This window comes from Bombina bombina, chromosome 4, assembly GCF_027579735.1.
Source record: "Bombina bombina isolate aBomBom1 chromosome 4, aBomBom1.pri, whole genome shotgun sequence".
NCBI classification, from domain to species: Eukaryota; Metazoa; Chordata; class Amphibia; order Anura; family Bombinatoridae; genus Bombina; species Bombina bombina.
Genome location: NC_069502.1, coordinates 834391977 through 834536155, shown reverse-complemented (window position 1 = coordinate 834536155; position 144179 = coordinate 834391977). Strand labels below are relative to the sequence as shown.

The 144179-nt window shown below is 40.2% G+C and overlaps 1 protein-coding gene across 1 annotated transcript; it reads right to left on the bottom strand.

Annotated features, from left to right (window-relative positions):
* Window positions 1-82281: 82281 nt before the first annotated feature.
* On the bottom strand, window positions 82282-143904 carry LOC128657187 (oocyte zinc finger protein XlCOF6.1-like). The gene is made up of 6 exons (XM_053711439.1): window positions 143758-143904; window positions 118630-118737; window positions 118218-118322; window positions 117580-117693; window positions 83978-84085; window positions 82282-83028 (listed from the first exon to the last, which is right to left on the bottom strand). Exons 1-6 carry the CDS (start codon window positions 143816-143818, stop codon window positions 82310-82312), a joined length of 1215 nt encoding a protein of 404 aa, XP_053567414.1. The 5' UTR covers window positions 143819-143904; the 3' UTR covers window positions 82282-82309.
* Window positions 143905-144179: the final 275 nt, after the last annotated feature.

Genomic DNA, 144179 nt, shown 5'->3' with positions numbered 1-144179 from the left:
AAATAAGAACACAAATGAATACAAGTCCACAGTAAAACAGATTTACCAGAGGTTTAGCGCAGCCGACATATCTTTAGCATGCTCTATAATTCTAATGGAGATTGTGACCATGATAAATATTGCGTAAATTAAAAGTTTAAAGTTATAAAATAGAACTAGAAGAATAAGTGCAACCTAAGACATGAAGTAAAGTTTAAGGGTTATTTTTCTTTTAAAACATATTAAAATAAATTATTACACTCATATATAAACATTTTAAATAATACATTTTAATATTGAAAAAAGGTTTTAAAAGGGATAAGATATATTTGACAATGATTGGGAAGGGCTCAAATGTGTGTGTGTGTATATATATATATATATATATATATATATATATATATATATATATATATGTGTAAAAGAACAGGAGGGCACTCACAGGTTTTATATAACAGTGAACAATATACTTTTATTTTCCAACTCAATTATACATCATTTTGCAGAAGTTAACGTTTCGACCCATTCCTGGGCCTTCTTCAGGACAATAAACAATTCTCATAATGCAGCGCGCAAAGTTTACAGAGAAACTCCCAGACGAGCAGCAATAATCTAATTCAGCGCACAGGCTGATTATCTCGGTTGGTTAGAGCTTGTTAAACTGTGTTACTGTGTATTTTATAAATTTGATATTACTGTTGATTATATTTTGAATACTGTGTTTTTTATTGTGATTAAGCTTTTAATATTAAATCTGTAGGCTTGTAGACATGGATCCATGTTTTTTAATGTTTTAATGTATTAGTAACTTTGTTATTAAAAGTGTATATCTTATCTCATTTATTAAAAGTGTATATCTTATCTCATTTACCTTAGCCTTTTTTGGCGCTCCCCTCATATACTCATTTTACTATTGGGAATATCACTCCTGCCAAGCAGGAGGCTGCAAAGAGCACCACAGCAAAGCTGTTAAATATCACCTCCCTTCCCTCCAATCCCAGTCATTCGACCGAAGCAAAGGAGAGAAAGGAAGCAACAAGGTGCAGAGGTGTCTGAAGTTTATAACAAAAACCATGTCCTTAAGAAAATAGGGCGGGCCGTGGACTCATTTATCAGGTAAGCATACATTTTGTTTTCTTTCTAATGACACGGTGAGTCCACGGATCATCTAATTACTATTGGGAATCAATACCCAAGCTACAGGACACAGCTGATAAGGGAGGGATAAGACAGGGAACCTAAATGGAAGGCACTACTGCCTGAAGAACCTTTCTCCCAAAAGAAGCCTCAGCCAAGGCAAAAGTATCAAATTTATAGAATTTAGAAAAAGTGTGAAGAGAGGACCAAGTTGCAGCCTTGCAAATCTGTTCCACAGAAGCTTCATTTTTGAATGCCCAGGAAGAGGAAACAGCCCTCGTACAATGAGCCGTAACTTTCTCAGGAGGCTGCTGTCCAGAAGTTTCATAGGTCAAAAAAATAATACTCTTCAATCACAAAGAAAGAAAAGTAGCCGTAGCTTTCTGCCCCTTACATTTTCCAGAGAAAACCACAAACAGAGCAGAAGACTGACAAAAACCCTTAGTCGCCTGTAAATAGAATTTCAATGCACGCTCCACGTCCAGATTGTGCAGCAGACATTCCTTCTGAGAAGAAGGGTTAGGACACAAGGAAGGAACAACAATCTCATGATTAATGTTCCGATCTGAAACCACATTAGGGAGAAACCCTAATTTAGTATTTACAACTACCTTATTTGAATGAAAAATAAGGTAAGGAGACTCATACTGTAATGCCGAGAGCTCTGAAACTCTACAAGCAGATGAAATAGCAACAAGAAACAAAACCTTCCAATATAACTTAATATCTAAGGAATGCATAGGCACCAAACGGAGCCTGTTGAAGAACTTTAAGAACTAGATTAAGACTCCAAGGAGGAGTAACCGGCTTAAAGACAGGGCTGATTCTGACCAAGGCCTGACAGAACGATAGCATGTCTGGTACATCCGCAAGACATTTATGTAACAAATCACACAAGGCAGATATTTGACCCTTTAGGGAGCTTGCCGATAAACCCTTCTCCAAACCCTCTTGGAAAAAAGACAAAATTCTAGGAATCCGAACTCTACTCCAAGAGTAGCCTTTGTATTCACACCAGAGAAACTAGATTTGGATGAAGGAAGGGCCCTTGAAGTAGAATGTCCTTTCTCAATAGAAGTCTCTAAGGTGGAAGAGATGACATCTCTACCAGGTCTGCATTCCAGATCCTGCGAGGCCACACTGATGTTATGAGGATCACCAACACCCCCTCTTGCTTGATTCGAGCAATGACTCGAGGGAGGAGAGCAAACGGGGGAAATAGGTATGCGAGACTGAAATGAAAACCTCAGAAACTTGTGATGGTCCCTGTGGATGAGAACAAATAGGTACGTGTCCTTTAAATCTACCATTGTCATAAATTGACCCTCTTGAACCAAGGGAAGAATGGAACGAATAGTTTCCATCTTGAAGGACGGTACTCTGAGGAATTTGTTTAGACCTTTGAGATCAAAAATTGGTCTGAAGGTTCCCTCTTTTTTGGGAACCACAAACAGATTGGCGTAGAACCCCAGACCCTGTTCCTGCATTGGAACAGGAACTATCACTCCCAGCTTGGAAAGGTCCCGAACATAGTGTAAGAACACCTCTCTTTTTATCTGTTCTACAGATAATCTTGAAACCAGAAACCTGCCCCTGGGAGGAAAGGACTTGAACTCTAGATTGTATCCCTGGAACACAATGTCCACCGCCCAGGGATCCTGAACATCCCGAACCCAAGCCTGAGCGAAGAAGGAAAGTCTGCCACCTACAAGATCCAGTCCCGGATTGGCCCTTCATGCTGCTTTTGAGTCAATAGTGGGCTTCTTGGATTGTTTTCCCTTGTTCCAAGACTGGTTTGGCCTACAGGAAGGCTTGGACTGTTCCTGCTTGGTAGGAGAGGAAGGCTTACCTTTGAAGTTTCAAAAGCAATGAAAATTACCTTGACGGCCCTTCTGCTTATTCCTCTTATCCTGAGGGAGGAAATGGCCCTTTCCTCCCGTAATGTCAGAAATTATTTCTGTCAAACCTTGTAAGGGATCGCCAAAAGCTTAGACTTAAGATGACACATACGCAGACCAAGAATTTAAGCATTAATCTCTGCAGGCCAGTACGGCAAATCCGAAAATCTTTGCTCCAGAAGCCTGTAACCTGTAGCCTATAACCTGTAGGGAAGCATCCGTAATAAAGGAATTGGCCAACCTAAGGGCCTTGATCCTTTCCGGGATCTCTTTGAGGGGAGTGTCTGTCTGAATAGAATCGGACAACACATCAAACCAGTATGCTGCCGCACTAGTGACGGTAGCAATACACACCACAGGTTGCCATTGTAAACCCTGGTGTACATACATTTTCTTTAGTAACCCCTCTAATTTCTTGTCCATAGGATCCTTTAAGGAACAACTATAGTCTATGGGAATAGTGGTCCTTTTAGCTAGTGTGGAAATTGCCCCTTCCACCTTGGGTACCATTTGCCAAGACTCCTTGATAGAGTCTGCTATAGGAAACATCTTCTTAAATATAGGGGATGGAGAAAAAGGGATACTCGGTCTCTCCCATTCCCTAGCAATAATCTCTGTAGCTCGATCTGCTACAGGAAAAACCTCCACCATGGAAGGTATATCAAAATACTTGTTTAGTTTACTAGACTTCTTAGGATTGACTTCGACAGTAGTGTCGGAGTCGTCCAGGTGTAAGATTTTAATGAGTATATAAATGGTTTCCTTATTATTACAGAGAAAGTTAGTGTGTCCTTATGTCTATTTTAACATCAGGCATGATGTAATGCTGACCTAGTCAGTAAGCAAGCATATACCATATATGGATATGGGAGTGACAAGTATTGCAAAGGGCTTCAAAAAACTCACAATACCTAGTTTGGAACATGGCCAAAAGTGTATTATCAGCAGTTTTAAAGGGTATAAGAATCAGGGAGAAATAATGGTAGACAGAGTGCCTATCTGAAGGGAAACATCAAGGGACATTCCATAACCAGGACTCTCACAAGAAACAAACGGGTTAATATTCATTTTATGTATTATTTCTCTGTTAAATTGTTTTTCTGTGTTTAACCTTGTAAACAATAACATGTAATCTTGTTATTTATCTGTTCTTTAATAAATGTGTGATTGTTTATGTTGAAGGGAGTATTGTTATCTGTGCCTGGAGGGTTTAAAAGATATACAGGACGGTATATGAAATTCGTTTGCACAGGGCCGATTATTGATACAGGGAGTGCAGAATTATTAGGCAAGTTGTATTTTTGAGGATTCATTTTATTATTGAACAACAACCATGTTCTCAATGAACCCAAAAAACTCATTAATATCAAAGCTGAATAGTTTTGGAAGTAGTTTTTAGTTTGTTTTTAGTTACAGCTATTTTAGGGGGATATCTGTGTGTGCAGGTGACTATTACTGTGCATAATTATTAGGCAACTTAACAAAAAACAAATATATACCCATTTCAATTATTTATTTTTACCAGTGAAACCAATATAACATCTCAACATTCACAAATATACATTTCTGACATTCAAAAACAAAACAAAAACAAATCAGTGACCAATATAGCCACCTTTCTTTGCAAGGACACTCAAAAGCCTGCCATCCATGGATTCTGTCAGTGTTTTGATCTGTTCACCATCAACATTGCGTGCAGCAGCTACCACAGTCTCCCAGACACTGTTCAGAGAGGTGTACTGTTTTCCCTCCTTGTAAATCTCACATTTGATGATGGACCACAGGTTCTCAATGGGGTTCAGATCAGGTGAACAAGGAGATCATGTCATTAGATTTTCTTCTTTTATACCCTTTCTTGCCAGCCACGCTGTGGAGTACTTGGACGCGTGTGATGGAGCATTGTCCTGCATGAAAATCATGTTTTTCTTGAAGGATGCAGACTTCTTCCTGTACCACTGCTTGAAGAAGGTGTCTTCCAGAAACTGGCAGTAGGACTGGGAGTTGAGCTTGACTCCATCCTCAACCCGAAAAGGCCCCACAAGCTCATCTTTGATGATACCATCCCAAACCAGTACTCCACCTCCACCTTGCTGGCGTCTGAGTCGGACTGGAGCTCTCTGCCCTTTACCAATCCAGCCACGGGCCCATCCATCTGGCCCATCAAGACTCACTCTCATTTCATCAGTCCATAAAACCTTAGAAAAATCAGTCTTGAGATATTTCTTGGCCCAGTCTTGACGTGTGTCTTGTTCAGTGGTGGTCGTCTTTCAGCCTTTCTTACCTTGGCCATGTCTCTGAGTATTGCACACCTTGTGCTTTTGGGCACTCCAGTGATGTTGCAGCTCTGAAATATGGCCAAACTGGTGGCAAGTGGCATCTTGGCAGCTGCACGCTTGACTTTTCTCAGTTCATGGGCAGTTATTTTGCGCCTTGGTTTTTCCACACGCTTCTTGCGACCCTGTTGACTATTTTGAATGAAACGATTGATTGTTCGATGATCACGCTTCAGAAGCTTTGCAATTTTAAGAGTGCTGCATCCCTCTGCAAGATATCTCACTATTTTTTACTTTTCTGAGCCTGTCAAGTCCTTCTTTTGACCCATTTTGCCAAAGGAAAGGAAGTTGTCTAATAATTATGCACACCTGATATAGGGTGTTGATGTCATTAGACCACACCCCTTCTCATTACAGAGATGCACATCACCTAATATGCTTAATTGGTAGTAGGCTTTCGAGCCTATAAAGCTTGGAGTAAGACAACATGCATAAAGAGGATGATGTGGTCAAAATACTCATTTGCCTAATAATTCTGCACTCCCTGTATATACATATATTAATTTTTTGTCGTGAATGGTTTTTAACATAAGATCCTTTTTGTTTAAGAGTAATTTCTTACATTTTGGTGGTAGCAGGTAGGAGAGATGTTAGAATTTGTGTTAACAACAGATAGCTTTATTCATGGATTTTGTTAAAGAGAGATAGATTACTTATGCTAAAGAATTAGCTAGCATCTTTAGATGAGTAGTTGTTTGTAACATCCACAAGGTTAAAAGGTTATGGAGCTGTTTTTAGAAAAGATCGCTTCAGTAAAAAACAAACTGACATTTTAAATTTCCAAAGTTTAGTGTACAAGATTATGTTAATAAATCTATTAACAAAAAGATATTTTCTAAATCTGAGGGAAAATAAGCATTAATGTTTAGTGCATATAACAGAAATATATTATTAAGGTAATTGGAGAATTAGAAAACATAGGCAATTAGCTGTGGAATTTTGTTTCAGTCTAACACTGTGTAACAGATGTTTTTTTCAAGTCAATGAAACCAGAGATGTTTTGTTGAAACAAAATGTGGTGAATATGTCTTTACAAATAGTAACTGACTGCTGGTTGTGCAATCAGAGGTTTTAAAGTCAGAACAAATGTGTGTCTCTGAGTATAATTTTGTGTCAAGATATTAATGAATTGCAAATAACACTGGGAGAGGTTAATGCATGAATCGCCACATGTAGAATACCAGTGTATTGAAAATATATTTGAAATGAATGTGGAAATTGTAAAGATTGCATTTTGGTTTTAGAAGAAGCATTTGATAAAGAAGGAGTGTCGATTTAATACTAAATTTAACAAGCTTTTGTCTAGCATGGAAATTGCTATGTTGAGTAAATTAGTTGACATAATTGTAGTACACATGGATGGTAGTTTAAAAACAAGCATGCCTTCAGATGTCATTCTTAGCCCAAGAATTAAACAATTAGTGCATGAGTTACTAAAAACATTGGGTATTGATAAAATGGATGTTCATTCATCATATGGAAATTGCATGCAGGAAAAGAATAAATCAGTGCAAGGATTTGCTGATAGACTATTTGAAATGTATAAACTAACTTTGCATGAAAATACTGAAGTGGATCATAAGAATAAAAAATATAAGCATGAGATAATAAATTGCAGTAATCCAGAAATTAGAAAATTGATTGATTTGACTGTGGTTTCAAGTAACACTTTTAACAAAATAATTGAATGTCTAAAAAGAGCAGAGTTGTGTAATGAAACTAACAATGGAATAAAACAGAGAATGTCTGCAGTTGGAAAGCCATTCCCAGATAACAGAGAATGTACTAAAATAATTTCTAACAAGAAAATATTGGTAAAATTGATTAAGTATTATCTTTGTAAAAAATGGAGACATATTAATGCTAAATTTGTACAAAGATACAACATTGTTGTAGCAACATCTGCTGAACAATTTGAAACTAGATACAAATTGGAAAATCTAAAAAAGGAACTGGAAAGAGTTAAATTGATTCAAATTACAAATAAAATTACCAGTTCTGAAAATGGGTAAAAAGGGATAATTGCCTCCAAATCATGTCTGGAGTGAGGTTCAGACGTAATGTATATAGTTGCCCAGTTTTAAATGGAGTTGTGAATGGGGGCTCATGATGGAATGTATTTTTAATAAATACTGGTGTGCCTATATTCATTATTTATACCTCACAAAACCTCAATCTAATCCATTGTGCATAGGGGGAAAAACAAATTGTGTTGCAAGTTTTTCAAGGTTCATATAAAGATGTTATAAAGCTAAAATGATATGATTTTAATTGATAATGGTATTTTGAATTAGAAGAATATTTAGTGAATTTGTCTGATGAAATGTCAATTTTGGGTTATAAATTGCTCACAAAATATAATGTTTTACTTTATTATGCTAATGGTAAAATATAGTTTAATACAGATGATAAATATTTGGTTATCTCTGTTTCACATTATGTTTATAGTATAAAGAAACCTGACAAGTTAAGTTTACTTGTACATAAACATGCTAAGGTTACAAATATTTTGCAGCAGTTTGCACATGCATTTGCTAAACATAAATATGATTGGGGAAATTGCAAGGGGAAGAGTTTATCACAGGAAATGTACAGTTAGCTATAAAAGCAATATCCATATTATTATTATATTGCTAGGGAAAGTGAGCCATACGTACAACAAACAATATATTATTTATGTAAACAAGGTGTATTGAGAAAATGTAAATCTGTTACTAATTTTACTATTTAGTTTGTACAGAAACCTGATGGAAATTGGCGTTTAACAATTGATTAAGGTAAATTACATCCAGTGAAATCTGCCTAGGCATCAAAATGTCAGAGAGGTTCCTACTTTTTCCTTTATCCCTCCAAATACAAAGTTTTATTTAAGCCTTGATATAGCAAACAGTTATTGGTTTGTATCTCTGCACCCAAAGTCACAGTACGTTTGTCTTCAAGTGGAAAGAAGATCACGTTATGTTTATGTCTTCCTATGGTCCTGAACAATTCAGCAACAATTTTACATGAAAGGATGGCTGCTATTCTATCAAGATTGTCAAGACTATCAGCACTTCTGCAATATGTTGATGATTTGTTATGTACTGCAGAAACAGAAAAAGAACATTTTAAATTGTTTACAGAATTGTTGAAATTATTGGCAAATGCTGGACTAAAAGTGAATATAAAGAAATGCCAATTTTTACAGACAACAGTGAAATTTACAGGAGTGACATTATCATCTGAAAGAAAGACTCCAGATCAACAAAAGTGGATGTCATAAAAAGACTGAACATACCTGTGTCAAAAAGACTGTTTTAAGATCGTTTTGGGATTGCTCCAATACCAAAGAGACTTTATTCCAAAGTTTAAAGATTTGGCTGGACCCTTGTATGACTTGCTAAAGAAAGAAAACGTTTGAGAACTTAAAAAAGGATGCAATCAATACTATGGTGTTGCTTCCACAGACCCCAGAAAAATGTTTTAATTGAAAGTTGCTACTTTAAAAAAAGACTTTATCTGCAGTGCAATGTAAAGAGACATTTGGAAAACTGAGACCAGTGACCTATGCATCACGACCTTTAGAAATATCTGAAGAAAAGTATTCCTGTGTGAGGAACAGTTGTTGTCAGTATTCTGGACATAAGAACATTTTACATAACATGATTTCAAACAGTATTATTGCAAAGTTCACATTTTCCTTTGAACTTAATTGTGAAACTAGGAAACAGTATAATTTCATCTGCAAGATTTTAAAAGTGGGTGCTGATGCTAATGAAAAGAAATATAGACATAATATTAAAGGAAACAACTTTGTTGCCAGCATGTTTGCTATATGAAGGTGAACCACATAAATAGTCACTTTTTGTGTTCTCTTTTTCCTCTCAATTCAAGTTTATATATTTTGGTGCAAAGTACAGATGTTTACTGTGATGGGATCTAAAGTTTAACACAGCAAAGTGTAAAATAATGCATTTAGGGAAGAAAAATCCAAATGTTAATTACTGACTCAATGACACTTTACTGACTGTTACAGACGAGGAACAGGACTTTGGAATTATCAGATGATTTAAAACTTAGTAAACAATGTAGTAATGCAGCGAGTAAGGCTAGCAGAATGCTTGGATGTATTGGTAGAGGTATTTGCAGCAGAAATAGTAAGGTTCTTATGCCATTTTATAGATCATTAGTTAGGCCTCATCTTGAGTATTGTGTGCAGTTCTGGAGGCCATATCTTCAGAAGGATATTAACAAACTTGAATCTGTGCAAAGGAGGGCTACCAAAATGGTACATGGTCTAAAAAATAAAACTTACCAGGATAGGCTCAATGACCTAAATATGTATAGCTTAGAGGAGAGAAGGGAAAGAGGTGATATGATAGCAACTTTCAAGTACATTAAAGGGTTTAGTAAAACTGAGGCTGTGGGTATTTTACATAAAATGGAAAATTCAAGAACAAGGGGTCATGAGCTCAAGCTAAAGGGTAGTAGATTCAGGAGTAATTTGAGGAAGCACTTCTTTACAGAAAGAGTGATTGATTTATGGAATAAACTTCCTCAAGAGGTAGTAGCAACAAACACTGTGGGGGACTTTAAAAATGCATGGGACAAGCATAGGGCTATCCTACGAACTAGATAAGTTTATACTGTTAGGTAAGGTCGGGCAGACTTGCTGGGCCTATGGCTCTTATCTGCCGTCAATATCTATGTTTCTATGTTTTTAGCATAAGGATGGTAAAGCATATACAGGTTTTTCAATAATTTTATCTGATAAAATAGATATGCATTTATGTGAGATACATTATTCTCAATATGCTAAATTGGATAATGTTTGTTGTACATTGGAACACTAAGCAGATATGGCTATTGACATTTATAATAATAGGACATATGTGGTTAATACACTGACAATGTTTCCTTTGTATGTATATAATGGTTTTAAGTCATATGATGAAAGACCATTGGTACATATAAATCTGTTGAAGTATATTTCATATTTGCTAAATAAATGTAAATTGCCATATGCAATAATTAAAGTAAAAAACTCACACTAAAAGTAATGAACATAATGAACAAAATAACTTAGTTGATGCTTGTGCTAAAAAGGCTGCAAAACAAATAAAATTATGGGAGTTCCATGAGGAACCTGAGATTTCTGCAATTACATTAAAAAAATTAAATTAAAAAGATAAAATAAAAATAAAGGAAATTTGGTGTCATTGCAAAATTCTTATATTTCTTATGTAATATTAAAATAAAGGCATTTAACAGGGAAACCTTTATCAATGCCAGTATCATGGGCAAATTACAAATTTATAAAATATGAAGAAAATGGAACTTTAATGTGCTTAAATAAGTAAAATATGTTGTTTGTATTTACAGTTGTTGTATTCCTTAAAGGGACAGTGAACACCAGAATTTTGTTGTTTTAAAAGATAGATAATCTCTTAATTACCAATTTTCCAGTTTTGCATAACCAACATAGTTTTAATTATACAAGTTTACCTCTGTAATTAATTTGTATCTAAGCCTCAGAAGACTGCTCCCTTATTTCAGTTTTTTTTTTTATAGACTTGTAGTTTAGCCAATCAGAGCTGTCTCCATTGTAAATTCATGTGCATGAGTTCAATATTATCTATTTGGAACACGTGAACTAATGCCCTCTAGGGGTGAAAAAAATATAAAAATGCATTTAGATTAGAGGTGGTCTTCAAGGTCTAAGAAATTTGCATATAAACCTCCTAGGTTTAGCTTTCAACTAAGAATACCAAAAGAACAAAGCAAAATTGGTGATACAAGTGAATTGGAAAGTTGTTTAAAATTACATGCCCTATTTTAAACATGAAAATTTATTTTCCCTTTAAGAATGTGTAGATTAATTTTCAAAAATATAATTTGCTTCTTATAGGCGGACATTATTCTGCAGATAGAACATGTGACAAAAATACAGAAAAATTTGTAAAGGTGGCCACCAATGAAAGATAATATTTTTTGTTATTTTCCAATATGTTCTAGAAATTTGCCTTGTCTGCAGTTTAATTCTTCAGTCAATATGAATCAATAATTATTATGGTTTTTACTTTTCCCCATGACAAACCTTGGTTACAAATATAAATAGATATTATTTTGTTTTGTTGGTTTTTACCTAGAATACTAGAAGAATACATGTATAGTTTAGTGGTAATAGATGTATTCACAAAATGGATTGAGGTTTTTCCAAAAACAAATCAAGTAGTTTTTATAGTTGCATAGGTTATTTATTTGAGCTTTTCTCTAGATGGGAAATGCCATTTGTAGTAGAAAGTAATAATGAGCCTGCATTTAGTAGGAAAATATTTAAAGGAAATTAATTAATCATTGGGAATTAAGCATAAATTATATTTTGCTTATAGACTGTAATCATCAGGAGCAGTAGAAAAGGGTAATAAATACTATAAACAATTATAAACTAAAATTTGTAGTATTAAACTTTCAACATGGAAAAAAATGTTACCTTTATGTTCAATGACCATAAGATCTATCCTACATTCTACTACAGGTGTCACACCATATCAAGTAATAACTTGTAGATTGAATAACACACTTGGAAGGATTTTACTTTCAATTTCTACACCAAATCTACAAGGGGCAATAATAGAAATTTGGATAAAAACATAAATTATGCTTACCTGATCATTTTCCATTTGTGAAGAAAATGAGTATCACAGCATATTGATAATGTAAATATGTTGGTAGCTCAAAATATTGTAAGGAGTAAAGCTCAAATAAAACATTTTTTTAACAAAATGTTAGATCTTTTGAATGTAATAGTTTTAGTAATAATAATGAGATTTTATGTCTAAAAAAGTTGCTCATTTGTACCTAAAATGAATTGTTCTTTTTGTGTTTTGGATAAAGATAATCTTATTGTTTTATTTCTTTGAAATAATGAATAAGAAAACAAAAAAAACTTTTTTAAATGATATTAGATTAAACAATGTTAAAAATATATGAATTAACAGATACTGCATTTGATTTTTCTTAGAAAGAATCTGAATACCAAAAAGATGACAACCTATCTTCAAGTTGGGAAAATCCATGTCCTAATGTTGTTATGACCAATTATGGAGGGTTTTGCTGGACGAAATTCTTTTGCATTTTCAGAGGACTACATGGGTACTTTGGATTGTCTAAGACAACTTCAAGATGGAAATCGTGATTGTGGTATCAAAATCAATGTAACTGAACTAATAAACATTATGATCCTGAATGTATTAACATAGCATTGGGCAAAGGATCCAGTCTAATGATACAAAGTTATACAGAATGGGTTAAATGTGGCAAAGAAACATCTATTTTTAAGTTTGTTTTTGCAAAATATAAAAGTCAAGGACAATGACATTATTTTGGGAACAAAAGAACGTTACAACATCCGATTGTACGATTTTACTTTAAAAATGTTAATTGTTGTAAAATGTATAATTATTTTGTTTATGTTAATTTTGTATAAAGAGAATAGTTTATAGAGTAATGTGTAAACCTTACTGTTACACTATAAGGCCTAGCAAAGGGGTGGACTGTAAGATTTTAATGAGTATATAAATGGTGTCCATATTGTTACAGAGAAGGTTAGTGTGTGCTTATGACTATTTTAACATCAGGCATGATATAATGCTGACCTAGTCAATAAGCAAGCATATAACATACATGGATATGGGAGTGGCAAGTATTGCAAAGGGCTTCAAATAACTCACAATACCTAGTTTGGAACATGGCCAAAAGTGTATTATCAGCAGTTTTAAAGGGTATAAGAATTAGGGAGAAATAATGGTAGACAGAGTTCATCTTTGGAAGGGAAACACCAACGATACAAGCTGTAACCAGGACACCTACAAGAAACAAACGGGGTAATATTCATTTTATGTATTATTTCTCTGTTAAATTGTTTTATGTGTTTAACCTTGTAAATAATAACATGTAATCTTGTTATTTATCTGTTCTTTAATAAATGTGTGATGGTTTAAATAGTTGAAGGTAGTATAGTTGTCTGTTTCTGGAGGGTTTAATAGATATACAGTACGGTATATGAAATTCGTTTGCACAGGGCCCATTATTGATATATGTATATATTAATTTTGCGACGTGAACAGCTTTTAACATAAGATCCTTTGGTTATTTAAGAGTAATTTCTTACAGAAAGACTTGGCGGTCACAAGTGGTCGACTAAGAGATTCTTAAATGATGGTCAGTTGTGTGGTCGCTAGTAGCGACTAGGAGTTTCTCTGTGAATAGGTTGGTGCCAAACGGCACGGCAGTTGGTAAAGTTTGTTGTCAGTTGGTGCCAGCATGCACATAAAGGTTCAAGTAGGAAGTCCTTTAAAGCGTAAAGATGTTATCAAATAACATCAATGATAGGATAAAATAGCAGAAAGCACAGTGTCAGGTCAACGCGTTTCGACCTTAGGCTTTATCAAGACATGTTAGTCTGTGCTGCTCTCAAAATATTTAAATGCCTGCAGTTAATCTGATTGGCTGTCTCAGACAATCAATTAAAGGTGGAATATGTGAATAGGGTGTTGAGATACTTAAGGTGGAATTCTTTCATTTAGAAGGTGGTGGACTATTTATTAATAGTGGTGGTAATTGTAAAAGAAAATGTTGTAATATAACCAGAACTGTTTGTAGTATACAGTAATCCTATAGCAGAGAAAGAGGGGTTAAAGAATGTAATGAGATTGAAAATTATGAGTATTGTAAACAACATGTCACCAAGGGTATAAATGAATGTATATTCTATAGATACTATATAAAGATTCTAAGAGGATGTCCATATATGTGGGTAGGGACAAGTAATTCTATCAATAAGTATTACAAAATAGTGTATCGGTATAATAGGGGAAGAGAATGTTAATAATGGTGATTAACTATAAGAAAGGGGAGATGTCTAACTCTGAGTTCACCCCTCTTGGGTGTAAGGTGTCCATATCATAGATCAATTTGGCTTCTAGTTTTAGGAGTTGTTTTTCCAGATTGTCCCCCCTCCAATTTAGTTTAACTTTAGCTAGGCCCCAGAATCTAAAATGCTTCAGATTATTCTGATGGCTTTCTCTAAAATGCGAGTACAGATGTGTGTTGAGATTCCCTCTATCTATACATGAAAGGTGTTCCCTGATCCTCTCACGGAGGGTCCTAGTGGTTTCTCCTATGTAATATTTCTTACAAGAACACTCAATGATGTAGATAACCCCTTTGTCTTGGCATCTTATAGTTTCTCCAATTTTAAACTTAAAATCATTCACTTCTACTTCTTTTAATTTAGAGCTATATTTACATGAGCGAAATCCAAAACATGGGAAAAAAACAGAAAGTTTATTTCCTTCTAAGCTCACCTCATATCTATTTCTTTTTATGGATTTTAGTTCGCTCTATGCTAGGGTACTTCTGAGGTTTTTTCCTCTTCTGTAAATTATTTTTGGATATACAGATACTTTGTCTCCTATTAAAGGGTCCGATTGTACTAAGTGCCAATGTTTTGTTAGAATTTTTTTGATTAAACTATTATTACAATTGTAATCTGTAATAAATTATACTTCTATGGTGTCTTTTTTGTCTTCATGATTTGTTACATGTTTGTCAGTCTTGTATTTTAAGAGGTTTTTTCTGTCTATTTTGTCTACCTCTTCCTGTGCTGAATTAATAATTCTTTCATTGTAACCTCTTTCTCTAGAATTGATATTTGTCTTTCATAATCTGTGTGTCTGGAACAATTTCTTTTGATTCTTAGATATTGCCCTTTAGGTATATTATTTTTCCACCTTTCCAAGTGGCAGCTTTTATAATGTACGAAATTGTTAGCGTCTACCTTCTTAAAGTGTGTTGACGTAATAATTTGATCGTTTATCACTTCAATTTCTAGATCGAGAAAGATTGCTTTATTCTTACAGTATGTGTACGTGAAATTGATGTTCCTGTCATTCTTATTCATGTCATCACACATTTCCCTTAAAAAACATACACTCAGAAAGTGATACAAAAAGAGCGCTCTGTAGGATAAAGGGTATTAATATTACAATCTATAATCACACAAACAATGCATATGTATGAATGGGTATAAACACACAATGGAGATGAGGCAATTCAAATGAACAACATGCATACAATGCAAATGATATACAATACAGATGAATAAACACACAATACAGATGAATATCCAAACACTGCAAAAGGATATGTTTGATTCAGGAATTCTTTACATCAGACCGCAGTATATGAAACAGGTGATGCAGCTTCCCAAAAATCACAGCACTGGAGGCTGGGTGTCACTAATACAAATACAAAAGAAAAGAAGGGCGGCGCAAAACACCTCTAAATGATATGATTGCATTAGGGAATTTTAAGAACAACAAACTTATACCTAATGGTCTATTAGTGTCAAAAAATTGTATCTTTGAATTAGAAGTGGAGCTCCATACAGAGTGGGAGGAAGCACTAGATGAGTGCTCCACTAAACTAATTAATATTGCTATAAAATATAGGGATAAAAAGGTGAAAGTTACAACAGAACAAATTAAAGAGATTGAAGAAGAATTGGAAAAATGTGGTGAAAATGAAAGGTTCAGAGAATTGGATGAGAGGAATAGACAGTCTATCATCCAATTTGAAAAAGAGATTATTAAAATTAAAAAGAAAAAAAACTTAGAAATGCTTTTGAGTTAACTAACTTGAATAATGCAAAGAATGAGAATACTCAAGAAGTTGAGGAAGTACTCATTGTTGAGGACAGATCAAATAGATTCTATGCCAATGGTCAACCTAGACATAATGTCATGGGTAAAAATGGAAATAAAAACAAAAATAAGAGTAAAGGTGGTAATAACCATAATAATAAAAATAATAATATGAACACTAACCATTGGGGTAGAAATGACTATCAAAATCTAAATAGCCCAAGGGGTTTTTACAATAGAGTACAAAGTAACAATGGTAATTTCAATACAAACTATGGGAGAAGAGGGATCTTTAGGGAGGATACCATCCCACATGGGTCAAATAGACCAAGGGAACAAGAAATCCAACAAAAAAGGATATATCAACATCCAAATAAAAAACCAATTGAACAGGGATTTTTTGAACCCTTGGGAGCTAAACCAAAAAATGAAAACTATGGTAACAGATTTAGAGAGAATAATGGAAATAAACAAAAAAAAGATAGGGCAATATTTTAAAACCAACACTGAAAACCAGTCTTTTTTAGGGAGAGGAGAATCCCCTATGGGGAGACTAGTAAAAAGAGGAGCAAGAGAACTAGAAGAGGATGCAGAGGAGGAGTGGCACTCCGATCCAAAAAGGAGAAAAGAGAGAGAATGGCACTAAGAAAGGAACATGAACAGAAACTATTTAATATCTCTTCTAAAGAATTAACTCAGGTTGAGGAAGGTGTCCTTAAAAAGGGACTCTCCTTTGCTCCTACAGATACTCCAAGAGACTTCGAGCTATTCATTGACCTACAAAAATTTACTAGAAAGTTAACTTTGAGGAGATTTTTTGAAAATCAAAAGGGAATTAATAGTGAGTTGGAGCTCCATGGGGAGGAGAATAATGTTCTTGATGAATCTGGTACCCTTGATACCCGGATAAGACTAGGGGAAGAGGAGGATACTGATGTGAGTGATTCCCCAGATATATTGGGAATACTTCAAGAATTAGAATCTGAAGCTGGTGATTTAAGAGTAAACCACACAGGTTTAAAACCTAAATCTACTTTTTTTCCCAGACAAGCTCAAGGAAATTTCATTCCAGTGTTTAATAACCTGGTTTATCGAGATATGGAAAAAAATTGTAAAAAGAAATTAAATAAAAATGAGAATAACTTGAGCTTGAGAGAAAAAGAGACTCTAGAAAGCCTGAGGAGAGATGACACTCTAGTGATACGAAATGCAGACAAGGGAGGAGGGATTGTCCTTCAGGATAGGGCGGATTATTTAAAAGAAGCCTATCGTCTGCTAAAAGACAAAGAAACATGTCAAATTGAGTCATAATCCTACGAAAGCCTTTTTGGAGGCGTATAATTTACTGATTAATAAGGCTAAGGATTCTCAAGTTTTGGATAAATCAGAGTTTGAATTTTTGCAGGTGGTGGAACCTCGCATAGCGATTTTCTACCACCTGCCGAAGATTCATAAACAACTAAATGATCCCCCTGGAAGGCCAATAGTGTCCGGGATAGGGTCCTCACTACCAAGTTGTCTCAATATGTGGACACTATCTTGAGACCTATGGTCCCCTGCCTTCAATCCTACACAAGGGATAGTACTGATGTGATCACACAGTTGTCCCAAATAGAGTGGAAGGAGGGATATAGGTGGATCATTCTGGATGTTGCTTCATTATATACCTCCATTCCACATGGGTTGGGTTTACAGGCAATTGAGTATTATTTTAGAAAAACTAATTATATCAATCAGTCACAAAGAGAATTCATCAAAGACAGTATAAGATTCATTCTGGAAAAGAATTATTTTCTTTTCGAGAATGAATTCTTTTTACAACTAACTGGTACCGCCATGGGTACTAAATTCGCACCCAATTTTGCGAATTTATATATGGGGTGGTGGGAGGAGAGGTACATTTTTCAAGAAAATCCCCTCACCCCCCATATAGTAAAATGGTGTCGTTTTATAGACGATATACTTATCATCTGGCAGGGACCTGAAAGTAGTATTGGAGATTTAGTGACTTATGTGAACTATAATTTGATGAATTTAAGGTTTACAGAATCTCACAGTAAAGAAAGTATCACGTTTTTAGACTTAAATCTATCACATAGGGATGGCAGAATTATCACCAGTCTGTTCAGAAAAGAAACAGACACAAATGCATATTTACATGCGAAGAGTGCCCATCATCACAAGTGGATCCGAAATATTCCACATGGACAATTAAAAAGGGTTAAGAGGAACTGCACGGATGAGGACACTTTTATAAAAGAATCCGAAATTTTAAAAAATAGATTTTTAAGTAAAGGGTATGAGGCCACTCTAGTACAAAATGCTTACATAAGAGCAAAAAACCTTAACAGGGCAGATCTGCTAAAGAAAAAACAATGCAAGAAAGCCACTAAAGATCAACCTCTATTTGTGACTAAATACAATAGAGCATCCAGACAGATAGAAAGAAGCATAGCGAAACATTGGCCAATTCTCTTGCAAGATCCTGTTTTGAAAGAAGTATTGACAGAGAGACCTAATGTAGTGTTTAGGAAAAATAAGAATTTTAAAAGTATTTTAGCTCCTAGTAGGTTAAGAGAAACAGGCAAACAAATTAATTGGTTACAACGTAGATCTAAAGGGTTTTTTTAAATGTGGCAGAAGGGGATGTGTGAGCTGTGCACATTATGACTCCTGTAATACCCATTTTCAATCTTTGAGAGGTAAAAAGAAAAAAACATAATTTATGCTTACCTGATAAATTCCTTTCTTCTGTAGTGTGATCAGTCCACGGGTCATCATTACTTCTGGGATATTACTCCTCCCCAACAGGAAGTGCAAGAGGATTCACCCAGCAGAGCTGCATATAGCTCCTCCCCTCTACGTCACTCCCAGTCATTCGACCAAGGACCAACGAGAAAGGAAAAGCCAAGGGTGAAGTGGTGACTGGAGTATAAATTAAAAAATATTTACCTGCCTTAAAAACAGGGCGGGCCGTGGACTGATCACACTACAGAAGAAAGGAATTTATCAGGTAAGCATAAATTATGTTTTCTTCTGTTAAGTGTGATCAGTCCACGGGTCATCATTACTTCTGGGATACCAATACCAAAGCAAAAGTACACGGATGACGGGAGGGATAGGCAGGCTCTTTATACAGAAGGAACCACTGCCTGAAGAACCTTTCTCCCAAAAATAGCCTCCGATGAAGCAAAAGTGTCAAATTTGTAAAATTTGGAAAAAGTATGAAGCGAAGACCAAGTTGCAGCCTTGCAAATCTGTTCAACAGAGGCCTAATTCTTGAAGGCCCAAGTGGAAGCCACAGCTCTAGTAGAATGAGCTGTAATTCTTTCAGGAGGCTGCTGTCCAGCAGTCTCATAAGCTAAACGAATTATGCTACGAAGCCAAAAAGAAAGAGAGGTAGCGGAAGCTTTTTGACCTCTCCTCTGCCCAGAGTAAATGACAAACAGAGAAGACGTTTGTCGAAATTCCTTAGTTGCCTGTAAGTAAAATTTTAGAGCACGGACTACATCCAGGTTGTGCAGTAGACGTTCCTTCTTTGAAGAAGGATTTGGGCATAAAGAAGGAACAACAATCTCTTGATTGATATTCCTGTTAGTAACTACCTTAGGTAAAAACCCAGGTTTAGTACGCAGGACTACCTTATCCAAATGAAAAATCAAATAAGGAGAATCACAATGTAAGGCTGATAATTCAGAGACTCTTCGAGCCGAGGAAATAGCCATTAAAAATAGAACTTTCCAAGATAACAACTTTATATCAATGGAATGAAGGGGTTCAAACGGAACGCCCTGTAAAACATTAAGAACAAGGTTTAAACTCCATGGTGGAGCAACAGTTTTAAACACAGGCTTAATCCTGGCCAAAGCCTGACAAAAAGCCTGGACGTCAGGAACTTCTGACAGACGTTTGTGTAACAGAATGGACAGAGCTGAGATCTGTCCCTTTAAAGAACTAGCAGATAAACCCTTTTCTAAACCTTCTTGTAGAAAAGACAATATCCTAGGAATCCTAACCTTACTCCAAGAGTAACCTTTGGATTCACACCAATATAGGTATTTACGCCATATCTTATGGTAAATCTTTCTGGTAACAGGCTTCCTAGCCTGTATTAAGGTATCAATAACTGACTCAGAAAACCCACGTCTTGATAAAATCAAGCGTTCAATTTCCAAGCAGTCAGCTTCAGAGAAGTTAGATTTTGATGTTTGAAGGGACCCTGTATCAGAAGGTCCTGTTTCAGAGGTAGAGACCAAGGTGGACAGGATGACATGTCCACCAGGTCTGCATACCAAGTCCTGCGTGGCCACGCAGGTGCTATTAGAATCACTGATGCTCTCTCTTGTTTGACTCTGGCAATCAATCGAGGAAGCAACGGGAAGGGTGGAAACACGTAAGCCATCCTGAAGTCCCAAGGTGCTGTCAGAGCATCTATCAGGACTGCTCCTGGATCCCTGGATCTGGACCCGTAACGAGGAAGCTTGGCGTTCTGTCGAGACGCCATGAGATCTATCTCTGGTTTGCCCCAACGTCAAAGTATTTGGGCAAAGACCTCCGGATGAAGTTCCCACTCCCCCGGATGAAAAGTCTGACGACTTAAGAAATCCGCCTCCCAGTTCTCCACTCCCAGGATGTGGATTGCTGACAGGTGGCAAGAGTGAGACTCTGCCCAGCGAATTATCTTTGATACTTCCATCATAGCTAGGGAGCTTCTTGTCCCTCCCTGATGGTTGATGTAAGCTACGGTCGTGATGTTGTCCGACTGAAACCTGATGAATCCCCGAGTTGTCAACTGGGGCCAAGCCAGGAGGGCATTGAGAACTGCTCTCAATTCCAGAATGTTTATTGGCAGGAGACTCTCCTCTTGACTCCATTGTCCCTGAGCCTTCAGAGAATTCCAGACGGCACCCCAACCTAGAAGGCTGGCGTCTGTTGTTACAATTGTCCAGTCTGGTCTGCTGAATGGCATCCCCCTGGACAGATGTGGCCGAGAAAGCCACCATAGAAGAGAATTTCTGGTCTCTTGATCCAGATTCAGAGAAGGGGATAAGTCTGAGTAATCCCCATTCCACTGACTTAGCATGCACAGTTGCAGTGGTCTGAGGTGTAAGCGTGCAAAGGGTACTATGTCCATTGCCGCTACCATTAAGCCGATTACCTCCATGCATTGAGCCACTGACGGGTGTTGAATGGAATGAAGGGTGCGGCAAGCACTTTGAAGTCTTGTTAGCCTGTCCTCTGTCAGGTAAATCTTCATTTCTACAGAATCTATAAGAGTCCCCAGGAAGGGAACTCTTGTGAGTGGAACGAGTGAACTTTTCTTTTCGTTCACCTTCCATCCATGTGACCTTAGAAATGCCAGAACTAACTCTGTATGAGACTTGGCAGTTTGAAAGCTTGAAGCTTGTATCAGAATGTCGTCTAGGTATGGAGCTACCGAGATTCCCCGCGGTCTTAGTACCGCCAGAAGAGCACCCAGAACCTTTGTGAAGATTCTTGGAGCTGTAGCCAATCCGAATGGAAGAGCCACAAACTGGTAATGCCTGTCTAGGAAGGCAAACCTTAGGTACCGATAATGATCCTTGTGAATCGGTATGTGAAGGTAAGCATCTTTTAAATCTACAGTGGTCATGTACTGACCCTCTTGGATCATAGGTAAAATTGTCCGAATAGTCTCCATCTTGAACGATGGAACTCTTAGGAATTTGTTTAGGATCTTTAAGTCCAGGATTGGTCTGAAAGTTCCCTCTTTTTTGGGAACCACAAACAGATTTGAGTAAAACCCCTGTCCCTGTTCCGATCGTGGAACTGGATGGATTACTCCCATTAACAAGAGCTCTTGTACGCAGCGTAGAAACGCCTCTTTCTTTGTCTGGATTGTTGACAATCTTGACAGATGAAATCTCTCTCTTGGAGGAGAGTATTTGAAGTCCAGAAGGTATCCCTGAGATATTATCTCTAGCGCCCAGGGATCCTGAACATCTCTTGCCCAAGCCTGGGCGAAGAGAGAAAGTCTGCCCCCCACTAGATCCGATCCCGGATCGGGGGCCCTCAATTCATGCTGTTTTAGGGGCAGCAGCAGGTTTCCTAGTCTGCTTGCCCTTGTTCCAGGACTGGTTAGGTTTCCAGCCTTGTCTGTAGCGAGCAACAGCTCCTTCCTGTTTTGGTGCAGAGGAAGTTGATGCTGCTCCTGCTTTGAAATTACGAAAGGAACGAAAATTAGACTGTCTAGTCTTGGCTTTGTCCTGAGGCAGGGCATGGCCTTTACCTCCTGTAATGTCAGCGATAATCTCTTTCAACCCGGGCCCGAATAAGGTCTGCCCTTTGAAAGGTATATCAAGCAATTTAGACTTAGAAGTAACATCAGCTGACCAGGATTTTAGCCACAGCGCCCTGCGTGCCTGAATGGCGAATCCTGAATTCTTCGCCGTAAGTTTAGTAAGATGTACTACGGCCTCCGAAATGAATGAATTAGCTAGTTTAAGGACTCTAAGCCTGTCCGTAATGTCGTCCAGAGTAACTGAACCAATGTTCTCTTCCAGAGACTCAATCCAGAATGCCGCTGCAGCCGTGATCGGCGCAATGCATGCAAGGGGTTGCAATATAAAACCTTGTTGAACAAACATTTTCTTAAGGTAACCCTCTAACTTTTTATCCATTGGATCTGAAAAAGCACAGCTATCCTCCACCGGGATAGTGGTACGCTTAGCTAAGGTAGAAACTGCTCCCTCCACCTTAGGGACCGTTTGCCATAAGTCCCTTGTGGTGGCGTCTATTGGAAACATTTTTCTAAATATCGGAGGGGGTGAGAACGGCACACCGGGTCTATCCCACTCCTTAGTAACAATTTCAGTAAGTCTCTTAGGTATAGGAAAAACCTCAGTACTCGTCGGTACCGCAAAATATTTATCCAACCTACACATTTTCTCTGGTATTGCAACTGTGTTACAATCATTCAGAGCCGCTAACACCTCCCCTAGTAATACACGGAGGTTTTCCAGTTTAAATTTAAAATTTGAAATATCTGAATCCAGACTGTTTGGATCAGAACCGTCACCCACAGAATGAAGTTCTCCGTCCTCATGTTCTGCCACCTGTGACGCAGTGTCTGACATGGCCCTAATATTATCAGCGCACTCTGTTCTCACCCCAGAGTGATCACGCTTACCTCTTAGTTCTGGTAATTTAGCCAAAACCTCAGTCATAACAGTAGCCATATCCTGTAATGTGATTTGTAATGGCCGCCCAGATGTACTCGGCGCTACAATATCACGCACCTCCCTCTGAGCGGGAGATGTAGGTACTGACACGTGAGGCGAGTTAGTCGGCATAACTCTCCCCTCGTTGTTTGGTGAAATTTGTTCAATTTGTACAGATTGATTTTTATTTAAAGTAGCATCAATACAGTTAGTACATAAATTTCTATTGGGCTCCACTTTGGCATTGCAACAAATGACACAGGTATCATCCTCTGAATCAGACATGTTTAACACACTAGCAAATAAACTTGCAACTTGGAAATACAATTCAATTAGAATAATATTAAAACATACTGTGCCTTTAAGAAGCACAGAAGATCTATGACAGTTGAAAATTAATAAATTGAAACAGTTATAGCCTCAATCCTTGTAAACAACACAACTTTAGCAAAGGTTTAATCCCATTAGCAAAGATAGCAAATTCTGAAAGCAGGAAACAAATTACAGAAACATAATTTATGCTTACCTGATAAATTCCTTTCTTCTGTTGTGTGATCAGTCCACGGGTCATCATTACTTCTGGGATATAACTCCTCCCCAACAGGAAATGCAAGAGGATTCACCCAGCAGAGCTGCATATAGCTCCTCCCCTCTACGTCAGTCCCAGTCATTCGACCAAGAATCAACGAGAAAGGAGTAACCAAGGGTGAAGTGGTGACTGGAGTATAATTTAAAAGATATTTACCTGCCTTAAAACAGGGCGGGCCGTGGACTGATCACACAACAGAAGAAAGGAATTTATCAGGTAAGCATAAATTATGTTTTCTTCTGTTATGTGTGATCAGTCCACGGGTCATCATTACTTCTGGGATACCAATACCAAAGCAAAAGTACACGGATGACGGGAGGGATAGGCAGGCTCATTATATAGAAGGAACCACTGCCTGAAGAACCTTTCTCCCAAAAATAGCCTCCGAAGAAGCAAAAGTGTCAAATTTGTAAAATTTGGAAAAAGTATGAAGCGAAGACCAAGTTGCAGCCTTGCAAATCTGTTCAACAGAGGCCTCATTCTTAAAGGCCCAAGTGGAAGCCACAGCTCTAGTGGAGTGAGCTGTAATTCTTTCAGGAGGCTGCTGACCAGCAGTCTCATAGGCTAAACGTATTATGCTACGAAGCCAAAAAGAGAGAGAGGTAGCAGAAGCTCTTTGACCTCTCCTCTGTCCAGAATAAACGACAAACAGGGAAGAAGTTTGGCGAAAATCTTTAGTTGCCTGCAAGTAGAACTTGAGGGCACGAACTACATCCAGATTGTGTAGAAGACGTTCCTTCTTTGAAGAAGGATTTGGACACAAGGATGGAACAACAATCTCTTGATTGATATTCCTGTTAGTGACCACCTTAGGTAAGAACCCAGGTTTAGTACGCAGAACTACCTTGTCTGAGTGAAAAATCAGATAAGGAGAATCACAATGTAAGGCTGATAACTCAGAGACTCTTCGAGCCGAGGAAATAGCCATTAAAAACAGAACTTTCCAAGATAACAATTTTATATCAATGGAATGAAGGGGTTCAAATGGAACACCCTGTAAAACGTTAAGAACTAAGTTTAAACTCCATGGCGGAGCAACAGCTTTAAACACAGGCTTGATCCTAGCTAAAGCCTGACAAAAAGCCTGGACGTCTGGATTTTCTGACAGACGCCTGTGTAACAAGATGGACAGAGCTGAAATCTGTCCCTTTAATGAACTAGCTGATAAACCCTTTTCTAATCCTTTTTGTAGAAAAGACAATATCCTAGAGATCCTAACCTTACTCCAGGAGTAATGTTTGGATTCGCACCAGTATAGGTATTTACGCCATATTTTATGGTAAATCTTTCTGGTAACAGGCTTCCTAGCCTGTATCAGGGTATCAATAACCGACTCAGAAAAACCACGTTTTGATAAAATCAAACGTTCAATTTCCAAGCAGTCAGCTTCAGAGAAGTTAGATTTTGATGTTTGAATGGACCCTGTATCAGAAGGTCCTGTCTTAGAGGTAGAGACCAAGGCGGACAGGATGACATGTCCACTAGATCTGCATACCAAGTCCTGCGTGGCCATGCAGGCGCTATTAGAATCACTGATGCTCTCTCCTGCTTGATTTTGGCAATCAATCGAGGAAGCAGCGGAAAGGGTGGAAACACATAAGCCATCCCGAAGTTCCAAGGTGCTGTCAAAGCATCTATCAGAACCGCTCCCGGATCCCTGGATCTGGACCCGTAGCGAGGAAGTTTGGCGTTCTGGCGAGACGCCATGAGATCTATCTCTGGTTTGCCCCAACGTCGAAGTATTTGGGCAAAGACCTCCGGATGAAGTTCCCACTCCCCCGGATGAAAAGTCTGGCGACTCAAGAAATCCGCCTCCCAGTTCTCCACTCCCGGGATGTGGATTGCTGACAGGTGGCAAGAGTGAGACTCTGCCCAGCGAATTATCTTTGATACTTCCACCATTGCTAGGGAGCTTCTTGTCCCTCCCTGATGGTTGATGTAAGCTACAGTCGTGATGTTGTCCGACTGAAACCTGATGAACCCCCGAGTTGTTAATTGGGGCCAAGCTAGAAGGGCATTGAGAACTGCCCTCAATTCCAGAATGTTTATTGGAAGGAGACTCTCCTCCTGATTCCATAGTCCCTGAGCCTTCAGAGAATTCCAGACAGCGCCCCAACCTAGTAGGCTGGCGTCTGTTGTTACAATTGTCCAGTCTGGCCTGCTGAATGGCATCCCCCTGGACAGGTGTGGCCGATGAAGCCACCATAGAAGAGAATTTCTGGTCTCTTGATTCAGATTCAGAGTAGGGGACAAATCTGAGTAATCCCCATTCCACTGACTTAGCATGCATAATTGCAGAGGTCTGAGGTGTAGGCGTGCAAAAGGTACTATGTCCATTGCCGCTACCATTAAGCCGATCACCTCCATGCATTGAGCTACTGACGGGTGTTGAATGGAATGAAGGACACGGCATGCATTTTGAAGCTTTGTTAACCTGTCCTCTGTCAGGTAAATCTTCATTTCTACAGAATCTATAAGAGTCCCCAAGAATGGAACTCTTGTGAGAGGAAAAAGAGAACTCTTCTTTTCGTTCACTTTCCATCCATGCGACCTTAGAAATGCCAGAACTAACTCTGTATGAGACTTGGCAGTTTGAAAGCTTGAAGCTTGTATTAGAATGTCGTCTAGGTATGGAGCTACCGAAATCCCTCGCGGTCTTAGTACCGCCAGTAGGGCACCCAGAACCTTTGTGAAGATTCTTGGAGCCGTAGCCAATCCGAATGGAAGAGCTACAAACTGGTAGTGCCTGTCTAAGAAGGCAAACCTTAGATACCGGTGATGATCTTTGTGGATCGGTATGTGAAGGTAAGCATCCTTTAAATCCACTGTGGTCATGTACTGACCCTCTTGGATCATGGGTAAGATTGTCCGAATAGTTTCCATTTTGAACGATGGAACTCTTAGGAATTTGTTTAGAATCTTTAAATCTAAGATTGGCCTGAAAGTTCCCTCTTTTTTGGGAACCACAAACAGGTTTGAGTAGAACCCTTGTCCTTGTTCCGACCGCGGAACCGGATGGATCACTCCCATTATTAACAGATCTTGTACGCAGCGTAGAAACGCTTCTTTCTTTATCTGGTTTGTTGACAACCTTGACAGATGAAATCTCCCTCTTGGGGGAGATAATTTGAAGTCTAGAAGGTATCCCTGAGATATGATCTCTAGTGCCCAGGGATCCTGAACATCTCTTGCCCAGGCCTGGGCGAAGAGAGAGAGTCTGCCCCCCACTAGATCCGGTCCCGGATCGGGGGCTCTCGGTTCATGCTGTCTTTGGGGCAGCAGCAGGTTTCCTGGCCTGCTTGCTCTTGTTCCAGGACTGGTTAGGCTTCCAGCCTTGCCTGTAACGAGCAACAGCTCCTTCCTGTTTTGGTGCAGTGGAGGTTGATGCTGCTCCTGTTTTAAAGTTCCGAAAGGGACGAAAATTAGACTGTCTAGCCTTAGCTTTGGCTTTGTCTTGAGGTAGGGCGTGGCCCTTACCTCCTGTAATGTCAGCGATAATCTCTTTCAAACCGGGCCCAAATAAAGACTGCCCCTTGAAAGGTATATTAAGTAATTTGGACTTAGAAGTAACATCAGCTGACCAGGATTTTAGCCACAGCGCCCTACGTGCCTGTATGGCGAATCCTGAGTTCTTAGCCGTAAGTTTGGTTAAATGTACTACGGCCTCCGAAATGAAGGAATTAGCTAGTTTAAGGACTCTAAGCCTGTCCGTAATGTCGTCTAGCGTAGATGAACTAAGGTTCTCTTCAAGCGACTCAATCCAAAATGCTGCCGCAGCCGTAATCGGAGCGATACATGCAAGGGGTTGTAATATAAAACCTTGTTGAACAAACATTTTCTTAAGGTAACCCTCTAATTTTTTATCCATTGGATCTGAGAAAGCACAGCTATCCTCCACCGGGATAGTGGTACGCTTAGCTAAAGTAGAAACTGCTCCCTCCACCTTGGGGACCGTTTGCCATAAGTCCCGAGTGGTGGCGTCTATTGGAAACATCTTTCTAAATATTGGAGGGGGTGAGAACGGCACACCGGGTCTATCCCACTCCTTAGTAACAATTTCAGTTAGTCTCTTAGGTATAGGAAAAACGTCAGTACTCGCCGGTACCGCAAAGTATTTATCCAACCTACACAGTTTCTCTGGTATTGCAACGGTGTTACAATCGTTGAGAGCTGCTAAGACCTCCCCTAGTAATACACGGAGGTTCTCCAATTTAAATTTAAAATTTGAAATATCTGAGTCCAATCTGTTTGGATCAGAACCGTCACCCACAGAATGAAGCTCTCCGTCCTCATGCTCTGCGAGCTGTGACGCAGTATCAGACATGGCCCTAGCATTGTCAGCGCACTCTGTTCTCACCCCAGAGTGATCACGCTTGCCTCTTAGTTCTGGTAATTTAGACAAAACTTCAGTCATAACAGTAGCCATATCTTGTAATGTTATCTGTAATGGCCGCCCAGATGTACTAGGCGCCAAAATATCACGCACCTCCCGGGCGGGAGATGCAGGTACTGCCGCGTGAGGCGAGTTAGTCGGCATAACTCTCCCCTCGCTGTTTGGTGAAATTTGTTCACATTGTACAGATTGACTTTTATTTAAAGTAGCATCAATACAGTTAGTACATAAATTTCTATTGGGCTCCACCTTGGCATTGGAACAAATGACACAGATATCTTCCTCTGAGTCAGACATGTTTAACACACTAGCAAAAAAACTTACAACTTGGTTATAATCTTTTTTAGCAAAAAACGTACTGTGCCTCAAAGAGGTACTAACGATTAAATGACAGTTGAAATAGTGAACTGAAAAACAGTTATAGCATCAAACTTTAAAACAACAAAACTTTTAGCAAAGGTTTGTTCCCATTAGTAAAATAACAATAATTAAATTTGACATAAAAAATACAAAGCAACGTTTTTATTCACAGTCACTATAAGAATTCTCACAGCTCTGCTGAGAGAATTTACCTCCCTTCAAAGAAGTTTGAAGACCCCTGAGATCTATCAGAGATGAACCGGATCATGCAGGAAATGTAAAAGTAACTGACTGGAATTTTTTGATGCGTAGCAAAGAGCGCCAAAAACGGCCCCTCCCTCTCCCACACAGCAGTGAAGAGAAACGAAACTGTCACAATTAAAGCAAAAAAACTGCCAAGTGGAAAATAATGCCCAAATATTTATTCACACAGTACCTCAGCAATGTAAACGATTCTACATTCCAGCAAAAACGTTTAACATGATAAATAGTTATTAAAAAGGATTAGTGACCTTTAACAGAGTAGTTCCGGTGAAATACCATCCCCAGAATACTGAAGTGTATACATACATGTCATTTTAACGGTATGGCAGGATTTTCTCATCAATTCCATTCAGAAAATAAAAACTGCTACATACCTCAATGCAGATTCATCTGCCCGCTGTCCCCTGATCTGAAGCCTTTACCTCCCTCAGATGGCCGAGAACAGCAATATGATCTTAACTACTCCGGTTAAAATCATAGTAAAAAACTCTGACAGATTCTTCCTCAAACTCTGCCAGAGAAGTAATAACACGCTCCGGTGCTATTTTAAAATAACAAACTTTTGATTGAAGTCATAAAAACTAAGTATAATCACCATAGTCCTCTCACACATCCTATCTAGTCGTTGGGTGCAAGAGAATGACTGGGACTGACGTAGAGGGGAGGAGCTATATGCAGCTCTGCTGGGTGAATCCTCTTGCATTTCCTGTTGGGGAGGAGTTATATCCCAGAAGTAATGATGACCCGTGGACTGATCACACATAACAGAAGAAATAAACGTTTTTTATCTCAGTCAAACTATAATTCTCACAGCTCTGCTGAGAGAAATTACCTCCCTCAAAATAAGTTTTGAAGACCCCTGAGCTCTGTAGAGATGAACCGGATCATGCAGGGAATACAATGAGTTGCTGACTGAAATATTTGATGCGTAGTAAAAGCGCCAAAAAACGGCCCCTCCCCCTCACACACAGCAGTGAGGGAGAACAGAAACTGTCAGAAAACAGATTAAGCAACTGCCAAGTGGAAAAATAGTGCCCAAACATTTATTCACTCAGTACCTCAGCAAATGAAAACGATTTTACATTCCAGCAAAAACGTTAAACATAATCTCTAGTTATTAAACAGCTTTATGTATTTCTTACAGTGTAATTCTAGTGAAGTACCATTCCCCAGAATACTGAAGTGTAAAGTATACATACATGACATTATATCGGTATGGCAGGATTTTCTCATCAATTCCATTGTCAGAAAATAAAAACTGCTACATACCTCTATGCAGATACGTCGGCCCGCTGTCCCCTGATCTGAAGTTTACCTCTCCTCAGATGGCCGAGAAACAGCAATATGATCTTAATTACTCCGGCTAAAATCATAACAAAAACTCTGGTAGATTCTTCTTCAAACTCTGCCAGAGAGATAATAACACACTCCGGTGCTATTTTAAAATAACAAACTTTTGATTGAAGATATAAAACTAAGTATAATCACCATAGTCCTCTCACACATCCTATCTAGTCGTTGGGTGCAAGAGAATGACTGGGAGTGACGTAGAGGGGAGGAGCTATATGCAGCTCTGCTGGGTGAATCCTCTTGCACTTCCTGTTGGGGAGGAGTAATATCCCAGAAGTAATGATGACCCGTGGACTGATCACACTTAACAGAAGAAATATGAGATTGAAGAAACCATTAACTGCAAGAGTACACATGTTGTTTACCAACTTAGTTGCTCGTGTGAGAAAATTTACATAGGCAGAACAAAACGTAGCCTAAAAACCCGTTTTAGGGAACACCTAACAAATATTGATAAAGGTGTTCTCAATCATGGGGTCTCAGCCCACTTCACTCTTGTCCATAATGGTGATCCCAGTAGCCTAAAAGTTAAGGCTATTGAAAGGGTACCACTGGACAAGAGGGGGGGAAATATTTTAATTACACTGAGATGGAGGGAAACGTTTTGGATTCATACCCTGGGGTCAATGGAACCTCAGGGTATGAATAGAGAAATTGATCTTGCAGCTTTTTTAGTGGATGATTAACATAACAGGTTATTTATCTATATATTTATTGAATTAATTTTACCTTTTAGCAAAGGTTTCAATGCACATATAGTAGATGTACACTAATATTGAGTATGTGATAGAAGTATAGTGAGAAAACTCTTTGTGAGGATTATGGATTTTTAAGTCATATTTATTTAATGGAATTGGTTTTAATATTTTTAATATCGATACAGATGTGGAGGTTTTTTTTATATATAATACTTTCCATCTGTATTGAATTGAGAAAGTTTTATCTCAACTTTATATTAATGTTTTTTTTGTTTTGTTTTTTTTTTAAGTTTTGAAATATTTATTGGAGAACCAAAAGAAAGAAGTACATAAGACGAGGAGACGCAGCTCCAATACATTAATTTGACATTCACCGACATAGCACAAAGTTGAATATATCTAAAGAGAAAATAAACATTTTAGGTTGTAATAGATTGTTGAGTATGAATCCAACTTGTCGAGCCTTGAACCATGTCCGACAAGTCTAAAGGTATGGGGGAAAGTGGGTCATAAAGATTGAGAATCTAGAAAACCTTGATGAGGGTCGTGAAAAGGTTAAGTGGGGGGGGGGGGGGTAGGGGGATAGGCTAAAGACAGAGAAGGAGAGGAAGGGTTATCCTGGTAAGGCCTCCAGAAAAACAGAAAAGAGAACAGACGAAAAGGGGATACAGTCGGGGGTCTATGTGTCCTGAGCGGTCGCGTTGGGCTTCCAGTCTGTGTTGTAAGACGCCTTCCAATTAATGGTTTTTTATTGTGTTCTATGATGAAATGTGTATATTAGATATATTGTCATGTCATCCCATATTAAACTGATCAGAATAGCCTCTTATCTATCTATTGTATCGCACTTTCAAATCATATAATGAAATTAAAGGATGATGTTTTCTGATAAAATGAATATAATATTAAAACGCTCCCTTTTACATTATTATTTTTAATTATTAGTAGTAAATACACATTGAACCCATTATTAGAATTATGGGGGTTTAATACTATTCATTCCTTAAATATCAAATAGTCCAATGTGTATATATTATATTATAAAATAAATCAATTTGTTTTTTTGGTATTATTTAATGGTGGGATGAGATGCATATATCATTTAAATTGGTCATTGATTTTGAATGTAATAACAGAACGGTAAATGTTTGTTTTACTAGCATAAGCGAAGTGTCAATCTATGAAGAGAAAAGACAGAAGCGCCACATGGCCCAATATTGTTTGATCCAGAATAAATAGATCTTAAGGTGATGAGTAAACTCACGTTTAGTAGAGCACCTCAGTTAGTGCTAGATATACGGTCTGGGATCTATTTGGTCACCCAGAAGACCAACTTCCTGCACAGGAGCTGATGTCTGTATAGGCAGAAGGAAAACACAGGTGCCAATATGGCCTAGTATTGCTGGTGCAAAGGTGTCAATACAAGCAAAGAGATGAATAATACTCACAAAGTGTAAAGCACCTCTCGTGGTGCTATAGAGGCATGAAGGGGTCAATTCAGTCACCCAACAGACTTGTAGCCAGACATCCAAATGGATCCAGAGGTGCAAAAGGATCCCACAATTGATCCAGAAAAGGAATTATTCCTCAGGAAAAGGATAAAAGATATATATCCCAAAGAAAGATGCAGCAAGTGTTCAAAATATTAAAAAGTGACTTTAATAAAATTGTAAAAATAACAGGCAACGCGTTTCTCAGCCAATGGCTGTTTCATCAGGCTTCATAAAATGTTTACTGAACACTTGCTAGATATACCCTAAACCTAAATTAATTGATATTAAACAGGTGGTAGTGGGATGGGTCCACTTAATCAGTAATATGATCCCAACCAATCAGTTGCTACCATATAGAACACACATTAAAATATAAACATAAACAGTGTACAATATAATATACAATGCATAATACAGATTTCATACATTCCTAGTTAACATTATTCATGCTACATTTTGTTTAGTCAAATATACTTAAAAAACTTTAAAAAAAAAATAAAAAATTATTATACCTTATTTTTTAGAAAATAATAATAATGAAGCACACATTAAAACATACAGCATAATGTCAACCATACACAGTATGGGAGGCAATGCTTAATAGCAATTTTTGTATATATATATTTTTCTAGTTGGTATTACATTTGATTTTAAGCTGTCATTTCACTAAACTTATAAAGGTCATACCTTGTTATGAGTGACATGTTGTATAAAGGCAAATTAATTTCAAATGACATGTGTGATTAGGAACAGACAGAGCACAGCAATTCCAATACTAGTGAACGTTAAGTTCTTTTGAAGAAATAAGTAGATGTCTCAATCAGCTATTGTCTCATAGTTTCAGGTTCTGTGTAATTTAAATTCGCTGCTAAGTCGGCGTCCACAGGCGCTCAATGCGCATGACAAGCTACAGTCAGATGTGGCCCAATCGCTGCATACGCTCAAGAGTAGGCGTTGGCGATGTCTACATTCCTCCTCTGCGCTGAGTGCGCATGCCCGGCCTCAATGTTTCTGTCAAGTCAGGATCGCACAGTAGCGATCCCGATCCAGATACGTGGCGCTGGCTGATAGGATTATGATGATAAGGGGCGTGAGGTGTATCGCAACCATGGTACATCCTTCTAATCAGTAATATGTGGAGCCAATATTGCACCAATAAAGGGGCCAGATAAAGAAATTAACTAAAGCGAGTACCAGAATTATCTAGTAGAGAGAGAAGAACTTGTGTTGCACCAATAAGGGGGCCAAAAAAAGAGCGTAGTCTAGGCAAAACACTAAAATTATCTGGTGGGGAGATAAGCATTACTGCCAATTCATACTAATAGTGTCATATGAATTACAACAGTGGGGCATATATCACCCAAGTCTGCAGTTAAACACTACAACTACATAGGTTTCTAACACTGATTGGATATATAAATCGGGATGGATCAAGTGATATACTAAAGTAAAATGTTGAATTCCAATAATAATAGTAGATAAATGTATACAATGTGCATAACATTCATATATAACTGCTACTGAATCTAATCGCAGTTAAATGTCTGAGTACATCCAGATGGAAAGCATAAGATGTACCACTTCAAAAAAAGAGATAGTATTAATAGATACCAATAAGTGGTCAAAATCATATGTTTAAAATAAATTAATGTGATAGATATGATAGCAATTATTATAATATCAGATCCAGTCAAAATTAGCACACTGGTCTATAATGGGTTAATATGATGTTACCTAAGGTGTCTAAATATGATGGATTGTTGTAATAGTTCGATCTATAAACAGCTCATATATAAATATATGATAGAGGGAGGAAAATCCTACCAATCTATAAAGGACATCTCTAATGTGACATGATGTTCACAACAAAGACAAGTAATAATAACTAGTTGGTTGTATTATTCCATCAAATAAGTGATCTGAGAAAAGAAACTAATACCAATCTCTAAAGGACATATCTAGTAAGACATGGTGTTCACAACTGAATATGGACACATGATGATAAATAGCTGGTTATATTACTCCAACGTGGGCCTATAGCAACAAATGTCTCATGGACTCATGGGTTATAGATTTGGTGCATCTACAAGTGTGTGCATATATGCAACCATATTGTGTGTGCATATAAATATATACATACACCCACCCACACACACATATATACGCAAGATGGTTAGACATGTATATATATGGTCAAAAGACCAATTTGTCAGTTTCAAAAGTGTAGCCAGTTCTTATCTCTAAAGAAAATGACTTATATTCATAAATCAAATGCTGCCAAATCCACACATTCATTGAGGCCTTCTGGGGCCAACGTGTGTAATTTGTGGATCCAGTAAGTCTCTCTGCGTCGTAGAGTGAGCATAGCATTGTGGCTATTTCGGGATATTTGTTCTATAGGAAGTATAGAGAGTGTTTTAGCACTACCTTTGTGTGCATAAGCACAATGTCTGGAGAGGCTGTGTTTCAAAAATTTCCTTTTGATGTTATAAGTGTGTTCACCCCATCGTTTTTTGATGGTGCGTCCGGTGCGTCCTACATATTGGGCCCCACACACACAACTGACAAGATAGACAACATAGGTGGACTCACATGACATCCTCTTTGTGATTTTAAATTGTTCTCCTGTCTGGTTGGAAGAAAATGTGTTTGTTCCACTTTTCACGACTTTGCACATGTTACACCTCGATTTAAGACATTTGAATATTCCATGTCTTGGTAAAAAATTACCCAAAAAGGTCCTGTTAGTTCCTGTGTTATAGTTGTGATTGCCCACCTTATCCCTCACCACTTTACTGGGAGCCAGTTTGTTCTTAAGCGTGGGCGCCCTTCTAAATACTACAGTCGGTTTTCTGGAAGTGTATTCCTTAAGATATGGATCATTACAAATGATAGGCCAGTGTTTATGGATTATTTGCTTGATTTGTCTAAATTGGTTACTATAACCAGTTACGAATAGTGGTATTTCTAGCATGTCCTTAGATTGTTGTGTGGTAACAGATTTTTTGTTATTTTTCTTTTTGTCTTGTACTAAGTATTTGTTTCTATCGTCTTCTAAGGCTCTGAGATAGCCCTTAAGTATCAGATCCAAGGGATAACCCTTCTCTAGGAACCTATCCTTTAATACTTTGGATTGTACTATATAGCTTTCAATTGTACTGCAGTTCCGCCTGATGCGTCGGAACTGTCCGTATGGTACATTCTTTTTCCAACTATGGTAATGGTTACTGTTGTAATCCAAAAAGCTGTTACAATCTACCTTTTTAAAAAAGGTTTCAGATATAATGGTTCCAACTTCTGAGAAAGATAATAAGAGATTTAGATACTCTATCTTGGAGGACTGGATGTTACTAGTAAAAGTTAGACCAAATTCGTTGTCATTCAGAGATGATGAATATACTAAAGCCTCTTCATATGAGCCCTTAAATATGAAAATCAAATCGTCAATATACCGGTCATAGAACACCAGACCCGCACCCATAGGAGACCCATATACATGAGTCTCCTCAAATTTGCCCATATAAAGATTGGCAAAACTGGGTGCGAATCTGGTGCCCATGGCCGTGCCTTTGACTTGGAGATGGTATTTGCCTTGATAGATAAAATAATTGTGGTGTAATATAAAACGTATAATTTCTAAAATAAACAGCTGTTGCTTTGAAGGCATGTAAATGTCAGTTTTCAAATATGCTTCAACAGCTAACAGTCCTTTGTCGTGAGGAATGTTAGAGTATAAGGAACTCACATCACTTGTAATCCACCAGATGTTGGATTCAGTTGTAATAACATCCAAACTCATCAGTTTGTTAAGTAGGTCGGTAGAGTCTCTAATGAAAGAGGGGAGTGTTACCACGTATTTTTGTAGAAATGAATCTACATACGCAGATAGGTGATCGGTGAGGCTGTCGATGCCAGCCACTATAGGGCGTCCGGGAGGATTAGACACATCTTTGTGTATTTTCGGAAGGTGGTAGTAGAATGCTACACTCGGGTTTTTAGGATACAAATAGTCCTTCTCTTTTTTGGTCAAGATTCCTTCTTGAAAACCTTCCAATAGAAGGGAGAATAGCTGTTTCTGAAACACAGAGGTGGGGTCTCCCGGTAAGACCCTATAATAGGTTACATCAGTAAGAATCCTATCAGCCTCTTGGAGATAATCTCCAATATTCTGGATCACGGTGCCCCCCCCTTTATCCGCTTGGCGGATCACCAGGTGTTTGTTGGTGCTAAGAGAGTCGAGGGCCTTACGTTCCCCAGGACTGAGATTGTTTTTATATCTCAATTTTTTGGGGAGTCTTTTTAAGTATATTTGACTAAACAAAATGTAGCATGAATAATGTTAACTAGGAATGTATGAAATCTGTATTATGCATTGTATATTATATTGTACACTGTTTATGTTTATATTTTAATGTGTGTTCTATATGGTAGCAACTGATTGGTTGGGATCATATTACTGATTAAGTGGACCCATCCCACTACCACCTGTTTAATATCAATTAATTTAGGTTTAGGGTATATCTAGCAAGTGTTCAGTAAACATTTTATGAAGCCTGATGAAACAGCCATTGGCTGAGAAACGCGTTGCCTGTTATTTTTACAATTTTATTAAAGCCACTTTTTAATATTTTGAACACTTGCTGCATCTTTCTTTGGGATATATATCTTTTATCCTTTTCCTGAGGAATAATTCCTTTTCTGGATCAATTGTGGGATCCTTTTGCACCTCTGGATCCATTTGGATGTCTGGCTACAAGTCTGTTGGGTGACTGAATTGACCCCTTCATGCCTCTATAGCACCACGAGAGGTGCTTTACACTTTGTGAGTATTATTCATCTCTTTGCTTGTATTGACACCTTTGCACCAGCAATACTAGGCCATATTGGCACCTGTGTTTTCCTTCTGCCTATACAGACATCAGCTCCTGTGCAGGAAGTTGGTCTTCTGGGTGACCAAATAGATCCCAGACCGTATATCTAGCACTAACTGAGGTGCTCTACTAAACGTGAGTTTACTCATCACCTTAAGATCTATTTATTCTGGATCAAACAATATTGGGCCATGTGGCGCTTCTGTCTTTTCTCTTCATAGATTGCCGCTCCTGGATCCTGGCCTGGATCATCACAGATAGCTGCCTCCCATCCCAATAGAGACTTTCACTTTATTATCACTGTGTTTGTTTTGATTGTTTATTATTTTTACTCTGTATCACATTGCTATTGATTAACACTGTATAACATTGCACATTGTATGATTTATCACTTTAAAACCACATTGACACTGGTTTCTACAGCATATCACCTTGATTTATCACTTTAGTATTTTTTAATATTAATCTATAACATTTAGATACATAAGTATAGAATTATTTGGTCACATCTTCTCTCTTACACTCAGGGCGCCCCCTCTTTTTCTTTTTTGATAAGCGAAGTGTGTATGAATATTTGCAGCATGTTATCACCTTAACTATGTTATGCAGATAACCAATAAGAATCAATTCCGGTTTGGAGGAGTAGTTTAAGAGACGGCGGAGATAGAGTGTGGGCAGCCTCTGACGAAGTAGGAAGACGTCCTACGAAACGCGTTAGCCCCCGCCCACCGTCTTGACGTCACGCCGCATACACCAGCTGCAGGGTAGCCGGCTTTTTCAACCTGGTAGTCTGGTGCAGTATGGGCTTTTGGCGTTTGTATTTGTGACATATCTATTCATTACAAACTTTTACAATTTGTGAACTTTGTTCAAATCTTTGTGGCAATTGCACAACAGCGTGCTGAGGACTGTTTGTGTGCTGGAACTGTATCACGGAGGATTGAGCATCTGAGTGCATTTTTATTTCTGTGACTGAACATACCTCATATGTTTGAGGTTTGAGAGTGTGAGTTTTTAATCGTCATATGTTTTAATAAAATTGTTGTGATCTTACAGTCTGCATTTAGAGGTGTTTTTCGCCGCCCTTCTTTTCTTTTGTATTTGTACACATTTCCCTTAGCTCAGATTCTTCTCCCTTCCATACAAATATAATATCGTCTATGTATCTCTTATACAGTACAAGATTTGCAACCAGCTTATGCAGAGGGAAGAAAGTTTCCTCCCAATATCCCATAAAGAGATTCGCATAGCTGGGTGCAAATCTTGTACCCATAGCCGTCCCAGTCTTTCGTAGAAAAAACTTTCCATTGAATGAAAAATAATTTTGATTTAGAATAAACTCAATACCTTCTAATATGAAGTCTTTTTGTTCTTTCAGCAAAGTAGCATCTTTTTCTAAATAACTACTGACTGATTGGATGCCAAGTTTGTGGTTTATGATAGTATATAATGAAGTGATGTCACAAGTTACTAGAGTGTAGTTCTCTTCCCATTTCATGTCATTGAGAATTTGTAAAATCTCTGTTGTATCTCTTAGGTAGGAGGGTAGTTTTTTAACATAAACTTGAAGGAATTCGTCTAAGTACTGAGACAAATTCGAAGTCAATGAGTCTATCCCCGAAATAATAGGTCTTCCGGGGGGGTTTGTTAAACTTTTATGTACCTTAGGTAGGTAATAAAATATGGGTATTTTAACTTGTTTTGGGGTTAGAAATTTGTATTCTTTATTATTTAAAATACCTTTAGTTTTTGTTATGTCAAGTATTTTAGTTAGTTTAGAGGAATTTTTTTTTGTTGGATCTAGACTTAGTGTTTCGTAGGTATTTGTGTCTCCCAATATACTGTACCCTGTTCATAACCACAACTCCTCCCCCTTTGTCGGCGGGTTTAATGATTATGTTCTCATCAGATTAAAGGTTTTTTAGAACTCTTTTTTCTTTTATTGTCAAATTATTATTATATTTCGTTTTGATATCGGCTTTTTTGATATCTCTTTGAACCAATTTTTCGAACATTTCAAGATTCTTTCCTTTCTCAGTTGTTGGATAGAAGGTTGATTTTGGTTTAAGTTTGGAGTGTTTGAAGGAAGTGTTATCGTTAGGGGAGGGATCAGTATGTATGGGTAATTGCCAATTCCTTTCGATGGGGTTTTTTAAGAAATACCTTTTAAGAGTAAGCTTTCGGACATATTGGCTTATATTAATGTGTGTATTGAATTTATTAAGTTTTGTGGTTGATGCAAAGTTAAGACCTAGATTGAGTACTTTCTTCTCTTCCTCATTAAGTATTTTGTCACTTATGTTAAAAATCCCAGATTCTGATGTTATTTCACTCTTTTTGTGTCCCTTTCCCTTTCTACCTCCTCTGGTGCCTCTCTTGTTCTTTTTCTTAGGGGTGGGTCTGTGTTGTGTTCTGTGTTTTTGGAGGTAGAAAGGGAGTGAAATAACATCAGAATCTGGGAGTTTTAACCTAAGTGACAAAATACTTAATGAGGAAGAGAAGAAAGTACTCAATCTAGGTCTTAACTTTGCACCAACCACAAAACTTAATAAATTCAATACACACATTAATATAAGCCAATATGTCCGAAAGCTTACTCTTAAAAGGTATTTCTTAAAAAACCTCATCGAAAGGAATTGGCAAGGACCCATACATACTGATCCCTCCCCTAACGATAACACTTCCTTCAAACACTCCAAACTTAAACCAAAATCAACCTTCTATCCAACAACTGAGAAAGAAAAGAATCTTGAAATGTTCGAAAAAACATAATTTATGTAAGAACTTACCTGATAAATTCATTTCTTTCATATTAGCAAGAGTCCATGAGCTAGTGACGTATGGGATATACATTCCTACCAGGAGGGGCAAAGTTTCCCAAACCTCAAAATGCCTATAAATACACCCCTCACCACACCCACAAATCAGTTTAAAGCATAGCCAAGAAGTGGGGTGATAAGACAAAAGTGCGAAAGCATAAAAAATAAGGAATTTAAATAATTGTGCTTTATACAAAAAAATCATAACCACCACAAATAGGGTGGGCCTCATGGACTCTTGCTAATATGAAAGAAATGAATTTATCAGGTAAGTTCTTACATAAATTATGTTTTCTTTCATGTAATTAGCAAGAGTCCATGAGCTAGTGACGTATGGGATAATGAATACCCAAGATGTGGATCTTCCACGCAAGAGTCACTAGAGAGGGAGGGATAAAATAAAGACAGCCAATTCCGCTGAAAATAATCCACACCCAAAATAAAGTTTAAATCTTATAATGAAAAAAACTGAAATTATAAGCAGAAGAATCAAACTGAAACAGCTGCCTGAAGAACTTTTCTACCAAAAACTGCTTCAGAAGAAGAAAACACATCAAAATGGTAGAATTAAGAAAAAGTATGCAAAGAAGACCAAGTTGCTGCTTTGCAAATCTGATAAACCGAAGCTTCATTCCTAAACGCCCAGGAAGTAGAAACTGACCTAGTAGAATGAGCTGTAATCCTTTGAGGCGGAGTTTTACCCGACTCGACATAAGCATGATGAATTAAAGATTTCAACCAAGACGCCAAAGAAATGGCAGAGGCCTTCAGACCTTTCCTAGAACCGGAAAAGATAACAAATAGACTAGAAGTCTTTCGGAAATTCTTAGTAGCTTCAACATAATATTTCAAAGCTCTAACTGCATCCAAAGAATGCAATGATCTCTCCTTAGAATTCTTAGGATTAGGACACAATGAAGGAACCACAATTTCTCTACTAATGTTGTTGGAATTCACAACCTTAGGTAAAAATTTAAAAGAAGTTCGCAACACCGCCTTATCCTGATGAAAAATAAGAAAAGGAGACTCACAAGAAATAGCAGATAATTCAGAAACTCTTCTAGCAGAAGAGATGGCCAAAAGAAACAAAACTTTCCAAGAAAGTAATTTAATGTCCAGTGAATGCATAGGTTCAAACAGAGGAGCTTGAAGAGCCCCCAGAACCAAATTCAAACTCCAAGGAGGAGAAATTGACTTAATAACAGGTTTTATATGAACCAAAGCTTGTACAAAACAATGAATATCAGGAAGATTAGCAATCTTTCTGTGAAAAATAACAGAAAGAGCAGAGATTTGTCCTTTCAAGGAACTTGCAGACAAACCTTTATCCAAACCATCCTGAAGAAACTGTAAAATTCTCGGAATTCTAAAAGAATGACAGGAAAAATGATGAGAAAGACACCAAGAAATGTAAATCTTCCAGACTCGATAATGTATCTTCCTAGATACAGATTTACGAGCCTGTAACATAGTATTAATCACAGAGTCAGAGAAACCTCTTTGACTGAGAATCAAGAGTTCGATCTCCATACCTTCAAATTTAAGGATTTGAGATCCTGATGGAAAAAAGGAACTTGCGACAGAAGGTCTGGTCTTAACGGAAGAGTCCACGGTTGGCAAGTGGCCATCCGGACAAGATCCGCATACCAAAACCTGTGAGGCCATGCTGGAGCCACCAGCAGAACAAACGAGCATTCCTTCAGAATCTTGGAAATTACTCTTGGAAGAAGAACTAGAGGCGGAAAGATATAGGCAGGATGATACTTCCAAGGAAGTGACAATGCATCCACTGCTTCCGCCTGAGGATCCCTGGATCTGGACAGATACCTGGGAAGCTTCTTGTTTGAATGAGAAGCCATCAGATCTATTTCTGGAAGTCCCCACATTTGAACAATGTGAAGAAATACCTCTGGGTGAAGAGACCATTCGCCCGGATGTAACGTTTGGCGACTGAGATAATCCGCTTCCCAATTGTCTATACCTGGGATATGAACCGCAGAAATTAGACAGGAGCTGGATTCCGCCCAAACCAGTATTAGAGATATTTCTTTCATAGCCAAAGGACTGTGAGTCCCTCCTTGATGATTGATATATGCCACAGTTGTGACATTGTCCGTCTGAAAACAAATGAACGACTCTCTCTTTAGAAGAGGCCATGACTGAAGAGCTCTGAAAATTGCACGGAGTTCCAAAATATTGATTGGTAATCTCACCTCCTGAGATTCCCAAACCCCTTGTGCTGTCCCCCAAACAGTTCCCCAACCTGTCAGACTTGCATCTGTTGAAATCACAGTCCAGGTTGGAAGAACAAAAGAAGCCCCCTGAACTAAACGATGGTGATCTGTCCACCACGTCAGAGAGTGTCGTACAATCGGTTTTAAAGATATCAATTGAGATATCTTTGTATAATCCCTGCACCACTGGTTCAGCATACAAAGCTGAAGAGGTCGCATGTGAAAACGAGCAAAGGGGATCGCGTCCGATGCAGCAGTCATAAGACCTAGAATTTCCATGCATAAGGCTACCGAAGGGAATGATTGAGACTGAAGGTTTTGACAAGCTGAAACCAATTTTAGACGTCTCTTGTCTGTCAGAGACAGAGTCATGGACACTGAATCTATCTGGAAACCTAAAAAGGTTACCCTTGTCTGAGGAATCAATGAACTTTTCGGTAAATTGATCCTCCAACCATGATCTTGAAGAAACAATACAAGTCGATTCGTATGAGATTCTGCTAAATGAGAAGACTGAGCAAGTACCAAGATATCGTCCAAATAAGGAAATACCACAATACCCTGTTCTCTGATTACAGACAGAAGGGCACCGAGAACCTTTGTAAAAATCCTTGGAGCTGTTGCTAGGCCAAACGGCAGAGCCACAAACTGGTAATGCTTGCCTAGGAAAGAGAATATCAGAAACTGATAGTGATCTGGATGAATCGGAATATGCAGATATGCATCCTGTAAATCTATTGTGGACATATAATGCCCTTGCTGAACAAAAGGCAGAATAGTCCTTATAGTTACCATCTTGAATGTTGGTATCCTTACATAATGATTCAATATTTTTAAATCCAGAACTGGTCTGAAGGAATTCTCCTTCTTTGGTACAATGAAGAGATTTGAGTAAAACCCCAGCCCCTGTTCCAGAACTGGAACTGGCATAATTACTCCAGCCAACTCTAGATCTGAAACACATTTCAGAAATGCCTGAGCCTTCACTGGATTTACTGGGACACGGGAAAGAAAAAATCTTCTTGCAGGAGGCCTTATCTTGAAGCCTATTCTGTACCCTTCTGAAACAATGTTCTGAATCCAAAGATTGTGAATTGAATTGATCCAAATTTCTTTGAAAAATCGTAATCTGCCCCCTACCAGCTGGGCTGGAATGAGGGCCGCACCTTCATGTGGACTTGGGAGCTGGCTTTGGCTTTCTAAAAGGCTTGGATTTATTCCAGACTGGAGATGGTTTCCAAACTGATACCGCTCCTGTAGGGGAAGGATCAGGCTTTTGTTCCTTATTGTGACGAAAGGAACGAAAACGATTATTAGACCTAAATTTACCTTTAGATTTTTTATCCTGTGGTAAAAAAGTTCCTTTCCCTCCAGTAACAGTTGAAATAATAGAATCCAACTGTGAACCAAATAATTTATTACCCTGGAAAGAAAGGGAAAGCAAAGTTGACTTAGAAGACATATCAGCATTCCAAGTTTTAAGCCATAAAGCTCTTCTAGCTAAAATAGCTAGAGACATATACCTGACATCAACCCTAATGATATCAAAGATGGCATCACAAATAAAATTATTAGCATGTTGAAGAAGATTAACAATGCTATGAGAATTATGATCTGTTACTTGTTGCGCTAAAGCTTCTAACCAAAAAGTTGAAGCTGCAGCAACATCCGCTAAAGATATAGCAGGTCTAAGAAGATTACCTGAACATAAGTAAGCTTTTCTTAGAAAGGATTCAATTTTCCTATCTAAAGGATCCTTAAAGGAAGTACTATCTGCCGTAGGAATAGTAGTACGCTTAGCAAGAGTAGAGATAGCCCCATCAACCTTAGGGATTTTGTCCCAAAACTCTAATCTGTCAAATGGCACAGGATATAATTGCTTAAAACGTTTAGAAGGAGTAAATGAATTACCCAAATTATTCCATTCCCTGGAGATTACTTCAGAAATAGCATCAGGGACAGGAAAAACTTCTGGAATAACTACAGGAGATTTAAAAACCTTATTTAAACGTTTAGATTTAGTATCAAGAGGACCAGAATCCTCTATTTCTAATGCAATTAAGACTTCTTTAAGTAAAGAACGAATAAATTCCATTTTGAACAAATATGAAGATTTATCAGCATCAACCTCTGAAACAGAATCCTCTGAACCAGAGGAGTCATTATCAGAATCAGAATGATGATGTTCATTTAAAAATTCATCTGAAAAATGAGAAGTTTTAAAAGACCTTTTACGCTTACTAGAAGGAGGAATAACAGACATAACCTTCTTAATGGATTTAGAAACAAAATCTCTTATATTAACAGGAACACTCTGAGTATTAGATGTTGATGGAACAACAACAGGTAATGTAACATTACTAAAGGAAATATTATCTGCATTAACAAGTTTGTCATGACATTCATTACAAACAACAGCTGGAGGAACAGATACCACAAGTTTACAGCAAATACACTTAACTTTGGTAGATCCAGCATCAGGCAGCGATTTTCCAGAAGTATCTTCTGATTCAGGGTCAATCTGGGACATCTTGCAATATGTAATAGAAAAAACAACATATAAAGCAAAATTGATCAAATTCCTTAAATGACAGTTTCAGGAATGGGAAAAAATGCCAGTGAACAAGCTTCTAGCAACCAGAAGCAATAAACAACGAGACTTAAATAATGTGGAGACAATAAGACGCCCATATTTTTTAGCGCCAAAAAAGACGCCCACATTATTTGGCGCCTAAATGCTTTTGGCGCAAAAAATGATGCCACATCCGGTAACGCCAACACTTTTGGCGCAAAAAAACATAAAAAATGACGGAACTTCCGGTGACAAGTATGACGCCGGAAATAAGAAAGAAATTTTTTTGCGCCAAAAAAGTCCGCGCCAAGAATGACGCAATAAAATGAAGCATTTTCAGCCCCCGCGAGCCTAACGGCCCACAGGGAAAAGTCAAATTTTAAGGTAAGAAAAAAATTGATTATTCAAATGCATTATCCCAAATAATGAAACTGACTGTCTGAAATAAGGAATATTGAACATCCTGAATCAAGGCAAATAAATGTTTAAACACAAATATTTAGAACTTTATATAAAATTGCCCAACCATAGCTTAGAGTGTCACAAAAATAAGACTTACTTACCCCAGGACACTCATCTACATGTAGTAGAAAGCCAAACCAGTACTGAAACGAGAATCAGTAGAGGTAATGGTATATATAAGAGTATATCGTCGATCTGAAAAGGGAGGTAAGAGATGAATCTCTACGACCGATAACAGAGAACCTATGAAATAGACCCCGTAGAAGGAGATCATTGAATTCAAATAGGCAATACTCTCTTCACATCCCTCTGACATTCACTGCACGCTGAGAGGAAAACCGGGCTCCAACCTGCTGCGGAGCGCATATCAACGTAGAATCTAGCACAAACTTACTTCACCACCTCCACGGGAGGCAAAGTTTGTAAAACTGATTTGTGGGTGTGGTGAGGGGTGTATTTATAGGCATTTTGAGGTTTGGGAAACTTTGCCCCTCCTGGTAGGAATATACATCCCATACGTCACTAGCTCATGGACTCTTGCTAATTACATGAAAGAAATTGGTTCAAAGAGATATCAAAATGAAATATAATAATAATTTGACAATAAAAGAAAAGAGTTCTAAAAAACCTTCAAGCTTATGAGAACATAATCATTAAACCCGCCGACAAAGGGGGAGGAGATGTGGTTATGAACAGGGTACAGTATATTGGGGAAGCACAGAGACTATTGGGAGAGAATACCTATGAAACACTAAGTCTAGATCCAACAAAAAAAATTTCCTCTAAACTAACTAAAATACTTGACATAGCAAAAACTAAAGGTATTTTAAATAAGAAAGAATACAAATTTCTAACCACAAAACAAGTTAAAATACCCATATTTTATTACCTACCTAAAGTACATAAAAGTTTAACAAACCCCCCTGGAAGACCTATTATTTCGGGGATAGACTCATTGACTTCGAATTTGTCTCAGTACTTAGACAAATTCCTTCAAGTTTATGTTAAAAAATTACCCTTTCTACCTAAGAGATAAAACAGAGATTTTACAAATTCTCAATGACATGAAATGGGAAGAGAACTACACTCTAGTAACTTGTGACGTCACTTCATTATATACTATCATAAACCACGAACTTGGCATCCAATCAGTCAGTAGTTATTTAGAAAAAGATGCTACCTCACTGAAAGAACAAAAAGACTTCATATTAGAAGGTATTGAGTTTATTCTAAATCAAACTTATTTTTCATTCAATGAAAAGTTTTTTTCTACAAAAGACTGGGACAGCTATGGGTACAAGATTTGCACCCAGCTATGCGAATCTCTTTATGGGATATTGAGAGGAAACTTTCTTCCCTTTGCATAAGCTGGGTGCAAATCTTGTACTGTATAAGAGATACATAGACGATATTATATTTGTATGGAAGGGAGAAGAATCTGAGCTAAGGGAAATGTGTGATGACATGAATAAGAATGACAGGAACATCAATTTCACGTACACATACAGTAAGAATAAAGCAATCTTCTCGGTCTAGAAATTGAAGTGATAAACGATCAAATTATTACGTCAACACACTTTAAGAAGGTAGACGCTAACAATTTCGTACATTATAAAAGCTGCCACTTGGAAAGGTGGAAAAACATAATTTATGCTTACCTGATAAATTCCTTTCTTCTGTTGTGTGATCAGTCCACGGGTCATCATTACTTCTGGGATATAACTCCTCCCCAACAGGAAATGCAAGAGGATTCACCCAGCAGAGCTGTATATAGCTCCTCCCCTCTACGTCAGTCCCAGTCATTCGACCAAGAATCAACGAGAAAGGAGTAACCAAGGGTGAAGTGGTGACTGGAGTATAATTTAAAAGATATTTACCTGCCTTAAAACAGGGCGGGCCGTGGACTGATCACACAACAGAAGAAAGGAATTTATCAGGTAAGCATAAATTATGTTTTCTTCTGTTATGTGTGATCAGTCCACGGGTCATCATTACTTCTGGGATACCAATACCAAAGCAAAAGTACACGGATGACGGGAGGGATAGGCAGGCTCATTATACAGAAGGAACCACTGCCTGAAGAACCTTTCTCCCAAAAATAGCCTCCGAAGAAGCAAAAGTGTCAAATTTGTAAAATTTGGAAAAAGTATGAAGCGAAGACCAAGTTGCAGCCTTGCAAATCCGTTCAACAGAGGCCTCATTCTTAAAGGCCCAAGTGGAAGCCACAGCTCTAGTGGAGTGAGCTGTAATTCTTTCAGGAGGCTGCTGTCCAGCAGTCTCATAGGCTAAACGTATTATGCTACGAAGCCAAAAGGAGAGAGAGGTAGCAGAAGCTTTTTGACCTCTCCTCTGTCCAGAATAAACGACAAACAGGGAAGAAGTTTGGCGAAAATCTTTAGTTGCCTGCAAGTAGAACTTGAGGGCACGAACTACATCCAGATTGTGTAGAAGACGTTCCTTCTTTGAAGAAGGATTTGGACACAAGGATGGAACAACAATCTCTTGATTGATATTCCTGTTAGTGACTACCTTAGGTAAGAACCCAGGTTTAGTACGCAGAACTACCTTGTCTGAGTGAAAAATCAGATAAGGAGAATCACAATGTAAGGCTGATAACTCAGAGACTCTTCGAGCCGAGGAAATAGCCATTAAAAACAGAACTTTCCAAGATAACAATTTTATATCAATGGAATGAAGGGGTTCAAATGGAACACCCTGTAAAACGTTAAGAACTAAGTTTAAACTCCATGGCGGAGCAACAGCTTTAAACACAGGCTTGATCCTAGCCAAAGCCTGACAAAAAGCCTGGACGTCTGGATTTTCTGACAGACGCCTGTGTAACAAGATGGACAGAGCTGAAATCTGTCCCTTTAATGAACTAGCTGATAAACCCTTTTCTAACCCTTCTTGTAGAAAAGACAATATCCTAGAGATCCTAACCTTACTCCAGGAGTAATGTTTGGATTCGCACCAGTATAGGTATTTACGCCATATTTTATGGAAAATCTTTCTGGTAACAGGCTTCCTAGCCTGTATCAGGGTATCAATAACCGACTCAGAAAAACCACGTTTTGATAAAATCAAACGTTCAATTTCCAAGCAGTCAGCTTCAGAGAAGTTAGATTTTGATGTTTGAATGGACCCTGTATCAGAAGGTCCTGTCTTAGAGGTAGAGACCAAGGCGGACAGGACGACATGTCCACTAGATCTGCATACCAAGTCCTGCGTGGCCATGCAGGCGCTATTAGAATCACTGATGCTCTCTCCTGCTTGATTTTGGCAATCAATCGAGGAAGCAGCGGAAAGGGTGGAAACACATAAGCCATCCCGAAGTTCCAAGGTGCTGTCAAAGCATCTATCAGAACCGCTCCCGGATCCCTGGATCTGGACCCGTAGCGAGGAAGTTTGGCGTTCTGGCGAGACGCCATGAGGTCTATCTCTGGTTTGCCCCAACGTCGAAGTATTTGGGCAAAGACCTCCGGATGAAGTTCCCACTCCCCCGGATGAAAAGTCTGGCGACTCAAGAAATCCGCCTCCCAGTTCTCCACTCCCGGGATGTGGATTGCTGACAGGTGGCAAGAGTGAGACTCTGCCCAGCGAATTATCTTTGATACTTCCACCATTGCTAGGGAGCTTCTTGTCCCTCCCTGATGGTTGATGTAAGCTACAGTCGTGATGTTGTCCGACTGAAACCTGATGAACCCCCGAGTTGTTAATTGGGGCCAAGCTAGAAGGGCATTGAGAACTGCCCTCAATTCCAGAATGTTTATTGGAAGGAGACTCTCCTCCTGATTCCACAGTCCCTGAGCCTTCAGAGAATTCCAGACAGCGCCCCAACCTAGTAGGCTGGCGTCTGTTGTTACAATTGTCCAGTCTGGCCTGCTGAATGGCATCCCCCTGGACAGGTGTGGCCGATGAAGCCACCATAGAAGAGAATTTCTGGTCTCTTGATTCAGATTCAGAGTAGGGGACAAATCTGAGTAATCCCCATTCCACTGACTTAGCATGCATAATTGCAGAGGTCTGAGTTGTAGGCGTGCAAAAGGTACTATGTCCATTGCCGCTACCATTAAGCCGATCACCTCCATGCATTGAGCTACTGACGGGTGTTGAATGGAATGAAGGACACGGCATGCATTTTGAAGCTTTGTTAACCTGTCCTCTGTCAGGTAAATCTTCATTTCTACAGAATCTATAAGAGTCCCCAAGAATGGAACTCTTGTGAGAGGAAAAAGAGAACTCTTGTTTTCGTTCACTTTCCATCCATGCGACCTTAGAAATGCCAGAACTAACTCTGTATGAGACTTGGCAGTTTGAAAGCTTGAAGCTTGTATTAGAATGTCGTCTAGGTATGGAGCTACCGAAATCCCTCGCGGTCTTAGTACCGCCAGAAGGGCACCCAGAACCTTTGTGAAGATTCTTGGAGCCGTAGCCAATCCGAATGGAAGAGCTACAAACTGGTAGTGCCTGTCTAAGAAGGCAAACCTTAGATACCGGTGATGATCTTTGTGGATCGGTATGTGAAGGTAAGCATCCTTTAAATCCACTGTGGTCATGTACTGACCCTCTTGGATCATGGGTAAGATTGTCCGAATAGTTTCCATTTTGAACGATGGAACTCTTAGGAATTTGTTTAGAATCTTTAAATCTAAGATTGGCCTGAAAGTTCCCTCTTTTTTGGGAACCACAAACAGGTTTGAGTAGAACCCTTGTCCTTGTTCCGACCGCGGAACCGGATGGATCACTCCCATTATTAACAGATCTTGTACGCAGCGTAGAAACGCTTCTTTCTTTATCTGGTTTGTTGACAACCTTGACAGATGAAATCTCCCTCTTGGGGGAGATAATTTGAAGTCTAGAAGGTATCCCTGAGATATGATCTCTAGTGCCCAGGGATCCTGAACATCTCTTGCCCAGGCCTGGGCGAAGAGAGAGAGTCTGCCCCCCACTAGATCCGGTCCCGGATCGGGGGCTCTCGGTTCATGCTGTCTTTGGGGCAGCAGCAGGTTTCCTGGCCTGCTTGCTCTTGTTCCAGGACTGGTTAGGCTTCCAGCCTTGCCTGTAACGAGCAACAGCTCCTTCCTGTTTTGGTGCAGTGGAGGTTGATGCTGCTCCTGTTTTGAAGTTCCGAAAGGGACGAAAATTAGACTGTCTAGCCTTAGCTTTGGCTTTGTCTTGAGGTAGGGCGTGGCCCTTACCTCCTGTAATGTCAGCGATAATCTCTTTCAAACCGGGCCCAAATAAAGACTGCCCCTTGAAAGGTATATTAAGTAATTTGGACTTAGAAGTAACATCAGCTGACCAGGATTTTAGCCACAGCGCCCTACGTGCCTGTATGGCGAATCCTGAGTTCTTAGCCGTAAGTTTGGTTAAATGTACTACGGCCTCCGAAATGAAGGAATTAGCTAGTTTAAGGACTCTAAGCCTGTCCGTAATGTCGTCTAGCGTAGATGAACTAAGGTTCTCTTCAAGCGACTCAATCCAAAATGCTGCCGCAGCCGTAATCGGCGCGATACATGCAAGGGGTTGTAATATAAAACCTTGTTGAACAAACATTTTCTTAAGGTAACCCTCTAATTTTTTATCCATTGGATCTGAGAAAGCACAGCTATCCTCCACCGGGATAGTGGTACGCTTAGCTAAAGTAGAAACTGCTCCCTCCACCTTGGGGACCGTTTGCCATAAGTCCCGAGTGGTGGCGTCTATTGGAAACATCTTTCTAAATATTGGAGGGGGTGCGAACGGCACACCGGGTCTATCCCACTCCTTAGTAACAATTTCAGTTAGTCTCTTAGGTATAGGAAAAACGTCAGTACTCGCCGGTACCGCAAAGTATTTATCCAACCTACACAGTTTCTCTGGTATTGCAACGGTGTTACAATCGTTGAGAGCTGCTAAGACCTCCCCTAGTAATACACGGAGGTTCTCCAATTTAAATTTAAAATTTGAAATATCTGAGTCCAATCTGTTTGGATCAGAACCGTCACCCACAGAATGAAGCTCTCCGTCCTCATGCTCTGCGAGCTGTGACGCAGTATCAGACATGGCCCTAGCATTGTCAGCGCACTCTGTTCTCACCCCAGAGTGATCACGCTTGCCTCTTAGTTCTGGTAATTTAGACAAAACTTCAGTCATAACAGTAGCCATATCTTGTAATGTTATCTGTAATGGCCGCCCAGATGTACTAGGCGCCAAAATATCACGCACCTCCCGGGCGGGAGATGCAGGTACTGCCGCGTGAGGCGAGTTAGTCGGCATAACTCTCCCCTCGCTGTTTGGTGAAATTTGTTCACATTGTACAGATTGACTTTTATTTAAAGTAGCATCAATACAGTTAGTACATAAATTTCTATTGGGCTCCACCTTGGCATTGGAACAAATGACACAGATATCTTCCTCTGAGTCAGACATGTTTAACACACTAGCAAAAAACTTACAACTTGGTTATAATCTTTTTTAGCCAAAAACGTACTGTGCCTCAAAGAGGTACTAACGATTAAATGACAGTTGAAATAATGAACTGAAAAACAGTTATAGCATCAAACTTTAAAACAACAAAACTTTTAGCAAAGGTTTGTTCCCATTAGTAAAATAACAATAATTAAATTTGACATAAAAAATACAAAGCAACGCTTTTATTCACAGTCACTATAAGAATTCTCACAGCTCTGCTGAGAGAATTTACCTCCCTTCAAAGAAGTTTGAAGACCCCTGAGATCTATCAGAGATGAACCGGATCATGCAGGAAATATAAAAGTAACTGACTGGTATTTTTTGATGCGTAGCAAAGAGCACCAAAAACGGCCCCTCCCTCTCCCACACAGCAGTGAAGAGAAACGAAACTGTCACAATTAAAGCAAAAAAACTGCCAAGTGGAAAATAATGCCCAAATATTTATTCACACAGTACCTCAGCAATGTAAACGATTCTACATTCCAGCAAAAACGTTTAACATGATAAATAGTTATTAAAAAGGATTAGTGACCTTTAACAGAGTAGTTCCGGTGAAATACCATCCCCAGAATACTGAAGTGTATACATACATGTCATTTTAACGGTATGGCAGGATTTTCTCATCAATTCCATTCAGAAAATAAAAACTGCTACATACCTCAATGCAGATTCATCTGCCCGCTGTCCCCTGATCTGAAGCCTTTACCTCCCTCAGATGGCCGAGAACAGCAATATGATCTTAACTACTCCGGTTAAAATCATAGTAAAAAACTCTGACAGATTCTTCCTCAAACTCTGCCAGAGAAGTAATAACACGCTCCGGTGCTATTTTAAAATAACAAACTTTTGATTGAAGTCATAAAAACTAAGTATAATCACCATAGTCCTCTCACACATCCTATCTAGTCGTTGGGTGCAAGAGAATGACTGGGACTGACGTAGAGGGGAGGAGCTATATACAGCTCTGCTGGGTGAATCCTCTTGCATTTCCTGTTGGGGAGGAGTTATATCCCAGAAGTAATGATGACCCGTGGACTGATCACACATAACAGAAGAAAATAATATACCTAAAGGGCAATATCTAAGAATCAAAAGAAATTGTTCCAGACACACAGATTATGAAAGACAAATATCAATTCTAGAGAATAAATTCAGAGAAAGAGGTTACGATGAAAGAATTATTAATTCAGCAAAGGAAGAGGTAGACAAAATAGACAGAAAAAAACTCTTAAAATACCAGACTGACAAACATGTAACAAATCATGAAGACAAAAAAGACACCATAGAAGTATCATTTATTACAGATTACAATTGTAATAATAGTTTAATCAAAAAAATTCTAACAAAACATTGGCACTTAGTACAATCGGACCCTATAATAGGAGACAAAGTATCTGTATATCCAAAAATAATTTACAGAAGAGCAAAAAACCTCAAAAGTACCCTAGCACAGAGCGAACTAAAATCCATAAAAAGAAATAGCTATGAGGTGAGCTTAGAAGGAAAGAAACTTTGTTTTTTTCCCATGTTTTGGATGTCGCTCATGTAAATATAGCTCTAAATTAAAAGAAATAGAAGTTAATGATTTTAAGTTTAAAATTGGAGAAACTATAAGATGCCAAGATAAAGAGGTTATCTACATCATTGAGTGTTCTTGTAAGAAATATTACATAGGAGAAACCACTAGGACCCTCCGTGAGAGGATCAGGGAACACCTTTCATGTATAGATAGAGGGACTCTCGACACACATCTGTACTCGCATTTTAGAGAAAGCCATCAGAATAATCTGAAGCATTTTAGATTCTGGGGCCTAGCTAAAGTTAAACTAAATTGGAGGGGGGACAATCTGGAAAAACAACTCCTAAAACTAGAAGCCAAATTGATCTATGATATGGACACCTTACACCCAAGAGGGGTGAACTCAGAGTTAGACATCTCCCCTTTCTTATAGTTAATCACCATTATTAACATTCTCTTCCCCTATTATACCGATACACTATTTTGTAATACTTATTGATAGAATTACTTGTCCCTACCCACATATATGGACATCCTCTTAGAATCTTTATATAGTATCTATAGAATATACATTCATTTATACCCTTGGTGACATGTTGTTTACAATACTCATAATTTTCAATCTCATTACATTCTTTAACCCCTCTTTCTCTGCTATAGGATTACTGTATACTACAAACAGTTCTGGTTATATTACAACATTTTCTTTTACGATTACCACCACTATTAATAAATAGTCCACCACCTTCTAAATGAAAGAATTCCACCTTAAGTATCTCAACACCCTATTCACATATTCCACCTTTAATTGATTGTCTGAGACAGCCAATCAGATTAACTGCAGGCATTTAAATATTTTGAGAGCAGCACAGACTAACATGTCTTGTTAAAGCCTAAGGGCGAAACGCGTTGACCTGACACTGTGCTTTCTGCTATTTTATCCTATCATTGATGTTATTTGATAACATCTTTACGCTTTAAAGGACTTCCTACTTGAACCTTTATGTGCATGCTGGCACCAACTGACAACAAACTTTACCAACTGCCGTGCCGTTTGGCACCAACCTATTCACAGAGAAACTCCTAGTCACTACTAACGACCACACAACTGACCATCATTTAAGAATCTCTTAGTCGCCACTTGCGACCGCCAAGTCTTTCAACAAAGGATAACCCAGTCGCTACCAGCGACCGCAAAGACCCTCTTATACATCCTAAGATCCTATAGTCATTACTAACGACAACCAAGTTATTCACTTGAGGGATCCACCTGCTATCTCTGGTAAAAAAGTCTGGAGAACCAACATTATTCGGCAAGATCAGTCGCTACATAGCGACCGCAAAGTCCAAAGTAAGGCTCAAGAAGTCTACATAAAACCCTGCTTATTTGAAGCACAAAGAAATAAAACCCTGCTTATTTGAAACACAAAGAATTTCTACTAGTCAATTTTCGTGACCGCAAAGATTGCCTTAATATCCCCCAGGACTTCCTTCCATACTAAGGAATAGGGGTTGCCACGGTAACACCACCTGCCATCATAGTACGTGACGTCACGTTACCTCTACACAAAAAGGCGCTCCTATTTTCAAACAGTAACACCAACCATACACACCGGGTAATTAAGGCCTGCAACCTAATAGTTGGCTTTTTTGCAACTTGGCAAGCAAACAACTTCTCTCAATTTTGGGATACCGTTACACTTTCGATAAAGCACAAGTACTGAACTAATCGTTCTTTTATGTTTATTTTATATGTATAATTACATTGTTTAAGGGAGACGTCCCTTTATTTTACATTGTATCGTTTTAGATTCTAGACACCTATCTGTTTTTAAATAGTATAATAAATTACTGCTTGGAATTTTCCATTTGACACTATATATATGCCTCTGTCTCTTTCCTGATACATATATATATATATATATATATATATATATATATATATATCCATCCAGTAATACATTGAAGATATATTATATTTTTGAACACTTACTTCACGTTTATCTACACATCACTTATATACACCCTTGCTTTATTTTTGACATTATATGTATTTACAGACATACTTATACATGTCTAAAGATGTATGTGTATATATGTATACTATGTATTTATATGCATATATATGTATTTACAGACATACTTATACATGTCAAAAGGTGTATGTATATATGTATACTATGTATTTATATGTATATATGTATACTATGTATTTATATGTATACTATGTATTTATATGTGTATATATGTATACTATGTATTTATATATGTATACTATGTATTTATATGTGTATATATGTATTTACAGACATATATACACATAAATACATATGTATACATATATACACATATAGAAGTGCATTAGAGCCCTTTGCAATTAAGTAGATGAAAACATGAAAAAACAATATTTATGCAATATTCATTTTTAAGTCTTATACTATAGACTTACAATATACTGTAAATATTTCACATTCCAATGTTCTGCACATAGCAGAATATGTTCTAAGTATTTAAAAAGATATATATATATATATATATATATATATATATATATATATATATATATATACACACACACACCGGTATATATATATATATATATATAGTCAAAAAAGGGTGTTTAGTAAAAGGGACTTCTGTGTATAAATATTTTCACTTGTAAAGCCACCATGTGGATATCTATTCCACTCAACCCCTATGCAGGTTTAAAAAGACAGTTCACTGTAGAAAACCGCAATATACAAATTTCAAGGACTCAAAGCATCCCCTTATGCAAAAACAGCAGAAACAAAGTGCATCACAGAAGTAAAGTGCAGTGCATCATAGAAATAGCCAGGTGAGTTCCATGTGGGGCAAGCAATAAACGCTGAATACGTCACCCTTCAACAGGCAATACAGTGTTGCCACAGGATATCGATAGCAATACCCAAACAGCTAGTAGCTGTACGACTCACCCTTCTTGCTTGTAGTTTCAAACGTGTACCTTAGGAAACCTGCTGTATGCTACGTGACCCACGGCGTCCAAGACAGCCTCGATGCCTCTATCCAGCCGGTTCCGGTCGTGTGATGGGCGTCGGCCGTCACAGCCAATGGGATGCTTAGCCTACCAGGAGGCTTGCAGGATCCAACGTCGGAGGGGATGCCAAATATCAAAGATAGTAGGGGGAGTGGAGTAGAGGCACGCTCCTGATGCAGCCCAGAATGCCGGCAAAATAGACATCAAGCAAAAAGAACTGATATCCAGGCTGCGTTTAAAAATCAAAGTCTTTATTAAATTCCTCTTGGGATAAAAATGCAAAAAGAAAGGGGGATCCAGCATAACAGTGTTACCAAAAGTTATTCCGCTAACATGTTTCGGTAAAGACCGTAATCATAGCTAATTGGAAACAGGTGTGCTGGCTATATAAAAGACAAAATCCACACTCATTGGACAAAAATAAGACCAATAGAAAAGGTACACTGTTGGACAAAAAACGTAATAAATATATATATAAAAAGAACTAATGCGCCCTGACAATTTAGTATATGTATATATACCCTAGCCTAGCATAATACAAAACATCAGATATAGTCATTAATATGTATTCTGCAAAAAGTTATAATGAAAAAGATATAAAGATGAAATGAACAAAATGAACAGATAAATAAATGAATAATAAATAAATAATAAAAGGTAATCATGGGGGGCATGAAATATTCTCATAGATCCAAAAGTGTAAAGGAATACACAAAATATGGAGGAGTAAAAGTAAAAGTAAAACTCAAACCAAAAGAGTAAGGCAGTATAGCAAAACTAGTGTAAAATCTTAATACAGAAGTTTGCATAATTATAAGGAAACTATGGAAGTGTATCTCTAAACATGCCTATACTATATAATATAAAATATACATATATAGAAAAGAGCGTATTATATGGCTGAAACAGAATGCAGCTTAGTAAATGCAACCAGCTGAAATAACTACAACTCAAACACAAGGAAGAAAATAAGTAACTATGCTCAGCTATATCCCTGTCGTAAATCGCAATTGTTATAGCAAAAAAACCCTATCTAATATGAGTTTAAGAACTCAAATGTGTATCTCAATGTACACAGGTAACAGTGACCTATATAGGGAAATGAAGAAATACAACTGTACTGAAATAATAATATAATCAGTGGATACTGCTGAATGAGTGTAGTATGGTATGCGATGTACAGAGCAATACAAATAAACTGCATTAAAGGGCTGTATTGAGGAGTAGGTAAGAGGGACCCTATCTTAAAGGGATATAATGACGAAGAGATGTATGTAGGGGAACAAGAGGAGGCTAAGAGGGTATAAACCAACGGGAAAAAGGTGGGCAAACGTGAAAGGTGAAAGGATTACTTCCAATAGTTAATCAAATCGAATTCAGAGTTTAAACCCTCTGGTACTCTAGTACGCAATTTGAAGATCCAAAACATTTCACGCTTGCCCAACAATTGATTCCTGTCACCTCCTCTAGGTGGTGCCTTAACATGTTCAATAGCCTGCCATCTGAATGTGGCGTTACTCTTATTGTGAAAATTCCGAAAATGCTTTACCAGAGGGGTGCTAGCTTCACCTAGTTTGATAGTAGAAAGGTGGTTTCTGATTCTAGTGTTTACATCCGTAGTAGTGAGTCCTACATACTGGAGATGGCATTCTATACAGTAAAGTAAATAGACAACATAGGAGGATGTACAGTTAAGGCAAGTGGATATCTTATAAATGTCTCCAGTGACCTCTGACCTGAATTCATCGGAAATAATGATAAACTCACAGGGTCTACACCTCGATTTGCCGCACCTGTACATCCCCCTATGTTGCAACCAAGAGCTTTGTCTGTCTGGTTTCTTGATAGAAACTTCGGAGGGGGCCAGTATATTGCCTAAAGTTCTGTTCTTCCTATAGGAGCAACGTAAACCTCCCTCCACACAGCTAGCAAGGCTGTCATCTGCAGAGAGCAAACTGAAATGTTTTTTGACAATCTTACATATTTCTCTGTAATCTGTACTGAAATCCGTCACAAATGTTATTTTATGAGAGGAGTTAATCTCCTCACCAGTCTTGGTACAGTTGGATCTATTCAAAAGGGACTGTCGATCCAAAAGGTCGACCTGTCTCTGAGCTCTATCTACCAGATGCCCAGGGTATCCTCTCTCTCTGAGTCTTTTCTGCATGTCTCTACTTTGCACTTTGTAATGATCGCTATTGCTGCAGTTCCGTTTGACCCTTATGAGCTGTCCTTTGGCTACTGCCATAGGGACATGTGCGGGGTGACAGCTCTTTGCATGAAGCAATGTATTTTTCGATATAGGTTTCCTATACATATTGCTTATAATCTGTCCATCATCCCCTGCAGTCAAAGTGAGGTCTAAGTAGTTAATAGTTCTAGAGTTAGTCTCAAATGTGAAACTCAGGCCAACATTATTAGAATTTAGAAAATCCACAAATTCAGACAAAGAATCCCCAGATCCCTGCCATATAAGGAGCAGATCGTCAATATACCGCCTATAAAAGGCGATATTATGTTTATGTGTATTACTATCTCCATAGATGTGGGACAGCTCCCACCAACCCATAAAGATGTTGGCATATGAGGGCGCAAATTTGGCCCCCATAGCTGTCCCACATCTCTGGAGATAGTACTGCTCACCAAAACGGAAATAATTGTGTGTCAGGGCAAAACCAGTTGCCCTCACCACATACTTGACAAAATCACTGTCCAAATCAGATAGATTTTCCAACATATAAGACAGAGCTTTTAGGCCTTCCTCATGTGGAATTGTGGAATACAACGATACCACATCTATTGTTAGCCACTTGTGCCTCTCAAGATCCCAACAAAAGGTGTCCACAAGATTTAATAGATCTTTGGTGTCCTTAAGATAGCTCTGTAGTGATGCCACTATAGGAAACAGTATGCTATCTAGCCACTGGGATAGGTGTTCCAAAAGGGAACCTATCCCACTGACTATAGGTCTTCCCTGTACCCCTATTAAGGATTTATGTACCTTGGGAAGATGGTGGAAGATGGGCACTACCGGATGATCTACTAATAGATACTCATAGGTATCGCGGTCAAAAAACCCATCCTCCAAACCATCATCCAAAAGGCACCTAAGCTCTTTCTGGAAGCGCGCAGTGGGATCCCTATCTAATCTCTGATAATTAGCATCATTGTGAAGTTGTCTATGGGCCTCCTTAACATATTCAGATTTATCCAAAACCACAACAGATCCGCCTTTATCGGCGGACCTAATGACCAAATTTTCATTCTGTTGTAGCTCTAATAGTGCTTGTCTTTCTCTAAAAGATAGATTAGCCTTCCAATTCTTGGTCTCAATATTATTAGAGGCCAAGGAAGTGAGGTCCCTCTCAATCCTCTTAAAAAAGGTTTCCAAGGCCGGACCACGACATTGCATGGGATAGAAGTCAGAAGTTTTTTTAAAACCACTATGACTTCTTATAGTCCCTGTAGCAGTCCCATTCAACCCCTGTCTACTAAGTTCATGCAGTGACACCAAGTCACAGGACTCAGAAAACGAAAGTTGTGTGGTATCCAAGATGGACATTTGTGATTGTACCAACTGTTCACCAGTACCTAGAGCATTGTCAGAGTTATAGAAAAACTTTTTCAAAGTTAAATTTCTAATCAATCTATTAACATCTAGCAAAGTATTGAAGAGGTTAAATGAAGTGGTCGGAGAGAAGTTCAGACCGTAACTAAGTACTTTTAATTGCATCTCAGATAATGTTACACTGGAGAGATTAATTACATTAGAGGTGTTGTCATTACTAGATGTCAGTGGTATTTGGTACTCTTGTTTATCCTCTGTGGGTACCTCTTCTCTTGCCCTACCCCAGTTTTGATCTGTGCCTGTTGAAAAACCTGGTCAAAAGCCCTACGATCCTCTCCTAAAGTGTTCATTTCGTTAGCTGTACTCTGATTCATATTGCTTACATATTTCGTGCCCTTGGCATTATGTGCCTTAATTTGTGTATTGTTAGCAGTGTTAGTACCCTGTTTGTGTGAATTCTTAGGTATAGCAGCTAAAGTATTCGTGGCATCATTTATGCTTACTTGTTTATGTGTACCTGATGTATTTTTCAGAATTCCCCTAGGTGGTTCTATACATTCTTCACCCCCTGAGGCACCATAGTCATCACCTGAGTCCCCTTCACTGCCTGAAGATTTATTAGTAGATGAGTGGTTGAGGGAGGTATGCTGTTGTTGTGGTGGTTGTGTCCTGCCTCTACCTCTACCTCTCCCTCTACTCCTGCTCCTAGATCTACCTCTCCTGTTGTTAGAATTATTGCTGGGAGTATTTCTGGAATGATGCCACATATATACTGATTTGTTGTCATAGTCTGACTGATCCCTGAGATATTTGGAGTGTTTAGTGTCTAAAATCTCTTTCTTAGATTCAGACAAGGTCAATCTCAAAATACCATCAAATTTGGGATAGTCAGGTTCTAATTTCCTATTAATCAATTCAATCTGCAGTTTTTCAATTTCACCTCTAACAACAGTAAGTAGTTTCGTTTTATACATAATCAATAAATGCATTAATCTGATTGAACATTCCGTGAGTACTGTGTTCCAGGTCTCAACGAACTCCTGGTCGGAGACCTCAAAGGTGGGATATTTGTTAAGCCTGAGACCCCTGGGGACAATGTTCAATTTAATATATTTTTCAAAAGTCCAGATCTCAAACTGTAGTCTATGTTCTTTTATGAGAAGCCTCTCAATATCATCAAAAAGGGTACTCAGGGAGTATGTAGAAATATCCGTTGAAAAAACTGTGTCCAGTTCATCATTATTATAACCTCTTTCAGTTATAGGCAGCAGGGAGTAATAGTTCATAATGCTGGATCCCTCCATTTAGGAGCTATAGGAAAATCCCTTGTTACTTAATATGCTGCCAGCAAGCATACAAATAGAACAGTCAAAAAAGGGTGTTTAGTAAAAGGGACTTCTGTGTATAAATATTTTCACTTGTAAAGCCACCATGTGGATATCTATTCCACTCAACCCCTATGCAGGTTTAAAAAGACAGTTCACTGTAGAAAACCGCAATATACAAATTTCAAGGACTCAAAGCATCCCCTTATGCAAAAACAGCAGAAACAAAGTGCATCACAGAAGTAAAGTGCAGTGCATCATAGAAATAGCCAGGTGAGTTCCATGTGGGGCAAGCAATAAACGCTGAATACGTCACCCTTCAACAGGCAATACAGTGTTGCCACAGGATATCGATAGCAATACCCAAACAGCTAGTAGCTGTACGACTCACCCTTCTTGCTTGTAGTTTCAAACGTGTACCTTAGGAAACCTGCTGTATGCTACGTGACCCACGGCGTCCAAGACAGCCTCGATGCCTCTATCCAGCCGGTTCCGGTCGTGTGATGGGCGTCGGCCGTCACAGCCAATGGGATGCTTAGCCTACCAGGAGGCTTGCAGGATCCAACGTCGGAGGGGATGCCAAATATCAAAGATAGTAGGGGGAGTGGAGTAGAGGCACGCTCCTGATGCAGCCCAGAATGCCGGCAAAATAGACATCAAGCAAAAAGAACTGATATCCAGGCTGCGTTTAAAAATCAAAGTCTTTATTAAATTCCTCTTGGGATAAAAATGCAAAAAGAAAGGGGGATCCAGCATAACAGTGTTACCAAAAGTTATTCCGCTAACATGTTTCGGTAAAGACCGTAATCATAGCTAATTGGAAACAGGTGTGCTGGCTATATAAAAGACAAAATCCACACTCATTGGACAAAAATAAGACCAATAGAAAAGGTACACTGTTGGACAAAAAACGTAATAAATATATATATAAAAAGAACTAATGCGCCCTGACAATTTAGTATATGTATATATACCCTAGCCTAGCATAATACAAAACATCAGATATAGTCATTAATATGTATTCTGCAAAAAGTTATAATGAAAAAGATATAAAGATGAAATGAACAAAATGAACAGATAAATAAATGAATAATAAATAAATAATAAAAGGTAATCATGGGGGGCATGAAATATTCTCATAGATCCAAAAGTGTAAAGGAATACACAAAATATGGAGGAGTAAAAGTAAAAGTAAAACTCAAACCAAAAGAGTAAGGCAGTATAGCAAAACTAGTGTAAAATCTTAATACAGAAGTTTGCATAATTATAAGGAAACTATGGAAGTGTATCTCTAAACATGCCTATACTATATAATATAAAATATACATATATAGAAAAGAGCGTATTATATGGCTGAAACAGAAAGTGGAATAGATATCCACATGGTGGCTTTACAAGTGAAAATATTTATACACAGAAGTCCCTTTTACTAAACACCCTTTTTTGACTGTTCTATTTGTATGCTTGCTGGCAGCATATTAAGTAACAAGGGATTTTCCTATAGCTCCTAAATGGAGGGATCCAGCATTATGAACTATTACTCCCTGCTGCCTATAACTGAAAGAGGTTATAATAATGATGAACTGGACACAGTTTTTTCAACGGATATTTCTACATACTCCCTGAGTACCCTTTTTGATGATATTGAGAGGCTTCTCATAAAAGAACATAGACTACAGTTTGAGATCTGGACTTTTGAAAAATATATTAAATTGAACATTGTCCCCAGGGGTCTCAGGCTTAACAAATATCCCACCTTTGAGGTCTCCGACCAGGAGTTCGTTGAGACCTGGAACACAGTACTCACGGAATGTTCAATCAGATTAATGCATTTATTGATTATGTATAAAACGAAACTACTTACTGTTGTTAGAGGTGAAATTGAAAAACTGCAGATTGAATTGATTAATAGGAAATTAGAACCTGACTATCCCAAATTTGATGGTATTTTGAGATTGACCTTGTCTGAATCTAAGAAAGAGATTTTAGACACTAAACACTCCAAATATCTCAGGGATCAGTCAGACTATGACAACAAATCAGTATATATGTGGCATCATTCCAGAAATACTCCCAGCAATAATTCTAACAACAGGAGAGGTAGATCTAGGAGCAGGAGTAGAGGGAGAGGTAGAGGTAGAGGCAGGACACAACCACCACAACAACAGCATACCTCCCTCAACCACTCATCTACTAATAAATCTTCAGGCAGTGAAGGGGACTCAGGTGATGACTATGGTGCCTCAGGGGGTGAAGAATGTATAGAACCACCTAGGGGAATTCTGAAAAATACATCAGGTACACATAAACAAGTAAGCATAAATGATGCCACGAATACTTTAGCTGCTATACCTAAGAATTCACACAAACAGGGTACTAACACTGCTAACAATACACAAATTAAGGCACATAATGCCAAGGGCACGAAATATGTAAGCAATATGAATCAGAGTACAGCTAACGAAATGAACACTTTAGGAGAGGATCGTAGGGCTTTTGACCAGGTTTTTCAACAGGCACAGATCAAAACTGGGGTAGGGCAAGAGAAGAGGTACCCACAGAGGATAAACAAGAGTACCAAATACCACTGACATCTAGTAATGACAACACCTCTAATGTAATTAATCTCTCCAGTGTAACATTATCTGAGATGCAATTAAAAGTACTTAGTTACGGTCTGAACTTCTCTCCGACCACTTCATTTAACCTCTTCAATACTTTGCTAGATGTTAATAGATTGATTAGAAATTTAACTTTGAAAAAGTTTTTCTATAACTCTGACAATGCTCTAGGTACTGGTGAACAGTTGGTACAATCACAAATGTCCATCTTGGATACCACACAACTTTCGTTTTCTGAGTCCTGTGACTTGGTGTCACTGCATGAACTTAGTAGACAGGGGTTGAATGGGACTGCTACAGGGACTATAAGAAGTCATAGTGGTTTTAAAAAAACTTCTGACTTCTATCCCATGCAATGTCGTGGTCCGGCCTTGGAAACCTTTTTTAAGAGGATTGAGAGGGACCTCACTTCCTTGGCCTCTAATAATATTGAGACCAAGAATTGGAAGGCTAATCTATCTTTTAGAGAAAGACAAGCACTATTAGAGCTACAACAGAATGAAAATTTGGTCATTAGGTCCGCCGATAAAGGCGGATCTGTTGTGGTTTTGGATAAATCTGAATATGTTAAGGAGGCCCATAGACAACTTCACAATGATGCTAATTATCAGAGATTAGATAGGGATCCCACTGCGCGCTTCCAGAAAGAGCTTAGGTGCCTTTTGGATGATGGTTTGGAGGATGGGTTTTTTGACCGCGATACCTATGAGTATCTATTAGTAGATCATCCGGTAGTGCCCATCTTCCACCATCTTCCCAAGGTACATAAATCCTTAATAGGGGTACAGGGAAGACCTATAGTCAGTGGGATAGGTTCCCTTTTGGAACACCTATCCCAGTGGCTAGATAGCATACTGTTTCCTATAGTGGCATCACTACAGAGCTATCTTAAGGACACCAAAGATCTATTAAATCTTGTGGACACCTTTTGTTGGGATCTTGAGAGGCACAAGTGGCTAACAATAGATGTGGTATCGTTGTATTCCACAATTCCACATGAGGAAGGCCTAAAAGCTCTGTCTTATATGTTGGAAAATCTATCTGATTTGGACAGTGATTTTGTCAAGTATGTGGTGAGGGCAACTGGTTTTGCCCTGACACACAATTATTTCCGTTTTGGTGAGCAGTACTATCTCCAGAGATGTGGGACAGCTATGGGGGCCAAATTTGCGCCCTCATATGCCAACATCTTTATGGGTTGGTGGGAGCTGTCCCACATCTATGGAGATAGTAATACACATAAACATAATATCGCCTTTTATAGGCGGTATATTGACGATCTGCTCCTTATATGGCAGGGATCTGGGGATTCTTTGTCTGAATTTGTGGATTTTCTAAATTCTAATAATGTTGGCCTGAGTTTCACATTTGAGACTAACTCTAGAACTATTAACTACTTAGACCTCACTTTGACTGCAGGGGATGATGGACAGATTATAAGCAATATGTATAGGAAACCTATATCGAAAAATACATTGCTTCATGCAAAGAGCTGTCACCCCGCACATGTCCCTATGGCAGTAGCCAAAGGACAGCTCATAAGGGTCAAACGGAACTGCAGCAATAGCGATCATTACAAAGTGCAAAGTAGAGACATGCAGAAAAGACTCAGAGAGAGAGGATACCCTGGGCATCTGGTAGATAGAGCTCAGAGACAGGTCGACCTTTTGGATCGACAGTCCCTTTTGAATAGATCCAACTGTACCAAGACTGGTGAGGAGATTAACTCCTCTCATAAAATAACATTTGTGACGGATTTCAGTACAGATTACAGAGAAATATGTAAGATTGTCAAAAAACATTTCAGTTTGCTCTCTGCAGATGACAGCCTTGCTAGCTGTGTGGAGGGAGGTTTACGTTGCTCCTATAGGAAGAACAGAACTTTAGGCAATATACTGGCCCCCTCCGAAGTTTCTATCAAGAAACCAGACAGACAAAGCTCTTGGTTGCAACATAGGGGGATGTACAGGTGCGGCAAATCGAGGTGTAGACCCTGTGAGTTTATCATTATTTCCGATGAATTCAGGTCAGAGGTCACTGGAGACATTTATAAGATATCCACTTGCCTTAACTGTACATCCTCCTATGTTGTCTATTTACTTTACTGTATAGAATGCCATCTCCAGTATGTAGGACTCACTACTACGGATGTAAACACTAGAATCAGAAACCACCTTTCTACTATCAAACTAGGTGAAGCTAGCACCCCTCTGGTAAAGCATTTTCGGAATTTTCACAATAAGAGTAACGCCACATTCAGATGGCAGGCTATTGAACATGTTAAGGCACCACCTAGAGGAGGTGACAGGAATCAATTGTTGGGCAAGCGTGAAATGTTTTGGATCTTCAAATTGCGTACTAGAGTACCAGAGGGTTTAAACTCTGAATTCGATTTGATTAACTATTGGAAGTAATCCTTTCACCTTTCACGTTTGCCCACCTTTTTCCCGTTGGTTTATACCCTCTTAGCCTCCTCTTGTTCCCCTACATACATCTCTTCGTCATTATATCCCTTTAAGATAGGGTCCCTCTTACCTACTCCTCAATACAGCCCTTTAATGCAGTTTATTTGTATTGCTCTGTACATCGCATACCATACTACACTCATTCAGCAGTATCCACTGATTATATTATTATTTCAGTACAGTTGTATTTCTTCATTTCCCTATATAGGTCACTGTTACCTGTGTACATTGAGATACACATTTGAGTTCTTAAACTCATATTAGATAGGGTTTTTTTGCTATAACAATTGCGATTTACGACAGGGATATAGCTGAGCATAGTTACTTATTTTCTTCCTTGTGTTTGAGTTGTAGTTATTTCAGCTGGTTGCATTTACTAAGCTGCATTCTGTTTCAGCCATATAATACGCTCTTTTCTATATATGTATATTTTATATTATATAGTATAGGCATGTTTAGAGATACACTTCCATAGTTTCCTTATAATTATGCAAACTTCTGTATTAAGATTTTACACTAGTTTTGCTATACTGCCTTACTCTTTTGGTTTGAGTTTTACTTTTACTTTTACTCCTCCATATTTTGTGTATTCCTTTACACTTTTGGATCTATGAGAATATTTCATGCCCCCCATGATTACCTTTTATTATTTATTTATTATTCATTTATTTATCTGTTCATTTTGTTCATTTCATCTTTATATCTTTTTCATTATAACTTTTTGCAGAATACATATTAATGACTATATCTGATGTTTTGTATTATGCTAGGCTAGGGTATATATACATATACTAAATTGTCAGGGCGCATTAGTTCTTTTTATATATATATTTATTACGTTTTTTGTCCAACAGTGTACCTTTTCTATTGGTCTTATTTTTGTCCAATGAGTGTGGATTTTGTCTTTTATATAGCCAGCACACCTGTTTCCAATTAGCTATGATTACGGTCTTTACCGAAACATGTTAGCGGAATAACTTTTGGTAACACTGTTATGCTGGATCCCCCTTTCTTTTTGCATTTTTATCCCAAGAGGAATTTAATAAAGACTTTGATTTTTAAACGCAGCCTGGATATCAGTTCTTTTTGCTTGATATATATATATATATATATATACACACATATATAATCATATATATATTTGGATAAATATATATTGTATCAAAAAAACATCATAAATGTATAGAAAAATTTATTTTTGAATAAACAGAACATATTCTGCTATGTGCAGAACATTGGAATGTGAAATATTCATATTTTTAATGCATATGAGAATATGAGTTCGGGTAAGCGTGTGAGTCGGGTGTTTTTTACAACTTTTTTTTTCTTCCTTGACTTCTATGGGTGAAAAGGTTATCTTTTGTGCTACAGTCTAATTGCGCTAGATCTAACCTGTTTGCCCTCATCAAGTTAGCACTTTTTTACTTTCAACTTGATGGGAGTTAACCCCTTAAGGACAAGGCCATTTTTCAATTTATTTCCCTTAAAAGGACAGTCAACACCAGAATGTTTGTTGTTTTAAAAGATAGATAATCCCTTAATTACAAATTCCCCAGTTTTGCATAACTAACACAGTTATAATTATACACATTTTACCTCTGTAATTACCTTGTATCTAAGCCTCAGCAGATTGCCCCCTTATTTCATTTCTTTTGACAGACTTGCATTTTAGCCAATCAGAGCTGTCTCCACGGTAAATTCATGTGCATGAGCTCAATGTTATCTATATGAAACACGTGAACTAATGGCCTCTAGTGGTGAAAAACTATCAAAATGCATTTAGATTAGAGGCGGCTTTCAACGTCTAAGAAATTAGCATATGAACCTCCTAGGTTTAGCTTTTAACTAAGAATATGAAGAGAAAAAAACAAAAATTGGTGATAAAAGTGAATTGGAAAGTTGTTTAAAATTACATGCCCTATTTGAATCATGAAAGTTTTTTTTGGATTTGACTGTCCCTTTAAGGACCAGGGCTATTTTTACATATCTGCGGTGTTTGTGTTTAGCGGTAATTTTCTTCTTACTCATATACTGTACCCACACATATTATATACTGTTTTTCTAAAGATAGCATTATTTTCATCATATCTTATAATTTACAATTATTTTGTTTTTATAAAATATGATGAAAAAATTAAAAAATACTTTTTCTTTTACATATCTACAACCACCAAAAAAACACCCATTCTAAATAGTTTCTAAATTTTGTCCTGAGTTTAGAAATACCCAATGTTTACATGTTCTTTGCTTTTTTTTTTAAAGTTATAGGGCAATACGTACAAGTAGCACTATGCTATTTCCAAACCATTGGAACACTGATATCTGTCAGGAATCCCTGAATATCCCTTGACATGTATTAGTTAGTGCAATCATGGCACAAATGGTTGTAAATGCTTCTCTGGGATCCCCTTTGTTCAGAAATAGCAGACATATATGGCTTTGCTTTTTGGTAATTAGAAGGCCCCTAAATGCCGCTGCGCACCACACATGTATTATGCCCAGCAGTGAAGGGGTTAATTAGGTAGCTTGTAGGGTTAATGTTAGCTTTAGAGTAGAGATCAACCTCCCACCTGACACATCCCACCCAAACAGCTCTCTTCCCTCCCCCACCCCACAATTGTCCCCGCCATCTTGAGTACTTAAGAAAGTCGGCCAATACTAAAATAAGTCTTTTTATAAAAAAAATATATATATATTTATTCTGCCTTTTAGGATCCCCCCCTTAGCCCTCAACCTCCCTGACCCCCCCAAACAGCTCTCTAACCCTCCCCCCTCTACCTTATTATCCGCCATCTTGGGTACTGGCAGCTGTCTTCCCGTACCCAGTTGTTCTTATAATTTGTTTCATTTTTTTCTAAATAAAATAAAAAAAACCTATTTTTCTGTAGTGTAGCTTCACCCCTCAATACCCTACCACCTCCTGGATCCCTTTCCAAACAATTTTCCCCCCACCCTCTTCCTCCTTTGTTTATATATGGATTATGTATATACTTATAGCTGTGCACACTCCTGAGTCCCGCCCCCCGCATGCTCACGGACACTTTCATCACAGGACCCGGAGCACGCACCCAGGATGGGCCGCCAACTTGCCTCCTTGCAGTGGCTCCCACCCACCAACGATCGCACCATCGCTTGCCGTTGCAGAGAGGGCCACAGAGTGGCCCTCTCTGCATCGACAACTCTGCAATTCTATTTCTGCAGTGCCCCACAATCTCGCTGTTTTGAGTGAAATCGCGGCAGAGAGAGGCCCAGGTCTACAGCGACGTACAGGGTACATCACTGGTCCTTAAGGGCATAAAGACCAACGTTGTACAAGGTACGACGGTGGTTGTTAAGGGGTTAAAAGTTTACTTCTATTTCAATTAACGCTTTAGCGGAAGCGGTAAATACCGCTCCACTTGTAATCTGGCCCCTTGTGTTTATTGTTTGTATCTCTGGATGGTGCCCTGGTCTGTCGTGCAGCATTATCTTGTATATTGTTTGCCCTCTGGCTGCATTGTCTGTATCACAAAACTAGTTTGTCTTAAATAATCAAAGCTGCCAGTTTACTAGATATTATATGATGCACAATTTTCCATGTGGACCTGCAAGATAAAATGGATTTGTAATATTTGGCTCCTAGATCAGGTTTATGTTTGTAACCAGCAGAAAAATGCAGATTCTACAAGAAATGTGAAATCAGTGTTTTGTGATCAGATGTCATGAGATTCTGCTGAGGACAATTATGAACAGATAAAGTATGGTGCAAATTAAGGCTGTGTGGTGTGAAAGTAATTATATAACAGGGTTTAAATTCTCTATATTCTACACAGACATTGTTTGCCCACTTTATTTGTCCACATTTATCCTAAGCAGATGAGATAAGAGAGACATAGGATACAACATAGCTGCTCCTATTACTTTATAGAAACTTATGGGAATTGGAAAGCCAAAAATTTTCAGAATTACATTACATTACAGGAAAAGAAGACAAATACATAATGAGAGAATATTGCAAAGTAATTTTAATACACATAAGTAAACATTTTATATTACAATCTCAAAGTGTTTAGACCACAAAAACTAGATTTCCTTCTTAATACAGGGAGAGTTCACAGCTGCATTCCGTACTTGTAGGAATACTGAACCTGGCCACTAGGAGGAGGCAAAGACACCCCAGCCAAAGGCTTAAATACCTCCCTGCTTCCCTCATCCCCCAGTCATTCCTTGCCTTTTGTCACAGGAGGTTGGCAGAGAAGTGTCAGAAGATTTTGGAGTAGTTCTTTAGGAAGGTTATTTGCCCTTTGAGATGGGACTGGGGTTTTAAGTAGTCTTGTCAGCCTCTCAGTGATAGCATTGCCGAAAGTTAGAGTCTGGAGATGCAGGAAGTCTTTCTGCGAAACCATCCAGACTCATATTAACAGCTCCTTAAGCAATCAGTGTTGACGAGTTTCGCTTGCCTGCTTTCTTCATTCAAGTCCATGTCAGAAGCACTGCTAAAATCTGTCAAACTTGAAGGAGCGTATTACTGTTCCATGGCATAGATTCCGGTAAGATTGTTTCATTTTTTACACATATTGCAAACGCTAGAAGACAGGGTCACAGTGTGGCTCCTTTTATTTATATGGAATCAAGGGTTAATATCTCCTGAGGGGGTTATGAACAGTTGGGTTTAATCATATATGCCTTATTTGATTTTATGCTGCTTTATGTGTAAGATGTTTATGGGCTCATAGGTTGAGATAGAACATACAGGTTTCACTTTCACTTTGAAGCTTGGCGTGCTTTTTCTCATAACAGGGATGGTCCTGCATTGTGCACCATGTGACCGGAATGGCGAGGCTTCCCTTTCCTTTCTCTTGACATAGTTACTACCGGAGAGGAGTTTTTATCTTTGTTCTGGCTGGGTCATAGAAGGTGGCGAGTGCCCCAGCCATTGGGGGTATAAAGGTGTTTTTTTTTTTTGTATTTAAAATAGTTACTTTTTTCTGTAGTCCTCCGCATATCGTACTTTAAATATGGAGGATTCTGATAATTAGAGGCTTCTCCCTCTATTTTAAAGAGTAATGCATGTTTATATTTTGAGTGAGCCCTGGAATATCTGCCTTCTCAATTATGTTCCATATGCCTTGATAAGGGGATTATATCAAATAAGGTTGACATGGTTGATAGCACTGAGCCACCCACCTCTGAGGAGTCCTAGTCCAGTTAGTTGCACACTATACATGCATCTTTTTATAGACACGCTGCTTCCCATTGCACTGCTAATCCTCCAGTTGGAGGGGGGCTTTTTTTGTTTTTTCACCAACGTTACTGCGCAGTTTCATACAGCGGTGTCTGCGGCCATTAGTGCTTTCCCTCGCACTGCTAAGTGCAAGCGAAAGGTTAAATCTTGCACCCAGGTGGCATTGTGTAATTTGTCAGACATATCTGATCAGTTATCCGAGGATGAGGTTCTCTTTGAAACTTCAGAGTATGAACTTTCAGGGTTGGAGTCTGCTGTCTATAATCCTCTGCCTGTGGATGATCCAGTTTTATTTAATTTGGGACAAAACGTTTACGCTTTTTACTAAAGGAGTTTTTTACTACATTAGAGGTTCCAAAGGCCGAGCTACCAGACAAACCTCTGGGCCCTAAATTTGATGGCAATAATTATTAAGGATGAGTAGGACAGGATTAGAATCCCTTCCTGTCGTCTGCCTTTTAAGTATCCTGGTTCCGGCCTCTCTTTGAGGATAGGTTTTCTTTTTCCCATACCTACTTGGTTGGCGCTATTTTACACTTGCCACACGTAATACTAACCATGTGAGGATAGTTTGTCGTTCATAGAGCTGCCAGATATAAGGATGGAAACTCTGTTAAAGAGGATGTTTCAACCTATGGGATATTTGCTTTTACTGGTGGTGCTTGTCTCCGCAGTTGCTGGAGCGGCTACCTTTTGGTGCGTCTCCTTTGTGAAAATGATCGAGGTGGAGTAGTCTTAGCCAAGAGAGGGTTTTCTGAGAGTGTTATTGATACTCCATTCAAGCTTGTAAGCCGGTTACTTGTCGCATCTATCATAAGGTGTGGAGGACCTACTTATTCTGGTGTGAAGAGCGTTGTTTGTCCTGGCACAAAGTAAACTGCCAGGACAAACTGCACCTCACTGACGAGGCCCAAGAGAGGCCGAAACGTACGTCTGGGGTTTGTTGTTTGTCTTGTTCAGAGAAGAATTGCCTGGTATTTCGGTGCTGGACTGTCATTGGGCAGGATCAGACTGATATGCTACAGGATATTTTTTCTCTGTGAAAAGGCATAGTGTGCAAAAAGAGACTGCACCCTGAGTGGCACTGGCCTTGTGGACAAGCACGGAAGTTTTTCTAGCTATTGTTCTGTCTCAGTGAGTGCGTCTCTCTATTTTCTTGATAAAGTAAAGGTTGCCAGGATTCTTTCTTTTCTCCAGGATGACTGGAGAATGGCCTCTCAGCTTGTTCCTTGAAGGGACAGATTTCAGCACTTTCTGTTTTTACTACACAAGAGGCTCGCTGAGCTTCTGGATGTACAGTCTTTGTTAAGGTTCTGACTATGATCAGACCGGTGTTTGGATCTAATGCTCCTCCTTGGAGTTTAAATCTTGTTCTTAAAGTTTTGCAATGGTCTCTGTTTGAGCCCATGCATGAGGTTAACATTAAGTTGTTTGTCTTGGAAGGTTCTTTTTCTACTAGCTATTGCTTCTGCGCGCAGAGTCTCTGAGAATGCTGCCTTGCAATGCGACCCTTCTTATCTGGTGTTCCATGCTGATAAGGCTGTTCTATTGACCAGGTTAGGATTTCTTCCTAAGGTTGTATCAAATCACAACATCAATCAAGAAATTGTGATTCCTATCTTATGTCCTAAATCCTTTTTCATCAAATGATTGTTTACTGCATAATCTGGATGTGGTTCATGCCTTGAAGTTCTATCTTCAGGCTACGAAGGAATTTAGACAAACTTCTTCTCTGTTTGTTATCTATTCTGGGAAGCGTAGGGGTCAGAAGGGCTCTTCGACTTCCATATCTTTTTGGTTGAGGAGTATCATCCGCTTAGCATATGAGTCAGCGGGTCTTAAACCTCCTCAGAGGATTACAGCTCATTCTATGTGAGCTGTGGCTTCCTCGTGGGCCTTCAAAAATGAGGCCTTTAAAAATCAGATTTGTAAGGCGGCTACCTGGTCCTCCGTATATACTTTTTCCAAATTTTACAAGTTTGATGTTTTTGCTTCTGTTGAAGCAGCCTTCGGGAGAAAGGTTTTGCAGGCTGTAGTGTCCTGAGATTAGGGGCCGCCACTCTTTTTTACCCTCCCGTTAGCAGTCAGTGTCCTCTGGAGCTTGGGTATAATTTCCCACAAGTAAGGAATGCAACAGTGGACTATCCCTATATTAAGAAGTAAAACATAAATTATGCTTACCAGATAATTTCCTTTCCTTCTGTACAGGGAGAGTCCACAGCTCCCGCACATGTTCTCTGATGGGCGGCCCTAAATTTTAATTTATTCCTCTGGCACCTTTTTCACCCTGATATTTCTCCTACTGTTCATTGCTCCCATGGCAGAATGACTGGGGCATGAGGGAAGAGGGGGAGGTATTTAAGCCTTTGGCTGGGGTGTCTTTGCCTCCTCTTGGTGGCCAGGTTCCGTATTCCCACAAGTAAAGAATGCAGCTGTGGACTCTCCCTGTACAGAAGGAAAGGAAATGATTTGGTAAGCATAATTTATGATTTGATTGCTTTTTGTTTTGTTTTAGCAGACCCAGCAGTTTCAAACTATACCATTATTTTATCTATATCATGGTAGAGAAATCTGCAACAAAAGGTGAAAAAAAAATGCATATTTTATTACATTTTAAATAAACAAGGTTGTAAACAATACAGTGAGATTTTTTTTCTTAAAGGGACACTAAACCCATAACATTTATTCAGGTAGAGAAAACAACATTCCAATTTATGTCTAGTGTCTAATGTGCTTCATTCTTTGTTGAAGAAATGGCAGTGCACATGAATTTGTGTCTGCAGAAAAACCATGCCCTTTCTTCACAGCAAAATGTTATAACATTAACATACAGAGTTGATAAATAGACCTTAAAGGGACATAATCAGGAAAGATAACTTTTGAGTTTCAGAGAGAACATACAATTTTCAGATTTACTTCTTTCTCTAGTAATCCTTTGTCGAAGGAGAGCTATCTGAATATAATGGGCAAGAAAGTGACAAGCAGCTAGCTCACAGTAGTGCATTGCATCTGAGTGAGCCTACCTATGCATGCTTTTTAACAATGGATACCAAGAGAACAAAGCAAATTACAGAAGTGAAGTCAATTAGAAAATTGTTAAAAATTGCATGTTCTTTCTGAATCATGAAAGTTTAATTTTGACTTTCTTTCCTTTAATGCCATTGGTGCCCTGCAAATCTATGTACACAGAATCAACCCATATAAAGTTTTAAGAAGCTCACTGAATAGAAGATTGTTTGGAGCGGAATAGATCTGCACAAGGACCTAAGTGTGAGGAGGGAGGGGCAAGCATTACAAATGAAAAATAATGTTATTGTTTTAGTTAAATAAAGCTATTTCTATTGTTATTATTAATGTATTAATTTTTCTCCTTTAAAAAAAAAAAAAACACAGGTGAAAAGTTGATCAAATATTAACGATTAACCAATTAAACCGGAGATAGTTCACCTCCAAATAATTTCATTAAATTTCAATGATTTATCTATCTATGCATAGCTAATGATATATAACCAAATCAGTAATTTCAGTATAACTGGAAAAAATAATCTGAAAATGTACTGGTCTAAAAATGAAAACCATTATTTAAATCAGTAGACTAGTGATTTAAATTATTAGTTACATAAATCAAATCCACCCTGGGGTCACCTCATACACGCTTGAGGTGCAGAAGGGGCCTCAAACAGCTCCAAAACTGCACGCCCCAGGGGGTCACATGCAGTCATCAGCACTTGGTATTGTGTGATTGACAACTACATGCCACCCTCTGCACTTAGGAGGTTAAGCTCTGATTTATTTTAATATGAGTTTCTGATGCCTAAAAATAGTTACTTTCCAAGTAAAATATTTTCCACTGTCAGAACATTAAAATCCTTTCTCCCCTGTATGAATTGTCTGATGTGTAATAAGAGTTGATTTCCGATTAAAACATTTCCCACAATTAGAACGTGAAAATTCTTTCTCCCCTGTATGAGTTTTCTGATGCATAAGATTTGATTTCTGAGTAAAACATTTCTTTCATGTAATTAGCAAGAGTCCATGAGCTAGTGACGTATGGGATATACATTCCTACCAGGAGGGGCAAAGTTTCCCAAACCTTAAAATGCCTATAAATACACCCCTCACCACACCCACAATTCAGTTTTACAAACTTTGCCTCCCATGGAGGTGGTGAAGTAAGTTTGTGCTAGATTCTACGTTGATATGCGCTTCGCAGCAGGCTGAAGCCCGGTTTTCCTGTCAGAGTGCAGTAAATGTCAGAGGGATGTGAAGAGAGTATTGCCTATTTGAATACAATGGTCTTCCTCTAGGGGATCTATTTCATAGGTTCTCTGATGGTTGGAGACTCTATTCTCAACACCTCACCCCAGGTCCGCTGCCTTGGGGTCACACTAGACTCAGAACTCACATTCAACCCACATATACAAACGCTTACCAAATCCTGCCGGTCACACCTACGCAACATTTCCAGAATTCGACCCTTCCTTACTCAAAATACTACAAAAATACTTATTCATTCCCTCATCCTGTCACGCATTGATGATTGCAATATACTCTTAAATGGCCTTCCAAAACACCGCCTCTCCTCCCTCCAATCTATTATGAATGCTTCTGCTAGACTCATCCACCTAAGCCGACGATCTACATCAGCTGCTCCACTCTGCCAGTCTCTACACTGGCTCCCCATACACTCCAGAATACAATTTAAAGTATTAGCCCTAACCTACAAAGCACTCAACAGTCTAACTCCCAACTATATCTCCTCTCTCATCATGAAATACTCCCCATCCCGTCCTCTTCGATCAACCTCTGACCTACGTCTCTATACTCCTGTTATCTCTACATTCCACTCCCGCCTCCAAGACCTTGCACGTGCTGCTCCTTTCCTCTGGAACTCTCTACCCCGCTCCATCAGACTGTCTCCAACCTTGTATAGCTTCAGAAGATCCTTGAAAACCCACCTATTCAGAGAGGCTTACCATCTCTCCTCCATCCAGCTTCCGAACCAAGCTAATACATGTACATGAACTGCCTGAGTCACTGCTGCAAATACAACCAATGTAACAAGCTACCCCAACCTTATGTCTCTGCACCCTAAACCTATAGACTGTGAGCTCTCCGGAGCAGGGCCCTCTTCCTCCTGTGCTAGATTTGTTTAGTCTTGTTATGTTTTGTATTGTATCACAAATCTTTGTCATTGTATACCCCTATCATTGTACCCAGCTCTAGGAATTTGGCGGCGCTATACAAATAAATGATAATAATAATAATAATAATAATAGGTTCTCTGTTATCGGTCGTAGAGATTTCTTCTCCTACCTCCCTTTTCAGATCGACGATATACTCTTATATACCATTACCTCTACTGATTCTCGTTTCAGTACTGGTTTGGCTATCTACTATATGTAGATGAGTGTCTTGGGGTAAGTAAATCTTATTTCTATTTATGACACTCAAAGCTATGGTTGGGCACTTTATATGTAAAGTTCTAAATATATGTTTTAAACTTATATTTGCCATGATTCAGGTTAATCAGTATTCCTTCTTTCAGACTGTCAGTTTCATTATTTTGGGAAATGCATATGAATAAATATTTTTTCTTACCTTCAAAAATTTTCAAATTGACTTTTTCCCCTGCGGGCTGTTAGGCTAGCGGGGGCAGAAAATGCTTCAATTTATTGCGTCATTCTTGGCGCAAACTTTTTTGGCACAAAATTTCGTCATTTCCGGTGCCATAGTTGACGCCGGAAGTTTACACATGGTTGAGTAATTTTTTGACGCATGTGTGTTACAGATGTTTTTTTGCGCCAAAAAATGTGGGCGTCATTTTTGGCGCCAAAAAATATGGGCATCATACTTGGCGCCAAAAAATGTGGGCGTCTTACTTGGCACCATTTTTTTCACATTATTTCAGTCTCACTTTTTTTGTTGCTTCTGGTTGCTAGAGGCTTGATTGTTTTGCATTTTTTCCCATTCCTGAAACTGTCATTTAAGGAATTTGATAATTTTGCTTTATATGTTGTTTTTTTCTATTACACATTGCAAGATATTTCAAAGCTGTTCCTGTATCAGAAAATACTGAGGGATTCCTGATGACTGATATCAGTCCTACCAAAGCTAAGTTCATTTATTTTAATGTTATGAATGTTTATATTTAGCTATGGTTTGTAATAAGTTTTTATGCTAAACATTTACATGCAGAGTCCATTAGTATTCATGCATTATCTATTGCTATTCTTTTTACATCTTATGTACAAGATATATTTAGGAATTTATAAGAATATTTTTCTGATTCTAGTATAAAGGTTTTGTCTGCTATCCCACCTTCTAATAAAATTTTTAGGTCTTTTTTAAACTTCTCATTTAGTTGATGACGTTTCAAATGACCAAAAACATACTGAATTATCCTTCTCTGATGGTGTGTTTTCTCATTCAGAATATTCTTCATCAGATATTGACACTAACAAATCTACTTTTTTATTTTTAAATAGAGTACATTCGTTTTTTGTTGAAAAGGTGTTGATTATTTTGGATATTGAAGTAACTAGTTCTTTTGATTAAGACTAGCTAACATTTAAATTCTGCTTATTAACCTTCTGTGGTTTCTTCAGAGGTTTTTTTCCAGTTCCTGATACTAAGGAATGGAATAGGCTGGGAATTTCTTTTATTCATTCTTTAAGGTTTTTAATTGTATCCTTTGCCGGCAGTTAGTTTTAAGTTTTGAGGAAGATCCCCCAAGTTAATGGGACTATCTCTACTCTTGCTAACATACTACTATTCCTATAGCAGATAGTACTTATTTTTTTCCTTGGGAACTTGTATCTTATTTAAGGAAAATTATTTATTTTCAGGTACTTTTCTTAGACCTGTAATTTATTTGGCTGATGTTGCAACTGCTTCAGCTTTCTGGTTGGATACTTTAGTGCAACAAGTATCGGATTCTGATTTGTTTAGCATTGTTAAGTTGATCAACATGCTAATAATTTCATTTTTGTCGTCATTTTTTTTTTATATTTTCGCAAATGAGGTTTCATCTATGTCTTTAGTTATTTTATCTAGAAGAACTTTATGATTTCAATCTTGGAATGCTAATTTGATTTCTAAATTCCATATTTCTTTTTTTCCAAGGTAATCAATTATTTGGCTCACAATTGGATTCAATTCCTCAACTGTTACTCTGGGCTGCAAGATTGAGTTCTAAAGCTAAATATTAAGCTTTTTTTCTTACTAAGGAACGGAATTCTAATTCTTCCCCAAGTAACATGTTTACAATTGGAAGTTTTCTTCATTCAATTTAAGCCATTTTTAAAATCAAAGTCAGCTCCCCAAATTTGCATTTAGGTGCAGTTCTTATTCCAGCTTAGCTGGTAAGGGGCAGGTTAAGACTTTCTTAATAAATTTGTTTGGTTCAATTCTGTCCAAACTTCTTGGATTTGGATACAGAATAGGATTCAGAGTAAAACCGTCTGTGAGAAGTATTTTTTTTCTCTCTAACATATTCCAGCTATTCCAGTAAGGCTCACACTTTCCTGAAGTGTGTTTCAGTCCTATATGTATTGGGTACTTGTGAAGCGTGGCTGGTTACCCGTTGGGGCTCAAGGCGCTGCTCAGACCTGGAGTTTTCTGGGTTATTTATACCAGTTCCTTTTTAGGAACAGGATTTGGGTGTTTTATTCAAAACTATTAATTATTTCAAAAACAGAAAATCTTTTTGAATTGTCATATAAGTATACCATCTTTTAGACTGGAGTTTATATGGTCTATTCTGCCTTTTTGGTCAGTAATCGCATTATTTGTTCACAATAGATACAATGGATGCATATCTTCATTTTCTGTTTTCATTCAGATTATTTTCATTTTCTGAGATTCTCTTTTTTTGACAAGCATTACCAATTTGTTGCTTTTCCTTCTGGTCTAGCGACAGCTCTAAGAATCTTTTCAAGGTTCTCAGTGTTTCCTTATTTGGACGGTCTCGTGGTACTGGCTCAGTCTTTTTCGTTCTGCGGAATCTCATACGATTCAACTTTTGTTGTTTCTTCAAGACATGGTTAGAGGATTTTTATCAAAAGCTCTTTGACTCCTCAGACAAGGGTCACCTTTTTTAGGTTTCCAGATAGATTGTGTCTAAGTCTTTGTCTCTAGCAGACAAGTGACAGTTTTATTGGGTTCCGTTTGTTGGAACCTTCAGTCTCTATTATTTTCTTCAGTTGCTATATGCATGGAAGTTTTTGGTATTATGGCTGCAGCATTGGATTTGATTCCCTTTGCTCATTTTCATAAGAAACCTTTCCAGTTTTTTATACTGAATTAATGGTGCAGGGATTCTAGGATATCCCTTTTTATATCTTTGAATCCCAATGTTCAACTATCTTTGATTTGGTGGTTAGATCACCTTCATATAGTTCTACGGGTCTCTTCGGTTCATTCAACCTGGACCATGATCACTACAGATGAGAGTCTTTTAGGTTGGAAGGCTCTGTCAGCACAAGGGGTTTGGAAATCTCAGGAGGCGAGATTACTAATCGATATTTTGGAACTCCGTGCATTTTTCAGAGTTCTTCAGTTTTGGCTTCTTTTTGAAGAAAGAGACGTTTATTGTTTTTCAGACAGACAATGTCACAACTGTGGCGTATGTCAATCATCAGGGTGGGACTCTCAGTCTTTAGGCTGTGAAAGAAGTATCTCGGATACTTGCATGGACTAAATCCAGCTCCTGTCTAATTTCTGCGGTCCATTTCCCAGGTATAGATAATTGGGAAACTAATTATCTTTGTCAATCAAGCTTTACATCCGGGAGAATGGTCTTTACCTAGATGTGTTTTTTCAAATTGTTCAGATGTGTGGGCTTCCAGAAACAGATCTGATGGCATCTCATCTAAACAAGGAACTTCCCAGGGGCCTATTCAGGTCCGGGGATCCTCTGGCGGAAGCAGTGTGTGCATTGACACTTCCTTGGAGTTTTCAATCTGCCTATATTTTTTCGCCTCTGGTTCTTCTTTTTAGAGTGATTTCAAAATCATCAGGGAGCAATCTTTTGTGTTGCTGGTGGTTCCAGCATGGCCGCACAGGTTTTGGTATATGGTCCTTGTTCGGATGTCCAGTTGCCAATCTTGGTCACTTCCATTAAGGCCAGACCTTATAACTTAACATTCATTTTTTTCCATCAGGAACTCAAATGATTGATTTGATGTATGGAGTTTTAACGCTTAGTACTTAGTCAAGTTATTTTGACTCAGTGATTAATACTATGTTGCAGGCTCGTAAATCTGTGTCTAGTAAGATTTATTATCGAGTTTGAAAGATTTACATCTCTTGATGCTCTTTTCATAAATTCTCTTGGCATTCTTTTAGAATTCCTAGGTTTTTATAGTTTTCTTCAGGATGGTTTAGATAAGGGTTTTTGTCTGCAAGTTCCTTGCAAGGACAAACCTCTGCTTTTTCTGTGCTGTTTTCATAGAAAAATTTGCTAATCTTTCTGTTATTCATTGTTTTGTTCAGGCTTTGGTTCGTATTAAGTCTGTCATTTAAGCCAATTTCTCCTCCTTGGAGTCTTAATTTGGTTCTGAAGGCTTTACAGGCTCTTCCGTTTGAGCATATGCTTTCTTTGGACATTTAAATTACTTTCATGGAAAGTATTGTTCCTTTAGACATCTCTTCAGCTAGAACAGTTTTTGAATTATCTGTTCTTTCTTGTGAGTCTCCTTTTTCTGATTTTTCATCAGGATAAGGTGGTTTTGCTGTCTTCTTTTTCAATTTTTACCTAAAGTTGTGAATTTTAACAACATTAGTAGAAGATTTATTGTCCCTTCCTTGTGTCCCAATACTAAGAATTCTTTGAAGAGATTCTTACATTCTTTGGATGTGGTAAGAGTTTTGATATTATGTTGAAGCTATTCAGATTTCAGAGAGACTTCTAGTCTATTTGTTATCTTTTCTGGTTTTAAGAAAGGTCAGAAGGCTTCTGACATTTCTTTGGCATCTTGGTTAAGCTTTTTGATTCATCTTGCTTATTTGGAGTCGGGTTAATCCCCGCCTCAGAGGATTAAGGCTCATTTTACTAGGTCAGTTTCTACTTCCTGGACTTTTAAGAATGAAGCTTCTGTTGATCAGATTTGCAAAGCAACAACTTGGTCTTCTTTGCATACTTTTACTAAATTCTACCATTTTGATGTTTTCTCTTCTTCAGAAGCAGTTTTTGGTAGAATAGTACTTCAGGCAGCTGTTTCAGTTTGATTCTTCTGCTTATAACTTCAGTTTTTTTCATTATAAAAATTGAAACTTTTGATTTGGGTAGTGGATTAATTTTTCAACGGAATTGGCTGTCTTTATTTTATCCCTCCCTCTCTAGTGACTCTTGCGTGGAAGTTCCACATCTTGGGTATCTGCTATCCCATACGTCACTAGCTCATGGACTCTTGCTAATTACATGAAAGAAAACATAATTTATGTAAGAACTTACCTGATAAATTCATTTCTTTCATATTAGCAAGAGTCCATGAGGCCCACCCTTTTTGTGGTGGTTATGATTTTTTTGTATAAAGCACAATTATTCCAATTCCTTATTTTTGATGTTTTCGCTCCATTCTCATCACCCCACTTCTTGGCTATTCGTTAAACTGAATTGTGGGTGTGGTGAGGGGTGTATTTATAGGCATTTTAAGGTTTGAGAAACTTTGCCCCTCCTCGTAGGAATGTATATCCCATACGTCACTAGCTCATGGACTCTTGCTAATATGAAAATGAATTTATCAGGTAAGTTCTTACATAAATTATGTTTTCCCACAGTCAAGAGCATGAAAATCTTTTCTCTCCTGTATGAGTTTTATGATGCTTAAGAAGAGTTGATTTCAGAGTAAAACATTTTCCACAGTCAGAACATGAAAATGCTTTCTCTCCTGTATGAATTTTCTGATGCATAATAAGATTTGATTTTCTATTAAAACATTTTCCACAGTCAGAACATGAAAATGCTTTCTCTTCCGTATGAATTTTCTGATGCATAATAAGATTTGATTTCTGAGTAAAGCATTTCCCACAGTCAGAGCATGAAAATCCTTTCTCCCCTGTATGAATTTTCTGATGCCTATTAAGAGTTTGTTTCAGAGTAAAACATTTCCCACAGTCAGAACATGAAAATGCTTTCTCTCCTGTATGAATTGTCTGATGCCTAATAAGATTTGCTATCTGTGTAAAACATTTCCCACAGTCAGAACATGAAAAACTTTTCTCTCCTGTATGAGTTTTCTGATGCGCAAGAAGAGTTGATTTCACAGTAAAACATTTTCCGCAGTCAGCACATGAAAATGCTTTCTCCCCTGTATGAATTTTCTGATGGGTAATAAGATTTGATTTCTTATTAAAACATTTCCCACAGCCAGAACATGAAAATCCTTTTCCTCCTGTATACATTTTTAGATGTTTGAAAAGATGTGATCTCTTAAGAAAATATTTCCCACAATCTGCACTCTGATCATGACTAGGATTACTGCAGTTTGTGAATTTACCTGTCAATAAGAAACACATTGGGAGAAATGTTATTAATTACATAATTATTTTATCATGAGAACATATAAACTGTTCTGATTTAGTCAGTCCCCTACACTTGTAGAAGACACTGTGACAACTAGACCTTTCACAGCTTTCATGCTAAGGGCTTAAAGTGATGGCAAATGCTAGCATTTGTGAAACGCTAGTATTTGTCATTGGAACAAATAAAGGGGACTTTCATTCATGAAGTATAAAATACTTCATGATGAAAGCTCCTTTATTTGTTCCAAGTGTTTGCCATTCTCAGCTGCTAAAGGCAGCCCACCATCAGAACGCTATTTCCCCTATTTGGCTGAGAGGGGAAGTATTTTATACTTCATGAATGAAAGTCCCCTTTATTTGTTCCAATGGTAAATCCTAGCGTTTCACAAATGCTAGGATTTATCATCACTGGACATTACGGACTGTTTCTAAGAATTCACACTTAGACAAAGACCGAACTAAATTAAAATGAATGATGTTTTTAAAATGAATGTTCTTTTTCTACCTAATGTATCATGTCCTTTTAAAATTGTGTTCACAGAGTCTTTTAGTAATACAATTATTTCAGTCCATAAACTAATCTTTATAACCACTGCTTGTGTTTAAAACAAAGATGACTCTAGAACATCAAAAACAAAGAAAATAGCTTCTAGGCGGTGTAGTATATCTAAGCAATATATAAAATCTTCATCTGAGAGAAGAATCTCACTCACAAGTCAACTACACCTTCTGGGATAATTAGCAGCTTCCCAGCCAACTGTATTACTCAGGCAATTCTATTATATCATATAGATGAGGATTATTTAGCTGAAAAGGCTTAAAGATCCCAATACAGCTAAACGAAAAGGATATCAATCTGTGACAAATCTCCATGTACACTCACCTGCACCTTGCATCCCTCAGACATGTCACACATACACTCACCTATACCAATATTGTCACATATTTCCTGCTCTGATGGTTCTGGCATATTTCTTAGCCACTGATCTTCTGTTTGTTCCATGTTACATGAAATCTTAGCATCATTTTCACCTGGAAAAAAAGAATACATTTCTGTTTAAAAAAAAAAATGTTTAAAACAAAATGTGAAAAATTGTGTAATAAAAGTTAAATATGCATCAGCCTTCTTCACATCAGTAAGAAACATTCCATATAAATGACATTAGCACAACAGTAAATACAGGTGTCAATCAATAAAGCGAGTTAGATAGGAATAACATAAATTATGCTTACCAGAAAATGTCCTTTCCTTCTGTACAGGGAGAGTCCACAGCTGCATTCCTTACTTGTGGGAAATTATACCCACGCTCTAGAGGACTCTGAATGCTAAGGGGAAGCCAAAAAGGAGAGGCAGCCCCAATCTGAGGGCACCACAACCTGCAAAACCCTTTCTCCTGAAAGCTGCTTCAACAAAAGCAAAAATGCATAAAAAATTTAGGAAAAAGAATGTAAGGAGGACCAGGTAGCCGCCCTAAAAATCTGATCCATAGAGGCCTCATTTTCAAAGACCCAAGAGGACGTCAATGCTCTCGTAGAATGAGCTGTAATCCTCTGAGGAGGCTTGTGTCCCGCTGTCTAATAATGTGAAATGATTTTGAAGCGGAGCACAAATATAGAAAACTGCAATTTATTAGTAAAAATAAAAGCTAATAACACATATGTAGCAAAAAGAGTTTATCAGAAAACAGCTTACGCGTTTCGGCCTCCTGCCGTTGTCAAAGCTGAATAAAATTGGAGTGTAAATCCTCATTTCTTATAGAAACAGACTCACTCTTACTGATTGAGACACACCTCCATCCAATCATATCACTTAAGATTCCCACATGGGAGGGAGGAAAATAATATTAGTGTCATCAGAAGATCCTTCCTTAACTGAAGTCTCCATGGTGGCAGAGAAGCCATCTCCACCAGATCTGCATACCAAATTCTGCGAGGCCAGGCCGGTGCTATGAGGATCACTGAAGCCCTCTCCTGTTTGATTCAATCAATTACCCAAGGAAGAAGAGCAAATGGAGGAAACAGGTATGCTAGAATGAAGTTCCAAGGAACCACCAAGGCATCTATCAGTTCTGCCTGGGGGTCCCTAGACCTCAACCCTTATCTCGGGAGCTTGGCATTCTGTCGAGATGCCATGAGATCCAACTCTGGCTGACCCCATTTGAGAATCAGGCTGGAGAAAACTTCCGGATGGAGTTCCCACTCCCCCGGATGACAGGTCTGTCTGCTCAGAAAGTCCGCCTCCCAGTTGTCCACCCCTGGGATGTGGATCGCTGACAGGTAGCAAGAATGGGCCTCCGCCCACTGAATTATCTTGGTTACTTCTGCCATCGCTAAAGAACTCCTCATTCCTCCCTGATGAATGATGTATACTACTGAATTTATGTTGTCCGAATGGAACCTGATAAACTTGGCCGAGGCTAACTGAGGCCAGGCCAGAACAGCATTGAAGATCACTCTCAGTTCCAGGATGTTTATAGGAAGAACAGACTCTGACTGAGTCCAAGTCCCTGAGCCATTAGAGAGCCCCAGACAGCTCCCCACCCTAAAAGGCAGGCATCTGTTGTCACAATCACCCAAGACGATCTGCGAAAGCAGGTTCCCTGGGAAAGATGATCCAGAGACAACCACCATTGAAGAGAATCTCTTATTTCCTGCTCCAGGATTATCTGAGGAGACAAGTCTGCATAATCCCCATTCCATCGCCTGAGCATGCTTAGCTGCAGAGGTCTGAGATGGAACCGAGCAAACGGATGATATCCATTGCCGCCACAATCAGCCCGATAACCTCCATGCACTAAGCCTCTGACAGCAGAAGAGAGGACTGAAGGGCTAGACAACTATCGATAATCTTTGATTTCCTGACTTCTGTCAGAAAGATATTCATGGATAGGGAATCTATTATGGTTCCCAAGAAAATTATCCTTGTACTTGGAGTCAAGGAACTTTTCCCCAAATTTATCTTCCACCCGTGAGTTCTTAGGAAGGTAACACCAGGTCGGTATGGGATTTTGCTTGTTGAAAAGATGGCGCCTGAACTAGAATATCATCCAGATAAGGTGCCACCCCAATGCCTTGTGGTCGGAGAACTGCCAGGAGAGACCCCAGAACCCTTGTAAATATTCTTGGAGCCGTGGCCAGACCGAAAGGCAGAGCCACAAACTGGAAGTGCTTGTCCTGGGAGGCAAACCTTAGGAACTTGTGATGATCACTGTGAATGGGAACATGTATATACGCATCCTTTAAATCCACTGTTGTCATAAATTGACCCTCTTGGATCAATGGGATAATGGAAGTATAGTTTCCATCTTGAAGGATGGAACGCTGAGAAATTTGTCTAGACTCTTGAGATCTAAAATTGGTCTGAAGGTTCCCTCCTTTTTGGGGACCACAAACAGGTTGGAATAAAAACCCTGACCTTGCTTCTGTACTGGGACAGGAACAATCACTCCCATGATAGAAAGGTCTTTTAAACAATGTAAGAACGCATCTTTCAAGATTATCTGCAAACCAGATAAAGAAAGTCGAAACCTGCCTCTGGGAGGAAAACTCTTGAACTCCAATTTGTATCCCTGGGACACTCTCTCTATTGCCCAGGGATCCTGAACGTACTGAACCCAGGTTTAAACAAAGGAGGATAGTCTGCCCCCTACCAGATCTGGACCCGCATCGGGGGCATGCCCTTCATGCAGTCTGGGAATCAGCAGCAGGCTTCTTGGACTGTTTGTCATTGTTCCAAGACTAGTTGGGTCTCCATGCAGGCTTGGATTGTTCCTGCTTATGGGAGGAAGAGGAAGAATTTCCTTTGAAATTTTGAAAGGAACGAAAATTATTCTGTCATCCCTTTAGCTTGTTTCTCTTATCCTGAGGGAGTAGATGACCCTTGCCTCCCGATATATCAGAAATAATTTCCGTCAAGTCAGGGCCAAACAAGGTCTTCCCCTTGTAAGGAATCGCTAGAAGCTTAGACTTAGATGACACGTCCGCAGACCAAGGTTATAACCATAGGACTCTGCGGGCTAGGACAGAGAAACCTGAACTTTTAGCTGCCAGTTGATGATTTGAAGAGCAGCAACTGTAATGAAGGAATTAGCTAGTCTTCAGAGCTTTTATCCTGTCTTGGATCTCCTCCAAGCGAGTTTCGGTCCTGAGAGACTCAGATAGAGCATCAAACCAGTATGCTGCCGCACCCGTGACGGTAGCAATGCACGCAGCAGGTTGCAATAGGAGACCCTGGTGAACATAAATCTTTTTAAGTAGACCATCTAACTTCTTATCAATAGGATCTTTGAAAGAACAACTGTCCTCTATGGGAGTAGTAGTTCTCTTGGCTAAGGTGGAAACAGGCCCTTCCACTTTAGGAACGGTCTGCCAAGCCTCCTTGAAGGCATCAGCTATGGGAAACATCTTCTTAAAGATAGGTGAGGGAGAAAATGGAATACCTGGTCTCTCCCATTCTTTAACGATCTCCGAAGCTCGCTTTGTAACAGGAAATACGTCTGAGTAAGAAGGAGTTTCGAAATATTTGTCCAGTTTACTAGACTTTAAAGGGGCCACCACTACTGTGAAATAACAGTCGTCTAAGGTAACTAAAACTTCCCTGAGCAACAGGCGGAGGTGTTCTAGCTTAAATCTAAAGGTTACAACTTCCGAGTCCGTCAGAGGCAATGAACTTGCTGAATCTGAAATTTCACATTCAGATTGAATTGCATTACCTTCCTCTTCCGGTTGGGAGGGAACTTCCATGGCATCCGCAACCTCACTTACTGATTGTCTGGCTTTTCTCTTACGTTTGCCTTGCAGCATAGGAAAAGCAGACAATGCTTCAGAAATTGTAGAGGACATAAGAGAAGCTATGTCTTTCAAGGTAACTGCAGGCGCCAAAGTAGGAGTACAGGACACTGCTTGAGCGGGCGTTAGAGTTTGGGACGCTTGGGGAGAAAGCTGCGGCACACCTTCCACCTCGTCGGTAGACTTTTGGGAAGCATCTGCCATTGAAAAGATTTGTTCAGGAAAAATAATTTCTCTACAATCTATAGCGCTCTCAATGCGTGAGGGACAGAAAGGGATTGGTGGTTCCACAGCATCCAAACACATAGAGCAAGTAAAATTTTACAAGGCTCCTGTGTCCTTATTTAGTCACAAAAATGTAAATATGCAATGAAAAACAGAATTTATGCTTACCTGATAAATTTCTTTCTCTTGCGATGTATCAAGTCCACGGATTCATCCAATACTTGTGGGATATTCTCCTTCCCAACAGGAAGTGGCAAAGAGAGCACCCACAGCAAAGCTGTCTATATAGCTCCTCCCCTAACTCCACCCCCCAGTCATTCGACCGAAGGCTAGGAAGAAAAAGGAGAAACTATAAGGTGCAGAGGTGACTGAAGTTTTTAAAAATAAATAGTACCTGTCTTAAATAGACAGGGCGGGCCGTGGACTCAATACATCGCAAGAGAAAGAAATTTATCAGGTAATCTTGCAAGATGTATCGAGTCCACGGACTCATCCAATACTTGTGGGATACCAATACCAAAGCTTTAGGACACGGATGAAGGGAGGGACAAGCCAGGTACATAAATGGAAGGCACCACTGCTAGTAGAACCTTTCTCCCAAAAATAGCCTCCGAAGAAGCAAAAGTATCAAATTTGGAAAATTTGGAAAAAATATGAAGCGAAGACCAAGTCGCACCTTACAAATCTGTTAAACAGAAGCCTCATTTTTAAAAGCCCATGTGGAAGCCACCGCTCTAGTAGAGTGAGCAGTAATTCTTTCAGGAGGCTGCTGTCCAGCAGTCTCATAAGCCAAACGGATGATGCTTTTCAGCCAAAAAGAAAGAGGTTGCTGTAGCCTTTTGACCTCTCCGCTTACCAGAATAGACAACAAACAATGAAGATGTTTGACGGAAATCTTTAGTTGCTTGTAAGTAGAACTTTCAAGCACGAACCACATCTAGGTTGTGCAACAGACGTTCTTGGAAGAAGGATTAGGACACAGAGAAGGAACAACTATTTCCTGATTGATATTCCTATAAGAAACAACCTTAGGAAGAAAGCCAGGTTTGGTACTCAAAACCACCTTATCCGCATGGAAAACAAGATAAGGGGAGTCACACTGTAAAGCAGATAACTCAGAAACTCTTCGAGCCGAAGAGATAGCTACCAGAAACAGAACTTTCCAAGATAAGAGCTTAATATCTATGGAATGCATAGGTTCAAACGGAACCCCTTGAAGAACTTTAAGAACCAAATTTAAACTCCATGGAGGAGCAACAGGTTTAAACACAGGCTTGATTCTAACTAAAGCCTGACAAAATGCCTGAACGTCTGGAACATCTGCCAGACGCTTGTGTAAAAGGATAGACAACGCAGATATTTGTCCCTTTAAGGAACTAGCTGATAATCCCTTCTCCAATCCTTCTTGGAGAAAAGCTAATAGCCTAGGAATCCTGATCTTACTCCATGAGTAACCCTTGGAATCACACCAGTAAAGATATTTACGCCATATCTTATGATAGATTTTTCTGGTGACAGGCTTTTGAGCCTGAATCAAGGTATCAATGACCGAGTCAGAGAAACCACGCTTTGCTAAAATCAAGCGTTCAATCTCCAAGCAGTCAGACGCAGAGAACGTAGGTTTGGATGCTTGAATGGACCTTGAATCAGAAGGTCCTGCCTCAGAGGCAGAATCCATGGTGGGACGGATGATATGTCCACCAGGTCTGCATACCAAGTCCTGCGTGGCAACGCAGGTGCTATCAGAATCACTGAAGCTCTTTCCTGCTTGATTCTGGCAATCAGACGAGGAAGGAGAGGGAATGGTGGAAACACATAGGCCAGGTTGAAGGACCAGGGCATTGCTAGAGCATCTATCAGCACTGCCTGGGGATCCCTTGACCTGGACCTGTAACAAGGAAGTTTGGCGTTCTGACGAGACGCCATCAGATCTAATTCTGGTGTGCCCCATAATCGAATCAGCTGGGCAAACACCTCCGGATGGAGCTCCCACTCCCCCGGATGAAAAGTCTGTAGACTTAGGAAATCCGCCTCCCAGTTCTCTACTCCTGGGATATGGATTGCTGAAAGATGGCAAGAGTGAGTCTCTGCCCATCAAATTATTTTGGAAACCTCTATCATCGCTAGAGAACTCCTTGTTCCCCCTTGATGATTGATATAAGCTACAGTCGACATTGAATATCGCTCTCAGTTCCAGAATGTTTATCGGGAGGAGAGTCTCCTCCTGAGACCATAACCCCTGAGCTTTCAGGGAGTTCCAGACTGCACCCCAGCCCAGCAGGCTGGCATCTGTCGTAACTATGATCCACTCTGGTCTGCAGAAACACATTCCCCGAGACAGGTGAACCTGTGCTAACCACCAGAGAAGAGAATCTCTGGTCTTCTGATCTAGATCTATCTGAGGAGATAAATCTGCATAATCCCCATTCCATGTTTGAGCATGCATAGTTGCAGTGGTCTGAGGTGTAAGCTAGCAAATGGAACTATGTCCATTGCCGCTACCATAAGTCCAATTACCTCCATACACTGAGCCACTGACGGCCGCAGAATGGAATGAAGAGCTCGGTAGGTGTTAACGAGTTTTAATTTCCTGACCTCCGTCAGAAATATTTTCATTTCTACTGAGTCTATCAGAGTTCCTAGGAAGGAAACCTTTGTGAGAGGGAAGAGATAACTCGTTTTTATGTTCACCTTCCACCCATGAGACCTTATAAAAGCCAACACTATGTCCGTGTGAGACTTGGCTAGTTGGAAAGTTGACGCTTGAATGAAAATGTCGTCTAGATAAGGCGCCACTGCTATGCCCCACGGTCTTAGAACCCAAGCACTTTTGTGAAAATTCTGGAAGCCGTGGCCAACCCAAAGGGAAGGGCCACGAACAGGTAATGTCGGTCCAGAAAGGCGAACCTGAGGAATCGGTGATGATCTCTGTGGATAGGGATGTGCAGATACGCATCCTTTAAGTCCACGGTGGTCATATATTGACCCTCCTGGATCAGTGGCAGAATAGTCCGAACAGTCTCCATCTTGAAAGACGGGACTCTGAGGAATTTGTTTAGGATTTGAGATCCAAGATTGGTCTGAAAGTTCCTTCTTTTTTTGGGAACCACAAACAGGTTGGAGTAAAACCCTTGCCCCTTGTTCCGCTCTTGGAACTGGGTGAATCACTCCCATGGTATGTAGGTCGTCTGCACAGCGTAAGAACGCCTCTCTTTTGGTCTGGTTTGCAGACAATTGAGAAATGTGAATTCTCCCCCTTGGGGGGGAATCTTTGAAGTCCAGAAGATATCCCTGGGAAACAATTTCTAAAGCCCAGGAATAGTGAACATCTCTTGCCCAAGCCTGAGTGAAGAGAGAGAGTCTGCCCCCTACTAGATCCGGTCCCGGATCGGGGGCTACCCCTTCATGCTGTCTTGGAGGCAGTGCAGGCTTCTTAGCCTGTTTACCCTTGTTCCAGGCCTGGTTAGGTCTCCAGGCTGACTTGGATTGCGCAAAATTCCCCTCTTGCTTTGCAGCAGGGGAAGCTGAAGTGGGACCACTCTTGAAGTTTCGAAAGGAACGAAAATTATTTTGTTTGGTCTTGATTTTATTTGTTTTATCCTAAGGGAGGGTATGTCCCTTCCCTCCAGTGATGTCTGAAATAATTTCCTTCAGTTCAGGCCCGAATAGGGTCTTACCTTTGAAAGGGATGGTCAAAAGCTTTGATTTTGATGACACATCAGCTGACCAGGACTTAAGCCATAACGCTCTACGCGCTAAAATGGCAAAACCTGAATTTTTTGCTGCTAATTTAGCCAATTGAAAAGCGGCATCTGTAATGAAAGAATTAGCCAGCTTAAGAGCCTTAAGTCTATCCAGCATATCATCTAATGGGGTCTCCCCCTGGAGAGCCTCGAACCAAAAAGCAGCTGCAGTAGTTACAGGAAGAATGCATGCAATAGGTTGGAAAACAAAAATTTTCATTAGGAGACCCTCTAATTTTTTATCCATAGAATCTTTGAAAGCACAACTGTCTTCAATAGGTATAGTTGTATGCTTAGGTAGTGTAGAAATAGCTCCCTCTACCTTAGGGACCGACTGCCACGAGTCCCGCATGGTGTCAGATATGGGAAACATTTTCTTAAAAGTAGGAGGGGGAGCGAACGGTATACCTGGTCTATCCCACTCCTTAGAATCAATATCCGCAATCCTCTTAGGGACCGGAAAAACATCAGTGTAAACAGGAACCTCTAAGTATTTGTCCATTTTACACAACTTCTCTGGAACCACAATAGGGTCACAATCATCCAGAGTTGCCAATACCTCCCTGAGCAACAAGCGGAGGTGTTCTAGCTTGAATTTAAAGGCCGTCATATCAGAGTCTGTCTGAGAGAGCGTCTTTCCTGAATCAGAAATCTCTCCCTCAGATAGCAAATCCCAATCTTATTTGAACTATGTAAGTATATTTAGCAGACAGAAGTTTTTATTTAAATTTAAAAGCATATTTAACAGGCAATTTTTTGCAGCATAAATATAAGTCAATATTATTGCGAGATGTTAATCCCAATTTTATTTGAACTATGTAAGTATATTTAGCAAATAGAAGTATATTTGTTTTAGCAGCTCAAATATAAGCCAATATTATTGCGTGATGTTTATCCCAATCTTATTAGAAGCTATGTAAGTATATTTGCCAGACAGAAGCATATACAAATATGCCATGAAAGAGTGGACTTAAGTGGTTGTATTGTAATTGTTTTGGTCACTTCGGTAGCACTCCCACAATATGTGTGCTAAGATCATACAGTCCTTTTGTGGTGTGCTTAACAAAAAAAAACCTTTGGGATATGTTTAGACTGTAAGTTAGGAGGGGAATATTGCACACCTTATAAAAAACTTTATCCCAATGTTTTATAGAAATGAGCTGTGGTGAGAATAGGTGGCGCAAACGATTGCTAATTCCCTGTGTAAAAAAAGGTATTGCTTAGTGTTGTCAGAACTGTTATTCTATTAATTATATTAAATTGTTCTCTGTTTAGCGAGTATCGCTGTAGATGCTATATAGCACAATTGATGATATCCTACATGTGGTATGTTGGGTTTAATTGTTATATTATTGCTATACCTTAAATACTGCAATTTGTGAATATTCCGCTTATGTTACTTGGTATTAATAATATACTCCTTAAATATAAATAAAGGCCAATATGCTGGATATAGTTACTACAATTTTATTAGATCATAAAAAAACATAATTTATGTAAGAACTTACCTGATAAATTCATTTCTTTCATATTAGCAAGAGTCCATGAGCTATTGACGTATGGGATATACATTCCTACCAGGAGGGGCAAAGTTTCCCAAACCTCAAAATGCCTATAAATACACCCCTCACCACACCCACAAATCAGTTTAACGAATAGCCAAGAAGTGGGGTGATAAAAAAAGTGCGAAAGCATATAAAAACAGAATTTATGCTTACCTGATAAATTACTTTCTCCAACGGTGTGTCCGGTCCACGGCGTCATCCTTACTTGTGGGATATTCTCTTCCCCAACAGGAAATGGCAAAGAGCCCAGCAAAGCTGGTCACATGATCCCTCCTAGGCTCCGCCTACCCCAGTCATTCGACCGACGTACAGGAGGAAATATGCATAGGAGAAACCATATGATACCGTGGTGACTGTAGTTATAAAAAATAATTCAACAGACCTGATTAAAAAAACCAGGGCGGGCCGTGGACCGGACACACCGTTGGAGAAAGTAATTTATCAGGTAAGCATAAATTCTGTTTTCTCCAACATAGGTGTGTCCGGTCCACGGCGTCATCCTTACTTGTGGGAACCAATACCAAAGCTTTAGAACACGGATGAAGGGAGGGAGCAAATCAGGTCACCTAAATGGAAGGCACCACGGCTTGCAAAACCTTTCTCCCAAAAATAGCCTCCGAAGAAGCAAAAGTATCAAATTTGTAAAATTTGGCAAAAGTGTGCAGTGAAGACCAAGTCGCTGCCTTACATATCTGGTCAACAGAAGCCTCGTTCTTGAAGGCCCATGTGGAAGCCACAGCCCTAGTGGAATGAGCTGTGATTCTTTCAGGAGGCTGCCGTCCGGCAGTCTCATAAGCCAATCGGATAATGCTTTTAAGCCAAAAAGAAAGAGAGGTAGAAGTTGCTTTTTGACCTCTCCTTTTACCAGAATAAACAACAAACAAAGAAGATGTTTGTCTGAAATCTTTAGTGGCCTCTAAATAGAATTTTAGAGCACGGACTACGTCCAAATTGTGTAACAAACGTTCCTTCTTTGAAACTGGATTCGGACACAAAGAAGGTACAACTATGTCCTGGTTAATATTTTTGTTGGAAACAAACTTTCGGAAGAAAACCAGGCTTAGTACGCAAAACCACCTTATCTGCATGGAACACCAGATAGGGCGGAGAACACTGCAGAGCAGATAACTCAGAAACTTTTCTAGCAGAAGAAATTGCAACCAAAAACAAAACTTTCCAAGATAATAACTTAATATCTACGGAATGTAAGGGTTCAAACGGAACCCCTTGAAGGACTGAAAGAACTAGATTAAGACTCCAGGGAGGAGTCAAAGGTCTGTAAACAGGCTTGATTCTAACCAGAGCCTGAACAAACGCTTGAACGTCTGGCACAGCTGCCAGCCTTTTGTGAAGTAAAACAGATAAAGCAGAGATCTGTCCCTTCAGAGAACTTGCAGATAATCCTTTCTCCAAACCTTCTTGTAGAAAGGATAGAATCTTAGGAATTTTTATCTTGTTCCATGGGAATCCTTTAGATTCACACCAACAGATATATTTTTTCCATATTTTATGGTAATTTTTTCTAGTTACAGGCTTTCTAGCCTGAATCAGAGTATCTATTACAGAATCTGAAAACCCACGCTTTGATAAAATCAAGCGTTCAATCTCCAAGCAGTCAGTTGGAGGGAAACCAGATTCGGATGTTCGAATGGACCTTGAACAAGAAGGTCCTGTCTCAAAGGTAGCTTCCATGGTGGAGCCGATGACATATTCACCAGGTCTGCATACCAAGTCCTGCGTGGCCACGCAGGAGCTATCAAGATCACCGAAGCCCTCTCCTGATTGATCCTGGCTACCAGCCTGGGAATGAGAGGAAACGGTGGGAATACATAAGCTAGGTTGAAGGTCCAAGGTGCTACTAGTGCATCTACTAGAGTCGCCTTGGGATCCCTGGATCTGGACCCGTAACAAGGAACCTTGAAGTTCTGACGAGAGGCCATCAGATCCATGTCTGGAATGCCCCATAATCGAGTTATTTGGGCAAAGATTTCCGGATGGAGTTCCCACTCCCCCGGATGGAATGTCTGACGACTCAGAAAATCCGCTTCCCAATTTTCCACTCCTGGGATGTGGATTGCAGACAAGTGGCAGGAGTGATCCTCCGCCCATTGAATTATCTTGGTCACTTCCTCCATCGCCAGGGAACTCCTTGTTCCCCCCTGATGGTTGATATATGCAACGGTCGTCATGTTGTCTGATTGAAACCTTATGAATTTGGCCTTTGCTAGATGAGGCCAAGCTTTGAGAGCATTGAATATCGCTCTCAGTTCCAGAATGTTTATCGGGAGAAGAGATTCTTCCCGAGACCATAGACCCTGAGCTTTCAGGGGTTCCCAGACCGCGCCCCAGCCCACCAGACTGGCGTCGGTCGTGACAATGACCCACTCTGGTCTGCGGAAGCTCATTCCCTGTGACAGGTTGTCCAGGATCAGCCACCAACGGAGTGAATCTCTGGTCCTTTGATCTACTTGAATCGTCGGAGACAAGTCTGTATAATTCCCATTCCACTGTCTGAGCATGCACAGTTGTAATGGTCTTAGATGAATTCGTGCAAAAGGAACTATGTCCATTGCTGCAACCATCAATCCTATTACTTCCATGCACTGCGCTATAGAAGGGCGAAGAACAGAATGAAGTACTTGACAAGAGCTTAGAAGTTTTGATTTTCTGACCTCTGTCAGAAAAATCCTCATTTCTAAGGAATCTATTATTGTTCCCAAGAAGGGAACTCTTGTTGACGGGGACAGAGAACTTTTTTCTATGTTCACTTTCCATCCGTGAGATCTGAGAAAGGCTAGGACGATGTCCGTATGAGCCTTTGCTTTTGACAGAGACGACGCTTGAATCAGGATGTCGTCCAAGTACGGTACTACTGCAATGCCCCTTGGTCTTAGAACCGCTAGAAGGGACCCTAGTACCTTTGTGAAAATTCTCGGAGCAGTGGCTAATCCGAATGGAAGTGCCACAAACTGGTAATGCTTGTCCAGAAAAGCGAACCTTAGGAACTGATGATGTTCCTTGTGGATAGGAATATGTAGGTACGCATCCTTTAAATCCACCGTGGTCATAAATTGACCTTCCTGGATGGTAGGAAGGATCGTTCGAATGGTTTCCATTTTGAACGACGGAACCCTGAGAAATTTGTTTAGGATCTTGAGATCTAAAATTGGTCTGAATGTTCCCTCTTTTTTGGGAACTATGAACAGGTTGGAGTAAAACCCCATCCCTTGTTCTCCTATTGGAACTGGATGAATTACTCCCATCTTTAACAGGTCTTCTACACAATGTAAGAATGCCTGTCTTTTTATTTGGTTTGAAGATAATTGAGACCTGTGGAACCTTCCCCTTGGGGGTAGTTCCTTGAATTCCAGGAGATAACCCTGAGAAACTATTTCTAGTGCCCAAGGATCCTGAACATCTCTTGCCCAAGCCTGAGCAAAGAGAGAAAGTCTGCCCCCCACCAGATCCGGTCCCGGATCGGGGGCCATCCCTTCATGCTGTTTTGGTAGCAGTGGCAGGCTTCTTGGCCTGCTTACCCTTGTTCCAGCCTTGCATCGGTCTCCAGGCTGGTTTGGGTTGAGAAGTATTACCCTCTTGCTTAGAGGATGTAGAATTAGAGGCTGGTCCGTTTCTGCGAAAGGGACGAAAATTAGGCTTATTTTTAGCCTTAAAAGACCTATCCTGAGGAAGGGCGTGGCCCTTTCCCCCGGTGATGTCTGAAATAATCTCTTTCAAATCAGGACCAAACAGTGTTTTACCCTTGAAAGGGATGTTAAGCAATTTTGTATTGGAAGACACATCCGCTGACCAAGACTTTAGCCAAAGCGCTCTGCGCGCCACGATAGCAAACCCTGAATTTTTCGCTGCTAATCTAGCTAATTGCAAAGCGGCATCTAAAATAAAAGAGTTAGCCAATTTAAGTGCTTGAACTCTGTCCATAACCTCCTCATACGAAGATTCTTTATTGAGCGACTTTTCTAGTTCTTCGAACCAGAAACACGCTGCCGTAGTGACAGGAACAATGCATGAAATTGGTTGTAGAAGGTAACCTTGCTGAACAAACATCTTTTTAAGCAAACCCTCTAATTTTTTATCCATAGGATCTTTGAAAGCACAACTATCTTCTATGGGAATAGTAGTGCGCTTGTTTAGAGTAGAGACCGCCCCCTCGACCTTGGGGACTGTCTGCCATAAGTCCTTTCTGGGGTCGACTATAGGAAATAATTTCTTAAATATAGGGGAAGGAACAAAAGGTATGCCGGGCCTTTCCCACTCCTTATTTACTATGTCCGCCACCCGCTTGGGTATAGGAAAAGCATCGGGGGGCACCGGAACCTCTAGGAACTTGTCCATCTTACATAATTTCTCTGGAATGACCAAATTGTCACAATCATCCAGAGTAGATAATACCTCCTTAAGCAGTGCGCGGAGATGTTCTAATTTAAATTTAAATGTTACAACATCAGGTTCAGCTTGTTGAGAAATTTTTCCTGAATCTGAAATTTCTCCCTCAGACAAAACCTCCCTCCTGGCCCCTTCAGATTGGTGTGAGGGTATGTCAGAACCGTTATCATCAGCGTCCTCTTGCTCTTCAGTGTTTAAAACAGAGCAATCGCGCTTTCTCTGATAAGTAGGCATTTTAGATAAAATGTTTGCAATAGAATTATCCATAACAGCCGTTAATTGTTGCATGGTAATAAGTATTGGCACACTAGATGTACTAGGGGCCTCTTGTGTGGGCAAAACTGGTGTAGACACAGGAGGGGATGATGCAGTACCATGCTTACTCCCCTCATTTGAGGAATCATCTTGGGCAATATCATTATCTGTGGCATCATTGTCCCTACTTTGTTTGGACACTATGTCACAATCATCACATATATTTAAATGGGGAGAAACCTTGGCTTTCATACATATAGAACATCGCTTATCTGATGGTTCAGACATGTTAAACAGGCTTAAACTTGTCAACAAAGCACAAAAAACGTTTTAAAATAAAACTGTTACTGTCACTTTAAATTTTAAACAGAACACACTTTATTACTGAATATGTGAAAAAGCATGAAGGAATTGTTCAAAATTCACCAAAATTTCACCACAGTGTCTTAAAGCCTTAAAAGTATTGCACACCAAATTTGAAAGCTTTAACCCTTAAAATAACAGAACCGGAGCCGTTTTTACATTTAACCCCTATACAGTCCCAGGTATCTGCTTTGCTGAGACCCAACCAAGCCCAGAGGGGAATACGATACCAAATGACGCCTTCTATAAGCTTTTTCAGTGGTTCTTAGCTCCTCACACATGCATCTGCATGCCTTGCTTTCCAAAAACAACTGCGCATTAGTGGCGCGAAAATGAGGCTCTGCCTATGACTAGAAAAGGCCCCCATCTGAAAAAGGTGTCCAATACAGTGCCTGCCGTTTTTTAACAACAATCCCCAAGATTATAATAACTATTAAGAGTTATAATCTGCCAAATATGCGTAGCAAAGTAATCGTTTTAGCCCAGAAAAATGTCTACCAGTTTTTTAAGCCCTTATAAAGCCCTTTATTTTTTTACTTAATCTAAGAAAATGGCTTACCGGTCCCCATAGGGGAAATGACAGCCTCCCAGCATTACAAAGTCTTGTTAGAAATGTGGCCAGTCATACCTCAAGCAGAAAAGTCTGCCAACTGTTTCCCCCAACTGAAGTTACTTCATCTCAACAGTCCTGTGTGGAAACAGCAATCGATTTTAGTAACGTTTGCTAAAATCATCTTCCTCTTACAAACAGAAATCTTCATCTCTTTTCTGTTTCAGAGTAAATAGTACATACCAGCACTATTTTAAAATAACAAACACTTGATTGAAGAATAAAAACTACATTTAAACACCAAAAAACTCTTAACCATCTCCGTGGAGATGTTGCCGGTGCAACGGCAAAGAGAATGACTGGGGTAGGCGGAGCCTAGGAGGGATCATGTGACCAGCTTTGCTGGGCTCTTTGCCATTTCCTGTTGGGGAAGAGAATATCCCACAAGTAAGGATGACGCCGTGGACCGGACACACCTATGTTGGAGAAATAAGGAATTGGAATAGTTGTGCTTTATACAAAAAAATCATAACCACCAAAAAGGGTGGGCCTCATGGACTCTTGCTAATATGAAAGAAATGAATTTATCAGGTAAGTTCTTACATAAATTATGTAATTAGCAAGAGTCCATGAGCTAGTGATGTATGGGATAATGACTACCCAAGATGTGGATCTTTCCACGCAAGAGTCACTAGAGAGGGAGGGATAAAATAAAGACAGCCAATTCCTGCTGAAAATAATCCACACCCAAAATAAAGTTTAATGAAACCATAAGCAGAAGATTCAAACTGAAACCGCTGCCTGAAGTACTTTTCTACCAAAAACTGCTTCAGAAGAAGAAAACACATCAAAATGGTAGAATTTAGTAAAAGTATGCAAAGAGGACCAAGTTGCTGCTTTGCAAATCTGATCAACCGAAGCCTCATTCCTAAACGCCCAGGAAGTAGAAACTGACCTAGTAGAATGAGCTGTAATCCTTTGAGGCGGAGTTTTACCCGACTCGACATAAGCATGGTGAATTAAGGATTTCAACCAAGATGCCAAAGAAATGGCAGAAGCTTTCTGACCTTTTCTAGAACCGGAAAAGATGACAAATAGACTAGAAGTCTTTCGGAAAGACTTAGTAGCCTCAACATAATATTTCAAAGCTCTAACAACATCCAAAGAATGCAACGATTTCTCCTTAGAATTCTTAGGATTAGGACATAATGAAGGAACCACAATTTCTCTACTAATGTTGTTGGAATTCACAACCTTAGGTAAAAATTAAAAAGAAGTTCGCAACACCGCCTTATCCTGATGAAAAATCAGAAAAGGAGACTCACAAGAAAGAGCAGATAATTCAGAGACTCTTCTGGCAGAAGAGATGGCCAAAAGGAACAAAACTTTCCAAGAAAGTAATTTAATGTCCAATGAATTCATGGGTTCAAAAGGAGGAGCTTGAAGAGCCCTCAGAACCAAATTCAAACTCCAAGGAGGAGAAATAGACTTAATGACAGGCTTTATACGAACCAAAGCTTGTACAAAACAATGAATATCAGGAAGATTAGCAATCTTTCTGTGAAAAAGAACAGAAAGAGCAGAGATTTGTCCTTTCAAGGAACTGGCGGACAAACCTTTATCTAAACCATCCTGAAGAAACTGTAAAATTCTCGGAATTCTAAAAGAATGCCAGGAAAAATGATGAGAAAGACACCAAGAAATATAAGTCTTCCAGACTCTATAATATATCTCTCTAGATACAGATTTACGAGCCTGTAACATAGTATTAATCACAGAGTCAGAGAAACCTCTTTGACCAAGGATCAAGCGTTCAATCTCCATACCTTTAAATTTAAGGATTTGAGATCCTGATGGAAGAAAGGACCTTGCGACAGAAGGTCTGGTCTTAACGGAAGAGTCCACGGCTGGCAAGAGGCCATCCGGACAAGATCCGCATACCAAAACCTGTGAGGCCATGCTGGAGCTACCAGCAGAACAAACGAGCATTCCTTCAGAATCTTGGAGATTACTCTTGGAAGAAGAACTAGAGGCGGAAAGATATAGGCAGGATGATACTTCCAAGGAAGTGATAATGCATCCACTGCCTCCGCCTGAGGATCCCGGGATCTGGACAGATACCTGGGAAGTTTCTTGTTTAGATGAGAAGCCATCAGATCTATTTCTGGGAGTTCCCACATTTGAACAATCTGAAGAAATACCTCTGGGTGAAGAGACCATTCGCCCGGATGCAACGTTTGGCGACTGAGATAATCCGCTTCCCAATTGTCTATACCTGGGATATGAACCGCAGAGATTAGACAGGAGCTGGATTCCGCCCAAACCAGAATTCGAGATACTTCTTTTATAGCCAGAGGACTGTGAGTCCCTCCTTGATGATTGATGTATGCCACAGTTGTGACATTGTCTGTCTGAAAACAAATGAATGACTCTCTCTTCAGAAGAGGCCAAGACTGAAGAGCTCTGAAAATTGCACGGAGTTCCAAAATATTGATTGGTAATCTCACCTCCTTACAACTGTCCACCGCTCCTGGGCTTGACGGCCTCACTCACTCAAGCCCAGGAGTGGTGGACAGTTACAGGGAATTTCAGTGTGGCCTGCTAGCTGGCGGTCGTATGGTCTGTGATTATCACGACAAAGAATAAACAAAGGTAAAAGAACAGCTGACTGAAGCGGCAAAAAGAATCTACACCTGACGGATAAAAAGCATCCACACTTGAGACATCATCAGGGAACATCAACTTTCAAGGAGCTTGATCGGTCACTGACCGACAAAAAAGAACAAGAAACAGAGCGGTCACGGGAACCGCACAAAGCATTCACGTCAGTGTGAACTTTAACGCCAAGACAACTACAAAGAAAAAAACACCACCTGTGCTTATCTGCAGAAGGCTGATCTCCAACCACAGTAAGAATTATACAGCGGCATATATTTAACCGCCAGAGAGATCCAACACCACAACTTACTAAGCAAGCTTAGTTACTGAAGGAAGTCAAATAGCGGCGTTTATTTAACCGCACCATTCTCCAACTAAGAAAGTGTTATCAAACAGATACACTTTAAGGTACTAGATCACACAAATATAATTTAGTGTGACAGACATTACATATACCTGCCAAATTGTACGGTTAAATTGAAACCTAAGCAAGAAATCAGAAACTATAAATCTGAACTTTACACAGAGCATTGTTAAAACCATTGTAACAGATTTAATGTTCAAATGTATACTGTGAAAATAAGCAGCTTTTAACATTTTATTTACTTTTAAGTATTTTATATATTACCACTAGACACCGGTGTAAATATAACATTATGCAAGTATATATATATTTTTTATGATCTAATAAAATTGTAGTAACTATATACAGCATATTGGCCTTTATTTATATTTAAGGAGTATATTATTAATACCAAGTAACATAAGCGGAATATTCACAAATTGCAGTATTTAAGGTATAGCAATAATATAACAATTAAACCCAACATACCACATGTAGGATATCATCAATTGTGCTATATAGCATCTACAGCGATACTCGCTAAACAGAGAACAATTTAATATAATTAATAGAATAACAGTTCTGACAACACTAAGCAATACCTTTTTTTACACAGGGAAATAGCAATCGTTTGCGCCACCTATTCTCACCACAGCTCAAAAAAAACATTTGTTGTATCTTTGAATAGGGAGCTGACCAAATCCTTCCCCTTTGGTTAATGCACACCACCCAGCCCAGGTGTGTTCCAGATAAATTGTGATATACTTAATAAGCTAGAAAGCTTCACACTGTGTAGACATGACTTGCTGCAGTGTGGAAACTGGTTAGTGTAGGACCAGTCTAATATGGGGACACCTTGTAAGTGGTGACTGGCTTAGCAGAATAAGATCATATTGTGTGACTAAGATCCCTACTTTATTTAAATTTAAACAGGCAATTTTTTGCAGCATAAATATAAGTCAATATTATTGTGAGATGTTTATCCCAATCTTATTTGAACTATGTAAGTATATTTAGCAGACAGAAGTTTTTATTTAAATTTAAAAGCATATTTAACAGGCAATTTTTTGCAGCATAAATATAAGTCAATAATATTGCGAGATGTTAATCCCAATTTTATTTGAACTATGCAAGTATATTTAGCAAATAGAAGTATATTTGTTTTTGCAGCTCAAATATAAGCCAATATTATTGCGAGATGTTTATCCCAATCTTATTAGAAGCTATGTAAGTATATTTGACAGACAGAAACATATACAAATATGCCATGAAAGAGTGGACTTAAAGTGGTTGGATGTGCACCGATACTTTTTGTTGTATAGCAAATCCTGTACGCCTACTTTAGAACATTGTGAGGGTATATCGGATACGGCTACTAAAGCGTCAGAAAGCTCAGCATTTGTTCTTAACCCAGAGCTATCACGCTTCCCTTGCAACCCAGGCAGTTTAGATAAAACCTCTGTGAGGGTAGAATTCATAACTTTCTGTCTGAGAATCCTCTAGTGCTACAATATGCTCTTTAAAATTTATAGACATATCAGTACAAGTAGGACACATTCTAAGAGGGGGTTCCACAATGGCTTCTAAACGTATTGAACAAGGAGTTTCCTTGATGTCAGACATGTTTAACAGGCTAGTAATGAGACAAGCAAGCTTGGAAAACACTTTATTTAATGAAAAACAACAATTTAAAAATAAAACGGTACTGTGCCTTTAAGAGAAAAAATCAGGTACACGTTATGCAAAACTGCTTAAAAATACACCAAATCCTTAAATTTTTTACAGTATATGTATTAAGCCTTAGTAAGGTTGCACCACCAGTAAAAAATGAAATTAACCCCTTAATACCAAAACCGGATTGACAAGAGTAAAAAAAACAGAATATATACAGTCAGCACCTTGCCACAGCTCTGCTGTGGCGCCTACCTGCCCTTAGGGGTTGAATTTGAGGGAATAAAGCTTCGTTTTGGCCCCAAAACTGCTTCAGGACGCTCCTGTGTTTCAGCTTGCTGTCCAAAATGTTTAAAAACTCTGCATCTAAGGCGCAAAATTAGGCTCCACCCACCTCTTACACAATGTCTGTTGGGCCTTAAAGTGACGCCTTAAGTGTTAAAAACAGCCATGTGGGATGTAAATCCCAAAAATAAGCCAAATGAACCTCTCTCAATAAAATGTCCCAAAACGTTTTACCTAATTTCCAAAAAAAACATAATTTATGTAAGAACTTACCTGATAAATTCATTTCTTTCATATTAGCAAGAGTCCATGAGCTAGTGACGTATGGGATATACATTCCTACCAGGAGGGGCAAAGTTTCCCAAACCTCAAAATGCCTACAAATACACCCCTCACCACACCCACAATTCAGTTTAACGAATAGCCAAGAAGTGGGGTGATAAGAAAAGAGCGAAAGCATCATGTTTTCTTTCATGTAATTAGCAAGAGTCCATGAGCTAGTGACGTATGGGATAATGAATACCCAAGATGTGGAACTTCCACGCAAGAGTCACTAGAGAGGGAGGGATAAAATAAAGACAGCCAATTCCGCTGAAAAATAATAATAATCCACAACCCAAAACAAAAGTTTTTAATCTCAAAATAATGAAATTATAAGCAGAAGAATCAAACTGAAACAGCTGCCTGAAGTACTTTTCTACCAAAAACTGCTTCAGAAGAAGAAAACACATCAAAATGGTAGAATTTAGTAAAAGTATGCAAAGAAGACCAAGTTGCTGCTTTGCAAATCTGATCAACTGAAGCTTCATTCCTAAACGCCCAGGAAGTAGAAACTGACCTAGTAGAATGAGCCGTAATTCTTTGAGGCGGGGAATTACCTGACTCTACATAAGCATGATGAATCAAAGACTTTAACCAAGACGCCAAAGAAATGGCGGAGGCCTTCTGACCTTTTCTGGACCCAGAAAAGATAACAAATAGACTAGAAGTCTTTCTAAAATCTTTAGTAGCTTCAACATAATATTTCAAAGCTCTTACTACATCCAAAGAATGTAAAGATCTCTCCTTTGAATTTTTAGGATTAGGACATAATGAAGGAACAAAAATCTCTCTACTAATGTTGTTAGAATTCACAACCTTAGGTAAAAATTTAAATGAGGTTCGCAACACAACAAGAGCAGATAACTCAGAAACTCTTCTAGCAGAAGAGATGGCCAAAAGGAACAGAACTTTCCAAGAAAGTAATTTAATGTCCAGAGAATGCATAGGTTCAAACGGAGGAGCTTGTAAAGCCCTCAGAACCAAATTAAGACTCCAAGGAGGAGAAATTGACTTAATGACAGGTTTGATACAAACCAAAGCCTGTACAAAACAATGAATATCAGGAAGAATAGCAATCTTTCTGTGAAAAAGAACAGAGAGAGCAGAGATTTGTCCTTTCAAGGAACTTGCAGACAAACCTTTATCCAAACCATCCTGAAGAAACTGTAAAATTCTAGGAATTCTGAACGAATGCCAGGAGAATTTATGAGAAGAACACCAAGAAATGTAAGCCTTCCAGACTCGATAATAAATCTTCCTAGACACAGATTTACGAGCCTGTAACATAGTATTAATTACTGAGTCAGAGAAACCTCTATGACTAAGAATCAAGCGTTCAATTTCCATACCTTCAAATTTAATGATTTGAGATCCTGATGGAAAAAAGGGCCTTGAGATAGAAGGTCTGGTCTTAACGGAAGAGTCCAAGGTTGGCAACTGGCCATCCGAATGAGATCCGCATACCAAAACCTGTGAGGCCATGCTGGAGCCACCAGCAGCACAAACGAACGTTACATTAGAATTTTGGAAATCACTTTTGGAAGAAGAACTAGAGGCGGAAAGATATAGGCATGATAATAATTCCAAGGAAGCGACAACGCATCCACTGCCTCCGCCTGAGGGTCCCTGGATCTGGACAGATACCTGGGAAGTTTCTTGTTTAGATGAGAGGCCATCAGATCTATTTCTGGAAGACCCCAGATTTGAACAATCTGAAGAAATACCTCTGGGTGAAGAGACCATTCGCCCGGATGTAACGTCTGGCGACTGAGATAATCCGCTTCCCAATTGTCTACACCTGGGATGTGAACCGCAGAAATTAGACAGGAGCTGGATTCCGCCTATACAAGTATCCGAGATACTTCTTTCATAGCCTGAGGACTGTGAGTCCGACCCTGATGATTGACATATGCCACGGTTGTGACATTGTCTGTCTGAAAGCAAATAAACGATTCTCTCTTAAGAAGAGGCCAGGACTGAAGAGCTCTGAAAATCGCACGGAGTTCCAAAATGTTGATTGGTAATCTCGCCTCCTGAGATTCCCAAACCCCCTGCGCTGTCAGAGATCCCCATACAGCTCCCCAACCTGACAGACTCGCATCTGTTGAGATCACAGTCCAGGTTGGGTGAACAAAGGAAGCCCCTTGAACTAAACGATGGTGATCTATCCACCACGTCAGAGAGTGTTGTACATTGGGATTTAAGGATATTAATTGTGATATCTTTGTATAATCCCTGCACCATTGGTTCAGCATACAAAGCTGAAGAGGTCGCATGTGAAAACGAGCAAAGGGGATCGCGTCCGATGCAGCAGTCATGAGACCTAGAATTTCCATGCACAAAGCTACCGAAGGGAATGATAGAGACTGAAGGTTTTGACAGGCTGAAACCAATTTCAGACGTCTCTTTTCTGTTAGAGACAAGGTCATGGTCACTGAATCGATCAGAAAACCCAAAAAGGTTACCTTTGTCTGAGGAATCAACAAACTCTTTGGTAAATTGATCCTCCAACCATGTTTTTGAAGAAACACCACAAGTTGATTTGTGTGAGATTCTGCAGAATGTAAAGACTGAGCAAGTACCAAGATATCGTCCAAATAAGGATATACCGCAATACCCTGTTCTCTGATTACAGAGAGAAGGGCACCGAGAACCTTTGAAAAGATCCTTGGAGCTGTTGCTAGGCCAAACGGAAGAGCCACAAACTGGTAATGCTTGTCTAGAAAATAGAATCTCAGAAACTGAAAGTGATCTGAATGAATCGGAATATGAAGATATGCATCCTGTAAATCTATTGTGGACATATAATGCCCTTTCTGAACAAAAGGCAGAATAGTCCTTATAGTTCCCATTTTGAATGTTGGTATCCTTACATAACGATTCAATATCTTTAAATCCAGAACTGGTCTGAAGGAATTCTCCTTCTTTGGTACAATGAATAGATTTGAGTAAAACCCCAGACCCTGTTCCAGAACTGGAACAGGCACAATTACCCCGGCCGACTCTAGATCTGAAACACATTTCAGAAATGCCTGAGCTTTCACTGCGTTTATTGGAATGCGAGAGAGAAAAAATCTCTTCGCAGGTGGCCTTACCTTGAAACCTATCCTGTACCCTTGAGAAACAATGTTCTGAATCCAAAGACTTTGAATCGAATTGATCCAAATGTCTTTGAAAAATCGTAACCTGCCCCCTACCAGCTGAGCTGGAATGAGGGCCGCACCTTCATGTGGACTTGGGAGCTGGTTTTGACTTTCTAAAAGGCTTGGTTTTATTCCAGATTGGAGAAGGTTTCCAGACAGAAACCGTTCCTTTAGGGGAAGGGTCAGGCTTCTGTTCCTTATTCTGACGAAAGGAACGAAAATGATTAGCAGCCCTGTATTTACCTTTAGATTTTTTGTCCTGAGGCAAAAAAGTTCCTTTCCCCCCAGTAACAGTTGAAATAATAGAATCCAACTGGGAACCAAATAATTTATTACCTTGGAAAGAAAGAGCAAGCAAAGTTGATTTGGAAGACATATCTGCATTCCAAGTTTTAAGCCATAAAGCTCTTCTAGCTAAAATAGCTAAAGACATATACCTGACATCAACTCTAATGATATCAAAGATAGCATCACAAATAAAGTTATTAGCATGTTGAAGAAGTTTAACAATGCTATGAGTATTATGGTCTGATACTTGTTGTGCTAAAGCCTCCAACCAAAAAGTGGAAGCGGCGGCAACATCAGCCAAAGAAATAGCAGGTCTAAGAAGATTACCTGAACATAAATAAGCTTTCCTCAGAAAGGATTCAACCTTCTTGTCTAAAGGATCCTTAAAGGAAGTACTATCTGCCGTAGGAATAGTAGTACGTTTAGCAAGAGTAGAGATAGCCCCATCAACTTTAGGGATTTTGTCCCAAAACTCTAATCTGTCAGATGGCCCAGGATACAATTTCTTAAACCTTTGAGAAGGAGTAAATGAAGTACCCAAATTATTCCATTCCCTAGAAATTACTTCAGAAATAGCATCAGGGACAGGAAAAACTTCTGGAATAACCATAGGAGGTTTAAAAAACGAATTTAAACGCTTAGTAGATTTAGTATCAAGAGGACTAGAATCCTCCATTTCTAAAGCGATTAAAACTTCTTTAAGTAAAGAGCGAATAAATTCCATCTTAAATAAATATGAAGATTTATCAGTGTCTATATCTGAGACAGAATCCTCTGAACCAGAAAAATCCTCATCAGAAACAGACAAATCAGAATTATGACGGTCATTTAAAATTTCATCTGAAAAATGAGAAGTTTTAGAAGACCTTTTACGTTTATTGGAAGGAGGAATAACAGACATAGCCTTCCTAATAGATTTAGAAACAAATTCTCTTATATTAACAGGAACATCCTGAGTATTAGATGTTGAGGGAACAGCAACAGGTAATGGTATATTACTAATGGAAATACTATCTGCATTAGAAAGTTTATCATGACATTCATCACAAACTACAGCCGGAGGAACAGTTACCAAAAGTTTACAAAAAATACACTTAACTTTGGTAGAACCAGCATCAGGCAGCATTTTTCCAGAAGTAGATTCTGATCCAGGGTCAATCTGAGACATCTTGCAATATGTAATAGAAAAAACAGCATATAAAGCAAAATTATCAAATTCCTTAAATAACAGTTTCAGGAATGGGAAAGAATGCCAATGAAAAAATGCGACTGAAATAATGTGTAAAAAAAGGAGGAGACAAAAAAGACGCCCACATTTTTTAGCGCCAAAAAAGACGCCAACATTATTGGCACCTAAAAATTTTTTATTTTTTTTTGGCGCCAAGAATGACGCCACATCCGGAACGCCGACATTTTTGGCGCAAAACGTCAAAAAAAAATGACAGTCACGAACAACTTCCGGCGTCAAGAAAGACACCGTAAATGACAACAGAAATGTTTTGCGCCAAAAAAATCCGCGCCAAGAATGACGCAATAAATTGAAGCATTTTCAGCCCCGCGAGCCTAACAGCCCACAGGGAAAAAAGTCAATTTGAAAACAATTTTTCAAGGTAAGAAAAAAATTGAATATTCATATGCATTAACCCAAGTATGAAACTGACTGTCTGAAATAAGGAATATTGATCATCCTGAATCAAGGCAAATATAAGTTTAAAGACATATATTTAGAACTTTACATATAAAGTGCCCAACCATAGCTTAGAGTGTCACAAAAAATATGACTTACTTACCCCAGGACACTCATCTACATATAGTAGATAGCCAAACCAGTACTGAAACGAGAATCAGTAGAGGTTATGGTATATAAGAGTATATCGTCGATCTGAAAAGGGAGGTAAGAGATGAATCTCTACGACCGATAACAGAGAACCTATGAAATAGATCCCGTAGAAGGAGACCATTGAATTCAAATAGGCAATACTCTCTTCACATCCCTCTGACATTCACTGCACTCTGAGAGGAAAACCGGGCTCCAGCCTGCTGCGAAGCGCATATCAACGAAGAATCTAGCACAAACTTACTTCACCACCTCCACGGGAGGCAAAGTTTGTAAAACTGAATTGTGGGTGTGGTGAGGGGTGTATTTGTAGGCATTTTGAGGTTTGGGAAACTTTGCCCCTCCTGGTAGGAATGTATATCCCATACGTCACTAGCTCATGGACTCGCTAATTACATGAAAGAAATAAACGTTTGCTCTATTATATAAGTGTCAACCAGCAGAGTAACTTAGCCCTTATGTAAGCTTGAAATACTACCAAAGTGTTTGATTACAGCTTACCCTTCCCCTTATGGGGATAATGTCAGCCCTTTTCTGGAAATATCACAGTCTTCCTAGAAAAAAATTACTGAACATACCTCAGTGCAGCATAGCCTGTATAACCATTCCCCAACTGAAGTTTCCTGTACTCCTCAGCCTCTGTGGGAACAGCAATGGATCTTAGTTACAAATGCTAAGATCATCATCCTCTAGGCAGAAATCTTCATCTTTTTTCTGCTTGAGAGTAAATAGTACACACCGGTACCATTTAAAATAACAAACTCTTGCTTGAAGAAAATAAAACTAATGTTTTGTCACCACAATCACTTTACCCTTCCTTATTGCTTAGAGCCGGCAAAGAGAATGACTGGGGGCTGGAGTTAGGTAAGGAGCTATATAGACAGTTCTGCTGTGGGTGCTCTCTTTGCCACTTCCTGTTGGGAAGGAGAATATCCCACAAGTATTGGATGAATCCGTGGACTCGATACATCTTGCAAGAGAAATTTTAATTTTACACAAAAAATTGTTTATCAAAAAAAGTTACTGTTTCTTTAAGTGTAACTTTTTTTACTGCGTGCAAGAAAAAGTACAAAACAACGTTCTCAAACAGCTATAGACTAAAAATAAAGACACCCCACACCTCAGCAGCTCTGCTGAGGTGTCTACCTGCTTGTAAGAACCGGATCCTTCACTCCCTGTAGGGCAGCAATCCTGATTCGATGGGGAAACTATTCAGCAGCACTTCCAGTCTAAAAACGCTTGTAAAATCTAAACCAACATGCGCTTCTAGGCAGAGCAATATCATGCGTGTAACTCTGTCTAAACCGTCTCTAGATAGAGGCGCAGTATGAAAGGCGCGCAATCTAGACGATCTGCCCACCGTGGGCGTGGCTAAGCGCAACGACACACTCCTGGCCGTTATAGCTATGGTAAATAACGCAATATTAATAAAAATATTAATAAAAACCACCGTAATTATGCTTTCTCGCAGCCCCAGTGCCTGTAATATGCTGTCTGGTCCCCTCAGACCCTGAGAGTTTATATGTCCCAAGCGCTTATACGTTATATTGTGCAACCATAAGCCTTATGTGAAATGTAATGAAGTGTAATAAAAGTGCTCCTTTTCCTCTAAGTGTCCCAGGAAAAATAAACAAGACCTCATATGTCTGCCTGACAGCAAAGGCAGTTCAGCAGGTTTGAGGAGTCCTATCCCCCACATGGACCTCTGAAAAAAATGAAATTCCTGATTAAATATGCCTCAGGTTTTCAGGATTAGGGCAGCAAACAAATATGGGAGGCGCAGTGAGAATTATGTCCCACAAGTTCCCATTGCTTTAAAGCCACCAAGGCTCTACTGAAGAGACTGATATGGACTACGGCTACACCCTAGGACAAAGCAGCACAATCTTGCACTACTTTAAATATAATAAACTCTTGATTGAAGAATCTATACTAACACCTCACTTTACCTCTTCCTATCACTAACGTAGGGAAAGAGAATGACGGGAGTGGGAGGGAAGGGAGGAGCTATTTAACAGCTCTGCTCTGGTGCTCCTTGCCTCCTCCTGCTGATCAGGAGGTGAATATCCCATTAGTAATTAAGATGATCCGTGGACTCACCGTGTCATTAGAAAGAAATAATAAATGCCCTGTATCCCTCAGACTCATCACACACGTACACTCACCTGTGTCCTGTATCCCTCAGACACATCACACATGTACACTCACCTGTGCCCTGTATCCCTGAGGCACATCACACACGTACACTCACCTGTGCCCTGTATCCCTCAGACACAACATACATGTACACTCACCTGTGCCCTGTATCCCTCAGACACAACACACATGTACACTCACCTGTACCCTGTATCCCTCAGACACATCACACATGTACACTCACCTGTGCCCTGTATCCCTCAGACACATCACACATTTACACTCACCTGTGCCCTGTATCCCTCAGACACATCACACATTTACACTCACCTGTGCCCTGTATCCCTTAGACACATCACACACATACACTCACCTGTGCCCTGTATCCATCAGGCACATCACACATGTACACTCACCTGTGCCCTGTATCCCTGACACATCACACACGTACACTCACCTGTGCCCTGCATCCCTCAGACACATCACATACGTACACTCACCTGTGCCCTGTATCCCTCAGACACATCACACATGTACACTCACCTGTGCCCTGTATCCCTCAGACACACCACACACCTACACTAACCTGTGCCCTGTATCCCTCAGACACACCACACACGTACACTCACCTGTGCCCTGTATCCCTCAGACACACCACACACGTACACTCACCTGTGCCCTGTATCCCCCAGATACATCATACACACGTACACTCACCTGTGCCCTGTATCCCTCAGACACATCACACATATACACTCACATGTGCCCTGCGTCCCTTAGGCACATCACACACGTACACTCACCTGTTCCCTGTATCTCTCAGGCACATCACACATGTACACTCACATGTATCTTTGTATCCCTCAGACACATCGCACATATACACTCACCTGTGCCCTGCGTCCCTTAGGCACATCCCACACGTACACTCCCCTGTGCCCTGTATCCCTCAGACACATCACACACGTACACTCACCTGTGCCCTGTATCCCTCAGACACATCACACACGTACACTCACCTGTGCCCTGTATCCCTCAAGCACATCACACACATACACTCACCTGTGCCCTGTATACCTCAGACACATCACACACGTACACTCACCTGTGCCTGTATCCCTCAGACACATCGCACATGTACACTCACCTGTGCCCTGTATCCCTCAGACACATCACACATGTACACTCACCTGTATCCTGTATCCCTCAGACACATCACACACGTACACTCACCTGTGCCCTGTATCCCTCAGACACATCAAACATGTACACTCACCTGTATCCTGTATGCTCCCTAGTCTATCTCTGAATCATGAAAAAAAAAACATAATTTATGCTTACCTGATAAATTTATTTCTCTTGTAGTGTGTTCAGTCCACGGTTCATCCATTACTTATGGGATATATTCTCCTTCCCAACAGGAAGTTGCAAGAGGATCACCCAAGCAGAGCTGCTATATAGCTCCTCCCCTCACATGTCATATCCAGTCATTCGACCGAAACAAGACGAGAAAGGAGAAACTATAAGGTGCAGTGGTGACTGGAGTTATAATTTTAAAATTTAGAACCTGCCTGAAAAAGACAGGGCGGGCCGTGGACTGAACACACTACAAGAGAAATAAATTTATCAGGTAAGCATAAATTATGTTTTCTCTTGTTAAGTGTGTTCAGTCCACGGGTCATCCATTACTTATGGGATACCAATACCAAAGCTAAGTACACGGATGATGGGAGGGACAAGGCAGGAACATTAAACAGAAGGAACCACTGCCTGTAGAACCTTTCTCCCAAACCAGCCTCCGAAGAAGCGAAAGTGTCAAATTTGTAAAATTTGGAAAAAGTATGAAGTGAAGACCAAGTTGTAGCTTTGCAAATCTGTTCAACAGAGGCCTCATTCTTAAAGGCGCAGGTGGAAGCCACAGCTCTGGTGGAATGAGCTGTAATTCTTTCAGGAGGCTGCTGTCCAGCAGTCTCATAGGCTAAACGTATTATGCTACGAAGCCAAAAAGAGAGAGAGGTAGCCGAAGCCTTTTGACCTCTCCTCTGTCCAGAGTAAACGACAAACAGAGAAGAAGTTTGTCTAAAATCTTTAGTTGCCTGTAAGTAGAACTTCAGAGCACGGACCACATCTAGATTATGCAAAAGACGTTCCTTCTTTGAAGAAGGATTAGGACATAATGATGGAACAACAATCTCTTGATTGATATTCCTGTTAGAAACAACCTTAGGTAAGAACCCAGGTTTAGTACGCAGAACTACCTTGTCTGAATGAAAGATCAGATAAGGAGAATCACAATGTAAGGCAGATAACTCAGAGACTCTTCGAGCCGAGGAAATAGCCATCAGAAACAAAACTTTCCAAGATAAAAGCTTAATATCAATGGAATGAAGGGGTTCAAACGGAACACCCTGAAGAACTTTAAGAACCAAGTTTAAGCTCCACGGAGGAGCAACAGCTTTAAACACAGGCTTAATTCTAGCCAAAGCCTGACAAAAGGCCTGGACGTCTGGATGCTCTGCCAGACGTTTGTGTAAAAGAATAGAAAGAGCTGAAATCTGTCCCTTTAGCGAACTAGCGGATAAACCCTTTTCTAAACCCTCTTGTAGAAAAGCTAATATCCTAGGAATCCTAACCTTACTCCATGAGTAACTCTTGGATTCGCACCAATATAAATATTTACGCCATATCTTATGGTAAATTTTTCTTGTCACAGGTTTCCGAGCCTGTATTAATGTATCAATAACCGAATCCGAAAACCCACGCTTTGATAGAATCAAGCGTTCAATTTCCAGGCAGTCAGCCTCAGAGAAATTAGGTTTGGATGGTTGAAAGGACCCTGAATTAGAAGGTCCTGCCTCAGAGGAAGAGACCATGGTGGACAGGACGACATGTCCACTAGGTCTGCATACCAGGTCCTGCGTGGCCACGCAGGCGCTATCAGAATTACCGATGCCCTCTCCTGTTTGATCCTGGCAATCAGTCGAGGTAGCAACGGAAATGGTGGAAACACATAAGCTATGTTGAAAACCCAAGGGGCTGCTAATGCTTCTACCAGCACCACTCCCGGGTCCCTGGACCTGGATCAGTAACAAGGAAGCTTCGCGTTCTGGCGAGATGCCATGAGATCCAGATCCGGTTTGCCCCAACGACGAATCAGTTGAGCAAATACCTCCGGATGAAGTTCCCACTCTCCCGGATGAAAAGTCTGGCGACTTAGGAAATCCGCCTCCCAGTTCTCTACGCCTGGGATGTGAATCGCTGACAGGTGGCAAGAGCGAGACTCTGCCCAGCGAATTATCTTCGAGACTTCCAACATCGCTAGGGAACTCCTGGTTCCCCCTTGATGATTGATGTAAGCCACAGTCGTGATATTGTCCGACTGAAATCTGATGAACAAACAGTTTCCTCTGAATCAGACATGTTTAAAACAGACTTAGTAATGAAAACTAACAAGCTTGGAAATCACTTCAATAAGTTTACAAGCAATATAAAAAACGCTGCAGCGCTTCAAAAATACAGATATAATTAAACAATTCTTAACAAGAAGTGTATTATTAGCAGAGGATTGCACCCATTAGCAAAAGGATGATTAACCCCTCAATACCCAAAACGGATAAAACAGATATCAATTAAGATTTAACGCTTTTAATCACAGTCAGCACACTGTCACAGATCTGCTGTGACTGATTACCTCCCTCACAAATGAAATTTGCAGACCCCTGAGCTCTCTAGAGACGTCCTGGATAAAGGAGGAAGAAGCAGAAAGACTGTGCAATAATTTTAACTGCGCAACAAGGCGCTAAAACAAGGGCCCTCCCACTCCAATCACAACAGTGGGAGCCCTGATATAACGGTTTCCATGCAGAAAAATATGTTAGCCATGTGGAATAAAATCATGCCCAAAGCGATTTATCACCAAAGTACCTCACAAAAACGAATAACATGCCAGTAAACGTTTTATTAAAACCAACATTTGTCAATGTCATGCAAAGCTATCACTAAGCCTGCTACCAGTCGCTACCACTGCAGAGAAGGCTTAAGTATTATTTCAGTGTTAACAGTATTTTCTCAGTCAAATTCTAGTCCCTAGAATATAACTCGACTGCGCATACATTTATCAGCCTGATACCAGTTGCTACTACTGCATTTAAGGCTGTACTTACATCATATGGTAACAGCAGTATTTTCTTAGTCAATTCCATTCCCAGAAAATAAAGTACTGCACATACCTCATTTGCGGAGGACCCCGCATGCTATTCCCAGTTTCTGAAGTTACGCCACTCCTCAGAATGTCGAGAACAGCCAGTGGATCTTAGTTACGCCTGCTAAGATCATAGATAAAGAACGCAGGCAGTTTCTTCTTCCAAATACTGCCTGAGATAGAAAAACAGCACACTCCGGTGCCATTTAAAATAACAAACTTTTGATTGAAGAATAGTTAAGTAAAAACTCCAGCTCCTCTCGCGACCTTCATTGCTGAGGGTTGCAAGAGAATGACTGGATATGACATGTGAGGGGAGGAGCTATATAGCAGCTCTGCTTGGGTGATCCTCTTGCAACTTCCTGTTGGGAAGGAGAATATATCCCATAAGTAATGGATGACCCGTGGACTGAACACACTTAACAAGAGAAATTAAGGGTTTTATGTCCCTTTAACGAGGCTGACATTTATTTAGCGCAGCCTATACTTTGAATGAAGAGCGCAGGATTTGCTACCAACGCTCATATTACATTGGCGACATAAGCGTTACACTCGAGCACATTACAAAATAGCACTGGAAACTTAGTGCTTTTAGAGACCTGAAGTAAAATACAAGAAAAAAAAAACTTTCATGATTCAGAGAGAGTCATTTTATACAACTTTTCAATGTACTTATGTTACCAAGAGAATTAAGCAAATGTTGTTATCTTTTGTTGAAGGATACGCAAAGCACTACTGGGATCTAGCTGTACACATCTGCTGAGCCAATGACAAGAGGCATTTGTGTGCAGACATCAGCTAGCTAGTAGGGCATTGCTGCCCCCTGAGCCTACCTAGGTATGCTATTGAACAAAGAATAAATGTGTAAAAAAAGAGAAACAGACAAAGCGCTTAGGAGAAAGCAAATCCTGCTAACCTTAGTTTAACCCCTCCAATTAGCTTTGAGCGCTACCTCTAGGTTATAAATTGAACAAAGGATACCAAGAAAATACAGAAAATTAGAAGTAAATTGGAAATTTGTTTAAAACTGTATCCTCTAACTGAAGCACAAAAGTTTAATTTTGACTTTACTGTTCCATGAACGCCTGAATATATGCGCAATAAAACACGTATGGTATATTAGAGTAAAGTATATAGTTATACATATGTAACACAAAAACAAGGTTTATCATAGAAATAAATGTTCTAATAGTGATTTAAAGGGATATGGTCTATGATCTGGTGCACAAAGGTGTATATATATATGTGTTTTATTTATATGTGTACAAATATACAGAAGTCTATGCAGAAAGGGACTCAGCGAGGTCACAATAAACGACCTCCAGATGTTAGTGCGCCTGAGACGTTGGCTCTTCCGATAATATTTTACGTTCAACTTGTAATATGAGTTCAAGAATAGGAGCACCAGATTTATCTTGAGCTGAGTTAGCACTCAGTAGAACTTATATTTTTGTGCTTTATTTGTAATCTATTCCTTAGTTAATCATACATGAGCTGCTCACTGACTTGTGTCTGCTGTGTAACCATCTGAGAAAATATAACTGTTATTTACATGAGACAAAATGTCACCATCAGAATATTCCCTTTACTTAACCCCTTAATGACAGACATAACCTGTACATCTGTGGTCGTTTTGGGTTTAACTAGCGCAACTTCGCTGGCAAAGCTGTGCTAGGACTGCATGTGGAGGAAAGACCTGCGCTATATCCGGCAGATGTTTACGGGTAGTGTGTTAATTAGTGCTAATCACCTGTAGCCGTATTGATAAGAACTTCATCCTCCTCAGTCTTCACGTGATCACACACATACGGTTCTCCTCTGTACTCAACTACTGAGCCATCTGAAGGCGTCACATCCATACGACCTGTACAATAAGAATATACATGCATATGTGCAAGTTGTTAGTAGTACTCATGGGATGTATCAATTTCTCTCTCATTATATAAAACGAAAAATCATGTGAGAACGCAAAAAATTACTATGTGCACACAAGAGAATTATTTAGTAGACTATCACACTTACCTATAACTCACATACAATATATGTGCACACTCACCTGTAACTCACATACCTCACACACAATATATGTACTCACTGACCTGTAACCCACAACATACATGCACAACCACCTCGTGTACACTCACCTGTAACACACACACAATCCATGCTATCTTCGTCCCTCAGACACATGCACACTCACCTGTAAACCTGTGTCCCGGAGACACAATACACATGTCCACTCACATGTAACCTGTATCCCTGAGACACAACACACATGCACACTCATCCGTAACACATTCACCTGTAGCCCATGCCCCACAGACACAACATACGTGCACACTTACCTGTGACCTGCATCCCTCAGACACACCACAAGTGCACACTCACCTGGGCTGATGCTGTCACTGGTTTCCTCATCTGGTGCTTCCAGCAGATGCCTCACACATAGATCTTCTGTTATCTCAACTTTCACTATATCAGCGTAATCTTCATCTGTACAAATAAAGTAGATTCAGTTTTTATATCACATGATCTAGTTTTGTTTATAACTTTACTATATATTGTTTGTTTATTTCCCTAACAGACAATAGCACCAAATTAGGACATTCTCCTCCTTCTCCCTCTCATTCTTTTTTTTTTACTGTGAGCCTCTATATTCCAGTATAAACTACAACATGAACTAAACAAGGGTTAAACTCATTGTGTTATCTGCGCTTATAAACCAGACAGTAAACTACAAGGGAGAGCAGTAAGTAACTGTGTGCACAGCCCCGGCAGACTCTCACGTATTACTACTCACCGGCAGGGAGGGAGCAATGTATTTCAGTCTGATGACTATTCATGTCATCTGTCTCATCCTCTTCCTTCACATTTAACAGCCCAGTGTCCGGGTTTTCCTCTAGACGCCCTGTAATTACAGCAGGAAGTTACCTGATAGAGCACAGTACAGGGTGTAACAAATTTATATAACAGCAGTTTGTATATTTTATCTTCTTTTACAATAATATCCTTGTGACGGATACCCCCGGCTACCCCGACTGGGTAGCTCCACCAAACGGGTCCTGCTTCCTCCCTGCCGACTGCAGCTATGTAGCTGGCAAGTGACCACAATCTGTAGCCACCCCTGATGCCCGACTGCACCAGTACTCAGGGTCCCACCCTGTGGCAGACTCCAGCTACCCAGACTGAGTAGCTCTGCCAGAGGGTCCTTCCTTTGCCTGGAACAGGCTGCTATGTAGCCCAGGAAAGTGATTTTAGCTGGAACTCATCCAAATAACTAGACAGACTAGCCTTCAGGTGAACAAGAACTGAGAACACACACTCCTTTTATACACACATCTCATCTTGATAACAAAGGACAATCCCACAATTCCCGCCCCTCCAGACAGCCCGGCATCTCCATAGGCGCCACAGTCTCACATAATCTCAATACATTGGGGTGGCGGTTTCGGGTGATCCCGGTGGAGCAGCGGCACTTGTCATTGTAAAGCTCTCGGTGTCACTGTAAAGCTCTCGGTCCCCAGATTTCACAGTCCAAAAATCAGCATGATTCGTTACTTGGGACCGGAGTTACAGTCCGTTGAAGTTATGGGGTTAGGGGTGTCCAAAAACCCCGGTTCGTAAAGGAGCTCCCCTCCGGTAATTTGTCCACCTCTTGTCCTCCCTAGGGGCTACTAATCCCCAAAAGAGCGGAGCTCTGGGGCACATGGTTGCTAGAGCGAAGAGGGGTAAAGGTAGCGGGTGTCCTGCTGTCCTGTGGCCGACCGGGAGTTCCAGGAGCCTGGACAGCCTGAGAGGGGTTAGGCGGGTGTCCGTTGTGAGGTGGTTGACCGGGAGTTCCAGGAGCCCGGCCAGCCTAGGAGGGTTTTCCTGGTCATACACAAGCTATTTTCTAAACAAGTTTGGAACACAAAACCATGCAACCAAAAGTTTTCAGAGATTGTGGTTGCTCTGAGGAGCCCAAAACCACTGAGAAACAACAGGGGTGAAATTGTAGGGGGGTGGGCAATAGCCTTAGCCGTCTGGTATCCGTGACATCTCCCCCCCTCCAGTTCGGCAGACCCGGCTAGACCCTTAACGGGTCAGCCAGGGGCTGTCCGACGGTGGCCCTCCACTTCTCGGTTGCTGGGAGAGGTTATCCCATCTCTCCTGAGCTTGGGGTATCCTGGGGGGTTCCTGCTGGCATTTATACCCTGCGCCCTGGGTGCAGGGATAGTCACATAATGCAAAGTCCCAAACAAGTTTGCCACAAGTTCCAGTGTCCTTAAGTTCCATGGCCAAACTGTCTCCCTCTTTGACACTCTGTTGAGTACCAGCTGACCCACCCACAAACAAAGCCAGTACCGGTTTCCCAGCTGTATACCCACCCCAGACAGTAGGTTGAGGTTGCTCCTTGGTGGGGCAGGCAAGACTCGGTGCCCAAACTGATGGCACCAAATGCAGGGGCAGGTATCCAACAAAGCCATTGCCGGTTCCCGGCTGTTGGTGGAAGTTGCTCCTTGGTGGGGCAGGCAAAACTTGGGGGTGCCCAAACTTGTGGCACCAACTACATGAGCGGGTAATCCCCTGGCCTGCCCCCTGAGAGATATACTCCAGGACAAGAAAAGGGTATAGACCCTGCCAAGCTACTGAGGGGAGAGACCGTCTGTCTCTTCTCCCGAGAAGGAGATCTACTGCTGGGAAGGCAGGTCTGCTACCTCCGCTCCATGGGAAAGTGTGCTGCCGCTGGGGAGAGAGACCGACTGTCTCCTCTCCCAGAAAGGGTTTCTGCTTAAGGGGAGGGAGGACGACTACCTCCGCTCCCAGGGGATGGCTCCACTGCTGGGGAGAGAGACCGACTGTCTCCTCTCCCGGGAAGGGTTTCTGTTTACGGGGAGGGAGGACGACTACCTCCGCTCCCAGGGGATGGCTCTGCCTCTGCAGAGAGAGACCGACTGTCTCCTCTCCCTGCTCCTGGCTCTGCCGCTGGGGAGAGTTATTGACATCCATCTCTCCCTGCAAGGGTTTCTCTGTAAGGGGAGGGAGGACGCCTACCTCCTCTCCCTGGTTTCCTGGGGGTGTTACAGGTGCTGGGCAGAGGCCGGCGGCTGTCTGCCCTGTTGCCAGCGCTTCTGCTGGGGTGGCTCCTTTGTCCAGGTCTATAAGCTTGGGCCCAGGCTGCTGATCTGTATCTAGCAGCTCATAGTCGCTTATGCTCTGTGGCCACTCATCTGAGGTCAACCTCCATGATTCCCACAGTGCTGCACCACAGCTCCGTGCAGACTCCGTGGCATGCTGCAGAACTCGGTCTAGCAGCCTCTTGTATGCCTTTTCCAGTTCTCATTCTTGGACAATAAGCGATACCATATCGGATACCAGCCAGGGTACCCCCGAGAGATCCAACATCTGCTCTCGGGAGAGGTAAATGTTCGTTGCTCTCAGTTTTGCCCCGCTCCCAAATTCTGGGTCTTCTGTCAACTTTTCAAATAGTAACCCAGGGCCGCCAAAGCCCTCTGTGGGGGAGCAATCCTCCAGCCATGGCCGTGCTTGCATTGCGAGCCATTGGAGGTCCCGGTAGCTATCCTCCACCCACATCTCTGCCTGGACCAGTTGATCTAGATCCGATAGCCATTCCTCCACGGGCTGCTCTCCCAGGAAAAGCACTCGCAAGTCCCACCGGACCCAGTACCTCTCATCTGTGGGGAGGACCTTTCCATCACAATCCTTTTCTTGTTGAAGCCTCTCCCTCCATAGTTGCCGGCGGACAATGCTCCTGCAGCTCAGCTGGTCCAGTGCAGAACCAGGATAGTTCAGCTGGGTCAGTGCCTCCTGTAGTTACCAGCTACTATGGCCCTTCTCTGTCAGCAGGAATCGTGTGGAAGAAGCAGAACCCACCGCTGCCAGCCAATGTGACGGATACCCCCGGCTACCCCGACTGGGTAGCTCCGCCAAACGGGTCCTGCTTCCTCCCTGCCGACTGCAGCTATGTAGCTGGCAAGTGACCACAGCCTGTAGCCACCCCTAATGCCCAACATCACCAGTACTCAGGGTCCCACCCTGTGGCAGACTCCAGCTACCTCGACTGAGTAGCTCTGCCAGAGGGTCCTTCCTTTGCCTGGAACAGGCTGCTATGTAGCCCAGGAAAGTGATTTTAGCTGGAACTCACCCAAATAACTAGACAGACTAGCCTTCAGGTGAATCAAGAACTGATTTTATTGTAAAACATACATTCCTTTTATACACACAGCTCATCTTGATAACACAAAGGACAATCCCACTATTTTCCCGCCATTCCCGCCCTTTCAGACTGACCGGCGCCTCCATAGGAGCCACAGTCCCACATAATCTCAAAACATAGGGGTGGCGGTTTCGGGGTGATCCAGGTGGAGGGGCGGCACTTCCATGTCATTTTAAAGCTCTCGGTCCCCAGATTTCACAGTCCAAAAATCAGCATGATTCGTTACTGGGGACCGGGGTTACAGTCCGTTGAAGTTATGGGTGTCCAAAAACCCCGGATACCAAAGGAGCTCCCCTCCGGTAATTTGTCCACCTCTTGTCCTCCCTAGGGGCTACTAATCCCAAAAAGAGCGGAGCTCTGGGGCACATGGTTGCTGGAGCGACGAGGAGTAAAGTTAGCGGGTGTCCTGCTGTCCTGTGGCCGACCGGGAGTTCCAGGAGCCTGGACAGCCTGAGAGGGGTAAGGCGGGTGTCCGTTGTGAGGCGGCCGACCAGGAGCTCCAGGAGCCCGGCCAGCCTAGGAGGGTTTTCCTGGTCATACACAAGCTCTTTTCTAAACAAGTTTGGAGCACAAAACCATGCAACCAAAAGCTTCCAGAGATTGTGGTTGCTCTGAGGAGCCAAAAACCACTGAGAAACAACAGGGGTGAGGTTGTAGGGGGGTGGGGGTAGCCTTAGCCGTCTGGTATCCGTGACAATCCTGAAGCCTATTAAATCACACTTTGTATTAAATGCAGCTACTTACAGCAATGAGTAATATTGAATCACTTTTGGGAAGAAATTGGCACAGATTTTATATAATACAATTTAATTAATACAAAAATTAAGTACAATAGCACAGCTAAGGAGAAAAAAAAATCCCAATTTAAAAGGTTAACAGGTACCAACTATGGGCCGAAATAAACCAGCATCTTGGAATAGTGTAGTCACATCGTATGTATCTAACCCCTTGATCCAATTTAACCCTGTGCCTATCTCAGTATGCTCTCACGACAAGCACTGCTGTCATACATAAAGCACGCTCCTGAGCCTACTTCAGTGTGCTCCCATAACTGCTGCTTCATAAAGAGCATGCAACTGTACCTACCTCAGTATGCTCTAATTAAAAACACTGCTGCCTCATATAGAGCATGATCTTGTACCTACCTCAGTATGCTCTCATTACAAACACTGCTGCCTCATATAGAGCATGATCTAGTACCTACATCAGTATGCTCTCATTACAAACACTGCTGCCTCATATAGAGCATGCTCCTGTACCTACCTCAGTATGCTCTCATTACAATCACTGCTGCCTTATATAGAGCATGATACTGTACCTACCTCAGTATGCTCTCATTACAAACACTGCTGCCTCATACAGAGCATGAACCTGTACCTACCTCAGTATGCTCTCATTACAAACACTGCTGCTTCATATAGAGCATGATCCTGTACCTACCACAGTATGCTCTCATTACAATCACTGATGCCTCATATAGAGCATGATCCTGTACCTACCTCAGTATGCTCTCATTACAAACAATGCTGCCTCATATAGAGCATGATCCTGTACCTACCTCAGTATGCTCTCATTACAAACACTGCTGCGTCATATACAGCATGCTCCTGTACCTACCTCAGTATGCTCTCATTACAAACACTGCTGTCTCATATAGAGCATGATCCTGTACCTACCTCAGTATGCTCTCATTACAAACACTGCTGTCTCATTTAGAGCATGATCCTGTACCTACCTCAGTATGCTCTCATTACAAACACTGCTGCCTCATATGGAGCATGATCTTGTACCTACCTCAGTATGATCTCATTACAAACACTGCTGCCTCCTATAGAGCATGATCCTGTACCTACCTCAGTATGCTCTCATTACAAACACTGCTGCCTCATATAGAGCATGTGCCGGTTCCTACCTCAGTATGCTCTCATTACAAACACTGCTGCCTCATATAGAGCATGATCCTGTACCTACCTCAGTATGCTCTCATTACAAACACTGCTGCCTCATATAGAGCATGCTCCTGTACCTACCTCAGTATGCTCTCATTACAAACACTGCTGCCTCATATAGAGCATGATCCTGTACCTACCTCTGTATGCTCTCATTACAAACACTGCTGTCTCATATAGAGCATGATCCTGTACCTACCTCAGTATGCTCTCATTACAAACACTGCTGCCTTATATAGAGCATGCTCCTGTACCTACCTCAGTATGCTCTCATTACAAACACTGCTGCCTCATATAGAGCATGCTCCTGTACCTACCACAGTATGCTCTCATTACAAACACTAATGCCTCATATACAGCATGCTCCTGTACCTACCTCAGTATGCTCTCATTACAAACACTGCTGCCTCATATAGAGCATGATCCTGTACCTACCTCAGTATGCTCTCATTACAAACACTGCTGCCTCATATAGAGCATGTGCCTGTTCCTACCTCAGTATGCTCTCATTACAAACACTGCTGCCTCATATAGAGCATGATCCTGTACTTACCTCAGTATGCTCTCATTACAAACACTGTAGCCTCATATAGAGCGTGCACCTGTACCTACCTCAGTATGCTCTCATTACAAACACTGCTGCCTCATATAGAGCATGATCCTGTACCTACCTCAGTATGCTCTCATTACAAACACTGCTGCCTCATATAGAGCATGATCCTGTACCTACCTCAGTATGCTCTCATTACAAACACTACTGCCTCATATAGAGCATGATCCTGTACCTACCAGAGGCCTAGATTTGGAGTTCGGCGGTAGCCGTCAAAACCAGCGTTAGAGGCTCCTAACGCTGGTTTTGGCCGCCCGCTGGTATTTGGAGTCAGTGATTAAAGGGTCTAACGCTCACTTTTCAGCCGCGACTTTTCCATACCGCAGATCCCCCTACGCCATTTGCGTAGCCTATATTTTCAATGGGATCTTTCTAACGCTGGTATTTAGAGTCGTTTCTGAAGTGAGCGTTAGAGCTCTAACGACAAGATTCCAGCCGCCTGAAAATAGCAGGAGTTAAGAGCTTTCTGGCTAACGCCGGTTCATAAAGCTCTTAACTACTGTACCCTAAAGTACACTAACACCCATAAACTACCTATGTACCCCTAAACCGAGGTCCCCCCACACCGCCGCCACTCGATTAAAATTTTTAACCCCTAATCTGCCGACCGCCACCTACGTTATACTTATGTACCCCTAATCTGCTGCCCCTAACCCCGCCGACCCCTGTATTACATTTATTAACCCCTAACTTGCCCCCCACAACGTCGCCGCCAGCTACTTAAAATAATTAACCCCTAATCTTCCGACCGCAAATCGCCGCCACCTACGTTATCCCTATGTACCCCTAATCTGCTGCCCTAACATCGCCGACCCCTATATTATATTTATTAACCCCTAATCTGCCCCCCTCAACGTCGCCGACACCTGCCTACACTTATTAACCCCTAATCTGCCGAGCGGACCTGAGCGCTACTATAATAAATGTATTAACCCCTAATCCGCCTCACTAACCCTATCATAAATAGTATTAACCCCTAATCTGCCCTCCCTAACATCGCCGACACCTAACTTCAATTATTAACCCCTAATCTGCCGACCGGAGCTCACCGCTATTCTAATAAATGTATTAACCCCTAAAGCTAAGTCTAACCCTAATACTAACACCCCCCTAAGTTAAATATAATTTTTATCTAACGAAATAAATTAACTCTTATTAAATAAATTATTCCTATTTAAAGCTAAATACTTACCTGTAAAATAAATCATAATATAGCTACAATATAAATTATAATTATATTATAGCTATTTTAGGATTAATATTTATTTTACAGGCAACTTTGTTATTATTTTAACCAGGTAAAATAGCTATTAAATAGTTAAGAACTATTTAATAGTTACCTAGTTAAAATAATAACAAATTTACCTGTAAAATAAATCCTAACCTAAGTTATAATTAAACCTAACACTACCCTATCAATAAAATAATTAAATAAACTACCTACAATTACCTACAATTAACCTAACACTACACTATCAATAAATTAATTAAACACAATTCCTACAAATAAATACAATTAAATAAACTAGCTAAAGTACAAAAAATAAAAAAGAACTAAGTTACAGAAAATAAAAAAATATTTACAAACATAAGAAAAATATTACAACAATTTTAAACTAATTACACCTACTCTAAGCCCCCTAATAAAATAACAAAGCCCCCCAAAATAAAAAATTCCCTACCCTATTCTAAATTAAAAAAGTTACAAGCTCTTTTACCTTACCAGCCCTGAACAGGGCCCTTTGCGGGGCATGCCCCAAGAAGTTCAGCTCTTTTGCCTGTAAAAAAAAACATACAATACCCCCCCCCCCCAACATTACAACCCACCACCCACATACCCCTAATCTAACCCAAACCCCCCTTAAATAAACCTAACACTAATCCCCTGAAGATCTTCCTACCTTGTCTTCACCATCCAGGTATCACCGATCCGTCCTGGCTCCAAGATCTTCATCCAACCCAAGCGGGGGTTGGCGATCCATAATCCGGTGCTGAAGAGGTCCAGAAGAGGCTCCAAAGTCTTCCTCCTATCCGGCAAGAAGAGGACATCCGGACCGGCAAACATCTTCTCCAAGCGGCATCTTCGATCTTCTTCCATCCGGAGCGAAGCGGCAGGATCCTGAAGACCTCCAGCGCGGAACATCCATCCGGACCGACGAATGACTGTTCCTTTAAGGGACGTCATCCAAGATGGCGTCCCTCGAATTCCGATTGGCTGATAGGATTCTATCAGCCAATCGGAATTAAGGTAGGAATTTTCTGATTGGCTGATGGAATCAGCCAATCAGAATCTAGTTCAATCCGATTGGCCGATCCAATCAGCCAATCAGATTGAGCTCGCATTCTATTGGCTGATCGGAACAGCCAATAGAATGCGAGCTCAATCTGATTGGCTGATTGGATCAGCCAATCGGATTGAACTTGATTCTGATTGGCTGATTCCATCAGCCAATCAGAAAATTCCTACCTTAATTCCGATTGGCTGATAGAATCCTATCAGCCAATCGGAATTCGAGGGACGCCATCTTGGATGACGTCCCTTAAAGGAACAGTCATTCGTCGTTCAGTCGTCGGTCCGGATGGATGTTCCGCGCTGGAGGTCTTCAGGATCCTGCCGCTTCGCTCCGGATGGAAGAAGATCGAAGATGCCGCTTGGAGAAGATGTTTGCCGGTCCGGATGTCCTCTTCTTGCCGGATAGGAGGAAGACTTTGGAGCCTCTTCTGGACCGGATTATGGATCGCCAACCCCCGCTTGGGTTGGATGAAGATCTTGGAGCCAGGACGGATCGGTGATACCTGGATGGTGAAGACAAGGTAGGAAGATCTTCAGGGGCTTAGTGTTAGGTTTATTTAAGGGGGGTTTGGGTTAGATTAGGGGTATGTGGGTGGTGGGTTGTAATGTTGGGGGGGGGGGGTATTGTATGTTTTTTTTTACAGGCAAAAGAGCTGAAATTCTTGGGGCATGCCCCGCAAAGGGCCCTGTTCAGGGCTGGTAAGGTAAAAGAGCTTGTAACTTTTTTAATTTAGAATAGGGTAGGGAATTTTTTATTTTGGGGGGCTTTGTTATTTTATTAGGGGGCTTAGAGTAGGTGTAATTAGTTTAAAATTGTTGTAATATTTTTCTTATGTTTGTAAATATTTTTTATTTTCTGTAACTTAGTTCTTTTTTATTTTTTGTACTTTAGCTAGTTTATTTAATTGTATTTATTTGTAGGAATTGTGTTTAATTAATTTATTGATAGTGTAGTGTTAGGTTAATTGTAGGTAATTGTAGGTAGTTTATTTAATTATTTTATTGATAGGGTAGTGTTAGGTTTAATTATAACTTAGGTTAGGATTTATTTTACAGGTAAATTTGTTATTATTTTAACTAGGTAACTATTAAATAGTTCTTAACTATTTAATAGCTATTGTACCTGGTTAAAATAAATACAAAGTTACCTGTAAAATAAATATTAATCCTAAAATAGCTATAATATAATTATAATTTATATTGTAGCTATATTAGGATTTATTTTACAGGTAAGTATTTAGCTTTAAATAGGAATAAGTTATTTAATAAGAGTTAATTTATTTCGTTAGATAAATATTATATTTAACTTAGGGGGGTGTTAGTGTTAGGGTTAGACTTAGCTTTAGGGGTTAATCCATTTATTAGAATAGCGGTGAGCTCCGATCGGAAGATTAGGGGTTAATAATTGAAGTTAGGTGTCGGCGATGTTAGGGAGGGCAGATTAGGGGTTAATACTATTTATGATAGGGTTAGTGAGGCGGATTAGGGGTTAATAACTTTATTATAGTAGCGCTCAGGTCCGCTCGGCAGATTAGGGGTTAATAAGTGTAGGCAGGTGTCGGCGACGTTGTGGGGGGCAGGTTAGGGGTTAATAAATATAATATAGGGGTCGGCGGTGTTAGGGGTAGCAGATTAGGGGTACATAGGGATAACGTAGGTGGCGGCGGTTTACGGAGCGGCAGATTAGGGGTTTAAAAAAATATGCAGGGGTCAGCGATAGCGGGGGCGGCAGATTAGGGGTTAATAAGTGTAAGGCTAGGGGTGTTTAGACTCGGGGTTTATGTTAGGGTGTTAGGTGCAGACGTAGGAAGTGTTTCCCCATAGCAAACAATGGGGCTGCGTTAGGAGCTGAACGCTGCTTTTTTGCAGGTGTTAGGTTTTTTTTCAGCTCAAACAGCCCCATTGTTTCCTATGGGGGAATCGTGCACGAGCACGTTTTTGAGGCCGGCCGCGTCCGTAAGCAACTCTGGTATCGAGAGTTGCATTTGCGGTAAAAATGCTCTACGCTCCTTTTTTGGAGCCTAACGCAGCATTTGTTTGAACTCTCGATACCAGAGTTAATTTTATGGTGCGGCCAGAAAAAAGCCCGCGGAGCGTTAACAGCCCTTTTACCGCCGAACTCCAAATCTAGGCCTCAGTATGCTCTCATTACAAACACTACTGCCTCATATAGAGCATGCACCTGTACCTACCTCAGTATTCTCTCATTACAAACACTGCTGCCTCATATAGAGCATGTGCCTGTTCCTACCTCAGTATGCTCTCATTACAAACACTGCTGTCTGATATAGTGCATGCGCCTGTACCTACCTCAGTATGCTATCATTACAAACACTGCTGCCTCATATAGAGCATGATCCTCTACCTACCTCAGTATGCTCTCATTACAAACACTGCTGCCATATATAGAGCATGATCCTGTACCTACCTCAGTATGCTCTCATTACAAACACTGCTGCCTCATATAGAGCATGATCCTGTACCTACCTCAGTATGCTCTCATTACAAACACTACTGTCTCATATAGAGCATGCGCCTGTACCTACCTCAGTATGCTCTCATTACAAACACTGCTGCCTCATATAGTGCATGCGCCTGTACCTACCTCTGTATGCTATCATTACAAACACTGCTGCCTCATATAGAGCATGATCCTCTACCTACCTCAGTATGCTCTCATTACAAACACTGCTGCCATATATAGAGCATGATCCTGTACCTACCTCAGTATGCTCTCATTACAAACACTGCTGCCTCATATAGAGCATGATCCTGTACCTACCTCAGTATGCTCTCATTACAAACACTACTGCCTCATATAGAGCATGCGCCTGTACCTACCTCAGTATGTTCTCATTACAAACACTGCTGCCATATATAGAGCATGATCCTGTACCTACCTCAGTATGCTCTCATTACAAACACTGCTGCCTCATATAGAGCATGATCCTGTACCTACCTCAGTATGCTCTCATTACAAACACTGCTGCCATATATAGAGCATGATCCTGTACCTACCTCAGTATGCTCTCATTACAAACACTGCTGCCTCATATAGAGCATGCTCCTGTACCTACCTTAGTATGCTTTGATTACAAGCACTGCTGCCTCATGTAGAGCATACGCCTGTACCTACCTCAGTATGCTCTCATTACAAACACTGCTGCCTCATATAGAGCATGTGCCTGTACCTACCTCAGTATGCTCTCATTACAAACACTGCTGCCTCATGTAGAGCATGCGCCTGTACCTAACTCAGTATGCTCTCATTACAAACACTGCTGCCTCATATAGTGCACGCACCTGTACCTACCTTAGTATGCTCTCATTACAAACACTGCTGTCTCATATAGAGCATGATCCTGTACCTACCTCAGTATGCTCTCATTACAATCACTGCTGCCTCATATAGAGCATGATCCTGTACCTACCTCAGTATGCTCTCATTACAAACACTGCTGCCTCATATAGAGCATGATCCTGTACCTACCTCAGTATGCTCTCATTACAAACACTGCTGCCTCATATAGAGCATGATCCTGTACCTACCTCAGTATGCTCTCATTACAAACACTGCTGCCTCATATAGAGCATGATCCTGTACCTACCTCAGTATGCTCTCATTACAAACACTGCTGCCTCATATAGAGCATGATCCTGTACCTACCTCAGTATGCTCTCATTACAAACACTGCTGCCTCATATAGAGCATGATCCTGTACCTACCTCAGTATGCTCTCATTACAAACACTGCTGCCTCATATAGAGCATGATCCTGTACCTACCTCAGTATGCTCTCATTTCAATCACTGCTGCCTCATATAGAGCCTAATCCTGTACCTACCTCAGTATGCTCTCGTTACAAACACTGCTGCCTCATATAGAGCATGGTCCTGTACCTACCTCAGTATGCTCTCATTACAATCACTGCTGCCTCATATAGAGCATGCGCCTGTACCTACCTCAGTATGCTCTAATTACAATCACTGCTGCCTCATATAGAGCATGATCCTGTACCTACTTCAGTAAGCTCTCATTACAAACACTGCTGCCTCATATAGAGCATGATCCTGTACCTACCTCAGTATGCTCTCATTACAAACACTGCTGCCTCATATAGAGCATGATCCTGTACCTACCTCAGTATGCTCTCATTACAAACACTGCTGCCTCATATAGAGCATGATCCTGTACCTACCTCAGTATGCTCTAATTCAGTGATTTTTAACCTTTTTTTTGCCGTGGCACACTTTTTTACATTAAAAAATCCTGTGGCACACCACCATCCCAAAATTTTAAAAAAATCACACATTGTAGCCTAATACAGCACATATATATACACATATACACAAACACACACATACTGTATGTATTGTGCTGTTATGCCATGCCTCCTACAAACTACCCCTGCACTGGGAGTAAAAAACAAGCAAAGTTTAAAAAATATGTCACACTGTTGTCAGTCTGCCGTGGCACACCTGAGGATCTCTCACGGCACACTAGTGTGCCACGGCACACTGGTTGAAAAACACTGCTCTAATTACAATCACTGCTGCCTCATATAGAGCATGATCCTGTACCTACTTCAGTATGCTCTCATTACAAACACTGCTGCCTCATATAGAGCATGATCCTGTACCTACCTCAGTATGCTCTCATTACAAACACTGCTGCCTCATATAGAGCATGCGCCTGTACCTACCTCAGTATGTTCTCATTACAAACACTGCTGCCTCATATAGAGCATGATCCTGTACCTATCTCAGTATGCTCTCATTACAAACACTGCTGCCTCATATAGAGCATGCGCCTGTACCTACCTCATTATGCTCTCATTACAAACACTGCTGCCTCATATAGAGCATGTGCCTGTACCTACCTCAGTATGCTCTCATTACAAACACTGCTGCCTCATATAGAGCATGATCCTGTGCCTACCTCAGTATGTCCTCATTACAAACACTGCTGCCTCATATAGAGCATGCGCCTGTACCTACCTCAGTATGCTCTCATTACAAACACTGCTGCCTCAAATAGAGCATGATCCTGTATCTACCTCAGTATGCTCTCATTACAAACACTGCCGTCTCATATAGAGCATGATCCTGTACCTACCTCAGTATGCTCTCATTACAAACATTGCTGCCATATATAGAACATGCTGCTGTGCCTACTTTAGTATACACTCATGACAAGCACTGCTGCCATATAGAGAGACAGCGCTGCGGAATATGTTGGCGCTTCATAAATAAAGTATAATAATAATAATAAACAGATACTTAAAGTGCTGTGGACTCTACAGCTTCTTGTCATATATATACAGTGTTCCTGTGCCTACCTCTATATGGTCTAACGACAAGCACTGCGGTCATATATAGAGCACGCTCCTGTTCTACCCCAGTATGCTCTCATGACAAGCACTACTGCCATATATAGAGTGCGCTCCTGAGCCTTGTCTCATGACAAGCACTGCTGCAATATATAGAGCACACTGCTGTGTCTACTTCAGTATGATCTCATGACAAGCACTGCTGTCATATATAGAGAACGCTCCTGAGCCTTCCTCAGTATGAGCTCATGACAAACACTTGTCCTGTATATTAACGGTGCTCCTGTGCCTACCTCTGTATGGGCTCATGACAAGCACTGCTGCCATATATAGAGAGTGATCCTGTGCCTACCTCTATATGGTCTAACGACAAGCACTGCTGCCATATATAGAGCACGCTCCTGTTCTACCTCAGTATGCTCTCATGACAAACATTGAAGCCATGTATAGAGTGCACTCCTAAACCTACCTCAGTATGCTCTCATGATAAGCACTGCTGCCATATATAGCGTGCGCTTTTGAGCCTACCTCAGTATGCTTTCATGATAAACACTGCTGCCATATATAGCGTGCGCTTCTGAGCCTACCTCAGTATGCTCTCATGATAAACACTGCTGCCATATATAGCGTGCGCTTCTGAGCCTACCTCAGTATGCTCTCATGATAAGCACTGCTGCCATATATAGCGTGCGCTTCTGAGCCTACCTCAGTATGCTCTCATGATAAACACTGCTGCCATATATAGCGTGCACTTCTGAGCCTACCTCAGTATGCTCTCATGATAAACACTGCTGCAATATATAGCGTGCGCTTCTGAGCCTACCTCAGTATGCTCTCATGATAACCACTGCTGCCATAGATAGCGTGCGCTTCTGAGCCTACCTCAGTATGCTCTCATGACAAGCACTGCTGCACATATAGAGCATGCTCCTGTGCCTACCTCAGTATGCTCTCATGACAAGAACTGCTGCACATATAGAGCGTGCTCCTGAATCTACCTTTGAATGCTCTAACGACAAACACTGCTGCCATTTATAGAGCACGCTTGTGAGCCTATGTCAGTATACTCTGATGACAAGCACTGCTGTCATGTATAGAATGTATTAGTTGGTGTTGTACAAATTAAGTGCACTAGAGTAAAACATTGTGCAATGCAAAGTGCCTAAAAAAACAAACAAAACCATGTTTAGATATTTTGTATATAAGAAATTGGCAACATGTGCAATAGCAGATTGGTTGGTACACTATGCATGGAGCTTACCTACCAATAAGCGCTCTATACGCACACAGATTCACAATGGCCATGAGCACAGTGCCGATCTGGTCAATAACAACAAGAGTAAAGCAGGATTTATAAACTGTGTAGTAGAGACTTCTGTACATTACCAATATACACCAGAGGCGGAACCTTTTCTTTTACAAGATACGATGAGTCCACGGATTGCATCCTTACTTGTGGGATATCGCCTCCTGGTCAGCAGGAGGAGGTAAAGAGCACCACAGCAGAGCTGTATATACAGCTCCTCCCTTCCCTCCCACCCCACTCATTCTATTTGCCTGTGTTAGTTATAGGAAGAGGTAAAGTGATGTGTTAGTTTAGATTCTACAATCAAGAGTTTATTATTTTTAAAATGGTGCCAAAATGTACTATTTTACTATAGGGTGTAGCCGTATTCCTTGCCAGCCTCTAGACTAGAGCTACAGGTGGTTTTAAAGCAATGGGAACTGGTGGGGTTTTACCCGCACTGTGCCTCCCCATACTAGTGCTGCCCTTTGTATCCTGATGGTCTTAGCAGATATTAACTAAGGCCCCTTTGTGTCCACAGAGCTGCTGGAGGGAGAAGACCTCTTGATCCTGTGGACCTGCTCAGGCTGTTGATCAGCACTGAGGTAAGTGCAGTTTTTTATTCTGAGACACTGGCTAACTCAGAAGGCACTGTGTCATTATAAGTGGTTGGAACGTGAGCCCTGGCAACAAGTAGAAGGGCCGTTCTATAAAAATGTGTGTGTGTCACAAGGGGGGTTACATTAGAGGCTAATGTTATACCTATTGTGATCCTACGAAAGGGGCTTAATTCAGGGGCTGGGAACATAGCTGCAGTGTGAATGCTTAGGGCTATGGTGCCTCTGTGTTAGACGCTGGCGTGATTTTGGCTGCATGTTTTTCTTTGGTCTCTGTAGCAGGGGTTAAGAACCGGCTTTTATTGCCGCGAGGTGAACTTCACAGATATGGAAGTTCTTTGCCGCGTGGAGTTACGGCTGATGCGATGCCCACGATGGGCGGGACTTGCTTTGGCGCGCTGTTAGCCGTGCAGACTGTCTTGCTTCCGGAATAGACTAACTCACGATGAGACCGCATGGTAGTACACACACGAGCGGTCTTAGGCATTTTTTCTGTCAGATTCCTCTGGTTCCTTGTCGAGTGTGGTCGGAAGACCGTGGGGGCAGGTAGGCGCCTCAGCAGAGCTGTGGCGAGGTACTGACATAAAATAGACAGATTTTTTTGATTGTTGCCTTTTGCAATCGTTAATACATATTTAAAGGCACAGTAACTGCCTGTTTCCATATATTCTGTGCTTGTTAACCCTTTCAGGCTCTGACTAAATTGTTTATGCCTGTTTTTAAAGGCACAGTAGCTGCCCAGGTTTAAAATAATCTGTGCTGCTGTTTTTTTCTATGCAATTAGCTACAAATTTGTGAAATAATTTTCAGACCAATTTGCTTCTTGCTTTCTGTTATGATGGAAGACGATATCCAAACTGGCCGCATTTTTCTAAAGCTCCAGGAGAAGAAATCATAATCCGCCGGTTATGGTTCCACAACCACAGTAACCTCTACAAATACGACTGGTATCGTATCCTTACACTACCTGCAAACTAAACCAAGGTATTGTGGCTGTATATATGACCCTTGAGAAGGAAAAGGACAATTGAGGCCTGTTGCGGCGGCATACCCACAGGCAACGTTCCCCCCCGGCTCGCTGGGGTAATCTGCCAGAACTGGTTATAATCACAGCTTCATCTGATATAAGGCTCACTACTTGAACTAGCAGGGGCAGATCTTACCATAACAATGCAGCAAGGAATCGTAATGATCGCTACCGAACCCACGGGGGCTGAAATCCATCCCGCTACTCCGGACCTCCTAAGCGCCAAACTAGAGGCCTTATTTCAAGCCCTAATAGATAAAGCGCCATCTGCACAAGAGTTGCAGTGTCTTATGAATAAGGTGCCATCAGCATGTCCGGCAGCACTGACACCACAAACTGCTTTGACATGCAAGCCCTGCATACCCACGGAGTCCGGAGAACTTAAACTGTTTAGCATACAAACGACCGAGGACTCCTCACAGCAATCCAGCTATCAACCGTCACCCTCTCTGACAATCTTGGATGATACCCGAATCCTGAAAGTTACTTACCTCCTCCCTTACTCCGGTTATCAGGAGCAGGAGAATACCACCTACTACCCGGTAATAGCTCCCGGCATCAACTCAGTAAAAGCTCAAGATTTCAATATCGCCTGTTTTGCCGGTGATGTGTGTGGAACACCTGTAAATGCAAGACCGCCTGGGAAACGGTCTGATATAACCCTGCAATCTGGAGCGATACCGCAAACAGAGCTGCCGCTTGTGGAGAGGGGGAAGGCAGAGATGCTGACCCGCTTGATATCAGAGGACCCTCCAGACGATGCCTTAACCTACACTCTGCAGATCGGTAAATCTAGTAAAACATACGGCTCAATTTGGAGATGGGGTCACCCAGGCACATCCTTCATGCAGCTTGGAAAGACAGCCCCGGTGACCAGAGGGGTTAACCCTGTTTCAACAACTCCTCCGGAGACTTCCAAGGCTAGGTACCCTATGCTGGAATACTCTGGGGGGTAAAAGACTTATTATAATGTTTGAAAATCTGGGTGTTAAATGCTGAAAGACACTAGATGATGGCTTTACCAAAGTACACCTTGCAAGACTCATATTATCCTATCTCGTATGTTCTTACTTGACCCGGGGCTGTTTTGTTTTGTCGTATTTATTTTTTAGTTAATATGGGTAAAGCACTCTATGCTTGGGAATATTATGACTCTGTTAGCGATGTATGGTAAAAGGCTTGGCTGTCCTGTATATGCACTGACTAGGTACATATAGATATCACATATCCTACTTTAAATCTGCGCATATGCAGGGGGGGGAGGATACTAACAGTTTAGGGGAGGCATCACTTGACTTCTGTAGATCCCTATAAGAAATTACCATCTTTTCCTATGATCAATTGATGGCGCATGCTACGCATTTTTATAGTGACCATTGGGGCGCGGCCAGCGGCCGGGGCGGCGCACAAAGGGGTACACATACATCCTACAGAAGCGGCATCAACAGAAACAGATAGTTCAGAGGCTAAATTGTATAGGCGATAAATGAACAGAGACACTGAAGCATTCCCCTGCAATAGGCGTTTATTTACATTAATGAGTTACTTTTCATTGTTCGCCAACTGTGACCTCAAAAATTGTACAACCATTGTGCTGTAAAACCTTCTCCAATACCTGCTTTTAAACACCTTCTCTATTAGTCACGGGTACCCGGAGTGTGTTATATTATTTAGATTTTTCCAGTTCTGGCTGTTCGCATCCACTTTACATGAATGTTTGTTTTAGCATGTTATTATAACACATCATTTTAGGATGCAAATTTTTGTTTGTTTTGTCTGTTTATAATGAATCCCTAGTTCTACAACACCTCTTCATAGCAGGTCCAAGAGTGGCCTAGCAAGCACAAAGGGAATGAAAATGAGTCCACTTGGAGACCCAACCAGTCCTGGAACAAGGGTAAACAATCCAAGAAGCCTGCTGCTGCTACAAAGTCAGCATGAAGGGTCGGCCCCCGATCTGGGACCGGATCTGGTGGGGGACAGACTCTTCGTCCAGGCTCTGATAAGAGATGTTCAGGATCCCTGGACACTGGAAATTGTGTCTCAGGGATATCAGTTGGAGTTCAGAAACTCTTCCGCCAGGGGAAGGTTTCTTCTTTCAAGATTATCTGCAAACCAGATAAAAAGAGAGGCGTTCTTACATTGTGTAGGAGACCTTGCTTCCATGGGAATAATACGTCCTGTTCCAATACTGGAACAGGGTCAGGGGTTTTATTCAAATCTTTTTGTAGTTCCCAAAAAGGAGGGAACGTTCCGACCTATTCTAGACCTCAAAAGTCTAAACAAGTTCCTCAGAGTTCCATCCTTCAAGATGAAACTATCCGTACCATTCTTCCATTGATCCAGGAGGGTCAATTTATGACTACCGTGGATCTGAAGGATGCATATCTACATGTTCCTATCCACAAAGATCACAAGTTCCTCCGTTTTGCCTTTCTGGACAAACATTTTCAGTTCGTGGCTCTTCCTTTCGGTCTAGCCACGGCGCCCAGAATCTTTACAAAGGTTCTGGGATCTCTGCTGGCGGTTCTCAGGCCGCGGGGCATAGCAGTGGCGCCTTATCTGGACAATATTCTGATCCAGGCGTCGTCTTATCAGCTAACAAAGTCTCATACCGACATTGTTCTGTCCTTTCTAAGGACTCACGGGTGGAAGGTGAATCTAGAAAAGAGCTCACTAGTTCCACGGACAAGGGTTCCTTTCTTGGGAACTCTAATTGACTCTCTATCCATGAAGATCTTTTTGACAGAAGTCAGAAAGTTAAAGATTCTGAATACATGCCGAACCCTTAAGTCCAATCCTCGGCCGTCAGTGGCTCAGTGCATGGACAAATGCAAAGAGTGTGGTGTACCCAAACGTATCCCACACCCATAGGGGGCGCCTCCTGGCCACTATAAGACCCTAACATCAAAAATTATTATTCAATTATAGAATGGTTATATCACCATAACACAGAAACAAAAGCAGAAAAAATAGTTTTATATATATATATATATATATATATATATATATATATATATATATATATATATATATATATATATATATATATATATATATATATATATATATATATATACACACACACACACACACACCAAAATAAAAAAAGAATGTCCATAGAGCCAAAAAACAAAAAGGATAATCCAAAATTGAAGTGGCTGCTCTATGTCATAGGACGGTCATCCTGATGAATCGTAGTCGGCAAATAAATAGAGGAACAGAGGCACCAACATGGCCTAGTATTGCCAGAGCATGTAAACAACAAGTGCAGAAAATGGAGTATACTCACAAGCAGGGCGCACCCATATGGTGCTATTGTAGCAGGCTGGAACTAAGCAGTGGTCCAGCTCACTGATCTCTACCAGCATAAATCCAAAGGGTCCTTGAGAGAGCCTGTTGATAAGTATCTGAAAGGACAAAGAATACTCTTTTGGACCAAAAGAGGTATGTGACTAATAAGTTGCACTTACAGGAGACAAAGCACCTCCAGGTGCAGTACCAGCAAACTGGGACCTCTCAGCCGCCCAGTGGACTGTATCACCACGAAGCAGGACAGTAGCAATCCCAAGCGAAATGCCCGAATAGCCAGCAAAAAGTGATAATAATGTATGGTGACAAGAACCATACAACAGCAAGTGTATATTTAAAAAACTTTATTTTAAAAAAGTGACGCGTTTCTCAGCCACCTATGGGCTGTTTTATCAGGCTATAAAACAACATTGTAACACACTTGCTATATAACAGGAAATGATTAAAGCACAATGATCTGATAGGTCAACCAATTAATACAATTAAAAACCTACACCTGTGTTTGTTAATTGGTAGTTAGTTGATATGGTAACCTCAGTATACAAACCTAACATGTAATACATAAAATATTAAAAATACAAATCGAATCAATACATGTATAAACTAAAATGCACATCAAATCATATATTAAGAGCCCAAACAAAAATATATACAATATAATATAAAACAGTTAAAATGATCAGTATTTCAGTAATTATCACATTTGGTAAATAGTGCGTCCAAAAACCCACAAACATATCAGCAGGGTCTTATATATACTAAAAATAGTTTCTTAATTCACTCTTTTTAGGCAGTAGCACACTATAGCTGAAACTCAATGCAAATGCCAATGTAATAATAATAGTCACTTAGTCCTAAAGATATATCTCTTATCAAGACGGTCTTATATTAGCATTTAAGCTTTAACATAGTGGAAGAGGGACCTATGCTTATATATATATTAATTCCTATTATAATCATTGAAAAGGATACATTGTTTTCAGTGAGGCCCATAAATTCTAATTACTAAATGTTTGTTACCGTGATCGCCATAATGCCCCGCCCTCCTGTGTTACCGAATGAGGTGTGTATCTTAGATCTAATCACAGAGGGATAGTGAAAAAGCCCAGAACTACAAAATAACCCATAACTCTACAAAGGGTGACAAAGCCCATATATGTTCAATCCCATTGTGATAGGCCCAAAAGAAAAGAACATGTTATCCACAATATGGCCCTTAGTTTCTAAACTAAATGTTTGCGATCATGATCGCCGATGAGACCCAGCCCTCACGTAAGAGCATAGGTCCCTCTCCCACTATGTTAAAGCTTAAATGCTAATATAAGACCGTCTTGATAAGAGTTATATCTTTAGGACTAAGCAACCAGTATTATTACATTGGTATCTGCATCGAGTTTCAGCTATAGTGTGCTACTGCCTAAAAAGAGTGAATTAAGAAACTATTTTTAGTATATATAAGACCCTGCTGATATGTTTGTGGGTTTTTGGACGCACTATTTACCAAATGTGATTATTACTGAAATACTGATCATTTTAAATGTTTTATATTATATTGTATATATTTTTGTTTGGGCTCTTAATATATGATTTGATGTGCATTTTAGTTTATACATGTATTGATTCGATTTGTATTTTTAATATTTTATGTATTACATGTTAGGTTTGTATACTGAGGTTACCATATCAACTAACTATCAATTAACAAACACAGGTGGAAGGTTTTTAATTGTATTAATTGGTTGACCTATCAGATCATTGTGCTTTTATCATTTCCTGTTATATAGCAAGTTTGTTGCAATGTTGTTTTATAGCCTGATGAAACAGCCCATAGGTGGCTGAGAAACACGTCACTTTTTTAAAATAAAGTTTTTTAAATATACACTTGCTGTTGTATGGTTCTTGTCACCATACATTATTATCACTTTTTGCTGGCCTTTCGGGCATTTCGCTTGGGATTGCTACTGTCCTGCTTCGTGGTGATACAGTCCACTGGGCGGCTGAGAGGTCCCAGTTTGCTGGTACTGCATCTGGAGGTGCTTTGTCTCCTGTAAGTGCAACTTATTAGTCACATACCTCTTTGGTCCAAACGGTATGCGTGTGTGTATTCTTTGTCCTTTCAGATACTAACCAACAGGCTCTCTCAAGGACCCTTTGGATTTATGCTGGTGGAGATCAGTGAGCTGGACCACTGCTTAGTTCCAGCCTGCTACAATAGCACCTTATGGGTGCGCCCTGCTTGTGAGTATACTACATTTTCTGCACTTGTTGTTTACATGCTCTGGCAATACTAGGCCATGTTGGCGCCTCTGTTCCTCTTTTTATTTGCAGGCTCAGTACATGGAGGCAATTGGATTGATGGTAGCAGCAATGGACATCATTCCGTTAGCTCGTTTTCATCTCAGACCTCTGCAACTGAGCATGCTCAGGCAGTGGAATGGAGATTATACAAATTTGTCTCCTCACATAGATCTAGATCAGGAGACAAGGGACTCTCTTCTATGGTGGTTGTTGCTGGATCATCTGTCCCAGGGGACATACTTCCGCAGACCCTTGTGGGTGATAGTGACAACGGACGCCAGCCTGCTGGGGTGGGGAGCAGTCTGGAACTCCCTGAGGGCTCAGGGTGTGTGGACTCGATCGGAGTCTCTGCTTCCCATCAATATCCTAGAGTTGAGAGCAATTTTCAATGAGCTTCAGGCTTGGCCTCAGCCAAATTCATCAGATTCCAGTCGGACAACATTACGACTGCAGCTTACATCAATCATCAGGGAGGAACAAGGAGTTCCTTAGCGATGACAGAAGTAGCCAGGATAATTCAGTGGGCGGAGGCTCACTCTTGTTATCTGTCGACAATCCACATCCCAGGTGTGGAAAACTGGGAGGCGGATTTTCTGAGCAGACAGACTTTTCATCTGGGGGACAGGGAACCCCATCCGGAGGTATTTGCCAACCTGATTCTCAGATGGGGCAGGCCGGAGTTGGATCTTATGGCATCTCGTCAGAATGCCAAGCTTCAGAGATACGGGTCCAGGTCCAGGGATCCTCAGGCTGAGCTGATAGATGCCTTGGCAGTGCCTTGGTCGATCAACCTAGCTTATGTGTTCCCTCCATATGCCCTCCTTCCCCGGGTGATTGCTCCTGAGTGGCCTTGCAGAACTTGGTATGCCGATCTGGTGGAAATGTCATCTCGGGCACCATGGAAGCTTCCGTTGAGGAAAGACCTTCTCATTCAGGGACCCTTCCATCATCCAAATCTAATTTCTCTGCAGCTAACTGCTTGGAGATTGAAAGCTTGATTTTATCTAAGCGAGGGTTCTGTGATTCGGTCATTGATACCTTGATTCAGGCACGTAAGCCTGTTACTAGAAAGATTTACCATAAGATATGGCGTAAATATCTTTATTGGTACGAATCCAAGGGCTACTCATGGAGTAGGGTTAGGATTCCCAGGATTTTATCTTTTCTCCAAGAAGGATTGGAGAAAGGGTTGTTGACAAGTTCCTTAAAGGGACAGATTTCTGCTTTGTCTATTTTGCTACACAAACGTCTGGCTGATGTTCCAGATGTTCAATCTTTTTCTCAGGCTCTGACTAGAATCAGGCCTGTGTTTAGACCAATTGCTCCTCCTTGGAGTTTGAATTTAGTTCTTAATGTTCTTGAAGGGGTTCCTTTGAACCTATGCATTCCATAGATATTAAGTTGTTATCTTGGAAAGTTTTATTTTTGGTTGCTATTTCTTCTGCTCGCAGTTTCTGAGCTTTCAGCATTACAATGTGATTCTCCTTATCTTATTTTCCATTCTGATAAGATGGTGTTACGTACCAAACCTGGTTTCCTTCCTAAGGTTGTTTCTAATAAGAATATTAATCAGGAAATTGTTGTTCCTTCCTTGTGTCCTAATCCTTCTTCTAAGAAGGAACGGCTGTTACATAATTTGGACGTGGTCCATGCTTTAAAGTTTTACTTACTTACAAGCGACTAAGAATTTTCGTCAATCTTCTTCCCTGTTTATTGGGTTTTCTGGGAAGCGTAGGGGTCAGAAAGCTACGGCTCCCTCTCTTTCATTTTGGCTGAAGAGTATCATTTGGTTTGCATATGAGACTGCTGGACAGCAGCCTCCTGCACGAATTACGGCTCACTCCACTAGAGCTGTGGCTTCCTCATGGGAATTCAAAAATGATGCTTCTGTTGAACAGATTTGCAAAGCTGCAATTTAGTCGTCTCTTCACACTTTTTCCAAATTCGATACTTTTGCCTCGTCTGAGGCTGTGTTTGGGAGGAAAGTTTTTTAAGCAGTGGTGCCTTCAGTTTAGGTTCCCTGTCTTGTCCCTCCCGTTTCATCCGTGTACTATAGCTTTGGTATTGTATCCCACAAAAGGAAGAAATCCGAGGACTCATCGTATCTTGTAAAAGAAAAGGAAATTTATTCTTACCTGATAAATTTGTTTCTTTTGCGATATGATGAGTCCACGGCCCACCCTGTTTTTTATGAGACAGGTCTTTATTTTTGTTAAACTTCAGTCACCTCTGCACCTTGGCTTTTCCTTTCTCTTCCTAACTTCGGTCGAATGACTGGAGTGGGAGGGAAGGGAGGAGCTATATAGACAGCTCTGCTGTGGTGCTCTTTGCCTCCTCCTGCTGACCAGGAGGAGATATCCCACAAGTAAGGATGAAATCCGTGGACTCATCGTATCGTAAAAGAAACAAAACTTATCAGGTAAGAATAAATTTCCTTTTTTCCCCACTTTCTGCAATGAGATTTTTTAAGTGAAAAATTTTCTGCAGATCATTTTGAATTTTTAAATTAAGCAGTTACAGTAAAGCACCAGCTCAATTGCAATGTGTTGAGTAACTGGAGAATAAAGCATTTTTTAAAGTTTTATAAAAAAAAAAGTGTTGTTTTTATGTCTTGAGTCAGTCAATAATAATAAATGCACTGCTCCATATTTGACTGTTCTCTTCAAACAGCACTTTGTTCTGGATGCACTTTGTTAAAGAAAACTTACGCAGTGCAGCCAGAGCACAGTGCAGTTTGAAGACAACAGCCTGATGAAGAGCAGCGCTGCAAAACAGCCAACAGTTCCTGAATGTGTCCCATTCTTCCTGCAGACATGCTGCATTTTCTGAAATGACATCTCAGATCACAGCATGTTCTGCCTTGGGGCAATATACTATCAACCCCTATGTACCTTTAAGACAAACAGATCACTGAGGTTTCTGGTTAGTTAATGTAAATATTATCCCATGTGATGACAAAACCAGGTGACATACATGTGACATCCTGCTTACCTCTGTGTGCATCAGGAAGGTCTGAGGTTTGGTTCTTGTCAGACATTGTCTTGCTCAGCATAAATGAATTTGTCAGATATTCTTAAAATGTTGTCCCCTTTACTGGCAAACACAGTGACGTCTATTATACGTGATCTTCACAGTAACAGGAGCCTAAACACAGAGAGAGAGAGACATGAGAGTCTCATGTACAGTTCGTTGTCATAGGGGTATACATTAAAGGGGCAGTCTAGTCAAAATTAAACTTTCATGATTCAGATAGGACATCCAATTTACTTTTATCATCAATTTTGTTTGTTCTAATCCTAGGTAAAGTCATATACTAATTTCTAAGCCCTTGAAGGCCGCCTCTTATCGCTGAGCATTTTGGCAGTTTTTCACAGCTAGAGGGGGTTAGTTCATTTGTGCCATATAGATAACAT

What these genes read in the sequence shown, in the direction of transcription:
- LOC128657187 (XM_053711439.1), bottom strand. Translation starts at nt 143,818, where the DNA reads ATGCTGAGCAAGACAATGTCTGACAAGAACCAAACCTCAGACCTTCCT. An exon ending in ACATTGCTCCCTCCCTGCCG is followed by an intron (nt 118,323 to 118,629) that starts GTGAGTAGTAAT and finishes TTATTTGTACAG; the next exon opens with ATGAAGATTACGCTGATATA. An exon ending in CAGTGACAGCATCAGCCCAG is followed by an intron (nt 117,694 to 118,217) that starts GTGAGTGTGCAC and finishes CTTATTGTACAG; the next exon opens with GTCGTATGGATGTGACGCCT.